General features: G+C 41.7%; 6 protein-coding genes across 15 annotated transcripts; 2 read left to right on the top strand and 4 right to left on the bottom strand.

Moving 5' to 3' along the window:
* Positions 1 to 9,208: 9,208 nt before the first annotated feature.
* On the bottom strand, positions 9,209 to 18,193 carry LOC124863737 (ADP-ribosylation factor-like protein 6-interacting protein 1). The gene is made up of 6 exons (XM_047358196.1): positions 18,027 to 18,193; positions 15,682 to 15,815; positions 14,491 to 14,610; positions 12,332 to 12,449; positions 11,920 to 12,004; positions 9,209 to 10,052 (listed from the first exon to the last, which is right to left on the bottom strand). The coding sequence occupies exons 1-6, from the start codon at positions 18,060 to 18,062 to the stop codon at positions 9,934 to 9,936; spliced, it is 612 nt and encodes a 203-aa protein (XP_047214152.1). The 5' UTR covers positions 18,063 to 18,193; the 3' UTR covers positions 9,209 to 9,933.
* Positions 18,194 to 18,697: 504 nt separating this feature from the next.
* On the top strand, positions 18,698 to 34,878 carry LOC124864316 (serine/arginine repetitive matrix protein 2-like). Of its 9 annotated transcripts, none has more exons than XM_047359058.1 (15): positions 18,698 to 18,905; positions 20,906 to 21,157; positions 21,342 to 21,437; positions 22,696 to 22,881; positions 22,998 to 23,081; positions 23,169 to 23,237; positions 23,322 to 23,348; positions 23,447 to 23,563; positions 24,926 to 25,070; positions 27,020 to 29,007; positions 29,164 to 29,334; positions 31,571 to 32,224; positions 32,302 to 32,376; positions 32,501 to 32,608; positions 34,454 to 34,878. In XM_047359058.1, the coding sequence occupies exons 2-15, from the start codon at positions 20,910 to 20,912 to the stop codon at positions 34,506 to 34,508; spliced, it is 4,023 nt and encodes a 1,340-aa protein (XP_047215014.1). In that variant the 5' UTR covers positions 18,698 to 18,905; positions 20,906 to 20,909; the 3' UTR covers positions 34,509 to 34,878. The 9 variants fall into 9 exon arrangements, with proteins under 9 accessions (XP_047215014.1, XP_047215016.1, XP_047215013.1 ...); XM_047359060.1 differs by having other exon boundaries at positions 27,020 to 29,025; positions 29,182 to 29,334; XM_047359057.1 differs by having other exon boundaries at positions 27,020 to 29,025; positions 29,125 to 29,334.
* Positions 34,879 to 38,293: 3,415 nt separating this feature from the next.
* LOC124864245 (ras-related protein Rab-35-like) lies at positions 38,294 to 53,289 on the top strand. Its single transcript, XM_047358937.1, has 7 exons — positions 38,294 to 38,488; positions 44,715 to 45,301; positions 48,411 to 48,461; positions 49,179 to 49,302; positions 49,403 to 49,527; positions 51,119 to 51,243; positions 52,197 to 53,289. Exons 2-7 carry the CDS (start codon positions 45,247 to 45,249, stop codon positions 52,344 to 52,346), a joined length of 630 nt encoding a protein of 209 aa, XP_047214893.1. The 5' UTR covers positions 38,294 to 38,488; positions 44,715 to 45,246; the 3' UTR covers positions 52,347 to 53,289.
* Positions 53,290 to 54,324: 1,035 nt separating this feature from the next.
* On the bottom strand, positions 54,325 to 63,451 carry LOC124864244 (anaphase-promoting complex subunit 2-like). Its single transcript, XM_047358936.1, has 14 exons — positions 63,111 to 63,451; positions 62,004 to 62,253; positions 61,540 to 61,858; positions 61,320 to 61,452; positions 61,027 to 61,237; positions 60,117 to 60,236; positions 59,789 to 59,906; positions 59,351 to 59,529; positions 59,138 to 59,279; positions 58,986 to 59,061; positions 58,665 to 58,868; positions 58,277 to 58,409; positions 56,541 to 56,782; positions 54,325 to 54,675 (listed from the first exon to the last, which is right to left on the bottom strand). The coding sequence occupies exons 1-14, from the start codon at positions 63,207 to 63,209 to the stop codon at positions 54,466 to 54,468; spliced, it is 2,436 nt and encodes an 811-aa protein (XP_047214892.1). The 5' UTR covers positions 63,210 to 63,451; the 3' UTR covers positions 54,325 to 54,465.
* A 1,223-nt stretch (positions 63,452 to 64,674) lies between these two features.
* Positions 64,675 to 85,301, bottom strand: LOC124864468 (forkhead box protein K2-like). The gene is made up of 9 exons (XM_047359255.1): positions 84,373 to 85,301; positions 72,691 to 72,885; positions 71,828 to 71,981; positions 70,501 to 70,647; positions 70,231 to 70,424; positions 68,545 to 68,747; positions 68,101 to 68,331; positions 66,184 to 66,384; positions 64,675 to 66,097 (listed from the first exon to the last, which is right to left on the bottom strand). The coding sequence occupies exons 1-9, from the start codon at positions 84,666 to 84,668 to the stop codon at positions 65,907 to 65,909; spliced, it is 1,812 nt and encodes a 603-aa protein (XP_047215211.1). The 5' UTR covers positions 84,669 to 85,301; the 3' UTR covers positions 64,675 to 65,906.
* A 21,234-nt stretch (positions 85,302 to 106,535) lies between these two features.
* LOC124864093 (phosphoinositide-interacting protein-like) lies at positions 106,536 to 113,736 on the bottom strand. 2 transcript variants are annotated; one of them, XM_047358724.1, is made up of 2 exons: positions 112,540 to 113,736; positions 106,536 to 107,337 (listed from the first exon to the last, which is right to left on the bottom strand). In XM_047358724.1, exon 2 carries the CDS (start codon positions 107,319 to 107,321, stop codon positions 106,914 to 106,916), a length of 408 nt encoding a protein of 135 aa, XP_047214680.1. In that variant the 5' UTR covers positions 107,322 to 107,337; positions 112,540 to 113,736; the 3' UTR covers positions 106,536 to 106,913. The 2 variants fall into 2 exon arrangements, with proteins under 2 accessions (XP_047214680.1, XP_047214679.1); XM_047358723.1 differs by lacking the exon at positions 112,540 to 113,736 and adding an exon at positions 112,316 to 112,531.
* Positions 113,737 to 115,889: the final 2,153 nt, after the last annotated feature.

The raw sequence follows: 115,889 nt of genomic DNA, 5'->3' as shown, positions 1-115,889 counted from the left end.
AGCCCACAGCAAAGCACCCAGCCCCGGACACCGAGAACCACCAGTACACCAGCGGGCAGAGACTCCAACCACCGGCACGCGGTGTGGCGGGGAGGAAGCTGATCCAGGAGAGGGAGCAGTCCAAGACCCAACCTGTCGCAAAAAAAAACAAAAAATAGGCACACACAGTCACAATCATCCACTCCCACCCTCATGCATACACATAAAATCACTCACACCCAACGTAAGGATAAACAACGATGGACGTCATACACTCACTCACACTCCCCTTGCATACTCTATACTCCCAGGTACAGGCGCCGGTACCCCCTCGGGGCAACCAGCCCCCGGACCCAGGAGGTGGTCCCCTTCCCTCCTGGGGCAGAGGCAGGCAGACAGCGCCGGTACTGCCCAGACCCGGGTGACCCCGGCCCAGCTCCCGTCCCCCCACCCCGAACCCAGTCCCCAACAACCCCCATCCACCTCCGGAGAGGGGGCTATGTACAAAAGAGGGGTCCACATGGCCCAAAGCAACCCGCCAACCGGAGCAGTCCCGACCCCCCAACTAGCTCCGGTCCCCCACAGGGGCACACCCCCACAAGTGAACTCCGTGGCCGAGAAGCCGATGAAGCCACACCCACACAGCGCAGGCTCCACACACAGCCCCGCTCTAAGAAACCCCGCCACACCCCGCTCCCCCACCACACAGCGCGCCGCAACGGCAAGGCAAGGGCCCTGCGCAACGCCACCCCCGCCCACTGGCACAACAGGGCAGACCCCACCCAGCACCGCACCCACAACCAGACCCCCGACCCCACACCATGACGGGACAAACTCATCCACCAAGAGGTCCCCGGCCAGCGGCAGGCACCCAGGGCCAGTGACCCCACCACGCCCCCCTCAGCAACAAAAAACACTACATCACTGCCACTGCAACGACCGCCCAGGGAGAAACACTATCCAGCTCAGCTCCACCATCGCCGCCCAGCCGATCCAAACGCCAGTGACCCCACGCCCTAGAAGTGGACACAACCCCTCCACACCACAGGCCGCAGCCCCTCCACGCCACCCCCCAGTCCACCGCCCCGATCCCCCCTCGGACAAGACAGCCAGCAGAGCAGCACACCTCCAAGCCCGCCCATTTTTAAATGTGTTTTGAGACTTGTAAGTGTTTCAGATTTTATAATGTCGGTTTGCACCTCCTGGCCACTGTACATATCGTCATTGCGTCATTCCCTGATTCGTTTCTTTCTGCTTTGGGTTTTCTTAAATACCTTTGGGATGAATTAGAGCGGAGGCTGCGGTTGTGCTTTTCTTCTCTAATTATGAGCACACTCCTAAACCATGAGGAAGATGTTTACATAATAGATAAAGTTACTATTGCTGGTAAGACAGACAGACTATCATATAATATATAACATATTTGCTCCCCTGCTTTGACTCGCATATGAACTTCAGCGACATCCCATTCTTAATTCATAGGGTTAAATATGGCATCGGTCCACTATTTGGACGAGATGGAGACTGATGTAGGATGAGAAGGCCTGGCTCTCAGTGTCCCCTCTAATTTATCCCAGAGGTGTTCTATCGGTTTGAGGTCAGGACTTTGTGCAGGCCAGTCAAGCTTATCCAGACTAAACTCTCATCCATGTCTTATTGGACGTTGCTTTGTGCACTGATGCACAGTCATGTTGGAAAAGGAAGGGGCCATCTCTAAACGTTTCCCACAAAAGGTGGTAGTATGGAATTGTCCGAAATCTCTTGGTATGCTGAAGCATTCAGAGTTCCTTTCACTGGAACTAAGGGGCCAAGCCCAACCCCTGAAAAACAGTACTACAACATAATCCCTCCTCCACCAAACTTTGCACTTGGCACAATACAGTCAGACAAGGATGGCTCACCTGGCAACCGCCAAACCCAGACTTGTCCATCGTATTGCCAGATGGAGAAGTGTGATTTGTCACTCCAGAGAATGCGCCTGCACTGCTCTAGAGTCCAGGACCACCCTCCTGCCTTACACCCCTGCTTTAAACCACTGTATCCAACAATGCTGCCGCCCGTGGCTGGACCGTAAGGTCTGCGGTGCTGTCGCGACAGCAATCCCCGAACCCGGTAGCCGACACCGGCAGTATATGCTGGTAATAAACACTGTCTGGCCATAAACAAATTCACCAACTAGATTTAACGAAGAAAATGGATACAAGCCCCCTATTGGATAATTACTGCATGGGCGATTATCTTTCAGCTGGCAAAAACGTATTTAACCCCAGCTTATGCAATAAGTATCTTCTCATTTCTTAAACAACCATGTCGAAAGACACATCCTGTGGGCATGGAAAAGATGCCAGCCTCCCCTTTCCACCTATGTGTCTCAAGAAGGGAGCATCAACGTTTCTGATTTTGTTGAAGGCAAACATGTAGAAGCAGAAGGGTCCATGGCTGAGGTGGAAGATAAAACATTTGAGGTGTGACAGGAAAGCTGAGGGTCAAAGGAGGATGGGATGTCTGTTTGGTTACAGGCAGGAGAGGAGGATGCTGAGTTTGATCTGAACTAAACCTACTGAAGAATGTGTTTAGTTCATTGGTTCTGTCCAGACATCCATTGTTCCGATTGTCCTTCTGCTTGAAGCCTGTGGTCTTCTTCATCCCTGACCACACATCTCTGATATTGTCTTGGTGGAGCTTGCTCTCCAGCTTCTTCTTATACATCTCATTGCTGTGTATTTCTTGACTTTAAGTTGCTTCTGTATATTCCTCAATAATTCCCCAACTCCCTCTCTTATTGGGGAAGCATCTCACGGTTCTGGTGGGGATGATGTTATCCATACAGAAGTTCATATAGTCGGTTACACACTCAGTCATGGCATTGATGTCCTCTCCTGTGGCTGGCACAGTGCGTCCCAGTCTGTAGCCTCAAAGCAACCTCTCAGGGCTTCTTCAGCTTCCTGTGGCCATCTTCTCACAGTTCTCTATGTCACAAGTTGCCTCTGAACAAGGGGTTTATATTTCAAGCAGAGAAAAACAAGATTGTGATTGTGATTTTGAGGTTTCACTGATCTTTCGAAATATACGGGAATAAGAAAGGAGCAATAAATGTAACTTATTATTATTTACTGATGGGTTCTTATTACTTCATTTGTGGTACAGATTGGAGCGTTTGTCACTTTTTCTGTTTATTACTTTAATAAAAGCATTCAACAAAACAATAAAGATCTATGTTTGAATGTTTCTCCTTCTATTCAAATCTCACTTATAGTTATTTTGATTTATTTATTATGAATATTTAATAGTAGGCCTTTGTTGTGCTTCTAATCCATTTTTGGGAGAATGGAGCCTTTCAGGTGTTGGTGTACAGCAGATTATTTTAGACACTTTTTTTTAAAAACATTTAAAAACTATAGTTTCTTTACTGTGGGCAGATTACTTGAAATCATCGGCTGTCTTGTCTGCTGATCAATTTCATCCTGACAAAAGTAAGGAACCAAAGATATTAAAGCTGCAAACATCTGAAGTGGTCAAGGAGCCAAGTCACCAACCACCTCTGCTGAGAAAATGAATCTTTTTATTCTTTGTAATTCATTTATTCAGCATTACAGACAGTCACAGTTAAATATGTGGCTTCAGCTGCCTCACACAGAGGATGTGAAGATGAAATATAGATCTTTGATACTCAGAATTTGCTCTCCTGGCTGTACTACTGTTCAGATGTTTTTTCTAAGTCTCCGATCAGATCAGCTCTTCAGAAACCTAAAAACTTTAATCTTATCACTTCTCTGCAGGTAAGCCGATTATTTTTCTAACATTGTGTTTTGTTTTAAGTCTCCTCTTGTCTACCGACGTCATGTTTCCTTTGAATGTGAGCCGACTGCAGGACTTAGTTCAACCTGTTTAATAAACACTACAGTTTATTTATAGAATAATCCCTGCTTTTTTTATTTTGTCACATTACCAAAAATGTTAATGTCTCTGTTATACTTTTATGTGACAGACCAAAATCTAAATTATACATGGTTTTCAACATTTTTGCAGATATCTGGGAAGTTCTGCATTAATTTATGTTCAGAGCCCCTGAGTCATGCTGTAGAGCCTCCTTTCACTGCACATGAGTATGCTTTAAACATTTCCAGCTCTGCCTGTATATTTAGGGTGGTTCTTCTGCAGGAAGTTGAACCTTCACCCCAGTCTCGGTTCTTCTGCAGCATCTAATAGGTTTTCTTCCAAGACCATATTTAGCTCCGTCCATCTTCCCATCAGCTCTGACCGGCTTCTCAGCTGCTGCAGAAGAAAAGCATCCCCACAGCATGATTCTGCCACCACCATGTTTCAGCACGAAGATGGTGTAGCTTTCCTCTACACAAATACAGGTCCTTCTCAAAATATTAGCATATTGTGATAAAGTTCATTATTTTCCATAATGTCATGATGAAAATTTAACATTCATATATTTTAGATTCATTGCACACTAACTGAAATATTTCAGGTCTTTTATTGTCTTAATACGGATGATTTTGGCATACAGCTCATGAAAACCCAAAATTCCTATCTCACAAAATTAGCATATTTCATCCGACCAATAAAAGAAAAGTGTTTTTAATACAAAAAACTTCAACCTTCAAATAATCATGTACAGTTATGCACTCAATACTTGGTCGGGAATCCTTTGGCAGAAATGACTGCTTCAATGCGGCGTGGCATGGAGGCAATCAGCCTGTGGCACTGCTGAGGTCTTACGGAGGCCCAGGATGCTTCGATAGCGGCCTTTAGCTCATCCAGAGTGTTGGGTCTTGAGTCTCTCAACGTTCTCTTCACAATATCCCACAGATTCTCTATGGGGTTCAGGTCAGGAGAGTTGGCAGGCCAATTGAGCACAGTGATACCATGGTCAGTAAACCATTTACCAGTGGTTTTGGCACTGTGAGCAGGTGCCAGGTCGTGCTGAAAAATGAAATCTTCATCTTCATAAAGCTTTTCAGCAGATGGAAGCATGAAGTGCTCCAAAATCTCCTGATAGCTAGCTGCATTGACCCTGCCCTTGATAAAACACAGTGGACCAACACCAGCAGCTGACACGGCACCCCAGACCATCACTGACTGTGGGTACTTGACACTGGACTTCTGGCATTTTGGCATTTCCTTCTCCCCAGTCTTCCTCCAGACTCTGGCACCTTGATTTCTGAATGACATGCAGAATTTGCTTTCATCCGAAAAAAGTACTTTGGACCACTGAGCAACAGTCCAGTGCTGCTTCTCTGTAGCCCAGGTCAGGCGCTTCTGCCGCTGTTTCTGGTTCAAAAGTGGCTTGACCTGGGGAATGCGGCACCTGTAGCCCATTTCCTGCACACGCCTGTGCACGGTGGCTCTGGATGTTTCTACTCCAGACTCAGTCCACTGCTTCCGCAGGTCCCCCAAGGTCTGGAATCGGCCCTTCTCCACAATCTTCTTCAGGGTCCGGTCACCTCTTCTCGTTGTGCACCGTTTTCTGCCACACTTTTTCCTTCCCACAGACTTCCCACTGAGGTGCCTTGATACAGCACTCTGGGAACAGCCTATTTGTTCAGAAATGTCTTTCTGTGTCTTACCCTCTTGCTTGAGGGTGTCAATAGTGGCCTTCTGGACTGCAGTCAGGTCGGCAGTCTTACCCATGATTGGGGTTTTGAGTGATGAACCAGGCTGGGAGTTTTAAAGGCCTCAGGAATCTTTTGCAGGTGTTTAGAGTTAACTCGTTGATTCAGATGATTAGGTTCATAGCTCGTTTAGAGACCCTTTTAATGATATGCTAATTTTGTGAGATAGGAATTTTGGGTTTTCATGAGCTGTATGCCAAAATCATCCGTATTAAGACAATAAAAGACCTGAAATATTTCAGTTAGTGTGCAATGAATCTAAAATATATGAATGTTAAATTTTCATCATGACATTATGGAAAATAATGAACTTTATCACAATATGCTAATATTTTGAGAAGGACCTGTATATTGAAGTCTTTGATGGTGAAAATGCAAAGGGAACATCAGCATCTTCTCATATGGTTGAAGACAAACATGTAGACGCCAGGGCAATGAAAGTTAAATAGATTCCACTATTAAATTAAAACATCACCTTTTCTTTAGAGTATTCAAACAAGAAAATGCGTAGATAACTGCTAGTCACTGTTAACTGCTTCTCTAATGTCTTTTGACAGTAAATGTGTTTCTCACCGTTAGATGCCATCTGGACAGAGGAGAAATCCTGCCTTCAACCAGCTTGCTGCAGCTGGATGTTTGAACCGTGCTCCGCCTCAGTGCCATTGTTGTCCACCAGGGGGCGCGTTGGAGAACATTTTCACTGGAAACTGAAAGGCTGAAATAAATAAATAATAGGTTAGGTTAACCTTGTTTTTATTTGTTTCATTTTTTACTCTTGGTAAATTTTGTTATTCATAAAGTTTAACTAAAACTCTTGTTTGAATTAAAATTTCTCATGTGGATCACATTGAAATGTAGATATGTTCTTAAAGTCAGTGTTCCTGCACAATTTTTGTTTCACTTTTCTAGACTCACTTTCCAGAGTTCCCAGTCCTCTGAATTCTCTTTAAAATTTAAAACACTAAACTATGAATCTATGGCAAACATTTCTGCAGGCAAGCAGGCGTGCTGGCAGGAAGGAAGGGAGGAGGGAAGCCAGGGAATGTAAGGACAGATTGGCAGGATTGAAGGAAGCGGGATATAAGAAAGGAAGGTGGTAGGTAAGACACAAAATAGTATAAAGGAATGTGGACCCAGGAGAACAACAAAATAGGACACGGGGATTGAAGGATGCAAATGTGAGAAACAAGAATGGAAGATACAAAGAAGAAGAACAGAAAAAAGGAAGAAGAGAAACAAAGGAGGGACACAAGGAAGAAAGGACACAAAACGGGATGGGACTCAAGGAAAGAAGAAAGGAAGAAATAAAGAAATGACAAAGGAAGGGAAGGTACTAGGACAATAAAAACAACACAACTGGTTTATATTGATGGTTTATATTTTTCCATTGCAAACATGGATATTATGAATAATATAACTAAAGAAATATGTAGAAATAATAAAAAAATCATACAAAGTATTAAAAGCAGCATCAACAGAACAGAAAACATCTCTCCTGTAGATCAGTAGATTAGGAATGTCTCAGATCTGTTTATGTGTAAATATTATATGTCCCTTCTAACAGTTTTCCTTTTGACAGGAAGTGACTTCCAGCAATCCTCTGATGCTAATTGGTATTTATTTGAGAACTAAGCTAGTTCTGTTTCTGTCTTCAGGTCGGCATAACTATAAACTACATTGTTCAACAAAAACAAACTAAAAACAACATTTCTATAAAGTACACCCCATGATCATGTCGCTGCAGAACCACCTTCAGCAGCAATACATCTGCTGGTTGTTTTTGGATTTTGTTCTGCACAGATATTCATTTGGGTGTGTTGGTAACAAATTCTGAGAACTTAATGATCAAATTAAAACCAGCCCTGCAGGGAAACAACTCATGGAGTCAGGTAGGTGTGGCATGAAGCTGCAGCAGGAACCAGGAAGAGAAGAAACCCGTTTCTGCAGCCTTTCATTCTGCTGCCTCAGAAAAGGATGAAAAGCAGTTACATTTACACTAATGTAAGTCTACAAACTGATCTAGATGTGTACAATATATATCTGCTTGAATTTTGGCAACTTTAAGGTAACATTTGTTAGAAATTAACTAGTTTAAAGATTTAGTGGAAATTTGTTACTGAGCCTGGCCAAAGACAAATGACTTGGAGCTACAGAGCCTTGCAAACATATTCCCACCCCTTAAACCTTTTCACATTTTGCCACATTGCAACCACATTTTATTTTCTGCAAACACATTCAATGATTAAATGTAGTGGGTCCACAAAGGAAAATTAGTGCACGCAGAGTACAAAAGCAGACTTTCTGGTTATAAGATACAATTCCCATCTGTTACAGACTTAATGCAAAATGTCCGTCCTGTTATCTGAAAGAATGCGATTATGTCCACGGCAAAAAGGTTCAATCTTTTATTTTTTGATCCATTATTTTTGTCTTAAGTTTTTTTCTTGTGATGACTTATTTAGCTGCAATACTTAATATACATTCAGAATGTGATGTCCTTTCAAGAACAAGCTAAAGTACTATATGTGGTATGTTGGTCATGATTTGTATGTATTTTTATACATATTGTGGTTTCATTCTTTTATCTTTATTTTGTATTTCAGTTTTTGTTGTTTTAGTGTTATTTGGTTTTATACTAGTTGCATGCTCGTATTGGGTGTCGAAATAAGCATCCAGGATTGTCCTGTATTTAGATCCATCCATCTTCTACTGAAGAAAAGCCTTACGTTTCGTTTTGCTCTCATCTGATCAGAGAACCTGTTTCCATGTTTGCTTCATGGTTTGTGGCCAACTGCAAATGGGACTTGGCTTCCAGTTCAGACCATTATTGCCCCTCAGGGGGAAATTTGGTTTACAGTAGTGGTTAAAAAAACATGAGAACAATGCACAAGACAACACTCAACACAATACAAATAACCTGGACCCATTTAGACTTTAGGATCAATTATTCAGTGCCTCCTGAGAGCAGCAAAGGATTTGGCTCATGGTGCATTTATTAAACTCAGAACACAGGAAAACTTTATTTCTCAAGGTTCATCTTTGCTGAATTTCTCACAAAGACAGATTGTGCATGCCCCTTTTCTTACTAGCTGTATTCATAGTAAAAGATACAAAATGTGTTTGTCGTCGGAGCGGTTACCATGGCAACGGACAAGGCAATATTAAAACAGACTAAAAAGAGCTGCAAAATAAAACCAGTGTTTTGTCCAGACCAAAAGCTCCAGGTCTTTGCAAAAGGGTGATTTTGGAGCAGCTTGATGTAGTTTTCCAACAGACCGTGGCAAAGTCATCGATTTTAACTGGCATTCTTCTAGAAGCTGTCATAAAAGGCGTAGTGTATGACTATTGTCCTGTTTAAGTACCCCACCTAAGCTGTGGTTCTCTGCAGCTCCTCCAGAGTTACCATCCTGACTGTTTCTCTGATTAGTGCTAAGCTAACTGGACGACTTCACAAGGAAAAATGAAAGGAATCCTCAGATGTTGATTTGTGCTACAGAGCTGAAATGAACGTTAAAAGCTGTTAAAATGTGAGACAAAAAAAATAAAAAAAATCAAAGTAGGTCCATCTTTTAAATCAGGCAGTAATGATCCACAAAAAACACCAATGGTTTAAAATTAAACTTTATTCATGGCTGGGGGTCTCTCACAAAGACAAAATAAGATCAGAAACGAGATCAGACACATAAATAAGAAAAGAAATTTCTAACAGGACAGAGGACAGCCTCACACAGAGACCCCCCCCCCCCCCCCCCCATCACAACTCACTGGGGTTTAAAAAGCATCAACAGATCCATATTCAGCCAGCAGATACAGCAGAACCTCCATCTTCAAGCAGTTCAACTCCTGGTTAGCTCAGCTTTAAATCCAGTTATTTTTCAGCACGGTGTTCAAATACAACAAAGTAACATTAAGCACAAACATAAAAACTTTCATAATCCTTATTTTACACAAACCAACCCCCCAGGAAGAAATTATTACTGTGAATAAACAGGGTTAAAAGGTGCAGCAATGCTTGAAGTGCTCAGTAGTCACCATCTAATCCGAGGGAATGGCTTAAAGCATTGCTGACGCTGTAAAACAAAGCAGCTGATCTACGAAACAAGGATTTTTCACTCGTGATTAACGTCATGTGGTGCCTGCATGCCTGGTTTAGGGGTGATGAAGTTTAAATGTCACACGGTGGGAGATGTGAAGAAATACAACTTAGCCAATGTGTGAAAACAAAAAGTGCTTTTTGCTCATTGACACAAACGTCTGGTTTCTGCTTTCTTTTCTAAAAACGTTCTTCTCTTCACTCTCCTGGACACTCCTCCCCTTCTGCACACTTCCTCTACTGGGTTTTCTTCTCCTTTTGCTTGAGCAGTTTGTTGATCTCCCTCTTGGCCATGGCTGCATACTTGGAGATGACACCATGCTGGTTCAGGCCCGGCAGCAGCAGCAGAAAGCTCACTGCAGAGAAAGTTACATTTAAAACGTTAAGCGTCTAGATTGGTCAAATCTAGAAGCTGGCTTAAAATCAACTTTTTCATTTCCTTCCCCTAAATGGGAGATGGTTACAGAACCCTGGGAGATATCAGCTTAAGCAACTAAAATGGTTCAGTTTTAAAGCTGCACAGTATGTCAAATTGAACAGTCATCATAACCTCCACGTACGCAACATTGGAAAGGACCGTCTGGATGTAATATCTGACTGGCTTTGTTACTCCAACAGCTATGTGTTAACACTCCGTATGCAGATAATATATTCCACCTTCATGACCAAACAGTCTTTGTAGGTAAACAGTCAAAAAAAAAAGAAGAGAAGATCTGCTGCATTTTAAAAGCTGAAATCTTGAGGTAATTTATGTTATTAGTTTAGCAGCTTAAATCTAGGAGATGAATTTTGATTTTGATAAAAGCGCTATACAAGTGCGGGCCGTTTACCGACACCGTGTCTTGGAACCAAGACACCTCCTAAATAACAGCCCACATCAAAATCAAAATCGTGAAATTAAAGTTACGATATTTCAAGGAAATGCTTAAAAGGTGAATATTCTGCCTTTTGGTGGTTAGAATAAATGAAGCTAGTTAACCAACTTTAAACAGTCCAATGGTTCTCAGACTGCAGTAAAAGTACCACTGGTAGTACATGGGCTGCCTTTTGTTTTAAATTACAACAAATATAACTGATTACTTGCTCAAGCACATCAATCCTTGTTTCAAACAGAAAGTTCTCAAAAGAGAAGTGCAGTGAAGAACATTTTGAGAACTGAAAGTGATAAAGGAAGCCGGGGCCAAGTGCTTGTGGCTGCATTTCATTCATATCTAAAATGGTAGCCTCTGGTCAGGTGTGACATGAAGCCCAACCTGCTAGTAGCCAATTAGAAACGCTGGAAGTTTCCAACTGATGTGCTGTGACTGGCTAACAGCTACAGCAATACCAGCCGATATATTCCTTAGAAGTTTATATTTTTAAACTACCATGTTGACTACAGCCCACACGTGACAGATCTGATGATATACAACCTGTCAGAGGCATCAATGTATCAATGGCTTAAATGTATGGCAGCCATTTTTGATGTTGAGGTCAGGGTTGGTGACAAATTATAATCACCAAATTACTTCCCCACATAAACTGCATCTTTCAAACTAAGCATGCAGTACCAACAGAGCAACAATCATTTATTCGACAGACAGCGCTGGCAGTATGGTGGTAACTGGAGAATCTTTAAACAAATATCAGGGAACAACTAATAGTCCTTTTATTTAACCAAATAAAAAGCTGTTTCAAATGGAATGGAGCAGCCAGTAGTGTAGATGGTAACATGTCATGAAAACAAATTCAACTATTTCTTTCATCTGCTTTGTGAATATAATGCAGCTCTACTCAGTTGGATGGTTCAGAGGGCACACTGTTCGATCGACCCACTTCCTGAAGGTTTACGAAACAAGTGATTTAAGAAAAAAAATAAAAAAATAAAAAAGATGTCTGAACTCATTTCATTTCTAAAAGCCAACATGCCTGAGCACATGCAGCTGAGGACTACACCCTGCCCAGACAGAAGCTCCACTGTTACTGGAAGGTGGGTTCATCATCAATAGCACCTTAAGCTGCAGTCTGAGTCACAGTAGCCACTTGGCAGGTAATACGATCCAGGAACGAGAGCATTTTTACAGAGCTACAGATCAGTAAACATAGTCGACAGGCAGATTTTAAAAAGGGCGTGTAAATCATATTTTAGACCAGAAATCAGTAGCATGATGACAAAGGTCACAAGAACTTTAACTCTTCTAGAACGTCATCTTAAAGTGACTGTGGGGACAAAATCAAACTCACCAATCAGGTAGGTGAGGAAGAGATTGTGGACCTGTTGTCCGATCCAGGCCACCGCCAGCAGGCCGCTGATCACTGAGGCAAAGTACTGCAGAGAATAAACAGGACATGTTCTACTGACACCACATCAAGAATCTTTCACATCCATCAAAACTGAGGTTCTTCAATAACACATCAAACAGTCATGTTAAAGTTCAGCCATAAACTCTAGACTGAATGTGGTTGTAGAGGGCGACGTTCCCGCAGCATGTAACCCAGTTTGAGTTCTGCTAAATAGAGCAGCTGAACCAAGTCAGCTGATATTTTTATCTGAAGCCCAGAAAAGCTCCTCTTTGTGCTGCAGAAGTGCACACGGCTCTCAGGGAGAACACTGTGTGTGTTCGGGGTTTACACGGCGAAGTTTTAAGAAGCGTACCACTTTGGGCTTCTCCTCTTTAAGGCTGCAGAGACGCTTGCACCAGCCGACGACCCGACGCTCACTCTTCACCAGGTTATTGCAGATCTCATGGAAACGCTGCTGCTGCTCGGTGGTCCTGCACACCAACGGGTCAAAAGGTGATTAAAGCGTAATCGTAGGATACCAACAAGAAAGTTCAAACAAACAAATAGATCAAAATATCATTAGTCTGGTTGCTGCAAAATGGTACAAAGAAATGTGGACCAACCCAGTGTGCATACTTTCAGTTTGATTTCATAAATGCTACAACGAGACACAGGATGAAAACCAACATTCTCACATATTTAGGAACCAACTATTGACCCGTCAGTCAGTTTCCATCTCACAGGTCTGAGGACGGCGAGAGAAAAGCTCTGCTGGGTGATAAGTGGTCTTTATTTCTGCTTAGCCATCCGTACTATTTCAGTCCCTGCTGTAAATGAGCCCAGAGGGACCGTGACCAGACGGCTCATTTACCCCCACGGACAGTTCGCTCCACTTTCAGCTCAGAGTGCCTGACTCCAGCAGAAGGTCAAAATCACCAATCCACCACAGAGTGACAGATTTCACGCCTTTACTTCTGTTTACTTTGAAGGCTTACAGCTAATAAAACCCAAAAACTGTTTCTCAGAGAATCTGATTCAAACATAAAAACCAATAATAAAAAAAACAGATTTTTTAATACATAACTGGTGTTATGGACTGCTGACTGGACAGTTTTCCCAGCAGACTGCCACTGACACCCTCCAAGGAGAGTAACAAGAAAAGGCCGTTGCAAAAGAAGCGGGATGTTCACACAGCGCTGAATTCAAACATTAATAGAAATTTCAGGGCAGGAAAAGTGTGGTAGAAAAAGGTGCAGCTGTGAGGAGTGTGAATCAAAGCCCATTCAAGAGAAGAGGGACATTCACCTGGAGTCAGCGTTTGAAAGGCCACCACACACAGACGTATCAAAGAGACGGACTACAACCGTTATATAAACACACTCCTGACCACAGACAATGTAGGAAGAGTCTTACCTGGGCTGAGGAGAAAAAGGACTGGACTGTTGCTCAGTGGTCTAAAGTCCTCGTCAGATGAAAGTACGGTTTGCTTTTCATTTAGAAATCAAGGTGACGTTGTAGAGCACTTCAATGCCTTCTGCAGACAAGCTTTATGGAGATACTGATTTAATTTTCCAGCAGAACTTGGTACCGGCCCACACTGCCAGAAGTACCATTACCTGCTTTAAGATGGTGGAACACCAGCAGACTGGCCTGACCCAAACCCTACCGAGAATCTATGGAGTACTGTCAAGAGGAAGATGAGAGACACCAGAACCAACAATGAAGGTGACCTGAAGGTCACCATTAAAGCAACCTGGGGTTCCTTTCCACCTCAGCAGAACCACAAGCTGATCTCCATGCCACACTGAATTGATGCAGTAATTCATGCAAAAGGAGCCCAGACCAAGTACTGAGTGCAGATACTGTACAGTAGATGGACATACCTTTCAGTAGGGACATATCTAAAACAAACCTGTACTATTTAATATTCTAATAACCCGAATTATGGGTTTTTATTGATTGTAAGCCACAATCATCAAATATACAGAAATAAACACTGCATCTGAATCACTGTAATCAATAAAAGTTTCATTTCATACTAGTTTGAATGAACAGGAACATCATGTCTGCTGCTGCAGAAAGGTGCAGCACTGCAGGTCCTGCTCTGCTGATGTAGGGCTAAATATCAAGAGTCTAAAGACGACAGCTGGAGGACGAATGTCCAGCAGATTGCAACTCTATCCTCTCCTGGGTGTCTGGTTTTCACCCTTTAATACACACAAGCAGCCATATGGCAGCTCAGTACCGACAGAGTAAAGTCAAAGCACACGGAGGCTCCGGATCATTGTACAGACCGGATTTAAGGTCACAGCATTAAAAACAGCAGAAGAGGTGATAAAAATGGACAATTTTGCACTGAAACTTTCTTACTGGGACATTTTCCTTTTGTTGCAGAATCTTTGATCTGGTGAAAATTTTAGTCCAACTGAAGAAGCCATTTTACAATTTCTATTACAAAATGTAGAGAACAAAACACAGAACACAACCTTTACTGGTAGAAAACCAGTGACCTGATGATCCTTCATCTCTTACCACTTATTGGAGCCAAACACTTTGAGAGCGAGGGTGGGCACGAAGTAATCAGCCAGGCAGAGCAGCATGACGGTGCAGGAGAGTCCAGTCAACACTGATGGGTCCAGATAGTAAATCAGCCTGAAGAGCAAACAGGCAGTCGTTATCAGGAGCATGGCTCACCCTGGAAGGTTCTAATGGAACCAAAGCAGCAGTTTACTGTCAATGATCTGCTTCTGATGATGCAACTCGAACGTGACTGAAGGTGAGCCAGCAGTTAAGAAGGGTGGAGAATCAAACGAGAACTTCCTACTTTAACTAATAAACTCGACACTTCAGTCATCGTTTTAATGGAAGAACTTTAACAGAGGAACGCCACAACATCAAATCCAACCTGGAATGAACCACGTTCCTTTCAATTTCAGGATTACTGTTCCAGTAAGGAGAAAAAGCTTTAAATACCCTTTGAATTTAAGTATCACAAATCCACCAGTTAGTTAGACACCAAATTTGTGGTTATCTTAGCGGTTCTTCGGTTAATCATGGGTGAGGCGTTGCTCTTTAATGGAAACATTAACAACATTTTCTTCAACTTCTTCAGTGCAACTAAGAAACTACAAGTAATGACAAAGAAGCCAAGCTAGGATTAGTCAGCAACTTTCTGCAGCGCACACAGAGCAACTGAAAGCACATAAAGAGACACTTTGTGCACAAATAATTCACACATTTAAAAAAATCTGAAAAACTAAAGCTTTTTTTGTAGCAAACTTTGCTCATTCACAGGTTTCTTCATGGCCAACTATGACTGTTCTGGTTAGACACCACTGTAGAGCACTTCATTATGCAGCGAGTATAAAGTGATGCAAAACAAATCATCTAAACTTCTATAGAAGAACAAAACAAATGAACTAAAGCTAACCAAGGACCAGATCAAGTGAAAAGAACCTTTTTAAATGAAATGCAAACTTAGTCTGAAATCCTTAGACAACACTCAAGTAGTAACATCATGAGAAATTGTGTACATTTTTACAGGTGTGAACATTTCGAAATGTAAAACTGAGTTAATACCAGAACCCAGCAAAGATATTTTAAAACCTCTTAAAAAAGTCCAGTGTCTAAATATCTCAGTATGTGTCCTAGATTGGAAAATACGAGTGTGATGCCTTTTATGCACTGTGTGTGTTTGTGTGTTTAAACATAAACTGGACTCACAGGAAGACCACGGTGGTAACACCAATCAGGGCTCCAGGGAACCAGGGCTTCTCCCAGCGCAGGACCCGATCTCCGGCTAGGATCACCTCCCTCCAGCCCTGCAGCTGCTCCTCCAGCTGGGCCGTTTCCTGAGCCTGAACAAAACAATGAAACATTACTAAATTAAAGCCACGCATTAAAAACGCGCATTTTAAAACGACTCATATTACATTTAAACATTTATTTATGTTAATCTTCATGTTTCTGGTCCACAGATAAAAAAAAAATTTAAAAATTCAATCCCTCAGAACATGAATATATGAGACCAGTCCAATAAAGAGGATGGTTCATTCAGAAATGCGGGCCTACTTAATAATATCCGTATGTTGTACAGAATGCGTACTTCTTTTGGATGAATTACAGCATCAATGCAGCGTGGCATGGAGGACACCAGCCTGTGGTTCTGCTGAGGTGTTCAGGCAGCCCAGGTTGCTTTAATAGTGGTCTTCAGCTCTTCTACATTGTTGGTTCTAGTGTCTCTTCTTTCTCTGTAATCCATAGTTTCTGCAGGGTTTAGGTCGGGTCAGTTTTCTGGCCAATCAAGTGATATCAGTGATACCATGGCGATTTAAGCAGGTACTGGTACCTTTGGCCGTGTGGGTTGGTACCAAGTTCTGTAGAAAAATGAAACCAGCATTTCCATAAAGCTTGTCAGCAGAAAGAAAATGCCCTTGCACATGGCTGCGCTGACTTTGGACCTGATAAAACACAATGGACCAACACCTGCAGATCACATGGCTCCATAAATCGTCACCAGCTGTAGAAACTTCCCAATGAACCTCAAGCGGTGCAGATTCCGTCTCTCCACTCTTCCCCCACTCCTTGATGGTGACGATTTCCAAATTAAATGCAAAATTTACTTCCAACCAAAAAGACAACTTTGGACCGCTGAGCAGCAGCCCAGGTAAGATGCTTCCGACATCGTCTCTGGCTCAGCAGTGGCTCGACACCAGGAAAGCTGTAGCCCATTTCCTGGATGCATCTGTGTGTGGTGGTGCACTCAACGCTTTTCAAACTGCCGAATAGGTTTTGCTTCATGACATTCTCGAGGTGGTTCCTGTTCCTCATGCTCTTTTTTTTTTTTTTTTTTTCACCACACTTTTTCCTTCCACTCAACTTCCTAGCACTTTTCACAACCACTTTTTTTTAGCAATGACCTTTCCTGCATACACTCCTTCTGATGGTGCCAGTGACTGTCTGCTGGACAACTGACTGATAGGCTGTAACAGAACAATTCTGTTTAAAAATAAACTTTTTATATTTCTCAGATGTGATATTAAAATTTTCTGAGAAACAGTTTTGGTTTTCAGGGTTACAAGGATCTCAATATAGCTTGTAAAAAAACTGCCGTAGTTTTGTTGGATCTCACAGGCGCTTTTAATACAGTTTAACATACTGTACTCATTTAATCCACTTAGGAAAATGGACAAGATTTTCTAATGGCTCCTCTGCTAATTATCGAACCCACAGTTTTGGAAAGTTTGGCAATAAGTTTCCTGAAATGCTCCCACAGGAACCTTGGACTAGTCCTTGTTTCTCTGCATAATGCTACCCTTGCCCCAACTCATTCAAAAAACATAGCCAAGGGTTTTCTTAATGGTATGCTGATGGCTCCCAGGCCTACATTAAAAACTGGATGGCAAATAATGTTCTATAACTAAAATTACAGTAAAACAAATGTGCTTATTTAGGCCCCAACGCAAGCTCCTTGAATATTAGGGAGAAATTATTAATAAAAAATAAATAAAAACAAGAAAGGTGGTCAACTGTATCGTTGTTAATGACTCGGTACATTTATAACAAAGTTGTAGAGCTGTTTTTGGTCTAAAGTTGTGTTCTTGGGTGTGTGGGCCTTTAGGGAGAAGCAGCGATATAAAAAACAAACAAACAAAAAAAACTTTCACATAAAGGCGCAGAAACCACGAGAAGCAAACCAGTGAAATTATATCTGGAAAAACCGAACCAACTCGATTTCAACCGTTAAAGTGGAGACAAAAGTCGAAAAACCGAATCGGTAACGTTTCCGAGAGGAAAGATAAACCTACCGAGCATGCTCACATTAGCTGCGGTCAAAAGCGAGCGGTAGTTCTGTGGCTGATGACTTTATGATAATGACCTGATGTGATATGCATCTATGTGTCTCTGACAAAAAAAAAAAAAGCTGTTTCATAATTCAAGCCAGTTGCACAAACCCACGACCAGCCTCGGCAGCGAGAGAACCGATAGATTAGCCGTAGTGGCGGCTAACGCTGCTAACACTTTCAGATCGGAGCCGATTAAGCAGAAGAAAATGCCATCATACTTACTAAAACATTTGCGCTCTTGTTGTCGCTTTCAGCCATTGTCGTTGAAGCTAACGGTTCGGGTTTGTAAAGTGAATTTTTATCAAATTCTTTTCCAGAGAAACGGCCCAAAAGACGAGAGATTTCAACACCTTCCACCTGCTGCTGCAGCGTCTCTAACGGTCGCACTCACGCAAGGAATTTTTATGTGACTGCGTCACACCCTCTTCGTGGTGCATTTTGGGAAACGCAGTTTTCTGTGTTCAAACCCAAAAATCCAGCAACCAAGCTCAACTTTTTTTTTTTTTCCACATATGTAAAGTTTTTCTTTTACTGCAACCGAAGTTCATATAGGTGTAAAACCCTTTTTCGACACTAACACAAAAAGAAAAAAAAATCTCACAATTAAAATATACTATTTTGTTTATGATACACTATTTTGTTTTTACGAGATAATATTAATAAGTTTATGCAGCTCTGGTGAAAGTCCTCGTGATCTCGTTAAACCTCTTAGGACAAAACCCAGCTGCTAAAAAACTAATTAAAAGATAGACACTTCGAACTCTATTTATCAGGCAATTTTAAACAAGGTCAACATTGTTCAAATTATTTGAACCACTCCTACTTTTTAAACTACAAACTAAAGAAGAGGTCTAATTTCCTCCAGCACTTGAACGCCTCAGTTTAAACGCGCGACCTTACGTTTGACGTAACTGCGTTTCATCCTGTAGGTGTTAGGCGGAGCTGTTAGCTGAGGCTAACAGGGTTGTCTTTTCCCCCCACACTTTTAAACAAACGGTTGTTATTAAAGTTAGTTTTGGTGTGTGGTTCTACGGGAGGTTATCGAATACCAAACTGTTCAACAAACCGTTTTTTTCCGTCTCTCCCGGAGAAAGAACGCTGGTACGTAATGGTTACGTTAGCTAGCTTAGGTGGTAAAAATAGTTTTGCTTGAATGTGTTAAGGCCTCTTTCTTACAAGACCAAAATATATCCTAAAAGTAACAGTTTTTGGCTGTTTAGAGAAGTATTCATTAAGGATGATATATGAGATGAGTTAAATGTCAATTTTGTTTCGACCGAGATCCCTTTTTCAACGTAACTTATGAAAACTAGCTCCGTAAGGCCTGATTTGACGCACGTGTTAAAGCGCGACAAATATCGCAGTTTTTTAAGACCAGAATCAAAATGTATAATTGCTGTGTTTGTTTAAAAAGGCTCAGAAAGACTGAAATGTCCTCAGCGTCTCGGTATCTGAAGGCCACACCGCACAAAGGAAACTGTCAACAAAATGTCTCCCGGAATTATTGTCAGCTCAGGGTTGGTGGAGATGTTTTAGATTTTCTTAGTTCTGAACCTTCAGCAGCTGAAATCTTTAAATTTAAGTGTGTGAAAGGTGGGTGGGTATAGTTTTAAATGTTTGGACGTTGTGTGCGGTGTATCACAGTGATCTGTGTTGAGAACAAAATAAATTATACGCTAAATTTCTAATTTATTCAAATGTTTTACTGGTGAAAGAAAATTAGGCTTTGAAGAAAATGTTGGTACAACTTTTGAAGGCTGCTCTTAATTGCTGAAAAGCTTTTTGTCTACAGTAGTACTTTTGACGATTTATCTTTTTCCACAAGTCTCAAGTCTTTCAGGTTTAAAGACCACCTTGCCATCACCATAATCTTTAGCTCCTGGATCGGATACAAGTCTGGACTCTGGTCCAGCCACTCCAAAACGCTGACATTACTTCCAGTGAGACTAAACATGTTGTTTAAAATTAAAAGATTACCTTAAATCTCAATCTGCCAGGGGAATACGTTGTTTTGGATTTAACTGTGTGTAGATTCAAACAGCGACAGTATTAAAAATACTAGAATACTGGGGGTATTATGTTTTCAAATTCACATTCAATACAGTAAAAGTTGTAACCCAAACTCACAGAAATTGCTTAATTTCAAAAAATGATTTGCATATTGTATTAAAACATTCAACAAATGATCCTTAATGAATGTTCTGCCTTTCCTGTTGGTCAGAATAACTCCCATTTGGCTTGTAGCGGGCCTTTTATCCAGTCTAAAAAGATCACCTTTGGTACATGGCAGAATTTTACCATTTAAAAACTGAGACAAAGACCATTCATCATTGAAATAAAATAATATTCATTTTACATTATTTTTCAAAGTAGAGATTAGAAATGACATATATCTTAATTCCAGAGTTCTTGGAATCAGTGATCTCTCTTAAACCAGTTGATTTTTTTGTTGTATATAGTTACTTAAAAACATTAGCACAGTGTTCAGTTTATTAAAAAAAAAGTTCTACTAATCTTAATGTAAACATGTTTTTATTGAAGAAAACAAACAATGAGCCATAATTATGTTGTTAAAAGGAATATAAAAAAAGAGGCAACAAATGAAGTTTTAGTTATGTTTTCATGATTTTATTTTAGGACATTCTGAAAACTGCATCCAGCACAGCTAGTAGTGTTATCACCAAACAAGCAATTTAAGAAAAAATGGCCACCACAGACTTACTGATGGTAACATACATGTTAATAGGGTAAAACTAGTTTGGCACTGATCAATTGTGACTAGACAGGAAAAAAAATGCAAGGTGTTGGGGTATGGCAAGATAAAAACTAATCCAAACACAAAAAGAATGTGTTGACATAGAGTACATTTCTACTGACTGTTTCTAATCCCAGTTTGGACCACTTGGTTCTGATGAACTATGACAGATTATCACCCCCTGATTTAACTAACATAAAACCACCTGACTTCCTGCTGATATGTACTCTTTATTGGAGTCGCGTAACCGCAAGAAAATAGTTTTTGTTCAAATGTTTACCCTGTTGTCGGTTCACAGCGTAACAGGTTAACATCTGTTTTAGCTAAACCTGTTTCATCTGTACAGAGCCATGTACAATGGGATTGGCCTGACGACTCCTCGGGGCAGTGGCACCAATGGCTACGTGCAGCGCAACCTGTCGAGCCTGCGGGTCAAGAGGCCACGAGATGAGCGTGGAGGCGAGCGTGATGAGAAGGACCGTGAGCGACTGGAGAGTCAGCTCAATCGGCAGCCCAATGCCGACATCCTGGAGCACCAGCGCAAGAGGCAGCTGGAGGTCAAATGTGCCGAACTGCAGGACATGATGGAGGAGCAAGGGTAAAAGAAATTATAAGAGAAAACAATTTTCTATAACTTCTCCTGCTTTTCCATATGTTATTCTAATTTGATGTTTGAAAAATGTAAGTTTTTTTTTTCTAGGTTTTTGTTGATCTCAAATCTGAAAATGTAAATTCTGGTTTTGCATTTTAATGCGTTGACCTCGGTACCTTCTCATGCTCAGATATTCTGCTGAGGAGATCGAGGAGAAGGTGAACAGTTTCCGCATGATGCTGCAGGAGAAGGAGGAGCCGCCTCCCGCTGCTGCTCAGAAACCAACGTAAGCATGACACTAATACCTCATTTATGTACACAGTCTGTTTATGTGGCCTCGGGTAAGAATCCATGTCTGTAGACTCAAATGTTCAAAGCCTGATGCGCAGTTTGGATTGTTCAGCTTTAAATCAGCTACTTGTAGGTTGTAAGCACCAGGATAGTGGTGTTGACTGATGAGTTTCTTGTTGACACGTGTCTGCAGTGACATGATGGTTGCTTGGGGGGAAAAGAAATATCCTGATGTGGAAATAAGAAGTCTAAAAAAATTAAAAATTCATGATTTTAGCTCTTGTCTGATAGATCCTACGAAATTAGTCTGAAGAGAGCAAAATAATTTCCAAGGCTTTATACACACCATGGACCTTATCGAAATCAGCGTTCATCAAGTGGAGAAAATATGGCGCCATATCGCCGCTTTAAAAAATTGGATTTGCCTCCAAAACTGATAAGAAAAGACAAGATGATAAAAACTGGTCAGGTTGCCAAGAGAATCACAGCAACATTAAAGCATCAAAAACATAAAAGTCCAGCTAAACTGAGCAAAAGCACATTTGAAGTCTCATTTAAACATGTGAGGAAAATGAAACCAAGTTTAACTTTTTGGCTGTAATTCTCTGAGGCATTTTTAGCATTCAAACAGAATGCTGAAACAACAATACTCATACCTACTGTGAAGCACGAGGGTGGCAGCATCATGCTTCGGGGCTGTTTGTTCAGCTGGAACTAGGGCCTTAGTCATGGTGGAAGGAGTATGTTCATAATTCCCTCCAAATACCAGTCAACAAAAACTCCAGGCCTTTCCTAGAAAGATGAGGATGATCTTCATCTTTCAGCACCACATTGACCCGACGGTGGGAAAATATTGCCAAGTCAAGATGTGCCCTGTGGATACACTCCAAACTAAAAGGACTGAGTAAAATTAAAATGGTCATTTAGCAACTAGAAGTGTCAGGATGTGCATATTTATGCAACCAGATTATGTGAGGTGCGTTTTTATTATTTTTCCCCAATAGACTGTTTTCTAATTGTGTTGTGCAGGAGATGGATCATATTAAAGGAGGAGAAACTTCTGAAATGATTTATGTAGTTTGATTACATTAAAAACCCTGGTATTTTAATGAAGGTATTGACATTTTTTATACGAATTGTAAATGGGCAAGCAAACAATTTGAAATTAGGGTGTCTGTTTGTCTGCAGAGATGCAAAATCCCAGTTGTTCATATTCTGCTTTTAAAGCTGTAGCTGATTTTGTGTTCTTACAGTGTGACAGAAACGCACGCCTTGGCTGCAGCCAACCAGCAGAAAAACGACCGTCTTCGCGCCGCTTTTGGCATCTCCAGCGACTACGTGGATGGGTCGTCCTTCCACGCCGACCGCAAGGAGAAGGAGAAAGAGAAGAGAGAGCAGGAACGACTGGAGCGGGAGAGGCTGCAGCAGCAGAAATACACGTGAGCAGGACACGCAGAAACACTCACAGTGGGAATTTACCTTTGCTGGGATTTTCACTGCTAAAGGAGTCACCTCTTAGTATCCCCAACTTTTCTAATGTCTCTCTGTTTGGCAGCTTGGTGGAAGACTCAGATGACTCTGATTCTCCTCCAAAGAAGCGAAGTCGGAAGAAGAAAAAGAAAAACAAGAACAGAGACAGGTGAGTAAAAGATACTGATTTATTAAAAAGGAAGGACATAAATATGAGGGGAGCTGCCATCTGACATGATTTGGTTTGTTTTTGAAGCAGCTCAGAGAGTTCGTCCCCATCTCCTCACAAGGAGAAGAAGAAATCCAAAAAGAAGAAAAAGAAACGGTACTCCTCAACCAGATTTAAATTGTACATTTCTCCGGCTCTGCTTACTTCTTATGATGCCTGATGTGATTGTGTGTGTTTCAGGGAGGTATCGGAAGAGGAAGATGACAGGTATATGTTTTTGAGCTCATAAACATTTATTATTTTGTACTTGTGTACTGAGTTCATCTGTAAACTGGTGTCTAATTTTCTATCCTTTTGTGTTTTAGTTCCTCAGATGAGAAGCAGAAGGTCTCAAAGAACAAAAGAAAAAGGAGTCAAAGTTCTAGTCCTCCAAAGGCAAAGTCGGGTCGACGCAGAAGCGTCTCCTCCAGCTCAGATCACAGGTCTGTCCTGACTGCAGTTAATCACTACTACCCTAATTTATGATCGAATACCAGAACTGGGTCCATTTCAAACAAAATCCTTGGAGAGGGTGTCTTTTCTATGATCCTGAAAGGCATTGATGATGGAAAGCCTGGTTATGATTGACACACGCCTTTGATGACACTTGGAGAACTGATTCTTGTGGAAATTTACTCTGGTGGTTTGAAAAGACTGTCTAGAGAACAGGTGCTATCACAATAAGAAATTTAGAATGTAATTGAAAAATAAATTTTTTTCAACGATTCAATTCAAAACTTTAAATCATATAGATTGTTGCACAATTAAACAAGACGAATAAAATGATTCAGCTCTAAGCCATAATCCTCACAATTATCAAAAATAAGGGCCTAAATATGTCAGTCTGATTAATAAACCTGTAAAATTAGTTTTTTGAATTACTTAAAGGGGACCTATTATACTTCCTTCTAAACATTTGGGAGATGGTCTTTGGGCTTTGCACAAAATCTCCTCAGTTCCCCCTATTTGAAAATGGCTGCCAGCAGATGTGCAACAGGACAAGCCAAACAGCATTACGAAACATATACGACACAACAATAAGTTCTTATAGTTCTGTCATCTGCAGACTGGCCATGAACAGTAGGGACTGAATTTTTTCTGCAAATCCTGACATGTAATGATGTGAGTTCTCAAAGCAGCCTCTGGTGAAGTAATTCGTGCAAACTAGTGCCGTCTTTGGCAATGTGACTAGAACATTGCCCTCAAAAATAAAATGAAGCCACGAATCTGTTATCCAACAGTGGGAGAATGCATGGACACATGTGGGTCTTTGCAACCAACCACAGAACATCTGCCTTTGAGGGCAGCCATTGTAAAGTGCCTGTAAGGTAAAAGCAGCTGGCGAGACGTGATCTTCTACTGAAAATCGAGGGGGTGGAGCTCCACTTTAGTTGCTAGTCAGGGGCGGGACTCAGGTAACGCTCGCTGCTAGGTGCCAGTGTAATTGTGATGTCACAATTACACAGCCTTTCAATCGACACGTTTTCTAGAAAAAATAAAACATTCATTTATAGCCAAAAAACGGCTCAAGGCCTTTCTTTTCTTTTTCGCCTTTGGACTGTTTGTAGAAGCATTAGAGACCCAAATGGAAGTATAAAAACGATCAAAAAGTGAATTTTGCATAAAAGCTCCCCTTTAAGTGATCTTTTTGTCAGTATTTTAAATTTTTTTTTAAATAAAACTATTCATGAAGCTCACTTTGAAAGACTATGAGAATGCCCGACTTTTGTACAGTGCTGTAAACGACCAAAATTGTAGAGGATGGTAAACATTTTGTTAAATGTGTGTGTATTTGTTCTTGACAGCAGCCAGTCTCCACCTCCTCCTCCATCAAGATCACATCTAAAGGACCAAACAGCGAAAAACCCTGAAGGTAATAAGGAGAGGTTGCCAAACAGGAGGCGGCGTGGTTCTGAGGAGCACAGTCCACAACGTCGAGTAGGCGAAGGGGTAAGCCTGAGTTTACTGGTACAATAACGATTGTCCACTTTCAGAAGGTTTCCACTATGCCACCCTTGAACCCCTTAGTCTCCGCTGAGTTGTTGCCTGTTTGGGTAAATCACATCTGCTGATGCTGAGACAGTCGCTCTCCTCAACCTACTGCTGCCTGCCTAGTGTTGCCGATTATTTTGGGGAGAAAGGGAAAACTCAAAGGCTTAACTGTAATGAGTTTAATGTATTTAACGGAAGCATGTTTCTGCCGTCACTTTAGTGGTGGAGTGAAGATGAACGAAACTCCAAACGCATCTGATCTTCCAGAGCCATAACTTTAGATTGTCCTCCAGACGTTACCCTGAAACAAAACTATAATCCTTCCAACCTATGAGGAAATGTGTAGCATTAACGGATCTTTGAAAAAAGCTTGTAAAAGTATTCATACCTCTTTAACTTTGTCATGGTCGCTTTTGGAATAATACATTTTAATCTTGGCTGCACGGTGGTGCAGTTGGTAGCACTGTTGCTTTGCAGCAAGAAGGTCCTGGGTTCAACTCCCAACCAGGGGTCTCTCTGCATGGAGTTTGCATGTTCTCCCTATGCATGCGTGGGTTCTCACCAGGTACTCCGGCTTCCTCCCACAGTCCAAATATATAACTGTTAGGTTAACTGGTTTCTCTAAATTGGCCAACTTTTTCCTTCTGTAAATATTGGCTAAATAATAAAAATCAAGTTAGAACAATGAACCTCAGATCAGATGGAATCATCTTTGATCTTCAACATCCAAATCTTGCCACGGATTCTGAATTGGATTTAGGTCTGGACTTTGACTTGGCCATTCTAACACATGACTGTGCTTTGATCTAAACCATATCATTGTAGCTATGGCTGGATGTGAATGTGGTGTTGTATCACATTGTAATTGTAAAAGTGCACCTAATGTGAATCTTGTATAAATCGGAAATGACAACAACACGTATGTCTTAAATATGATCAGATGTCAGAAAAGAAGAAAGGTTTTGCTCGTATCTGACCAGAGCACCTTCTTTCATGTGCTTTTTGTGTCCCCCACATAGTCTGTGGCTTTCTATCATCTATGGCTTTCCTCATATCTCTATTTCATTTGTCAGTTTAGGTGTATGTGCATATCTTGGTAGGTCTGCAGGTGGTCCATCCTCTCTAGATGTTCAGATGATGGAGTGATCAGAGCTCTGGGAGATGTTCAAAGCTTGGGATGTTGTTGTAGAACCTAACCTTGCTTTAAATGCTCCACAACTTTCTCCCTGATGTGTCTGCTGTGTTCCTTGGTCTTCATGATACTGTTTGTTCTCTAATGTTCTCTAACAAACCTCTGAGCCCTTTATAGAACAGCTGGATTTATATTCAGATTAAATTACACACAACGGGACTCTATGTACTAATTAGGTGATCTCTGAAGGCGATTAGTTGCACTGGATCTTATTTAGGGGTATCACAGTAAAGGGGGAGCTGAATACTATTGCAAAACACACTTCAGGTCTTTTATTTGAATACCATGGGTGATTTTCCTTCCACTCTTAAATATTCACTACTTCTTGTTAGCTTGTCAAATAAAATCAAGATAAAATGCATAGTTTGTATGGAGGACCAGGAGAGTCACTGAAACAGAAATGCAATCATTTCAAATTTTACATTTAAATGATACAATTAGAAATCCGATTTGAAAAGAGCCACACTTGGGTCACAACACTGTTGGCTATCTAACCAATGAGAGAGCCAGTTACATCCGAGGAGCAACTGTGATTGGTTTAATTTGGTTTTCAGTTTGCTCAAGGACTAGAGGGGTCACGGAAATGCTAAATAGAGAGAGGAAAGCGTGAAGAGATTGCACAGCTCCTGAAGAGGAACGTTTCTGGAAAGATTTATTCCCATTGACACCATGTAAAATAAAAATGTTTCACACATACTTTTGCCTTGTCATGCAGAGGAGGCCCAATCCTGTGAAGGAAAAAGAGCAACGTAGGGAGACGGAGAAGACCAAAAGGGGACATGACTCCTCATCCCCCTCTCCCTCTCCAGAAAAAGAAGAAAACGTTGATAGGGGGAGAGGAAGAAGATCTAGAAGCAAACAAAGGGACCGAGAAAAAGGGCAGACCAGGAAAATAGAGATGGACCCAAGACAGCACTCAAGGAATGTGGGGATGGAGAAGAGGAGGCGCTCCAGGAGCGTAGAGGTGGAGAAGAGGAGACGCTCCAGGAGCGTAGAAATGGAGAAGAGGAGGCGCTCCAGGAGCGTAGAAATGGAGAAGAGGAGACGCTCCAGGAGCGTAGAAATGGAGAAGAGGAGACGCTCCAGGAGCGTAGAAATGGAGAGGGGAAGGCGTTCTAGGAGCGTAGAGGTAGACAAAAGAGAACGATCTAGAAGCAATGACTTTGAGAAAGGGAGGCGATCAAAGAGTAGAGAAATCAGAAACAAAGGAAAGGAGAAAATACCTCTGAGGATCAGAGAGGACTCCTCTTCGTCCCCTTCTCCATCTCCTCCTCCTCGACAGGAAACGAGGGGGGAAAGAAGCAGAGTTCCTGAGCGGGAAAAAGATGAGAACAAACGGCACAGAACGACAAGACACGATTCTTCGTCTCCATCCCCTCCTGAAAAGGAAATGGCAAGGAGAGGAAGGAGTGGAGATAAAGAACATATAACTGAGAAGGACATTCAGTCAAACGCTCGGACAAGAAATGAAAAAGACATCAAGAAAGATGATGCTCAGCGGCAGGATAAACAACCATCTCCTCGCCACCAGAGAGGAGACAGGGTAAGAGGTGGGCGTCTGGCCCATGAATCCCCGTCGCCCACCTCCTTCACCAATGGAAGCCAGCTTGAGAGGGAGAACGAGAGGAGACAAGAAACGAACAAGGAAAGCTTGACTGACAGGTCTTTGAATAAGCAAAAGGAAGAGGGTGGTGAGAAACGCAGAAAAGAGGCCCAGATCCAGTCATCCGCAGAGGGTACAAGAGATGGGTCAAGACCTTCAGAGGCATCGCGGAGCCAAGGGCAGGAGAAGTTGAGTAGCCTGGTGAGTGCGAAAAGGCGGGAAGACAAAATAAAACAACCTGAGAAGCAACAAGACAGCAGCAGCAGTGGCAGCAGCAGCAGCAGCAGTAGCAGCAGCAGCAGCGATAGTGACAGTGACAGCTCATCATCCTCCTCTTCATCTTCATCGTCTTCCTCTGAAGATGAGGGTAATACCAATAACGCTGTATCACCAGAACAGGAAAGAAGCATTCCCAGGAGAAGTGCTCCATCTGCCATTGGAGCTGCTGTTGAAAGGTTTCTGGCCAACGGGAGGAAAGAAGGCTCTGCTTCTGAAGGTGATGGAGCCAGACGGCCCCACAGAGACCGGGAACCTAGGGTGGACAAACCTGAGCGTGAAAGACCGCCTCTCAGAGATCATGCAGAAGATCACCCTACTCAAGCAAAAGGACAAGAGTGTTACAGCCCCACACAGGTAGAAAGCCCCAGCCCATCTCCCTCCCCACCCAGCAGACCAGAAAACAGCAGAGGCAGGAGGTACTCTCCTTCTGAGACCAAACCTGGGGACAGGGAAAGGGCAAAGGACAAGGACGCCAGTAAGAGGACCACAAGATCAAGCCCCACAGCAAGGAGTTCACAGTCTCCACCCCAGAGGATTTCCAACATCCCACCAGCTGCCCGCACACCTCCAAGGCAGTATCAAGAACCCGCATCACGGTCTAGAAGACCTTCGCCGCCTTTAGCCCCGTCAGACCGGGACAGAGATAGGGACAAGCGGCGGGAATGGGGGAGAGTAGGCAGAAGGAGCAGGTCCAGAAGTCTCAGGAGGCGGAGCGGGTCTAGGCCCAGAAGTCTCAGGAGGCGCAGCGGCTCTAGGCCCAGAAGCCCCAGGAGGCGCAGCGGCTCTAGGCCCAGAAGCCCCAGGAGGCGCAGCGGGTCTAGGCCCAGAAGCCCCAGGAGGCGCAGCGGCTCTAGGCCCAGAAGCCCCAGGAGGCGCAGCGGGTCTAGGCCCAGAAGCCCCAGGAGGCGCAGCGGGTCTAGGCCCAGAAGCCCCAGGAGGCGCAGCGGATCTAGGCCCAGGAGGCGCAGCAGATCTAGGCCCAGAAGCCCCAGGAGGCGCAGCGGTTCTAGGCCCAGAGGGCGCAGTGGGTCTAGGCCTATATCCAGACCTAAAAGTCCGAGAAGGCGCACTAGGTCTAGAACCAGAAGTCCAAGGAAGCACAGCGGATCTACGTCAAGATTCCTCCGGCGCCCAAGTCCCCCCAGCAGGTAAGGCAGGAGCAGTCATGAACATGCAATGCTGATACAAAGCTTTAAACTTTGCTGGACTTTAAAGGATAAGTTTGTATTTTATAAGTGATTTTTAAAATTTTTTTTTAAAGTGAACAGAACCTGCTCTTTTCACTTTGATGAAACTGATTAGAACATTGTTTTAAAGGTTATTAAACCACAGTCTTATTTCATTAGATGTTATTCATGACTGTGGGACTCTCCCCAAGGAAACAATCTTATGAAAAGAACATACTGTGAAATTGATTATGCTGAGTGTCTTTATCTAGAGAAACATAGAAAGTAAAGTGGTGTAAGAAATGCTAAACATATTTATTGCTTTTATTTAATGTCTTACCGTTGTTTTAGATAGTAGACATAATCAGAGCAACTAAAAGGTAGTGGTTCTACACCTCCACATTTAAGAAAAACAACACTTCTCATCTGCCTTATTCCAGAATAAACAATAAACACTCTCAAGGGATAATATTATTGTCAAACGTAAGGACTCAACGACACGAGTTCACAATTTTATCCCAAAATCTCAAATTGTGGTGCAAATGTCAACATTATCAACAAAAGCTTTTTGGCTAGGTAAATTTAATGTTAACAGTGCCACCTGCTGGTCTCAGGATGTCATAACGGTGAGCTTCACCTGGCTGTTATAAAACTAACTTTGCAAAATAAAATTAGTTTTTGTAAAACAGGCAGAAATTTGACATATTTACCCTAAATCACTTGGATCAGACTAAATCACACTAGATATTTGCATGTACTGTTTTTTTCCACATTGTCTCACATTAAATCAGACTAAACTTTTATGTCAGTAAAAATTTCCAAGCATTTCTATTTGCTACATGCCAGAATATTGAGACACTTTCGTCAAAGTCAGTGGTTTTCATGCATGTCTTAGTATTTGGCTGCATTACTATTTAATGTCCCAAAGCTTAAAATCAAATAAATATTTAAGATTTTGGAAAAAATAATGAACATAAATTAACGATTATAACAGACATTGGTGCACTTACTAATCATTTAACTAGACAAACAAATGGATCTAAAGAACAAAGAGGCTAAGCTAATTTTACTCTACAATTTACCAATAAAAACAAAGAGAGGGAAGTCTCATTAAATAAAAATCAACAGTATCTCAGATGATTAAAAATCTATAATCAAAGCTTTGCTGTTCTCTCAGCAGTTTAAAGACATTTAAGTTCTATGGAAGAAGGAGAAATTCAAAGTTTCAGAACCACAGCCGATCCATCAGCTTCAACGCCAAAACCTGATTAAAGATTAAACCAGAGTCCCTAATGTGGGTCAGAAACAGCTTTTCAGTTTCTCTGGACAACTTGTGCCTACGCTTTAGGGATCTGTCACCTCTGTTTCTCTCTTGCTGCTCCAATAGCAGTTCTGTCCGTCTGTCCAGAGATCATTCTGGAAAAGGCAAATGGTACTGGCCTCTCCTAGTGCTGGCTTTTGGATGCATTGGAAATTCCCCACTTCGGATCTGGAATTGGTTGACACAAAAGATAAACAAATCATGCAGAACTTTTACACCGGTTGAGAAAATCGAGACTGAAACCTTTATCGCAGCTGTTTCCTCAAGAGCCGAGTGGTCCTGGCTCTGACCCAACTGGGCAAACCTTCTTGTTGCATCTGGTCTCCTCTGTGACCATCTTAGAACTGGCTGCCTCGAAAACCAGCAAACTCTAGGAAAGGAGTCGTCACAAGGTGCTTATCAACCAATCAGAATCTGGTGCAAGAAATGGATCACTTTAGGCAGACACTAAAATTAAAATGGACTTTATTATGTTTTTATATTGAATTACATTATTCAGACTGGAAAGAAACCAATAATTTAAACAATCTATGCTGGTTTTCAGTATTTATAGTTAATAATTTATGGATTTTTTGTTTTTCTAAATTAAAAGAATAAAATCTCTCATTAGAGAACTTATATTGACAGAAATTCAGGCAGCTTATTTTGAGTATAGCACTGGTGCGAGGGATAAAAATATTCAGCTTTTGACTGAATCTGAGGTCCAGCAGTCGTTTTGAAGTCACCTGGAGGAAAGCAGTTCTTCTGTGTGAAAGCTTTATTGTGTAACTGAGTCGTTGTGTGCCAGGCAGTTTAATCGATTCTGTTTAGAAATATGATTTATTAGATGAGTCATTTTATCAGCACTTGATCAGACCGAAAATGTTCCAGCTTCTGAGCGTCATTTTTGTCCTCCAGATTTCGCCGATCTTCTTCTTCGCAGCGACGCCGGAGGACCAGTCGCTCCCTCTCCGCAGAGAGGCAAAGGGAGCGTGAGAGGGGCCGGCAGAGGGACGCACAACAAGTGAGGCAGCCTGCAAAGGTTGTCTCCCCACCCCGAAGATCCTCTTCATCCTCATCTTCCTCCAGCTCCAGCTCCTCCTCCTCCTCTTCATCCTCTCCCTCACCAACACAAGAGAAAAAAGATGTAAAGGCTGCAGTGGAGAGAGATCCGAGGCCAGTTCAGGACGACGGAAAGCCAAAGAGTCGTTCTTCCTCATCACAGGCTCCTTCCAGGGACTCCTCCCATGCTGCAGCATCAGGGAGGAGAAGCTCCCCATCAGACCTGCGACGGTCTGATGAAATTCCCACAAGGTCTCCAGCCGTCAGCCAGTCAGACGGTAGACATCCGCCTCAAGGTCCGGGCAGAAAGCCATTGTCACCGGCTGCCCGCCAGCAGCCGGACAAAGCTGTCAGGAAAGATACTGCTGTAAACGGGAAGGAGAAAGCCAACAGGAGCAGCAGCTCTAGCTCCTCTTCATCATCCTCCTCTTCTTCGTCATCATCCTCCTCCTCATCATCTTCATCCTCATCATCAGACAGCTCTGACTCTGAAGTGGAGCAAGAGAAAGGGTGAGCAGGAGATGGAAGTTGATTGGGTCTAACGATGTGTAAAAGCTGCTGACTTCCTAATGTTTCCGTTTTAACAGGAAGGCAGTGAAAGCCCAAAGCTCTCACTCCTCATCTTCCTCATCCAGTGATGAAAAAGGCACAAAGAAAAAGAGGTAATGTTCTTCAGGAGAAGTTGCAACAGGAAGACCTGTTTTCGTTACATTTAATTGTTTTGTATTCGTTTGGTTATTTAAATACAATGTTTGAGTTTTAAAGCACGTTGTGTTTTACTCACAGCCCAGCGAGGCCTGACCGAGTCCCGGCCGATTCTCTGAGAGATTCCCGTTCACTCAGTTATTCTCCTCCCAGACACGTCCGAGCTGCTCGGTCCTCACCCGGTCGAAGGTCCGTATCAGCTCTTCATTTTCTCTCTGTAGCGAAGAACTCCAGCTTTTTCCCTCCGTTTCAATTCCTGCTCATTTTCACAGTGATGTTTGTTTCAGCTGTTCAACTCTTATTCATGACTCATTTAAATACAGAACGCTTCCTAAACTCTACAGATAAACTTGTACTGTCAACAGAACAAATTGGAAAAGATTTCATTTTCAGTCTAATCTTTAGGCTCTTTTTTTTACCAGCAGAACATCAAAAAAAAACACTGTTTTCCCATTTCTATAGTTTGACCTCTAAAAACTCTCATTGATAACAGTTTGACAGAAAATAAGGTTTCAGCTCCAATGTGATTTAGAGACATCTTAAAAAACCATCAGTAGCACTGAAATGCTGTAAAACCAAACTATAATCAGAACTAGTCTAAGAGTCAAGTATGAAGAATGAATGAAAGAAATCGTTTCCGAAGTTATCTTTTCCCCTACTTTGTCCATTTTTATTCTAATTTTTGTCATTTGCATGGATCATTTTAACTTCTCCTGAATCACCGGAATCTGGCTGTAGTTGAAAACTGATGCTTATCAGCCCTTCTAAAACTCTTCCCCATAGTTACCAGTTTCGTCAAAACTGATGCAGTCATAGTTTCATAGTCTGCTTCCACTTTGCAAAACATTAAAACCAAGCTTTTTTTCTCTTGAAGCAGTCCCACAATGCTTTGGGTTTTGTTAAAGAGGAACTAAACCCCAAATTAACCTTTTCTGCAGATAAACTGTATAAACTGGGCCTTAAGGGCCCTATCTTTATGTTACTGTGCTATTTTTTTAAATTTCATGTGAACTTGTTTAATTCTGCAATATTTGTCCTAAAACTGTCTTAGTGCTGCCCTCTTCAGGGTGAAAGGTGGTTACTGCAGTTGAATTTACCTATTTAAAGTTTACAGCTTGGCACATTTCTACGTCACAGCCCTGGTTCGGGTATAAAACCATCTCACTCAGACTCTCCTCCGCTGCCTCTGCAGCGCCAGCTTCGGCGGTTCCACCTGATGAGGCTCAGGCCCGCTGGGTTCCATAAAGCCTCCCTCAACCTCCGGTGACGAGGGGGGTGAACAATCCTCCACCTCAAACGATCTATCTGTGGTGAAATTACCAGCATCGCTCTGCTCTGCTCACTCCATGTTTCAATGTACCAAATCAAGCTAGCTGCTGCTATCCCTCGTCCTCCTGACCACACCGCTGCTCAACCCCCTTCGCTCCTGCCGGGGGGGGCAGAATTATTTTTTACTTGGGATTTAGTTCCTCTCTGAAAGCATCAGAAAATGAGATGAACTGAGACACCATCAGAGTTCGAACCTTAAGCGTGCGTCTGAACTTTAAGTAGTATTTTAAATCTTCTCTGCTCAGACACATGACATTCAGTCCTGTTAAGATTGTGGGTTCCTCCTGCAGACCGTCATCAGCACCTGACATATCTGTTATTTAATGCGGTTGAACTCTTTAATTATATTTCTAACTGTGAAAACGTTGCCTGAATTAGAGGGCGTTCCACTTTTTGTTCTTTGTTTTTGTTATTTATTCAACTTTTTCTGTACGGTGTTCTCAGTGGGAAATGAAGTCGCATGCTATAGACAGAAACAAGATGCACCGATCAGAATTGTGTGGCCAGTTTCTGATGTGGCCCATACTGGTTTTACTGATTTTCTTTAGGTTTTCATTATGTTTCACAGGTTGTGGTGCAGTTCTCTATAAGTAAATCTTTATTCTACTATATCATGTTGTTCAGTCTGTTTAAGGTTGCTAGTTGTGTGAAAGTTGATCTGAGACATGATTTTTTATTTTAGTTATTTTTTTTTTATCCTGGCAGGAGCGGAAGCAGACAGTCGCTGGGATCCTCATCGGGCAGCAGGCGAAGAAAATGAGCCGAATATCAGAAACCTGTCCCTCTTTCTTCTTCTGTGTTGCTTAAACACAACTACAGCCTGGACTTTGGAGCCAGCGGTCAGTAGATATGAGGTTTTTGGAGAACTCCTCTGGCAGTAATCAGTTTTTTGTTTTAAGCCAAGACGTCGCAGGCTGCTGTTTCTATCGATGAGCCGAAGACGCCACAGTCCAACACTCTGTACCTGTGCTGAATGTCGTGTCCTTCCTGTAGATATGAGCTGTCTGTATTTTGGTTATTATTATATAACAGGTAAATGATTCCATGCAAGGTGAGCAGAAACTGAAACTTGGGTAATTTCTTTGTTGAAAATAATTCATGGTAATAATAAAAAGTAATTGTACATTTTATTTGGGTGGACGTTTTCTTAAACGTTATGCAGAAGAACATCACGGCAACTGTTATGAGTTTTATCATGAGTTTTATCTGTCGGTGCAGATGATCTGTTGAAGCTTTCTGAAGTTTTATCTCAGCTTCAGTCTAAGAAACAGACAAAAGTCACATCACACACTCATATAGGACTAAATTAACCAAATAGAATCAGATGAAACAGATACTTTGACATGATGGCAGCCTTTGAGGGACAATTCTTTGAGCATAACTGTTGATGTCATAAAAACATATTTAAGAGATGCTGGGAAGCCACCTCTGTGGCTATAGAGGAGTGCACATAATGATCCTAAATTCTTTAAAATGGAAACTACCCTTCAAAAAGAAGCAGCAAAGACTCAGTCAATGACTCCAGGGTGATCACAGGTGATCTACCGCGACCTGTTAGTGTACCGCCTGCATTTAGACATCTATATGAAGAGGATCCAAAGAACACATTTCATGGCTTAAAGAGAAATGGATCAACACTGAATGGACTGAGGAAAGCCACAATGTTCTCTCTGGGTCAAAGGGTCATAGATATTTTTTCGGACAACTCAATGATACTGAATTTAATCTGTGAAGCATGGTGGTGGAGGCATCATGCCATGTAGTCAGGCCTATTTATCACACATCAGGGATCATGAATCAGTTGGAAAACACCCGAAAGCTTGAATGGTTCAGGTTCTAACCATTTGATGATGTTTGATATTAAATTTAATACATGGTTGAATGGAAATAAAATCACTCAGCTCTAGTTTTGAACATAACTGTAGTTTAAAGGTCATCCGGTGTCCTTAAGCTTTCCACAGCTTTTCATCATCAGCTGAAAAATCTGCATTCAGGTGGAAGAGTCGTACTGGCGAGGAAGAGGAAGAAAAACAGCACAGAGTTTGGAGACTGTACAGAATTAATCTGCTGGAGGTTGTCTTTTTAAACCACGTTTGGATCAGATGAGTCCAAATTAAATCCAGATGTTTCCACTGAGAATCTTCATCTTCCAGATTTACAGTCTGAGAAAAAAATGTGACTTCCTGATCTTCATCAGTCACATCATCCTGTCACACAGGAGCAAATTTCAGCAACAACGATTGTTGATTTCTGCAGGCAACTTGTTGATAAATTCATTTCAACGGGAAACACTATTCAGAGACAGGAATGTTTCTCAACCTTAACCGTGACAGGACGCAACTCCCCGATGCAGCAATACAGGAAGCTGATGTCCACATCGGTGTCTGTCATCTCAAATCAGAGAGGAACAACAACACAGCTCAGATCTGGTTGGAAATTCAGAATTTTCTGCTGTTTTATTTCAATCTTGGAATGAAACTGGAACTTTTTACATAAACAACCTCCTGCAAGCTTTTTTGCTTCCTGTCTTGAACATCAGTATTGTAGTACTACCTCACATTCTCAGATTTAGGTCTGGACTTTGACTGGGCCGTTCTCACATATGGATGATCTTTTTCAAAACCATTTCATTGTATCTGGCTGGATGTTTAGGGTTGTCCTGCTGGAAGGTGAACCTCCATCCCAGTCTCAAGTCTTTTGCTGCCTGTAACAGGTTTTCTTTTCAGATTTTTATTTTATCTACACATCTACCTCTTTTATGCTCGTGTGTCTTTGATTTATTTTTGACTAAGATCATATTTCCTACAATATGTTTTGTTGCTCTCTTGTAATTGTATGTGGCTATTTGTGCTTATTTGATTTTAAACATTAAAGCAACAAGTGTAAAACAGGATGGCTTTAAATGTATGAATTAACTATAGGTGCTGGTCATTTTGTTCCTTCATGCATTCTGTGCTGCATTTTTAGTGGTTTTGTACCCTGTTGTTTTGGTAGGAAATGGAACCATCTACCACAGCATGTTTCATGGTGACTATGCATCAATTTGGACCCGTCATGGCGGCATTTCATACCTGCTTTGACGTCCAACAATGTAGTTTTCTATGTTCTGCTCATATAGCACTCTAAGGCTATATAACTTCAACAAATATCTACAGGCAAGTGGTAACTTGTAGTTATTTTGGTTTGAGTGGTCATGGTCTATCATATTTCCTAATAGTCAACTGGCCTAAGTAGGGAAAGATCCAAAATAAATAGAACTAAGGTGCATTTTGAGGATTTCTGAAAAATTATATGTGACATTTCAACTTTTTTATGACCATCTACATAATTTATGAAAATACTTCAAAGAAACAAAACACTCTGATTACAGTCTGAAATAGAAGTGCTAAGGTGAACTGGTGACTGGTATCAAGGAATACTAGATTTTAAAAACTATATTTTAAAATGTATTTCAGTTAAAATTTTGCTTTCAAAGAGGTGTAGATTAAGATCACATTTAAATTATGTGACTGTTATTTTTATTATGTAGTCGTATGAACAAAAATCTGACCAGAGATTAGATTTGACCATTTAACATAGAAATTATACACCAGCAAAAGTATCTGTAAATAATCAGAGAACGTTATTTATGGTAAATTATGACATGTCAAATAAGACTCCGGTGTATTTTTAATGTCCATGATACGTTTTATATGACGAATTTATTGTTTTGTGGATAATCCTGTGTACGAGTTGACCTGAATGCACCGCAGTGATGAAACAGTGTACAAGTAATGCTGTAGCGCAACTGGTGGGGAGGTATGGCAAGCCATAAATGCCAAATCTAGCGGGTTCGTGAATGGCACTTTTTCTACCAGCTATAGACAGACATTGGTTGCACGGCTGCATGATATAAAAAGTGGAGCTGAATGACAGAACGATGCGTTTTTCTTCTCACTTGTCAAAAAGGAAGCGTTCAAAATGCCATTTCCTGTTATAAAATATGTAATTCTGATGGCCTTTTCAGCAACATTTACAGTTATTGATTAAACAGTGATGTTTTATACATTTTCTTTACCAGACGGGTTGGTAGAGCCAATATTTGGCACAAATAATTATATGCAATGACAAGAGAAAAGTGTTAATATGGGTAAAGAAATTATGGAAAATATCCTCAGAAGGACGCATTAAAAACTCGTCATTCAGTAGCAGAACATTCTGGCAGGGTTTTCGTCAACTTTACAGAGTTCTGATATATTAAATGGTGATTTTTTACAAGCTCTAAAAAGCCTTTTTTTTTTAAAACGAGTCAAACCAAATACGAACATTAGCATGTAAAGTTTCGTGTACGCAAAAAATTGAAGCTGTGATTTGCACACAGGCTGCTCAAATGGAGGTTTTCCAAACACTGACTCATGTAAAAAGTGTTCTGTTTTTTTAGTGACTTTTACCAAAAACTGTCCCAGTTTAGTAACAGGTATTTTTTTTTTTTTTTACACACGACTTCTTTACCAGACGGTTTAGAGGACGCTGCAGTGCTGTCTCATCTCAGATTGTCCCACCCTCCTGAACGCGGCATTAGATGAGCAGCTCATCACCAGCCGCCGTCAGTCAGTCAGGTGTGGCCGCCGCGGTGGGAAGCATTCCGACCGGAGAGAGCGCTGTTCCAGCGGGCTGTTCCAGCGGGCTCCACCGAGGCTAAAACTAGCGTCTGCCGCGGGGCCTGTTAACAATGAGTACCGAGTCCACCAGATGACCGAAGTAAGTGGTTTATTTTTTATTTTTTTTACCGCAGGAGCTCCAGAGTTTGTCCGGGGGAGTTGGAAGTTTCCTGACACGCCAGATTCAGGGCCCACTCCGTCATTCCTGGCTGGAAAAAAACAAACCTGGATATTTCTATCAGTTTCGACACACTCCAGCAAACTCCGCTTAACCCATTTACATAGATCTTTGTTATTCCTGCCGGACTGTCTCGCTGTTAACATTAGGCTGTAATTTGAAGGATTTCATACCGATCAGACGCGACCACCCACCGGTTCGTAGCTGAAACTTTTGACCGTTGGTCCAAACTGCAGTTTCACATCCAGAAAAGTCCGCAGTGACATGTTGGTAAATGGAGAACTAGTTCCACTACAAGTTTGGTTCAATTTCAGAGAAAGAAAACCATGCAGACATCAGAAATATGTAAATCTGCATTTTTAATCGTTTAATGTTCAGGGTTTCTCATTAAAACATTAAATTATTCTGTTAATGTTTGTTTATTTTAATGGACTGTAAGGAAACCAACCAGTTTAAAGAGCATTTAATGAATGAATAATTATTTCATATTTATGATGTGCTAATAATTAAATATTTAAATGTGAAATTCATTTAAGTGTGAAATTATGTTAAAACCAAATATATAATTATTTCTGAATTTTTTGGTTCCTGTGCTGCAGTGCTGGGGAAACAATTAAAAATCCAAATCTCATAATTTAGAGCCTGAAAATCTCTTGAAAGTATAAATAATCAACCTTTCCATTGTTTTATTTTCAAAGTGATAAGTACTTTTCTAACACAGTGTTGGGTCACACCCTATAAACCGGATATGCACTTCCATGTAAGGGCGATGACTTGGTCTGTGTCACAGAACTGTATCGAAATCTGTCACGGAAATCACAGAACAAACTCTTTTCTGGACAAATTAAAGACCTTTTTTCCAGGGTTATGTGGAAGGGATTTGTGGCCACAGAAAAAGTACGTAGTGAACACTTTTGCTTCATCGATGCAGAAAACCTGGGTGAACGTTTGTGGACACACAGAGAGGATGCAGCAAGAGGTCTGATGAAAATTAAAAAGAGAGATCATATTTCTCCTATTTTAGCTTCCCTTCATTGGCTCCCTGTTAAATCCAGAATATAATTTAAAATTCTCCTCTTCACATATAAAGCCCTTAATGATCTAACTCCATCATACATCAGAGATCTGATTGGTCCATATGTTCCTAACAGACCACTTCATTCTCAGACTGCAGGTTTACTGGTGGTTCTTAGAGTCTCTAGAAGTAGAATGGGAGGCAGATCTTTTAATTATCAGGCTCCTCTCCTGTGGAACCAGCTCCCAGTTTTAGTCCGTGAGGCAGACACCCTGTCTACTTTTAAGGCTAGGCTTAAAACTTTCCTTTTTGATAAAGCTTATAGTTAGAGTAGCTTAGGTTATCCTGAGCTATCTCTGTAGTTATGCTGCTATTAGTTTAGGCTGCTGGAGGACATAGTGACCACTTTCACCCTCATTGCTACATTCTCATACTACTCTCCAATTTTGCATTATTTGCTGTTATTTCAGTTAACTGTTTTTCTCTTTCTAAAAGCTACATCTGATCTGGCTCTGTGTTTAGCAGTGGCACCTTCCTAAATCAGCCAAGCTGCTGCTGTCAACCACTTAATGCTCAGCTTATACAGATGATACTCTTGGTTTTGTCTTTCAGTGTTTCATTCTGTCTCAACGAGACATAGCTACTAGCTGAGCTTCTGCTGTGATGCTCTCTTTCATCCTCTACACTTGAAAACTGGTTCAGAGTTTTTCTGCTTAGCTGTCTTTTTCTCTTAGATGAAGCCACTAAAGGAGCTACAATCATTAATGTTTCACCTTTCTTTCCCATAGAAAGTACTCCTGGATCAGTGGTTCTGTGTTCTTTTTCTGTCTCTGCTCTGTTCTCTCAAACCCCCAGTCGGTCGTGATTAATTGGAATGGATGTACGTGACTTGAAATCTGTATGGTTTGATTGAATTGCTTTGTGAAGTACCTTGAGACGACATGTGTTGTGTATTGGCGCTATATAAATAAAACCGAATTGAACTTTAATTGAATGTATTTCTCCTCACTCACCAAAACTGGTCTTGCCAATAACAACGTTGCTATCCGATTTAAGGGAAGAGGACACAATGCTGTTCATGCTATGACAAATAGCTCAAGCAGGGAGTCAACAGCCAGACCACAAAGCTAAAAAAGTGACTGTTGTGATGAGTTATTTTCAAGTAGAAAAATGTTTTCTTTATTTTGTTTAATATTTTATTTGTTCGTTCGTCGTCTTCCGCTTATCCAGGACCGGGTCGCGGGGGCAGCAGACTCAGCAGAGACACCCAGACGTCCCTCTCCCCAGACACCTCCTCCAGCTCCTCCAGGGGGAGCCCAAGGCGTTCCCAGGCCAGCCGAGAGACATAGTCCCTCCAGCGTGTCCTGGGCCGTCCCCTGGGCCTCCTCCCGGTGGGACGTGCCTGGAACACCTCTCGAGGAAGGCGTCCAGGAGGCATCCGGTATAGATGCCCGAGCCACCTCAACTGGCTCCTCTTGATGTGGAGGAGCAGCGGCTCTACTCCGAGCCCCTCCTAGATGGCCGAGCTCCTCCCCCTATCTCTAAGGGAGTGCCCGGCCACCCTACGGAGGAAGCTCATTTCAGCCGCTTGTATCCGTGATCTCGTTCTTTCGGTCATGACCCAAAGTTCATGGCCATAGGTGAGGGTAGGAACGTAGACCGACCAGTAAATTGAGAGCTTTGCTTTTCGACTCAGCTCTCTCTTCACCACAATGGACCGGCACAGCGCCCCCATTACTGCAGCAGCCGCACCGATCCGTCTGTCGATCTCCTGCTCCATTCTTCCCTCACTCGTGTACAAGACCCCGAGATACTTAAACTCCTCCACTTGAGGCAGGAACTCCCCTCCAACCTGAAGAGGACAAGCCACCCTTTTCCGGTCGAGTACCATGACCTCGGACTTGGAGGAGCTGATCCTCATCCCAGCCGCTTCACACTCGGCTGCGAACCGCCACAGCGCATGCTGTAGGTCTTGGCTATTTTATATGTTTAGTGCAAAATGTCTGCATTTGTCCACAGATCAGGGTAAAACACTAACCACTTTCTCCAATCAGTTCTTCATGTTTAGCCATCATAACTAGCTTCAACATCCAGTTTTTCTTTTTTTTTTTCACAGCATCTGAGCTAATTGAGTGTTTGACTGTGTCTGCTGTCTTCGTTTATAACAGTATCTTAACTTCAACACCCCGTGTCTAGTATTAGCTTAAAATGGATTGTAGGGCCACGTGACGTTGTGGGTAAACTTTGGCGTGACAGAAATGATCGTCTGAATATCTTTTTCACAGCTGCATTATTGTGGTGTAGTTAAACCTTAACAAGTAAAATGTGTACCGATTATTTGGAGAAAAGTGAGACTTGCACAGTTGCTACATGACTCACAAGTATAAAGTGTTATTTTAACGAAGAGGCAATAGGAGGGCCTTTGTCAGTCCACATGAGATTGATGCTGGTCAGAAGTGGAGCAAAAGTTGAGTTTATCTTAATGCTGCCAGAATTTTTATGTTTCTAATACAGTTTTTTGTTTTTTTTCACAAGTGGTTGTTCACTACTGTAAGTAACTACAGTAGGACTGGGCTCACCACACAGTGCTTTAAAACCATTCATGGGTTCCCAGTTTGTTAGGTCTCCGAGTCCTCTTGCTCCCTGGAGAAATATTCCTTTTATGAGTTCAGATTTTCAGCCTGAGACTCTGCAGTTACTGCTGTCCTTCGAGGCGACCATTGTGTCATGCATTTATATCAGAGTTCGCCTTTCCAAACTTTTTGGCAAATTTTGTCTGAGTTCTCGGTGGCCTTGTCCTCGTTTATTTTTGTTTAACTGATGCAACCGAAAAGGAAAACGTAAAAATGATTTAGTGTCTATGAAGTGCCACTGCTGCTTGTCAAATAGACCCGGACAATTGATTGGTTAACCTGCGTATTGAGTCCACTTCAGTGTCCGCTCAGCCCACTGACTCCAGTAAGGACAACAGATATATTAATGTCTTAATTTGCAGCCTGCAACCAAGAAATAGTCAAATAGTCAAATATTTTCAAATGCAGTTTTTTAAGTAAAATAGTTATTTTATTAACATATTTAATTCATTACATATTCAATAAAGTGTGTATTTTTAAAGTTTAATTAATGGATCATGGATATAATTAATGACTTCTAAAATTGCGGCACATTTGGACCTCCGAAAACAAACAGCCATATGTAAAAGTCTCTGTAAGGCTTTTATTTTAAACGTTTATTTAAACCTCCTGTGTGATTCTAGTTTTTGGTGAAGAAAGCCTCCTGATGCTCCGTCAGCCAGGGAAACGCTGCCAGAGTTCACTGATCTGCTGTAGTTGGAGATGGATCGTTTGCTGTTAGTTGAACCACGTTCAGTTAGTTTAGAGATATTAATTGGATGCACAGGTCCAATTAATATTCAATTACATAGTCATTACAAACACTGGCACTATAACCTGAATATGCATCTCGATATTGAAGAAAATCATTGCAAAGTTAATTTGTCAATAATTCAATTCAGAAAGTGAAACTCATGTTAAGAGTTAAACACAGAGGTTTATGTTTCAGTGACTTCTGTTTTTCAATGAATCTGGTTTACAGCTAATGAAAACTCAGCTTCTTAGAAGATTATAGCATTCAGCATATTACAGTATTTTATTCCACAAATGTTCTGTTCTGGCCTACATAATAACAGCGAGAACTACTGAGCTGGCAGTTGTCCAGCAGACAGTCACCTTTCACAAGGAGAGTAAGCCGCAGAAGGTCTTTGCTGAAGAGGCTTGCTGTTCAGAGCGCTCTAGCCCACAATATTAACGGAAAGTTGAACGAAAGGAAAAAGTGTTCAGGTAACGGGGATAATTGCAGCCTTGAGATGACTGTGAAACAAAGCCCATTCAAGGGTTTATAGGAGCTTCACCAGGCATGGGCTGCAGCTGTCATATTCCTGAACCAGAGACATCAGAAGCTTCTTACTTGGATTAAGGAGAAAAAGATCTGGATTGTTGCTCAGCAGTCCAAAGTCCTCTTCTCAGATGAAAGTAAAGTTTGCATTTCATTTGCAAGTCAAGGTCCCAGAGTCTGAGGCACAGAATCCACGTTTCTTGAAGTCCAGTTGAAGTTTCGACAGTCAGCGATGTCCAACCATGTCATCTGGTGGTTCTGGTGCACTGGGTTTTCTGAAGTCCGCAGTCAATGCAACCATCTACCAGGATTTTAGATCACTTCATGCTTCCTTCTGCTGGCAAGCTGTATGGAGAGGCTGATTTCATATACCAGCAGGACTTGGTACCGGCCCACACTGCCAAAGGTACCAAAAGCTGGTTCAATGACCACGGTGTTACTGTACCTGACTGGCCGGCAAACTCCCCTGCCTAGAACCCCATAGAAAATCTATGGACTGTTGTCAAGAGGAAGATGAGAGACATCAGAACCACCAGAACAATGCAGATGACCTGAAGGTCACTGTCAAAACAAGCTGGAATTCCCGAACACCTCAGCAGAGTTTTGTTTTCATTAAATTTAAGTCTTAGTTATTAAAAGTGCATGAAGAAATACTTGAAATATTTAACTGTGTATTCAGATTGTAAGTTTCACTTTTTATTTTAAATTACCAAAATAAACAGACTTTTCCTGTATCAATCTTTAATTTAATGAAATGCACCTGGAAGGAAAACATGGAGGCTAAAAACCTTCATTTTTGTCAACCAGAAGAAGAATTCTAACAATCTGATCAATGAGTTTTATACAGCAAACATTAGTCATCCCAAGGCACAAAATGGGTCCAGTTTAAGTTTTTCTCTTTTAGAAGATAGAATAAAGTGTATTATTGATATTTAATACTCATCTAAATGGAAAATATTTGTATTTTCCTGCCCTTGAGGTCTGTGCAGGAACCCTGAAAGCCATCTGTGCCCTGCCATCTTCTTGCTGGTTCCTAGATCAGAGTACGTGTTCCAGTTAGTCAGTGGGCTGAGAGTACGGGCAGAATGAGGAAGTTATATTTAGTGACTCAGCTGCTGCTTGAGAAGCAGCCTGGGAGGATAGGAGGGGCACAGGCAGCACACAGTCATTAAAAATGAACCAATAATCACATTGATCTGACTAAACTATTTTTCTCTCTCTCCTGTTTTTTTTTTTTAGGTTCTCTGCATCCTGCCTTAAAGAAGCGAGAGCTTTGTTCGTGTCTAGAAACAGGAAACGGAGTGACCTCAGCTCACCACAAGAGAAAGTGAAGTGAAATAAAGGGATTGATTGAAGGAACAGAAAGAGGAACGCCTCATTGTAGATGCTTTAAAGAAACGATGCTGGAGCAGTGATTTAAATTCATTACCAAGACTAGAAAATGCCTCAGTGATGGAGTAAGTGTGGATCCAGAATCCTGCTGTGACTCAAGTGGAAATCCTCTGCATGGATCTGTAACCTGACGTGGAAACATGCTGCCCGCCGCAGCTCCTGACCACGAATCTTAAACATTGCGGCGCTGCGGAAGTGATGTGAAACTTAAGCCAAGCGGAACAAGTGCAGCAGATTCTACTGGAAATGTCCCCACCCTGAAGCTGGTGACGTTCGGAGGTGGAAGTAAACACAAAGTGCATGTGCACCTGGAGAAGGCAAAGGTCACCTCCTCATATGAAACTGGTTTTACTGGGAAAGTCAATAAGAGGCCATTCAGATGGCAGGAAAAGACTACAATCATCTCTTTAAGCTGCTCATCATTGGAGACTCCAGTTAGTATGTTTTGACTGTTTTAAAACTCGTCTGCAAATGAAGTTTCTGTGGATGTGGAGCCACAAGGCTAAACGATTCATTTCTGGTCCCTTTCAGTGGCATTTACGTCAGAATCAGGTTAATTTCCCCCCAAAGCTGTTTAGTTTCTCCTGAAGTACAGAGTATGAGGGGAGCCCACAGACGGACACAGAATAGATGCATTATTAGATCGTCCCTGTGGTCTAAACCACCTACAACTAACCACAGCCCAACTAGCTGCAGCACCTGCAGCTGGTTGGGCTGAAGTTTTCATCATGAGGAGGAGGAATTTCCTGCTTTTTATGTTTCTAGACAAGCAAAGTTTATTTATGTCTTAATACAGTATAAAGTTCTGACCAGATCTGCATCTACTTCAGGTAAGATACTGATGATTCTGAACCGCTTCACAGAACCACGCTTGTTGGATAAATGTTGGATTATTCAGCAGCTGCTGATAAAATGATCTGGCAGAAGCTTTTAGTTAAATCCTGTTGGGGTTTTTTTCAGCTTGGAGCAGAAAATATTCAGAAAACGTCAAATCAATTATTTAAACTTTAATAAAACGTGCAGGTTAGTTTTTACATAAAGTACATTTATAGGTGCAGAAATGGCCTGTTTTTTATAGAGCTGTTATTGAAGCAGTGTTTAGATGTTGGTAATCTTAGACCAGCTATTTTCAGGCCAGCTGGAGGAGCAGCTTAGTCACAGTCAGTTGGTCCCTGCAGGAAATCATGTTGTCCAGACTCTGTTTCAGACTGCAGCTGACAGAATCCAGACAGAAACGAGGCTTCAGAAAGATCCTATAAATCTGGAAATGGTTTCAGTGTGATCAGAAAACTGTTGAGTCATTATCCTGACAAGCCTTCGTGTTTTACTGTCGGCATTTTCTAAAAACGACGTTTCTGAACAGTTCATTGTCGACAGTCTGTTACCTCAACATGTAAATGTAAGTAAATCAGAATATCATCAGAAAATTATTTATTTCAGTAATTTGGTCGAAGTAAAACCCGTATAGATTTATTACACACATAATTATATATTTCAAGCATTTCTGGCATTTTCATTATGGTGTACAGCTAATTAAAACCAAAAATTCAAATGTTATGGTCTGCAACAGTAATTCCTAAACTTCTACATACAAAACCACCTCCATAAACCTTACTAGTTCCAGTAAGAACTTTCTCCTCTTGGATCAAGAACTTGGTTACATTTGGTGTCATTTCTAGATCTGTTTGTGTCTGAAGTAGAGATCTGCTTTCATGAATAAATCATCTTTGGCTCTAGGTTCATTTTAGCTCTGTATCGCAGTTAATTTGATCATCTTTACCTCTTTAAATAACTAATCCCAACATTTGTTCAGACTACCATTGGTGGTACTTGTTAGACAGTTTCAGACGGGTCCAAACAATCATGCTGACTTGTCCAACAGACGGTCGTTGACCTGCTCCCCACGGAGGATAAGCAGGTCATTGCTAAAGAAACTGGCTGTTCACAAAGTTCTGTGTCCAAGCACGTTAATGGAAAGTTGAGTGGAAGGTAAAAGTGTGGCAGAAACTAACTAGTTTACTGGATTATTTAAATAAATTAACTTTTTGATGGTATTCTAATTGAGATGCATCTGTATCTACATTACTGTGTATATACAGGGGTTGGACAATGAAACTGAAACACCTGGTTTTAGACCACAATAATTTATTAGTATGGTGTAGGGCCTCCTTTTGTGGCCAATACAGCGTCAATTCGTCTTGGGAATGACATATACAAGTCCTGCACAGTGGTCAGAGGGATTTTAAGCCATTCTTCTTACAGGATAGTGGTCAGGTCACTACGTGATACTGGTGGAGGAAAACGTTTCCTGACTCGCTCCTCCAAAACACCCCAAAGTGGCTGAATAATATTTAGATCTGGTGACTGTGCAGGCCATGGGAGATGTTCAACTTCACTTTCATGTTTATCAAACCAATCTTTCACCAGTCTTGCTGTGTGTATTGGTGCATTGTCATCCTGATACACGGCACCACCTTCAGGATACAATGTTTGAACCATTGAATGCACATGGTCCTCAAGAATGGTTCGGTAGTCCTTGGCAGTGACGCGCCCATCTAGCACAAGTATTGGGCCAAGGGAATGCCATGATATGGCAGCCCAAACCATCACTGATCCACCCCCATGCTTCACTCTGGGCATGCAACAGTCTGGGTGGTACGCTTCTTTGGGGCTTCTCCACACCGTAACTCTCCTGGATGTGGGGAAAACAGTAAAGGTGGACTCATCAGAGAACAATACATGTTTCACATTGTCCACAGCCCAAGATTTGCGCTCCTTGCACCATTGAAACCGACGTTTGGCATTGGCATGAGTGACCAAAGGTTTGCTATAGCAGCCCGGCCGTGTATATTGACCGTGTGGAGCTCCTGATGGACAGTTCTGGTGGAAACAGGAGAGTTGAGGTGCACATTTAATTCTGCCATGATTTGGGCAGCCGTGGTTTTATGTTTTTTGGATACAATCCGGGTTAGCACCAGAACATCCCTTTCAGACAGCTTCCTCTTGCGTCCACAGTTAATCCTGTTGGATGTGGTTCGTCCTTCTTGGTGGTATGCTGACATTACCCTGGATACCGTGGCTCTTGATACATCACAAAGACTTGCTGTCTTGGTCACAGATGCGCCAGCAAGACGTGCACCAACAATTTGTCCTCTTTTGAACTCTGGTATGTCACCCATAATGTTGTGTGCATTTCAATATTTTGAGCAAAACTGTGCTCTTACCCTGCTAATTGAACCTTCACACTCTGCTCTTACTGGTGCAATGTGCAATCAATGAAGACTGGCTACCAGGCTGGTCCAATTTAGCCATGAAACCTCCCACACTAAAATGACAGGTGTTTCAGTTTCATTCTCCAACCCCTGTATGTGTGTGTATGTATATCTGATGTAAACTTTGGCTCCAGTTGTCTTTGTTTTATTTTTCTTGTCTCCTCCCACCTGGTTTCACTGGAAGCAGGCTGACGATGCCACCCTATCTGGTCTTTCTTGAGACCGGTTTTACAAACTTAGTAATCTGATCTCTGATCTGTTCCTCCCTCAGATGTGGGGAAAAGCAGCCTCCTCCTCCGCTTCGCAGACAACTCCTTCTCTGGTGAGCTGCTACAGCTTCTACTTTCTTTTTCAGCTCAGAAGTAGAGGCATTTGATCAAGTTCAGACATCTCATCTTCAGGGTTTGTTAGAGTTGTCCTAACATGTGTGAAGCTTTTTAGAGGGTGATGAATGGTTATGTAGAAAAACTGGAAATTAGACGTGCACGTAGAATCTGCTTGAACAGTTCTGGAACACACAGATCTACAGTGCTTCATATCTGGTCCTCATTTCTTTCCATTTCTTAACCTTCATTTTTTTTTTTGTGTGTTCTTGTGCCAAAAATCAACAGAAACATTGGTTCTGAATGTTCACCCGGTGCAAAACAAAACATTTAAAGAAATGAGAGTTGAATAAAAATTAAATTATAGTATTTATATGGGAGTACTTGTTTAGTTTAAAAAACATAAAAAAACTTGAAGGAAATAAAAAGCATGAAAATTAAAATTCACAACAAAATACAAAACCTGATCAAACTTTAGGGCGTTTGCATCAAAACAACCGAAGTTATTTCAAAATAAATCTCCAGTGACCCAGGAGGGTTAAAGTGGGATTGATCTGTAGTCCGCGAGGCTTTCTGGAGGTCTGCTGATCCTCTGACGGCTGGTTCTCAGTTTCAGTTTACCTGACGCCTCTCATGTCTATTGAGTTTGGCGCTTTGCTTTACTGATGAAAAAAATCATAAACTGTGATTTGTGACTACTTGCTAACTTCCTGCAGGCAGCTACATCACCACCATCGGGGTGGACTTTAAGATCCGAACGGTGGACATCGGCGCAGAGCGTGTGAAGCTGCAGATCTGGGACACGGCAGGGCAGGAAAGATTCAGAACCATCACCTCAACGTAACAAAGAGTCATTATTTTTTTCAGTTTTACTGCATGACCGAATGCACAGCCAGTCTGCAGAGTTGTCATGTTTATTCTGCATCTTTTGTGTCAACAGGTACTACAGGAACACCCACGGTGTAATCATTGTCTACGACGTAACAAACCCAGAGTCGTTTGTCAACGTGAAGAGGTGGTTGAACGAAATCTCTGATAACTGTGACACTGTCTGCAAGATCCTGGGTAGGTCAGCTGCAAGCTGGACCAAAAATACTTCAGCACTCTGCGAAGTGTGCACACCCCTAAGATTTTTCACAAACCACAAACCTTGAAAGTATTTCATTGCGCTTTTATGTGGTGCATTACTATGAAGAGGAAGGAAAATCAGCTTTCTCAATATTTTACACACAAAAATCTGAAAACTGTGATGTATATTTATGTTCAGCCCTCTAAACTCTGATGCCTGTTAATAATACTACCTTCAGAGGTCACATAATCAGTAAATAGCCTGAGTTTAATACAGTCTGAGTAGGAATCCTGCTGTTCTGTGAAGGCATCAGAGGTTTGTTGAAGAACATCACTGAACAAACAGCATCATGAAGGCCAAAGAACAAAGCAGATGTATAAAAGAAGGTTCTAGGTCAGATGACACCAGCACATCACCCTGAACAGTGCATCTTCATGATGACGCACGGTGTTGACAGCATCAGGTTTTGGGGATGCTTTTCTTCAGCAGGGACGGGGAAACTGGTCAAAGTAGAGGGGAAGATGGCTGAACGGAAAACCAACTTGATGATTGATGTTCCAGTGTTCTCCATTCAATATGACTTGAGGTACAGTTTTAGTGGGCAGAAAATGGCAACGCTAAATGTGCAAAGCTGGTTGAGACGAATCCTAAAGATCTGCAACTAAGGGCGGTTGAATATAAATGCATGCCACACTTTGCAGATTTTTATTCGTAAAAAGATTTGAAAATCTTTTTTTTTTTTTTTGTTTGTTTCACAGCAATGAACCACTTTGTGTTGGTCTGTAACATAAAATACATTTAGGTTTGTGATTGTCATCTGACAAAAAGGAGAAGTTTGAGGGGTATATAACACAATTCTTATAACTAATATAACTAATTATTTAGCACCACTGCTTCTGAATTCACACATGTCCTAATCTGGATTGCAGCTATGTTAACATCCCTTAATGTCTTGTTGTACCATGCAGACATTCTGTCTGCTCTCAGGAAGATTCAATCACCTTGATATACCAAACGCTATAAGTGCCTATTAAGGAAGGAGAATCTGAACCATTTTCTAATTAATTCAGCTAATTATGACCACTCAAAAACTGCATGTGGAGCATTGAACTTTTATTATAAGATGGTAAGGTGATCATGAAGTATGGAGGGAAGAAAAAGTGACCTACTCCCACCTGATGAACTCGCATATGTACTTTTTACACCCTTCACCCCAATAACCATGTAATAAATGAAATGGGGGCCTATCATGAACTATACATGTGTCATAAATGTATAAGGACTATGTTTTAACAAAATGCGCTTCATCTCTTTATTTATTGACCCACATAAACCATGTTTAGATAAGTGAACATTCATGATAAGCTAAGAAGAAACACAACAGCAGCTAAATTGTAAATGTGTTTGTTTGTTCACTTAATATGGCCGCTTTGGAACAAAAGGATTGAACCTATCAAAGGGATAAAAGATTTCTTTATGATGAGACAAATTTCTTGTGGAGTTACATTTTAAACTCTAGGCCAGCAGGGGGTCTACAGCAGAGCAAATTATTATTTTTTTTCAGTGTGCCTGTCTGTTTTTCCTCAGTGGGAAACAAGAACGACGACCCAGCCAAGAAGAAGGTGGACACCCAGGATGCAATGCGATTCGGGGAGTCGGTGGGTGTTCGTGTTTTCGAGACAAGTGCCAAAGAAAATATAAATGTAGAAGAGGTGAGAGATTTCCTCATCTTCTCACATGCTCCTGTAGAACATTTTACCCACTAATCAACTTGTTTGAGCTAAAATCACATTTTCTGTCTGTCAAACTCTGAATGGTTGGATGTTTTTGTCAGTTAGAGAAGGAGTTTAAACAAACAAACAAAATGTTTCCTAAAATCCTCCAAGTACTGGACTGAATATCTGTCGAAAGTCCAAAAAATGAATTTGTTGATAAAATGTTTTTTTTTAAAGTCTGAGCTTGGAATCAAACAAGCTAATGTTACTGCTTGTAATTGTTATGGCATGTAAGCAGCTCTTAGCATAGTGGTTCTGGCCCCACCCCATCTCAAGATGAGAAAAAATGGGTCGTGTATCATTTTAAAGGAAAATGGATAAAAATCAATATTGATCAATAAGGTATCCTAATTTACTGTTGCATATTAATTACTTAAAAATCACACAATGGGATTTTCTGAATATTTGTCTTTGATTTCATCACTCACAGTTGAAGAGTACCTATGATTAAAAATTAAAGACGTCAAGTGGGAAAACCTGCAAAATCAGCAGAGTATCAAATACTTCTTCTCCCTGCTGTAGCATAGCAGAAACTACTGTTAGCATTTCAGCTATTGGCAGCATATTGGCTAACATTGGCTACCTGTTAGCGTAATATTCTGCTGTCACTAGCAACACGCTATTGGTAGCATTTAGCATTATTAGCTAATGTGACTAGAACTGTCGCGTTAGCTACAATAGAAATTACTTGATTCTCTCACACTGGTGAAATTCAGGCGTACCAGCAGCAAGGTGAAAGGCAAATAGTGCAAAGGTAAAAAAAAAATATAAAAAGTAATAAAAAAAAAAAGTGACTACAATAATGTCCATAGTACAAACAGTTGTGGTTTATGGGCCTCTGCTTCCTGCTAGTTCATGTAAAAATGTACTCTTTACTTTTGTTTTATCAGATGTTTATGGCTTTTACTCACATGGTGCTCCGAGCCAAGAAGCAATGTCAGGACAGAGCTCAAAGGGAACGGGAGCGCGAGAAAGACACTGTCAACATCAATGCCCAGAGAGACCGTGACCGCCGGAAGAGAGGGAAGAAATGCTGCTGAGACAGATAACAGATGGGACTGTTTTGGTCGTTATTCATGGTTTAACCTGAGGGATTTAGTCTGCAGCACTGACCACAAGTAGCGGCTCTGAGGACCTAAAGGAGCACTCTGGTGTTTTTAATGTTTTCTGGGCCCTCATGATGTGTATGTTTGTTTCTAAAAATTGCATTAAATGTTCCTGATAGATCTGTCTTCATCTTCATGCAGATGTTTGAGGAAATATGAGCTGAACATCCTTACCGCTGCATATCCCAATTCATTCAGAAATATTATGTTCCAAGTTAAAAGATAAAAACAGGAGACAGGTTGTGGGTTTTTTTGGGAGCATGATGGAGGACAAAACTGGACATGAAATGATCGGCTTTAATATCAATAAAGTCATTCTCAGTAATATATGAAGCTTTGACTTTCTCACCTGAAGCTGCATTAATGAAACTAAGCATCTTGTTTGAAGGTTTTTGGAGGTTTGCATCAAATTAGCTGATTTTAAAATTTAATGAGAGCTGAAGCTTTGGGAAATCTCTCCCCCTTCCAACACTAAATTCAGCATTAAATACTTCTGTGTGCAGATACGTTTTGACTAACAATCCTTAAAAAAGAACCATATTCTGTTGAAGTGATGCCTGCACAATCTTTCTGGTTTTCAGATCAGACTTGACACTCGTACTGTGATAATCTGAGTTTCCAGACATTTGGTCTGATTGTAACTGAAACGGGTAAAAACACCAGTCTGTTCCTTTAACTTCACTCCTGAACCTGTTACTTAAAAACAGAACAAATATCCTCCAAAAGGGAACAGTTTGTTACTAAACTAACTCTTTAGGGTGTGATGAGTTTAGTAATCTGCCATATTTCAGTGTACAGGATTAATCCCCAGTGAGTTTTATTTTTTAATGTTTGCTACCATGAATGTTTAAATCCAAATAAAGCAATAAATCTAGTAGTTTTTTCTGTATTCAACTGTGACTGAACTAAAAGATGTTCTTACAGAAATATTGTGTAAGACAGGTTAACACATTCTGCCTGGAATGATTTAAAAATTCATCCATTCGCTGGTGTTCGTGATGCCTCGAGTACAAAATAAACCATTTATAGATGCAACATTTTCTTTCAGATGATTCCTGAGAAATCAAGAGTAAACGCTGACTGGAGCCTTCTCTCTGTTCAGGGAAATCAGCAGACCTGAAAGGTCCAAATGTTGGCTGCACAATTATAACGATTTAATGAAGCAGAGTCAGACTTTTGGGAAAAATTGTTTGGTAAGGATCTGAAAATACAGTTCTGACATAAAATGTGCTTTCAATGCGTGAAGAGCTTAATCTGGAACAATGACTCAAAGCTCTTATTAAAAATATCAGAAATCCAAAGATGTTGTAATGAGCACGATGTTTAAACCTCCAAGGATGAAGAAAGGTCTCAGGTCTTCTGCAGCCTCCAACAGGTGTTCTTCCAGGCTTGTCTTATATTTAGCTCCATCCATCTTCAACTATCACCAACTTCCCTCTCCCTACGATAGAAAAGCAGTCCCACAGCATGCCGCCACCACTAAGTATCTTGAATACATCTTGGTGTCATCAGTCCATAGGCCAGTTTTGAGTGAACAACTGGATATCCTGTCAAACTCCCACCTGAGTTGTAGATCTCTGCAGCTCCTCTAGAGTGGATCTCTTGTATCTGGAATTTAGTTCTTTTGGTGATGACCTAGATCTCATTACCATAGATGAGGGATGAATGGAGGATTTAACACCAGATGAACTGAAGCAGCTTTTTAGACCGACAGATTCCTGTCAGACTGAAATGATCTCCCCCTCCTTGTCCCACTTCACGACTCAGACATCAGCAGCAGCTTCATAAACAGCATCAAGTTTTAAACTTCAGCAGCCAAAGAGTGAAACATGAAATTAATAATAGAATAACTCCGATCACAACATTTAACTCCTGCTGCTTTCATGTCACAGTAGAAAAATACCGACAACTCTTTTCCAGGCTGGAGACTTTTTATTTGATCATTTTTCTCTTACTAACTTCTGGCTCTTTTACACTCAGGCTCTCAGAGTCTGCAGTAAGCAGTTTTTTCAGTTCTGTAATTTTCTGGTTCACCCGAACCCACCGTCCTCCATCAGTTGGTTTTGGGCAGTCTGTAGACACCTGTGGACACGATCAGCTGGTGCTCTCTGACTTTCCTCTGGAGGAAGGCCTCCAGCTCGTTGATGTCCATCTCCGTGACGACGGGTCCCGTGGCGACGAACATCCGCAGCATGGAGTGGATGCGCTCCAGCGTCATGCTGTCCAGGTTGGTGAGCATGGCCTGGATGTAGGCCCAGAACAGCTGTGGGAACAACAAGAGTTGGTCTGTGAGAAGCAGCAGTTTGACTCAAGGTTCACATTTACAGCTTCCACTTTGTTGCTTTTTCCTTTCTTTACTTTAACATTTTAAAATGGCCTCGATCAAAGTTCTCCCAAAGTTTTTCTCTGGTCTGAGGCTGATTTTCCTCTCATTTTCAGTCCAGTTGTACCTGACCACAGACGCACTGATCGAACCTCTCTGGGCTGATACCAGGTCTGACTTGCCGATACAGATTTTGACCTTTTGACTATTTCAGATTTTCTTCTCTGAGGTCTATAAAACGCAAAGAGAACTTAAAAACAGCAGCAAGTTATCTGATGAAGGCAGACGTTTTGAATAATGAGAGTCCGGTTTTCCTCCCTGACTCTGTGGTGACCCGTTCTTGTGCAGAAATGCAGGGGAATCTGCAGACTTGGGGACCCTGAACTCAACCAATGACACTGTGGATCATCAGCTTTAATCAGGACACTGAAATGTTACAAAGAGATGCATCTGGTACAGCTCTGGATTAGTTTGTATCTTATCTTTCGGAGGCACTTCTGTGGCAAAAACCGAACTTTAAATCATCTTCCTTAACTCTCAAGCATGGAGTTCCACAAGGTTCTGTTATTTGCCCCGTTTCATTTGTGCTTCATTTGCTTCCATTTTATCATGTTAAGATTGTGTGTAGTGATATCATTGCTGGGCTAAAATGTATATGTTTAATGCTTTTAAACCTTTAGTGTATATCATACATTTTAGTGCTATAGAATTCTCAAATAATTTCTCATTTGTCCTTCAGATAGCTTGGTCCCCAGTTTGTTCATCATTAGGGACCATTTTTCACACATTAAAACCTTCACTGAAGATTTGGGGCTAAAAACTGTTTTTTGTTTGCATCATACGCTACATTTCTAATGTTTGAGTAAAGTTCCCGTTCCATCTATATCTTGGATGTGTTCGCAGCATCATTTAGATACTTTCTTTGGGTGCTTTTCCTTTTTAATCAGTGATCTGTGTGATCCACAGTCAGGAACCCCTAACCAGTCAAAAGCCTGGGTCCAGTACAGCTGACCAGAAAAGCAGACTGTCCCTCCACAGGGTTCTCTCCAGGAATTTTTATGAGCATGTTGAAGCTGACATGATTTCAGAAAGCTTTACCATTAGCGGTCGCACAGGTTGAAAGGAAGCGGGAGCAGACTCAAGCCGACATAAAAACCACACGGTCGGAGGCCAGATGTCAGTTGAAGGGCCAGTACGCTCATAAACAATGAGCGTACTGGCCTAAATTTCAGCATAGCAGTGACAATATTCAGCATAGCGGCCCGCTATTCTACTGATGCTTCCAGCGCTGAAAGACGTTGAATCAAGGCTAGTTTGAAATCTTGGTTTTAACCCGTTTTCTCCTTTTCCCTCTAAGGTTAATGTTGGTATTTGAATCAGACTTGCCAACTCTTATTAAATGTCCGATATTTAATCAGGTTAGATAGTATTTTGAATGTTCTCTTCCAATTAGACATTTTCCATTTAATTAGTGTTTTAATGAATTAGTTGCTGTTTTGTGTTTAACCAGTAGATATTAGGTTGATTACTAACACATTTTCGTGATTAGCTGACTAGTGCTGATTCTAAATTAACCTTAAACTCTTAGAAACACACAGAAAGCTGTTGACTGTTCATCCTTCAGACATCCGAATGGTTTATAAACATTAAACTAGTTTCATGTTTTCTAATATAATAAAATTGATTTAAAACAAACTATTAAACCTCCTACAGCTGGACAGAAATGATCTTCCTAAATCCAGTAAAGGTTAAATAATTTCTCAGATGTTCTGCATCCTACAGAGGCAGAAACCCCGTGGGCAGACCTGCAGCTTCTCCTCTCTCTGCTCAGACTGGGTGGTGGTGTTGGAGTCCCTCTCCTCGTCGCTGTCGATCAGCATCATCCCTCTGTCCACCTTCTCCCTGGATGAGCCCATCTCCAACACGGAGTAGCGGCCAGCTGCCTCCTCCCTCAGAACGCCGTGCTGCTGCCACAGAGCCAGCTTCCTGTGCACCAGCTCCTTTGGGACGCCCAGCTTCAAGCTCAGTTCCTCCAGGGTCCACGAACCTTAAAGACGACAAGGATTAATAAGCTGCAGTCAGTTTTAGAAGAAGCAGCAGGAGGAAGTGATATCTGAAATGACATCTTAACGGGAAGGTCCGATTTTTAATAAGTAGGAAATTTCTGCTTAGTTTAGAGATGTGACAATGAGGAAGGACGGTGGTTAATTTGCAAAAGTTATATTAGATAAAGATTTAATTTTCCGCACCAGAAATTAAAATACATACATACTGATACTCAGAAAAATAACTTTGTTCACAGTAACTAGCAAACGTATTCCCATTCTCTCCACATTTGTATCATGTTACAACCATGAACTTCAGTGCATTTTATTGAGCTTTTATGTGGCAAACCAACACAAACTAGTGTAGTGAAAGGAGATCATACAGATAAATCTCAAAAGTGTGGCGTGCGTTTGTATTTAGCCCCTTCAGGACTTTGACTGGGCCATTCTAAAACAGGACTATGCTTTTATCCAAACCATTCTATTGTATTTCTGGCTGTATGTTCAGGGTGGTTCTCCTGCTGGAAGGTGAACCTTCACCCCAATCTCAAGTCTTCAGCCTCTAACAGGTTTCCTCCCAGGATTGTCCTGGATTTCACTCCATCTATCTTCCCATCAACTATGACCAGCTTCCCTGTCCCTGATGATGAAAAGCACACAGCATGATGCTGCCACCACCGTGTTGCACCAAGGAGATGGTGTGTTTATGGTGACTTGCAGAGGTGCAGCGTTTTTGTCTGAACAACAGCTTTCATCTCGCTACTTTCCTATAAAACCCTGGTTGGTGGATTAATTTATGTCCTGTTGACACTGCCTTCCTCCCTCCCTGTTGGTTGGAGTAAGGGGTAGTCAGGTTTAGCTGAAACCGGCTCAGTTATGGTTGAGGTGCAAACACACCCTCCATTTCTGCTACCTGTATGACCCCTCCAACGGTTATGGTCAATCTGACAGAGAGAGGTATCCCCAATCGTTGTGGTTTTTAGTATAACTATGGCCACCAGTGGGCTCTAGATGGACAAACTTGATCAGTTTATTATTTTACTTAGTACCCCTACACATAGCCCATTCTAAAATGGCCAAACTCACACTCAGTAGTTTAATCTAACCTCCCCAACAACCCTGCACCATTCCAGACCCTTTGTGAAGAGCCTTGAGACGACATGTGTTGTGAATTGGCGCCATATAAATAAAACTGAATTGAATTAAACTGTCCCACCTGAGCTGCAGATCTCTACTATGGGAGCTGAACTTTCTAAGTTTTTTGCCATCAACTAAAGCAGAAAATATTATGTCCACAGGGCCAATTTTTCTCTTGTTAAAGATTTTTTAATAGTATTCAGACTAGATGACAGAAAGCAAAATGTTCTTAAGTTGAGACTGAAACATGAAAGAGAAAATGAACCTAAAACTGTTTCTCCTCAGTTTAAATGTCAAGCTGCGGGCAGATGATTCTTTTTACACTCAGGTCAAACCCGAGCCTGAACTCAGAGACGTACTTTTCTCCTGGAAATGCACGATGATGGCGGCGTGGATGGGGGACACTGTGAGGTTGGTGAGGGTTCGGTCCTCCAGCTCCACATCCAGAGTGACGGAGCCCAGGTGAGGCTTCCAGCTCAGCGTCCTCATGGCCTGAAATAACCGGGAACACAAAGAAAGCACCAGGGTCAGGAAACAAATCCTCTGTGGCTCCTCCGATTCTGTAGTAGATAAAAAAACTTAAATGATGTTGTTCCTCAAACTTTACATATCGCCAATTCACAACACATGTCGTCTCAAGGTACTTCATAATGTACTGATCTGGACTAAAACCAAGGGAAAAGAAGATGGGAAGAAAAATCTATGAAAGGGACGGTTCTGGATCAGGGGGTTCACACACAACTCCACCTTGAGCTTCTCGTAGCGGCGCGTGTAGGCCTCCATTGCCCGGCAGACGCAGGCAGGGAGCTCCAGCTTCTCCTCCTTCAGCGTGGGCCAGAACTCAGACGACAGGACGATGGCCGACAGAGCGAGTGGCGGCTGCTCGTCCTCACTCAGCTTCGACTCCTCCTCACGGATGTGGCTGTTGATCCTGCGAGAGTCCGCCATGTCCTGCACACCAACGCAGAGGGAGGATTTCACAGGTCTGAGTACATAAGCTCGCAAAAGTATTCATGCACCTTACAAACTTGTGACAGACCAAGGAGGACTTGAGGCTGGGGAACTGACCTTCAGCATGACTTCACAGTAATGCATGTGAGACTCTCCGAACCGCAGCTTGAGCAGCTCCACGTTCCTAATCTCCCTGAAAACAAACAGCAGTTCAGATGTTAGAGAGGAACCATCAGCTGGAGTTATCTGGAGGTTCCGCTGGGTCCGACCTGGCCGTGTTGTAGTTGAATTGGTGCAGCAGCCTGTCGGCCAGCACGGCTCTGTACTCGTCGATGAAGATGTCCTTGCTGCCGTAGATGCTGACCAGCAGGCTGATGATGTCGGACGAACGCCGCTTGGAACCTAGTTTATCTGGTAAATGACCTGAAGTTAGAGAAATTTGTCTCATTCTTCTGCAGTTAGGAATCGATGCATCCACTGACCGGGCATGGCGTCGGTCGGATCCGGAGCCCAGTCCTCAGGGTCGTTGCCTTCGTCGTCGCTGTCCTGCATCTCCAGAGTCACCGGGTCTCCCCTGGAGAGCTCGGAGGCCAGGTCGGTGCAGGCTTCGGCGTCTCCTGTCAGCCCAGCGACGATCTGCCTCACCGTGTCCTCCCGAGTCCTGGAACAACAATCAAAGAACCCGTAATTTCCAACATTAACTGAAAATCATTTAAAAATCGTCCTGTTAAAAATCCAAATCCAATTGATTTATTTAAAAAACAGCCAGTTTGCCCAAATAAAAGACAAAAGAGATAAAACCAAGACATAAAGCAGATACTAACTTGTTTTTCTGAATAACAGAGCTGGATTTAGCCAGAAAAACTGAAGCGTAGTTCAGCCTGTTTAACTCGGATCTGGGGGCACAAGACTGGACTCACCGGAGGTACTTTCGGATGGGCTGGCAGGCCACCTGCAGGATTACCATGGATGGGTCGAGCTCCCTCAGAGCTTTGATGGCCGAGATGTAAACTGTGAGGATGTCCGACGTGTGAACACCTGAAGGAGGCACAGATCCAGTCTGGTGAAGCTTTCATGCACGTTCACGAAGCTTTAAAATTTCCAGTTCGAGTGTTTCATCCTGTTTTAATTTCCGACTTTGGTTGGAAAAACAGTTTGGATTCGGGTTAAAGTTTGTAAAACAGAACTATGATAAACATATTCTGGATCTGCAGGTAAACTAAGGAGTTGCTTTGCCTGGAAACTGACCTGGGTGCAGCAGACGGCTTTCAAAGGCCGATTTTAATGAGGTGAGGAGCTGCTGACGCTGGTTGGTTCGTTCCAGACAAAACTTCAGATCCTCAATGGCAGGTTTGGATTCTGGGAAATCTGGGAGACAGAAAAAAATAAAAATGCTCAGAAATGAGAAGAAAAAAAGGTCACGCCCATCTGTACGTCTCTGTCCTCCTATCCGAGGTCAGGTGACGGAGGCTGCAAGGCGAGGATAGTTTGTGGGACCAAAAGAAGTGAGTTCTGTCTGCATTACGCCGGAGGACTGTTTTCCCCATCATCTCACTGATATTATGGACACTGGGCTGTAATGGGTTGTAGCCATATTGTTACACAGAAATATAAAGTTGTCATCAGCATAGATATTGTAAGAGATTGTTGTAGTACTCCCTAATCTGAGCTAAGGGTTCATTTAGATGTTGAATAAAAATGGCCCAAGAATGAAGCCTTGAGGTACCCCACATGTTCTTGGCTTAAATTTATAAATACCAAATGACACAAAGGTGTCCTGGTCTGCAAAATAATATCTGAAACAGAACCAGAACAGTCATCAGGATATTATGGTGAACTGCATCAAATGCAGAAGTGAGATCAAGCAAAATCAAGACAGAATCTAAAAATGCAACGCATGTAAAGAGTACGTCATTCATAACCTTTATCAATGTGGTCTCAGTGATGTGCTGTGGTTGAAAACCTGACTGGAAGGTTCTGAAGAGATTGTTCTCCAATCAGAAAGGAGTAATGGTCGTAGGAGAGATACTACTACTAAGAAATTCCAGGACGAACAAGGAAAAGCTCAGAAAAACGGATTTGCTTGAATCTGGCATTCAGCAGCAGAAACATTCCAACTTTAATAAAGTATGTTTCATTCATTTGGACTATTACTCACCCCTGATGATACTGAAGAGCTCCTCGATCCTCATGTTGACGTAGATCCTGCAGAAGAACTGGTGCATATGGCACCTCCACTGCTTCAGAACCGAGCTGGCAGGCTGGCTGCCTTGGATACTGGGAACATTGGCAGCTGGCGTGATTGCAGCATCTCCATCCCTCTTGCTGGCGAACACTTTGCCCAGCCATCCCAGAACCAGCTCCAACCACTGCTCCAACCACAGAAACGAACAGATTCAGAGCGAAAGGCTGGGACAAGAGGCAGAACCTGTTTGTGTAAAACTGTCTCACCTCCTGGAACTCTAGCAGAAAGGAGCGTTCGTACTCGCCCCGGCAGTGCTGCTCCATACGCTGCTCAATGAGTCTGTGCAGGATGGAGGTGACGGCCTCGGAGCTGACCCACTCCAGCAGCTGCAGCCTGGATCTACAGACACACAGAAAGAGATCATCAAACACCAGCAGGAACAAACTGCAGCATTTCATTCAGGAATCTGTTTTCTGATCTGCTCACAGAATGAGGCTGAAGTCCTGCAGCTGCTCCAGGGCCTCCTGACACCAACACCGCTGCACCAGGACTCCACAGCCTGGGCAGGCACCTCCGTCAGGGCCATCTGGAGCCTCGGACCCATCCTCTCCCCCCTCCTGATTCATGTAGACGGAGAAGGTCCTGCTATAAAATTCCAGCACTCGCTCCTGCAGGACAGCAGGCGGGGAGAAGAGCAGGAGAGCCCTGATGGTGGTGAATGCCCTCTCCTGGAGGGCCCTGGGGCCCGGACCAGACAGACCACCACGGCCCTCCTCCTGCCACACCCCCAGATTCTCCAAACCACCTGTGTGAGGACAGGAAATTTAAAGCTTAGAGCAAACTAAGGACAGTTCTAGATCCAGTGCTCCCTCTTCAGGAAGTCCGGCTTCTTGAAAGGAGAAAGAAGGGCTGGATTAGGAGATTTGGACAGGACTGTTTGTTCTACTTGCTCAGGAAAGGTTCCAGGCGGTCCAGCAGAGTCCTGAACGTGGTGAGTAAAACACTCGTTCTGTCGCGTTCTTCTAGTTCGTTCTCTGGTTGATTCAGCCCTGACCAGAATTCTGGAACCACTGAAGACGACAGACGCACCTGCAGAGTCTCCAGCAGCCAGACACCGAGCAGACGACTCAAACCATGATAGCCGAGCAGAGCCAGGGAGTCTAAGAGGTCCTGGTCCGACTGCGAACATCCTGGAGAAACCTACAGGTGGCCCGAAAGAGAGAAAACTCCATCAAAATATTCAGATGGGTTTTTTTTTTTCTGCTCATTCTGCATCTTTCTGCAGGAACGCGTCTTTAATCAGTATTTGGTCCAATCTGTTGCCTTGCAGTAACTAGGTGCATCCTGATAAATGACAGTATCATCATAAGTTCATACATTTTAATAATTCAATGAGCAGCTGATACTGGTTGAAAGAAATCCATATTATTTGTTAACTATAGAAGAAAGGTCTAATTTTTTTTTACATTTTTCAGTTTGGAGATGATTGGAGAGGGTCTCATTGTGAACCTGTGAACATGCCAAAGAAATTATGCCATACGTTTTTGTGCTCCTGAACCATTCAGTTTAGGCAGGGTGCCCCCCCACCCCCATGGGCCAGAAATTAACTTCAGTAACTCAGGTCAAAAAGGGAAACTCTTATAAATTAATTCCACACAAGTCGATATATTCCAAGCCTTCATTTCTCTTGATGTTAATAGTTTTTCTTACAGATAATATAAATCCAAAATTCAGTTTCTTGGAAAATTATAATACTTCCATCAGTCCAATAAAAAATAATTTCTAGTACAGAAATAGGGGTCTAATGGAAGGTATGTCCATCTGTTCAGAATCTGCACTCAGTACTTGGTCTGGGCTCCTTTTGCATGAATTACTGCATCAATGCAACGTGGCATGGAGGAGCTCAGCCTGTGGTTCTACTGAGATGTTCAGGAAACCCAGGCCTTCTCTGATAGCAGCTTTCAGGTCATCTGCATTGTTGGTTGTCTTGACAACACGCCATAGATGTTCTGTGGGGTTCTGGTCCGGACGTTTCTGTTTTTATCTGCTCCACTCACCAAAGCTGCTGTGACTGATGCCCACGCATTGGCGACCTGCTGATCCGACCCGGTTCCAGACGTTTCCCCTGAGTCCAATTCCACCACCATTTCCTCCATTTTCGGACTCCCTTTTCACCAAAACCCGAACCAGTTGGTGTTAGCGGAACATTTAAGCTTCGGCTAGGTCTCAAACATCACAGGGCCGGTAAAAAAAAAACACGCATGGTCTCTTAGCTGGGTTTCTATTAACGTTTTCAATAATAACCTGTGATATTTACCTCAATTAATTAATTATAATTCTAAACAACTCCTTGTTTCACATGGCGGGTTTGCAATCTGCAATTCTTCTTCTAATAATTTACATACGGAACCGCTGAGTGCTGCCCCCTACTGTCATTATAGAGCACACGTTTGTCAAGTCATAAAAGACGTTTAAAAATGAACATAATCTTTCTTTTTAGCAGGATAACCTCCCAAAGGACACTGTCATTTCAATGGGTGAATTCCATCCTAATGCAGGTAGATGATATAATCAGTTATATTCACTCACACCATTCAAGTTGAAAGTTGAAATTGTGCTTCTCCCCTATAACTAATTGTGGAAACATACCAGCCAGTAGAAAAGGTATCAGACACAGTAAAAACAGTTTTATTTTAGTCATCCTACTTTAATCTTTGTGTTTTATGTCTGTTTTTCATATATGTTCATTATGTTTAAGGCCCTGCTCTATTTTGTTCCTGAATGCAATTCTGCCTGAAAGTGTTTCTCTGCCATGTTGAGTGGTACTTTTTTTTTTCTTGAAAGACAAATATTTGACACACTGGTTTTTTTTTTTTAATATAATACGTAATTTATATACTATAAACAGACAAAAATATATAAATACATTCCCACCGCAGATTTGAATGTGAAATAAAAATGTTAAACCAGGAAGCAAGAAGTTTGTTTCTGAGAGGAAATGAGACAGGCATCTCTGAAAAAAATACAATAAATCAATGTAAAAGTCAGTTTTAAAAATCTAAAATCTTCTAAACTTCAGTTTTAAACAGTATTTAATAATCAGTGGAAAAATCTTTATAGGCATTGCAGCAATCAAAGCCTTCTTATAATTGCTGACCAGTGCTTTGCATGTTTCAACTAGTTTGACGATTTATATGATGAAGCCATTGAGGCTGGAAGGCCTCCTTGCCATCACCCTAATCTTTAGTTCCCACCACAGATTCTCAATGAAATTGATTTAAGGACTCTGGTTGGGCCCCCTAAAAACGTCAATATTAACGTTTTTAATGGTGAAATAAAAAGGTTATTTTAAACCTGCTTTCAGTTTCAAATAAGGCCAACTTGTTGAGAAAACTGAAATGTATTTACATATGCTTTAATAGGTTCCATGTATTCAAATAAAGATTCTGTTAGCACATAAAATGTTAAGACTTTGTCAATCAGTTTTAGAAAAATGATTAATGTTTCTAGTTGTTTTTATAAATCAGGCCATCTTGAAAATGAACATATACTGCCCTCTTGAGGATTACTGTTGAACTACCCCCAGGACGAAACAAATTTCACCAAAACTAAAAAAAAAGATAAGGACTTTAAATTAATTTATTTAAAAAAAAAAAAAAGCATTTCTCCACTGAAGCAGAACAAACATCAAATTCTTGTCTTACTATTGTTTGGAACGTGTACAATCAGAAAAACAGACTCGCCAGGTCGATTGAACAGAGCAAAATACGTAATCAAGCATGGATGTGTGAGTAGAGGGGTCTGCCAACACCACAACATCAACACAGCCTGGAGGGACCATGAGGAGGAGGAGGATGTGACAGAAACAAAAGGAGAGAAGAGGAGCAGGAGGAAGAGAAATAAAACGTTTAATCAAGTGCAGATCTGGTCTCTCTCTCTCTCTCTTTTTGTTAATGACTTCTCTGTTGTCCGATACATGCAAGGTCAACACCTGGAACTACACATGGATATCTGTGCAAGTATTGAAATATGAAGGAATAATGAAGCAATTTGGTTAAGATATGTCAAAACAACAGGGAGGGGAGGGGGGACAGAAGAAAGTTTACCAAAAACGGTTACACACTTTTCACCAAACAGAAATGAAAAGTTCGCGTAAAAATGTCTCTTAGTTTCTGAAATGTCACCGCTTTGTACGCTTCCTGTAATTTATTTATTACTTTTCTAGTTAAGTGTAAATACATTAAGAAATTGCTATGCTCCACATCTTGAACAACAGAATACTGCATATCTACGTACAGCTGTGATTAAGAGGGTCAGTAATGTGAGAGGCTAGCTGCCAGGAATTAAAATTGGCTCCAAGTTGATCCCTTTGACTTTTTATAATTAATAAGGAACATAAAAACGGAAAAATTAAATGCTGAATGCTCATCGTACTCGTCGCTTGGTTGGTCACGTTGTCCCGATCCGTTCCGACGGGTCAGGTAGGGAGGGCGTTTCCTACTGGCTGCCGGAGGCTCCGATCTGCTCTGAGGTAGATGCGTCAGAAAGGCGGCATCCAGCCCGAGCCGACTCCGGGCCTCTCCTGCTTGGAGGTCAAAGGCCGGCTTGTTTAAGGGTTTGTTGTTGCTAAGGCTTCCTGTGGTCGTGCTTCAGTCACGGCTCATACGGAAAACCTACAAGTTTCTTTGTTCTCATCCCATTCTCACCAAACTGAAAGGGGAAAGGATCTCCGTTTGGCACCTTGGTCGTAAGTGGCAGGAGGAGAAACAGAACAAACGGCGGGGACGAGATAAAGAGAGACAGTGGGTGAAGGGGGGGACGTGGTGGGGCGCTGTGGTGCGAGGTCGGACAGACTAATTTGGTTGGTCACTGGCTGCTGGCGAGTCCGTCTCTGCCGCGGCGCCCGGGGCCATCTCCTCCCCGGTTTTCACGCGTTTGGCGTCAGGCTGCTCGCCCGCCAGCTGGTCTCCGTTCTGCCGCTTGGTGGGGAGGGAGGCGGAGGCGGAGGCATGGGTCGCCAGCAGGTGGAGGGGGCTTGCTGCAGCTGGAGAATGAGAGAAGAAGAGTTAACAGTGTGTCCTGCTACTGAAGCTGCTATCTGGGTTTCAACTTGGTTTCTGAACATCTCACCTGAGCTGGCAGGAGCCTGGAGGGCAGTGGTGATGCTGTGGGTGCCATTCTGTGTAATGGCCTTGATGGGCAGCTGGTGCTGACCCACAGGGGCCTGCTGCACTATGGTTACAGTCTGCAGGGGCGTGGCTGACTGGGAGCTCTGGATGATGCGACTGGAGGCGCCCACAGAACCGATGGTTGAAACAGTTTCTACTTTGACTGAAAGGAGAAGAAACAATCAGGAATGAAGATGAACAGTTTAATTATATTTGTAATGTTTATTCAACTCTTTGTGTATTTTAACTAATCTACCCTGAACAGTTTACTCTGGAGGCTTCCACACCTCTCTGCCTGCTTGTTGTGTTTCTGTGAATCACTTTGGGTCAAACTAATAAAGTTGCTGCTTCAACCAGAACCAATCTGTTTGACTGAGATTTTACAGACAATTAGAATACTGTGTAAAAGTTCAATATTTGATGTCACTCATTTCAGGAAGTGAAACTCATTCTTTATATTCATCATATTTCTCGCCTGTTTTTGTAATTATGATGATTATGGATTACAGAGAATGAAAACCCAAAATTCAGTGCCTGAGAAAATTGCATAAGATCAATGGAAGCCCAGGTTGCTCTTATAGCGACCTTCAGATCATCTGCATTGTTGGTCAACAGAAAACCCAGTGGACCAGAACCAGCAGATGACATGGCACTCCAAATCACCACTGACTGTGGAAACCTCACACTAGACTTCAATCAACGAGGATTCTGTGCTTTTCCACTCTCCTCCAGACTCTGGAACCTTGATTTCCAAATCAAATTCAAACTTTACTTCCATCTGAAAAGAAGACTTTGGACCGCTGAGCAACCATCTAGTTCTGGTCCTCCTTAGCCCAGGTAAGACACTTGTAGCACAAGTGTAGGATTCATCTGTGCATTGTGGCTCTGGACGCGCAGACTCTAGCCTTAGCCTACTTCTTGTGAAGCTTCCCCAAATTCCTGGATGGATTTTGCTTGATAATCCTCTCAAGGCTGAAAGGTTTATGTTGCACTTTTTGAAATCAGACTTTTTCCTTCCACTCAACTTTCTATGTATATGCTTGGATGCGGCACTCTGTGGACAACCAGCTCTTGAAGCAATTACCTTTTGGGGCTTACCGTCCTTGTGGAGGGTGTCCATGACTGTCTTCTGGACCTCTTTCCAGTCAGTAGTCTGCCCCATGATTGTGTCTTCTACTGACCCAGACTGAGAGACCAGTTAGAGGCTCGGGAAACCTTTGCAGGTGTTTGGAGTTACTTAGTGGATTAGAGTGGGACACCATGGGTTTCCAATATTTAACTTTTCACAATATTTAAATTTGTAGGGTACACTGAATTCCGGGTTTTTATTATCTGTAAGCCATAATCTTTCAGGAAAAAAAAGGAAGGGCAAGGAAGGAGCAGAGGTAAGACATGAGGAAGAAAGGAGAGAAGGAATGAAGGACAGAAGAAGAACACAAAGAAAGGAATGAAGGACAGAAATAAGGAAGTAGAGAAGGACACAAGGAGTTAAGAAAATTAAAAGTCAAGTGAAACCAAGAAGGAAATGAGGCCAAAGTTTTAAAAAATGGGACAGAAAATAAAATCACAAAGTACAAATATTTTTTCATACTTATCCAGACCTGGAAAATGCTCAAATCTAATTCTAGACTTTTAAGTCCCTGCAGGAATTGTGTGAAAATTTTAGGTTAACCGATACGAACTGCTGGGAAGTTTTAACTCACAACAAAAACAAACACTGGGAAAATTTAACCAATCAGAAATGCTTGGCTCCTCCCCTGAAGGTTCAGGGTTCCTGCAGTCCAAACGAAACTTCAGTGAGAAAAAAAAAAAAGCCTGGAAGGTACTTGTCAGCATTTTGGGCCTGATATCCTTGTCATGGTTGGTATCTGTGCCTCACCTTTGACCTCTGTGTGCTCCCCATTCTCCTGCGGCTCACTCTTGATGATGGTGGCGGGCTGGGCGATGACCGTGGACATGGCCGGGATCTGCTGCAGGACATGGACAGTCTGGACAGCGGGCTGGGAGCTGCTGGTGCTCACTGGGGAGGCCATGGTGTAAGTCACTGGCTTGATGGTTTGAGGTAACTGGTGCTGGACTGCTATGAGTACCGACTGGTTGCCAGGCGAGCCTGGAACAAGAAATTGAAGAATTTATGTGCATGTTTCTCAGATAAAAATGGCAAAGTGCTCCACAACAACAACAAAAAAAAACCCTAGAAAATAAATTAAAACTGATTTAGCTGTAGAATGACAAATGAAACCACTTGGATAACACTGAAGCAGGAAGCAAACTAATAATCCAAAGAGGTTTCTAAGCCAGTGGAAAATAAAAGGCATTGCACCTGGTGTGTTTTGTGCAAAACGTGCTTCCTGGATCACTGCCAGTTTGGGCTGGACTGTGGTGGTGGACACTGGGGTGGGAGTGGAGGAGGTATCTGGTTCCAGGGGGACCGGGGAGCCCTCTCGAGACAGGCTGTCTGGGGTCTGGACCCCGCTGGAGTGAGCGGAGAGCACCCCTGAATGACTGGGAGATGCTGGAGCACTCCTAAAAAGGTCAGAGAAAGAAATGACAGAGACTAATTAATTTTTACCAAAACAGATTAGAATATATCCAATTATCCTCATATTAGATCGGAACTCGCATAAAGTAAAGACTGACACACAAACAACAGTGAAATGTTCCCTGGGGCAAGCAGGGAAGAAAAAATGCCATGTAGGGATGCAAGATTCGCCCCCTGCTGGTCATCAGGCAAACTGCAGGTTATAAGACTTTTTTTTTTTTTTTTAAATCAACCAAAATAAATTGTTTTGTTGTCTTGATGAGGACATGTTTATTTCTTTTTTCTCAGATCCCGTAAGAATATCAGTGCATAAAACATAGAGCAGTGATATAATGCGTCTAAACAGACAAACTGTGTTTTAAATATTAAACTGTTACTATTACATACAGAAAAAACAAAGATTTATAGAAAATTTAGACCAATAAATCCAAACGTTTCCTTATCCAGTAGTTTTACAAAGTACAGGTGTGAACGTTTCTGTTTATCAAATCAGACTTCATATCAGATATGTAATATGTATCATTTCATTATGGGGAAAAACAACTTTACAACCACAACCGTCAGAGTATTTCAGCAACATTTCATGTAACAGAGCAACACAAAGTAGCACCAAATTGTGTAGTAGAAGAAAAATGATAAATGATTTTCTATGGTTACAAGTAAAACAGATCTAGTCTGTGTTTATCTCCATCTCCTCATCCATTCTGACCTGCTGAAGAGAAGCATCCCCACACCATGATGGTGCCACCACCGTGTCTCACTGTGGGGATGTTGAATTTACGGTGATGTGCAGGGTTGGTTTCCATGTTGGCCCAGAAATTTCAGTTTGGTCTCATCTAAGCAGTAAACTTCTTCCAGATGTTTACTGTGTCTATTTCATGGCTTGATGCAAGCTGCATTCAGGATCTATGTTTTTATTCTTGCCTGATTAGTGAAAATGATGACTGTTCTGTCAACAGATGTCATCGCCCACCTGAGCTGTGGATCTCTGAGCTCCTCCAGAGTCACCATGGTCTTCTTGGCTGCTTCTTTGATTAACAATCTCCTTGTCCAGCCTGTTAGTTTAGGTGGACCTCCAGGTCTTGGTAGGGCTGCAGTTGGACCATCCTCGCTCCATGTCCAGATGACGGACTGAACAGAACTCTGGGACATGTTCAAAGCTTGCAGTATTGTTGTAGAACCTAACCCTGCTACAAACCTCTCCACAACTGTCTCCCTGACCTGTCTGCTGTGTTACTGTAGTACTTTTATTTAGGGGTATCAGAGAAGGTCTGAACACCAGACTTTCCTAAACATGGATCATTTCCGTCCACTTCTAATGTTTGTACTACTTTGTGTTCCTCTGATCCAATATTATGAGCTGAAGTTTGTGGTCATAATGTGACAAAACAAGGAAAATTAGAGGGGTGTGAATAGTTTATCTGTGGAGGACACACCACTGCATGGATCATGTAATATGGGCCAGACCTGGAGGAGAGGGGTCCATGCGGGGTTCTGAAGCAGGGAACCCCCCGAGGCCTTCGTTTCCTGAACGCCTGCTCGATAAGTTTGGCCTCAGAGGACGGGTCTATCCTCCAGAAGGAACCTTTCCCCGGTTCCTCCTGCGACCTCGCCACTTTGATAAAATAACGGTTCAGCGACAGGTTGTGACGGATCGAGTTCTGCAACGGCAAAGGGTGAAAAAAAGTGAAACCGAGGCGATGCATGACCAACTGACACCACCAGGTCCGGACTAACCTGCCAGCCCTTGTCTGCGGTCCTGTAGTACGGGTAGTTCTTTGTGATGTGATTGTAGATTCCGTTTAGTGTGAGCTGCTTGTCCTGAGCCAGAGTTATGGCCTGGACTATCAGCTGTGCATAGGAGTACGGAGGCTTGGAGTCGTCCTGCGGAGCAGACCAGAGGAAACCTTTCAGCCGTCACCAAGACCCACTTTCATCTTCGCTGCCGTTTGATAAGGAATGACAGAGCAGCTAAGCTGGTGAATGTTAATACAGTAATTCTAATAAGGACTTCAACAACTAAATCAGAGTTAATTTATTTAACCAGGTTAGTCCCATTGGGATCAAAGCTTTTCTCTAGCAAGAGTCAACAAGAGTTTTATTCTAAGCAATAACTTTAAAACTTGTTTACACTAAAAACGCGCAGACGAGGTGGAAAATAACAATTTTACCATACTTTCAAGTCTTTCAAAATAAGAGCTTGAATCTTATTCAAGTTAGAGTAAATGAAAAAGGGAGTCCCTCAAGGTAATTTGCATGGGATTTATCATTCGCATAGAAATATTTTGTCCAAGACTAATGATGGACCGAGCACATTACCTTGAGGGACTCCCTTTTTCATTTACTCTAACTTGGAGGAAGATCCCTCTATCTGAACCACCAAACCGAAAAAAAAAAACCAAATAGCTGAAAGACATTTGATTAAAATTTTATGATGAACAGTTTTAAATGACTTAAAAAAATAAGAGCTTGAATCATGTAATGCATTCCATGCATTTGGTGCCAAAAATAAGAAATTATTTATTGCCTTTTAGAAACCATGTTTCTTTGTTAAGACACATCAAATAACTGAAATGGCTTTTTATTTGAACATACATCCGTGACCAAGGCAGCGGGCACATAAAGGCTCCCAACTGAACGTGTCTGTTCTGATCCTTCAGTTTTCCAGGTGGTAAAGAACATATATTTTGTTGTGACATGACGTAGCATGAGTTGCTACGTCATGAACTTCGTCAAACACGGGATTTATCATTCGCATAGAAATATTTTGTCCAAGACTAATGATGGACCGAGCACATTACCTTGAGGGACTCCCTTTTTCATTTACTCTAACTTGGAGGAAGATCCCTCTATCTGAACCACCAAACCGAAAAAAAAAAAACCAAATAGCTGAAAGACATTTGATTAAAATTTTATGATGAACAGTTTTAAATGACTTAAAAAAATAAATAATATAAAAAAAGAGACCAGACGGTTTTTTTCATGGCCAGCTTTCTGCACCAGCATTCCTAAATCCCTCCTTACACCGATGCAGCAGAGAAGGGCAGAGCAGGCTGGCCCTCACCTTGGGACTGTCCCCTCCAGAGGCCTCCTTGTCGTTCTCAGGCTGCGAGTTGTCGTTTATTAGCTGCAGCTCCACAGAGCTGACCATGCGACCACCCATCCTGTAGCCTGAGGAGCCCGCCCCCCGTGGGCTGGAGGGACAGGAGTTAGCAGCGCTGTGAAGGGAAACCAGAAACAAGACCATCAGCTCATGAGGACGCTACTCTGAGTTTTTTAACCAAATCAGGACAAAACGATTTAATTCAGAGCTTAAAATACAACAGGTCTGGTTTGCTCCAAAACAGTTCATCTGCAGTCTGTGCTGCCGTGACACATCTATGCAAATTAGCCTACCTCCATGACTTTGTGGGAATACTGCAATCACTTCAGGAGCAACGGGATGAGACATACTGATGTAAAAGATCATTTCCATAAATTAATGTCCCTCTGGAGATTACTGCAGCACGTGATGACAGGAGAAACCTGCCCTGATGTTTCTCCCTTTAAACCATCTGCTCAGGCTTTGGGATTGAAAGGATCGAAGAGTCGCCATCCACCCTTAGCTCTGCTGACGGAGAACTAAGCCTAAGCTGATCACCGTTCAGGGAACCTGCCAAGTTCAGCTGATAACTCCAGGTCCAGCAGAGCTGGGGTGAAAGGAACATTTATTAACCACAGACACTGACCCTGGATCAGCTGAATGTTTACCTCCAGAAAGCAGCAGGGATTCCGTGAACAAGGCTTGCGAAAATTTCCACAACTTCCCTCAGTTCTCAGGTTTTTAATATAAGAAACAAAATCCTTTAACCTGCTAATTCAGACAGAACATTAACCTTAAATGCAAATCCAAAGTAGAACATGACCCTGGATGTGAAGTGAAGGTACCTGATGGTGCCAGTAGGTGACGGCAGGGGGCTCATTAGGTGAGCGATGTTATCTGGAATGTTGATGGTAAGGGGGGAGATCTGGGGCTGTACTGGCTTCACTGGGGACTCTGGCGCCTCACGCTTGGCTTTCCTCCCGCTGGACAGGGCCGTGAAGTTGATCTTGATGTTTGTGCTGGGAAATCTGAATGTGCACCTGCAGAAAAAAAGACAAAGAACAGCGAAAGTTATACTTAAGGTGGATTATCTAGAGATACGAGAAACTGAGGAAGAATATGGACTGTTTTACTTTAGTTAGTTGACTAATCAACTTATAAACTCATAACAAAATGAGAAGAAAGTAACCAATAAAACTCATTTACATTGGAGAATCTCTCCAAATAAAGTATCAACCCAAGAGAAGTGCAGCAATCAACTAACCAGTGATCAAAATCGACCGATTCTCCATCGATCTGAAAATGTAAAAAATCTAAAATATTTTCCAGGTTTGTTAAATGCATCTAAACTAGGATATCCCACTTTTTCTCAATCTGAAAAGCGGCAACAAACGGCAGGTTGGGAGGAGTAAAAATCAGATGGAGATTAAGAACAGCCAGCTTTGAAGTGGAAAAGTCTACTTTTCCTGTTAATGTTGGTTTGAGTTCAGCTTTAAATGTAACTAAGTTACATTTTTCTGTTTGTATAAGTTACAGTGTATGGACTTAATTAAAAGGAGGGATCGTTTTAACTAGATAATATTTAGTTTAATACATTTTTTAACTATTTGCTACAGGATGCTGCTCAGCATTCTCTATAGTAAGCCTAATTAGGCTGATATAAACTTTTTTTAATGAAATATCAGCTTAGATACTTAAGAAAAATTATAATTCTGATTCTAGGTTAACAAAAGGGGCATAAAAGGCACATCACCCTCTTGTCCAATGTCGCCCGGGGCAACTGCCCATGTTGCCATGTCTGGATTTAACTTTTTTTTTTTTTTTTTAATAACCCAGCAGCCAAAGAAGATCCGTATCAGACAACATTTTCTGATATTATGGCAACGACAGCATTGAAGGTGACACTGAACTAGTTCATTAACTGACTGCGTGGACACCTCTGGTAGGCAGCTTTCAATCACTCTGCCACAGACTAGATCGGCTCCTAGGCGATCACTTGCTGAAAAACCGGAATTTTCAAAATGAAGAACTTACCATTTTTATCTATAAATAAAACTAACTGCGTGCACTTCTTAAAAAAATAAAATCAGATAAATATTGGGGACATATGCTTTGATGCATAAATGTTGATGTTCTTGTAATTCTACAATCTTTGTACAAACTAACTGCAGGTATTCGCCCAGGCAAGTAATTAGGCTGATTTAGCTATTCAAACAATGAACACAAATGACTATGGCAGGCTTGAATTGGCACTAAACGACAAAATGCATAAGGTTTCATAATGTACGATGCTGATAACGTGGTAGTTCTTGCACGAATGGCTCCTCCATATACTAAAATGTAGCGTGAAACAATCTTACCAATGGCAGAGAACATGTCAATGGGCCTTACCCTCAGCCAACTCAACCAAACCTCCTGAAAGCCAATAAAAAGCCAGTCAGATGCGGGACGAGGAGAAAATGCTTCTCAGTAATAGCCGGGTAACCTGTTCACTTAATGTGGGCAGTTAGTGTGAAACTACCCAACACAGGGGGGTGCCAACTCTCCACTGATTGTACAGGCAAATCAACAATGCTAAACTCATATAACGAAGATAAAAACACTGTTTATTCAATTAGCTGTTGCCATGGCCACCACCCTTCCTTCCTTTTAATACAACCCTGGGCAACAGCCCATGTGGCCTACATTAAATTAGCCACGGCTGCCAACTGTCTAATTTAGCTGTAGCTTATGTTTTTAAGACAAAATTATTTGCATCTTCATTATGGTACTCAGAAGAAAGCTGTGCAATTGCTTTTTTTTTTATTTCAAAAGTACGATATCCACTATTTAAACTGACTTTTGTGGCAAAAGGGACCAAAACATGTAAAAAGAGGAGATTTCTAATTACTAAAAACCGGATAAAAAGCCCAGAAAAGAAGCATTTAACTCTTTATGACCGGCGGGAGCGCCGGCGCTTCCATTTGCATATCTATTTTTAAACGTCTGCAGAATTGTGACCAAATAAGCTAGAACAACACTTTTTTTTGCAAAGGAAACCGAAGAGTTTAACTTAAATATTCTACTCACGTGTCCCAGAGCACCGTTTTTATTTTCCAGAAACTGTTTCAGAAAACCAGTAAAAAAATCGCAAAAGACAAACATTAAAATCCAGACCAAAGAGTACTTCCTACATCGGAATATGCGTGATGGCGTTGGTGGATGAACTATCACATGGTTTCTTTCACACCAATGCCCGCAACAACCAGAAGTGATGTCATTTCCTGGATGTGGTCTTTTTTTCCCCAGAAGTTGGTAGTTTTTCCACAGTAAACTTCGCTCATAATTTCGCTTTCATTTTCGTTGTTTTTTGGACTTTTTATTGTTTGAAGATGGTCTTATGAACATATATGTGTGCTCATAGGTATCTCGCACACTTATGGTGCGTTCACACCAAACGCGATTTCTGCGAGTTTTTCGCCTCATTTGTGTGCTTATGCCCGCTTCACATTCTGCGTGAACTCCGCGTTGGCATTTGGCAACAAGCGGCAACGCTTCGCCGCGTCATCAAATAGGAGGAGCTTCCATCTGCTGCTTGCTGGTTTCAACTGAACATGGCGGACATGGATTTCACGGATAATCACGGTGTTTTACCTGTGGAGAGCCGAAAAACGCCGCCGACATCAATGTCCCTGGGTTCACCAGATTCTTCAGGGACGGGAACAGTTCAGAGATCACCACCACCTACTCCAGGAGCTGCGTCTGGATGACGGTCGATTTCAGCAGTACTTCCGTCTATCCAGGACCCAGTTTGAAGATCTGCTGCCCCGCGTTGGGAGATGAATCGGCCTCCGGGACGCCAACTACCGGCGACCGCAGTGAAGCCAGCCCGAAGCCGGACATCGGACACTCAAGCTCCGCGGAGCCAGCGGCATCCAGCCCACGGCCGATCCGAGTCAGGCACCCAGACTTCGGCTAGCTGCTCTCTGTTGCTCCCTCTTCTGACGTGCGGTGGTTCACTAAGGACCGTCAATAAGTTTTTGAACCAAACAATTGTGGAAAATCTAAGTGCCTGAATCGGATCAACCGTGAGCTAGATGCCGCTAACTCCGCTGAGCTTGAACATCCAACTTCAAACTAACTTCACCGCGGTTTACCGCCGCTGTATCCCCGCTGCTGAACACCTGTCCATCTGTCTTCGGTGAATAAATAAATCTCAGCTCAGTAAAAAAAACCAGCCGATTTTTAATGTCCACATCTAAATATAAGATATTTGTGCCTAAACATAACCAGTCCTTCACCCTACGTCACAGCCACATCCAGTCCCTGATTGGTTGACGCAACGCAAATTTAGGAAAAAGTTCAGATTTTTCAACTTGTCCATCACGCCGCTCCGCTCCCGCTTCGCTTGCCGCGCCCTCCGCACCGCGCCGCTCCTGAACGCGCCTCTACATAGGGATAACATGTAAATTGGTCGCTCCTTTCGCAGAAATCGCGTTTGGTGTGAACGCATCTTTAGAGATTTAATTACACTTCTGTAAATAGTTTATTTTGATGGACATATCTTTTCTCAAACTGTTCACAATGTACATTTTATGTTCGTTTTTGTCTCTGTTCATAAATATTTGTGTATTTCAAAAATGAAGTTATGGAAACACTCCAAATAAATTGTGCAACTTTTTTATATTGTAATATTTGAGGGAGACAGCTATGATATTTCTGTATTTAGGAAAATATGTGCCAAAAAAAAAAAAAAAACGATTTTAATTTTTGCTGGTTTTCTGGTTAATTGCACTTTTTTGCAATTTACTTACTTAATATGGAGTTATTATATACAAAATATTAAAATTTAGGATGTAATGGTTGTATTGATTTATAGCAAATTGAAATTCTCCAAAAAATGGCTCTTCAGCATGTACAAATGTAAAAATATGCTCTGGCGAACTTGTTCTATGGTAGGTCATAAAGGGTTAATCCACTGTAAAGTAAAACAAGGCCCAAAAGGATCCACTGTAAAATCCCTCCGAACAGAAACTGGCATCATAAGGTATTCTGATGGTTACTATGCACTAATTTATATTTCTCGCTACTTTGTGGCCCAGTAATAATTTTACTGAGTCATTCATTTATTTCTGTATTTATTCTTAATTATGGCAGGATTGGTCCTCCATAGTGCTGCAGAAGTTAAGAAGGATGTAAAAGACAAACTGTTGGTGGAAGACTGGAACGTTTGGGGCGCAGCTGAATAGAAACAAAGCTCCCTGTTGGGATTAGGCTGCTCGGCACCCTGGAGACGGCGCAGGCACACAAAAAGCTGGACTTCCATTCAGCTGAAGACTGTCAGGAACAGCATTTTAGTTTTCCTGTGCCAGGCTTTCACAAAGCCAGCATTAGCTGTGAGTACAGTATCCCCGCCACCTTCGTCTTAAATAAGCTCTAGTGTTCACAGGAGGGGCCCGAAGCACTTCCTGTAGTCACATGTTTTCATTAAGTCTGCAGCAACTCAGGAAGGTTCGAGTCTTCTCTGCAGATGTGATAAAAATAACACCAGACTTATCCAACAACTGTCAGCACACAATGAAATCTAAATATACATCAATAAACTGCCAGCTTCTTTATGTCACCCTGCTGTTAATGAACGCAGACACAAAAATACTGGAGTACTGGAAATAATCACAGTTTGGTAGGAAAAAGACAGAGACTGCCAGTTTAAACTTATTATCTTTAAAAATCAGAAGGATCATGTAACACATGTAAGCTGTTTGCTTCACAGCAGATTATCTGGAATATTCAGAAAAGCAGGACAAAACTGGACTCAGAACCGACCCCTCTCAGACATTATGACCCACTAGAAGTGTGTGGTGGGGTATTTCTCCCTTATTTTGCCATGTTTAGGGTTTCTGGTAGCAGTGTACAGACGTAAAAGCTGTTTGTCGTAACGTTTTAAGGTTCCAACATGGTTCCTAAGGCATGAGCTGGTTTACGGCGTAAAATCCACTCAACGTTTGTCAAACTGCTACCATTTAAAGTCCTGATAGCCCTGATAATGGGAACGTTTTGACCAGATTCAGGCCGTGCTGCCCCTCCCCTACCTGCTTCTGCACACCACATGTCATTTCTCAGGTTTACCATAAGATCAGCTGTGGACACTAAAGGCGTGACGCCCATCGCTGTAATTAAAGCCGTGCTTTCTGAAAGTACATTCAGCGTGCCAAGTGGTCGGAGTGTTGGGCAGCAGGCTGCGGTCACAACATGAGCAGATGGCCCGGCTAACATTAGCTTATTGGGACCACCAGTGTTACTCTATAAAGAGAAGAAAAACCAACGAGGATAATATGCACAATAAGCATATATGCTAAATTTAGGTGTTTGTTCTACATTTACCACTGTGAATATCTGTAATTTTAAAATGAAAAAGGTCAAATCTTTTAAGTTAGCCTGTTTTAGACGTTACCAGGTCTTACATCATGTGGCTGAAAGTGAATTTAACATTTTTTTTTTTAAATATATCAATGGTTTTAGACGCTTTAGGAGTGGTTGATGTTAATTTGACAGAAAAAACTAAAATCTGTCAAATTATCAAGAAAATTGACAAATGTTGCTTTGATCCAACTTAGGAACTCAAGATTTTCCTCTACGAGAGCTAAGATCAAAATTCAATCAATCGATCAATGCATTTTCTCCATTCCGACATTTTAAAGTTGCTGTTTGGGCAATAAAACTACTTAGTTGAGTGGCAACATGGGGACGTTTTTTTGGCTGCTTCTTCATTCAGGTATCGAAACAAGTCGGTACAACCTGCACACAGAGTTGGCAGCTTTTTTATGCCAGATGCCTTCCTGACCCGACCAGGAATCTGACCCAGGTACCCCGAATCAAAGGCGTGGACTTACCCCACTAAACCACGAAGGGACCCAGCAGAATGGCAACATAGTTTCATCAAAACAAGCATCTTCTGCCTCTTTAAAACATAATACTATACTTAGCATTCCCCATTATTGGCAGGCGGGGCTTTATTGCGTAGAGCATTTATGATTAGCTCTAATTAAAAGTGCACAGATCTAGCGTCTACTGGCTGATAAAGATAATCAGCCGTCAGAACCGATCAAGGAGAAACTGTCTCATTTCAATCACTGGCTGATGGGAGGATTACTACCCCACATTTACTGCAGTCCAGGCAGCTTCCTGCATTACTGGTAATGCATTCACTGATACTGTGAGGAACATAAATGTAGCCCTGGTGACAATCATTGACCATAAAAGAAAATGTAATCTGCTGCCTGGTTTGTTCCCTAACAGACAGGCAGTAGATCTGAAGCCAACAGTACAGAAATTAAAAGATTATCCCCATTTATGCATCAAATCCTATTTACCCAACTTTTGTTTTTATTTTCATTGAACTTAAAACGATGTCAAACAACATGCGCATTGTTGATGCATACTGATTTTTAGGGCCTGACCTGCCGATCAATGAAAAACTGGTTGATTTTGCTCACCGGCTGATTGGTGCATCACTGTCAGAAAAACTTTTTACTTTGTGCTGCTTGAGAAAAATCCTGACATAATGCTTTCAGAGTATGAGAAACACAGGAGATCGGGGCCATTTCATCGAACTGGGATCCTGTTTTAAATGCCTAATCTTACAGTTAACTAGGAGTTGCAAATAATGATTATTTGCTAAATCGATTACTCTGTTGACCATTTATTTGATTAACCGATTAATAATCAGAAAGAAATAGGTGGTTAATCGGAGATTACAGAATTTTGACCAGGTGATGTTTAGGCTGTTCTACTCGAGGAGTTCTGGATAGCGCATATTTACAGAGAAAAGTTTTTTTCATCTTATATGCAAAACGTATAGATTTTTTATACAGTTTCGGCTTAATTATTGCTCTGCAAATAGCAGGTTTTAGAGTCTGTATACTCCAGTGAACAATGTTTCCATTTCTAAATTAGTTGACGATTATTTCAATCATTGATTAATCCAATTAACTGTTTCAGCCCTACAGTCAATGGTGTGAAACGACCAAGTAGCGATGCACCAGTCACTCAAAAATCTGCCGGGGAAAAAAAATGACTCTAACCCAGTTCAAAACTGAATTATCCTACTTTTTTCAGACTGTGAATGCACCAACAAACAGCATGTTCTTTGATGCCCTGTTTGGTAGATATCATGTTAGGGATTTATGATCTGATGCATAAACTGGGTTAACATTTTAATTCATTTAATGAACCTACAGATAATTTTTCTCATCACAATCAGCAAATCGGACCTCAAAGAAAACCGGAAATCGATCAATAAAAAGCCAAACAGAAGAGGAACATTAACACTTCTAACTTTTATGGTCTATGTTTGTCTTTCCTCATTGAATCGGCCAAAACATCTGACTGCTGCATCTTTAATAATACGTTTCTGTTAAATAAAACGATTTAAACTGTTCATTTTCTATCAAACTACATGAAGTAACTTAAGGTTATGAAATGGAAGTTTAATTACATGTTTGTTAAAGATGTTTGGGAAAAAGTTAAGGAAAGATCCTTACTTTTCCCGTTCCCGGACTCCAATATCAGATGTGAAAATACTGTGCAGAACAACAGCAACGTTTAAAACATTACATTGCTCTTACAAGCAAAAATAAGTTGCTATAAAGTCTGCCAATGAAGACAGAGGCTGTAAGCTTTAGGAAAGTCCAGATGGGGAAGAATCTGCTGGTTTTAAGTTCTGCCTGTAGATCTCAGTGTCTGGATGAGGACCACAGAATCAAAGTGGAGTTCAGGATGTTTCTGAACACCCTCCCGTCTGCAACACAAAACCCTCTTTATAACCCCATTTCTTCCCCTCACCAGAACAACGAGACAAACTAAAAAACTAGGATAAAGAAAACACAGTTGCTACGCTGCTAAGCCGTGAGGACGGCAACAAACAAAGCTTGTTCAACTGAAAGCTTTCACTTGAATTTCACCCCCACCCACCGTGCTGCAGAGAATGTAAACAAAAGAGGACAGACAGATAGGAAGAGCTGCAGCTTATAGAGAATTTGTGGGTGTGGGAGAGGATAGGGGTACAAGGGAGGAAGGGAATGGGAAAAGGGTCGTTCCTCTTTGCAGGCTCCAGTTTACATCACCGGAGAGGAATCCATCCCAGGAAAACGACCGGCCTGACTTCCCTCATGCTGCCAATCAGCTTCTTCAGCTGTTTGAGAGCCGCTTCCTTTAAATAAAACGCTTAAAAGCTCCTCTCAGTCTGGCTGATAAACGAATCTAAAATGCACTTATTGTACCTGCAGGTTGAGGACTCGTGCATGTGTATTTGTGAACCAGGAGAGTTTATGCAGGGAAACATTAACCCGAGACGGAAACGGCATCAAGTCAAAACAAGCCGCTGTTTTCTCCGTGTAAGAAAATGGTTTCATGTTGAGAGATTGTGCAACATGTGAGAGCAGTGTGCAAAGTCTGAATAGTGCTGGCAGGAGCTGCTAGGCTTGTTTACATGGCAGGGCACTTCTGTGAATAAACTGCAACCATTATTTTGGCACGACGGGATTCCAAACAAATCAGCCGGAACAAAATGTAAACAACGCTGCTGGAGTTATAAGGCTGTTGGAATCCGAGGAAAACTGGCTGGAAATGCTGCAAATATTCAGATCGACAAATGAAAATTGGCTCATTTGCAACCAAAGCAAAGTAATAGATGCATGTTGAGCTGCATTAGAGCCTCTGTGTTGCCAATAGTTCAAGCAAAGCTGATGGCAGAGTGATCCCACAAACATCGGCTGCTGTAGTTAAACATGTATTCAATTATGCAACACAGAGTGATGTTTCATTTCATTCAACTGGTCATTTGATCTCAATTAGAAATGTTCTGTTATGTAGATATTTAGTGCGCAGCATTTTCTACTCATCTCATCTGACGCATCTTATTAGATTTTTCTTGTAAGACTATCGTGCACTTTCTTTAAGTCCTGGGATTTTCTAGATTTTCTAGATTTTCCACCCATTTGTCACGTCAATATTCCAGACTTTTCCACACCCGGATTTCAACGATTTTTCACATTTTTTTACGCTGTACAAACATTTAGTGTAAACGTAGAGTACAGGGCAAAAGAGTTGAATAAAATAGCAAAATGGAGGAAGAGTGACAAGTTAGTCATAAAATATACAAATGTTTTGAGTTGAAATAAACTTATTTTAGCTTATTGTAGTGTTCATTAAAACCCACTAAACCAGTGGTTAACAGGTAGGGAATGATAGAAACCTAGAGGCACAAAAAACGAGAAGAACTATAAAATGATGTAACTTCCTACAATAATTGCACTTAAAAAAAAAAAAGAGGTTAAATAAACAAAGGTAATTTCATTGCAAGATTTAACACCGGCCTCTACTGCCAATAAATAGTTAAACATCAAGAAAAATAATAATAAACTGTGCATCGTTTCATAACCACCAGGTGGACATTTTGTACCTAATGACAACCCAGAACCCCAAGTCATCGTTTACAGTAAGAAGATGTGGTTTTTTTGATCCCTAGATAAGGCTGCACAATTTACCACAAAAATATCTCCATCCCAATATCAGTTTATCCAATATTCAAATCGTAAACGTCTGCTTGCAGTGCAATAATGGTTGGCTAATTTATTCCTACTTTCATTTTTCAAACTAATGTCATATTTAGCTAGTTGGACAGAGGCCCACAGCAGCAGATGTTCACAGCAGACACAGGTGACATTACCCAGAATGCTAAAGGTCACAGAGTGACGGAAGCACAGATGAGATCGTCATCGCAACATATACCAATATTATTGCCATATGGCGATAATATCTATCAGCAGGGAGTCACTGAGTTATTTTGGTTTAATCTGGAACTCTTAAAAGAAACTACTGACCTCAATAACCACTGGAATTTGATCAATAGAATATTAGCAAAAAACATAGTATACAATTAAATTATAAAAAATTAAAAATCAACATTTTAATGACTTACGAGTCAAGAAAAAAACGTAACTACTACGAGTGTAACGGTTTTCATACGGACAACATCCGTACCGCCCGGTCGGTTCTGTGTACTGAACGAACACATGCAGAATGTTTCTGTGTGGAACTAATTGGGCAACACACCGTTCTGTAGGGCAACTTTAAAAAGGGGCACCAAAACAAAACAGAGAGGACTCTCAGCTATCACTGGGCTCTACTATTTGGGATCATTAAGAAGCTACATGGGAGAAAGAAAGGTGGAGCGAACCAGAACTTTATGGTTGGCATACACATCTTTCAACAGCGAAAATGTAGTTAGCTCTCAACGTCACGCTGGATGCGATCATCCCTGGTCATGGAGAAAAATCAGCTGACGTCCAAACGGCTTCCTGTGACATCCAATCAGACCAAACCCGTTGGCGAGAGGGGAATGGATGGACGTGGTGCATTCAAGTCCAGCTGGTACACTAAGTTAAGTAAATATCAAATCAGCTCGAGGGATATTAAAACACGTCTTAATATGGGCACAGTCTTATTTAAAGATGTCTTAACATCAATCCAGGTAGTGGCTATGCCTGCTTATACTACTTTATTCATTGGAAATAATACAATCAAATCTCCAGTCAGTTCTATACTTTCCAGTTGTTTTACATTTTAGAACAAAATCAAATTAATGTCAGAAATTCAAAAAGATTCTTTATTGACAGCTATCCAAAGTAAAAAAAAAAAAATTTAAAAAAAGTAACATTTTATTCTTCTTCTTATTTGAAGATGAATAAAATGGAGTAATCATTTATGGTTGAGATATTTCCTCATCCTATATTATTTATGAGCACACATATATTACGGTGAAATAACAAAATGTTTCAATCTAAAAGTGAAGAGAACCAGATTCCTCAGATTTTCTGTAGAGATCTCACAACTATACATCTTCATCTGTAAACGGGACAAAACTGCTCAGAAAGTGCATTGTGGATCTTAAATGTAACCATCAGGCGTTAATTCGTGTTGACCACCAGGAGATGGGACTGGAGGTCATGGCTTGTGCTGTGCAGGGCGAGGACCGGTTGGTTTGTTTACGTTCAGGGGTCGAGAAGAGCTTCATTCACAACAAATACACACAATCCATACTGGGGAAACACCCACAAACTGGGAAGACTGCAGCATCGTGACAGCATATTTCTGGTTGTAAGTGTGTAAAAAAACAATGATATGATCGAGAAAAGCCGCATAAACCCCAGAAGGTGTGTTATTTCACCAACTAGCTAATCTAATATAAGCGCGGAGGGGTGGGGGAGAGACACCCTAAGCTGACCCACGGGTGGGCTGTGGAATGTGCGTGGAATGACGGCGGGAGGCTCGTGAACACGGTTGCTAACAGGAATGTCAACAAAGAGAAGGGCTTTAGGGAAACAGGATGCGGACTTCTTGCTAACATGCTAAAACACGTGGTCCTCTCGACCCTTGTTCGCAAATATAAACCTAATGTAATCAAATGTTAATTTCAGCTACCCGGATGCTCCGGCTAATCCCCCACATGTTCCCCTGAGTGGTGGCGGTGCTGGAGGGGCACTTACATTCGTGGTAACTGCAGAGGAGGGGCGCCCCGTCTGAGGAACACTCCGTCCACAAACACCCCGTTTTTACCCAGACACCTCAGGTAGAAGTCCCCGCTGCCAGTGCCGTCGTCGCTGGCCGTGAAGACCTCCAGATGACGCCGCGAGATGAAGCTGGAGTGGCCCATGCTCACGTCCACGGAGCCCTGAGAAGAGTTCCGGCCGACGGTTACCGAGCGCTTCTTCATCATGTATTCGAATTCACGGCCCTCGAGCCGGGCAATCGGCCCAGACGATCCGCTAACTTGAACAGCCATGTTCGGGGTTGAAGCCTCGAAATGTCTAAAAAAAAATAAAATGGTTGGGGGAATTTGACACCACTGCACGGACGCCCGACTGTGGCCCTTCAAAGGCGTTCAAATGGAGCACATCTACAAGAGGGGCATCAAACTGAAAACAGGCATCCAGAGGGAAACATGCGAGGCCAGGGACCGCGGCTCCGACCCACCGCCGAGAGAAAGGGGAGCGGAGGGAGCCAATCAAATGAGGCCAGAGGCGGATATGGCTTAACTGTCAGCGGAGTTCTCCAATGAAAATGCAGGAGGGCGATGGAGCCCCGGCGCTACAGCCAATCATCTGCAAGTATTAAACAGAGGACAGATTCAAGGTCGGTTGGTGTGTAGCTGTACGTGCATATGCTATTGGGACCATAGACGTAGAGGAGTAGACGTCGCTCTGCTTCGTTGCCCAGCAGGGACGGTCCGTCAGCGCGTCCGCCATGTTGCTAGTGGCAAACCTCCTTGAAAACCGATATCAGTAAGATTAGAAACATGGTTTTCAACAGTTCATGTCCATAATAGTAGTGATAATAGTGACCACTGAAATAAAAACTAAAAAATATCTTCTAAGGAAAAGACAGAGCAATAAATCAAAACACTATATGCCTGAAATTCTCCTAGACATACCTTAATTTACCTCTTAAATATCTCATAACATTTCATTTATTTTCATTTATAATAATAAACTGTACTTTGTGTACCTATTTTGTTTTCCAAAGATGACTTTTTAAAGGCTCGAGGTGACACCCTTCAATCGTTTTTCAGATGCTTGTTATACTACTACAAAAAACAAGAATTGTTATTATTATTTTATAACTCCTATAATTTTATTGATCATCATTATTGGGATTATTGTCGAGCCAGCTTGTTTAATATGTGACATAAAGTTAAAAGTTGTATCTAATCACTGCAGGTCTTCAGGGATTACTCACATAGCGTCTACATTTGTATGTCTATGATTTGGGCTGAGGTAAGAGGCGGACTCAAACGGTGTAGAAAAAGAGTGGATCGATACTTTTTAACACATGCTGTCAGCCTACACTTAAAGGTAACCGATAATCCAAGAGCGTGTCTCGACAGCAGCGCCAGATTCGCTCTGCTATCATCTAATAAATTGTGTGTGATTGTGGGAGTGTGTGTGATAAGGCTCTCCTCGTGTTTTACAGCACAGCTTTGCATAGCCACGCTGCATGACGGCACTCCACTGCAGAACCCATGTCTGGTTTTAAACAAATCTCTGCAGCATCTTAATAATCAACACAAAACTGTCGTCATCTATAGGCCACTTCCACTACAATTACTCCATGATTCAGCTGCAGGTTTTGTGAAAAATAACCAGAAAGATGTCGCATTGCATTTTAGTCTCTCTATCTTCCTGTTACCTAATCTCGTTTACTAATGCAGGTAGAGGCAGGGTTCACCCAGGACAGGTCAGTTGTAATTTACAGGGCAAGAACCATGCATACATGCATTCAAATTCTAAGGACGATTGAGATAGACTCACGAATCTAACATCTAACATGGGTTTGGTCTAGGGAAAGGTGCTGGAGTACCTGGAGAGATCAACACATGCACAAGGAGAACATGCACACTCCAGGCTGGGATTCAAACCCAGGACCATATAGCTGCAGCGCAACTGTGCTAACAACTGCTCCACCACGCAGCCGTTCCTCAAATTTCATTTTATAGAACTTTTTATTTAACAGAGACAAATGTAGTGAGAGCTGCTTCATATGTTACACAAAAAGTCAAGGTCATGCACACAAGGCTAATTTGCAACCCTTGACAAGGCTTTTGAGGATTAAAACATGACTTAAAACACCATAAAAAGCAAAATGGTTTGAAACATTACAGTAAACTGCAAATTGAATTTGACAAAAGATAGTTCTGCACTTTAAGAACTGCACACAATAAATCGAATCACAATATTTATTGCAATATCTTTGCATGCAATACCACAATCTCAAAGGTCTGCTTTGGTAGAATATATCTGTAACATATCAGTCCAGATCGATGGAGTTTAACTGCCCTTAACGTCCACACCAGATGCTAAAGCTCAGGGATAGTGGTGAGGACGTTGTGTAATGGCAAAGAAAGAAAGGGATTATGGGAAGGACTGATGTACTTTGTAGGTCTGAATGAAACACAGTAAGTTTTCCTACCAGACAGAACATGATTTAAATACTCAAAGGATTCTAAAATAAATGTTTGAAAAGTAACCTGAAGACTCCCTTTAATGTTGCTCTTTATCAGTTTATAGCTGACAGATCATTTTAGAAGGGAATTTATGTAAAAACATGAAATAAATGTACAAAGCTGGAAACATTTAATTTTGTATAGTTTTTAATGAGAAGGCAGCAGCGCATTTTTGTTGGTTTGCATTGGGGTTGTGGTCCTAATGCGACAAAATATGAGGAATTGAACGGGTGTGAATACTTTTGTAAGGCACTGTATCTCTAGAGAACACACATGAGCAGGGGTGCACCTTGGACAGGTTGTCAGTCCATCACAGGGCAACCCTGAGGCACCAGAGGGGTTGCTAGACATAAAAACATACAGGGGCAGTCTTTGCTTATTCTTTTATATTTTATGTATTATTTTCTTTATGCTATGTATTCTATCTGTCCCATTTTTCTACTGATTTGGTCCATCACAATAAGTTTCCACAGTTTGTTCATTTGTACAGGAACGGCGACAGAAACGTTTTAAAACCCATTACCCAGACATGCTGGGTAAAACTTAGCATACAGTAGATGATTCACCAAAGGATGATGCATCAATCTGATCGTTTGTTCTGGAACATTTGATGTGGAAAACGTGACATAGCACATCCTGGGAAACGTGGTTATCGCAGCTGATGACACCTATGAGACACACACAGGACAAAAACAATCATGAACGCACACATACCCCTCTAAGAGCAGTTCAGAGTGGCCAGTTACCCTAACACGCATGTTTTTATACTGTAGGAGGAAGCTGAGGAACCCAAAGAGAACACGCACATTCCAGAAAGAAAGAAGCCAGCACAGATTTGGACCCAGAGCAATCCTACCACAATGCAACAGTGCTATCAGCTGATGGAAAAGTTACTAATGTTGGATTTCTTGACTGCATACTTTAACCGGCCGATAAACCCATAAACACATTTCATGTCATCCTGCACAGAGCAGAGCTGAAGGTTAATTTACATCTTCATTGATTTTAAGGTCATACTTTACATTATTTCATTTCTTCCTAATCTGTTAATATCTTAAAAACAATCAGTTCACTTTAAAATAAATATTTTAACCTGATTTTACAGAAATGTGTGGAAAAAAGAGGATTCTTAATACAGACCGACTGAATTAGTGAAGAGATTGGGTTCCATCCATCCATCCATCCATCCATTTCTCTTCCTTTTTTAACTTTTGAACTTGAGGAAATAAAATGTTGATTCTGTGCCTAAAACAGCAACCACTAGAGGGAGACATTTATCTTTCCACAACCTCTGTGCTTTAAGCTATCATAAGGTCATCATGTGTTTAAGCTTTTAGGCTTAATGAGAGAAGTTATAACATAAATACCGGTTTATGGGTCTACAGTTAAAATATACATCTATGATCTTATTATATTTAGCAGCATGCAGGTTTTCTGAGCTAGTAAATATCCTTATTGCTACCAGCTGTGTGATTTAAACAAGTTGTGTTGTTTAAATAAAATCCAAAGTAACAAAGATCATTAAAAGAAGCTCCTTTGCTCCAAAAACTAAATACCCCCCAAAAATATCCCAATTTTTTCTTCTTGTTCATGTTTTTCATTCTGCCTTGTGGTGACAGCCAATCCCATTTCCCTCCCAGTCCAGGAAGTAACCACCACTAATTGCTCTCATCCCACTTGTCAAACCTCTTTCCAACCACACAATTGGGATTCACCAAGTATATGCTTGATCATGCTTTGCTAAGAGGGCAGCGTGGAAATCTGAGCCTTATTGTTCGCAGAGAAGCCTCTCGTGATCTGAATCTCTCACGAGAGCAGCTATTGGGCACAAACGTGTACAGTTGTGATTAATATTTGTAACGACATCTAGAATCAATGCAAGCTGAGAGGGAGAGACGTCCTGTGGGAGTTGCTGGGCTGAACAGCAGGGGTTGGAGCTCTTTGCATAGAGAGGTCCATTATTCCTCTTCTACATTTCCTCTCTCAGGAGCAGCAACCAAATGGATGCATTAATAACACTTACCCCATCTCTGATGGAGCTAATGGTGCCTTGAGTGCTGATTAAGGCTGGGGAGATTTGGGCATGGAGGAGGAGTATTAGTTTCAGTCTCCTTGTTGACTTTCATGGTGCTCAAACTGAAGCTCTGTTAGGGGTGCTTAATTGGCCAAACATTGCAGCTAGATGCTGGCTTGTAATTGTTCTCAGCTTCTCTACAAACCATCGCGGTTAGAAGTTTAGATGCACTCATCATTAAACATCATATTAATTTAAGGGCTTTCGATGATGCATTTCACCTGTTCTTTTTCCAGGGTGGCAGAATTATACAACATACAACTGCAGGGATTTTTAAAAACAGTATCCGGGTGCAGAATGTTTGAGGGTTTGGCATAACACTGGCTGGATATTTGGACCTCTCTTCATGGCAGAATTAGTAGAATTTATTTATTTATTTTTTCTTGTAGAATTGATTTAAATAAGTTGATTGATCCAGATTTTATGCATAGCAAATAAAATTTCAACATGACTGAAGTCGTGACCTTTGTAAGGCCATCCTAGAAGTGAAATGCTAGTTTGATTTATCCATTAAAATGCCAGCTTAAATGTATGTCTGGGATCAACAAATTGTTTCAACAGCTATCTGTGTCCAGCTTTCAACCTTCTGACCCAAAGCGTATTCTCTCAGATGAAAGAATTTGGTTAGGATGCTCAAGAACAACACAGGAACTGCCAAGGCTTTAGCCCACCATGACCCGGAAGCCAGTTTTACATCCCCATGGACTAAATGGGCGCTGACCAAGAAAGAAGATCTTACTTCAAAATCAGCATCCTCAAGCAGGACTGTAAATTGCAGCTACTCACATGGACAAGAAAAGTGTTCGGAGCTGTCAAGATGAGGCCTTTAAGCCTAGGAATGCTGGACTAACTGTTCAGCATGGCATTAGCAGCAGCATGCTATGGGCTACCTCAGTGCTAGTGATATAAATGAAATAATGAGGAGGGACCAACTCAAAACTCTTTCACTTCACAAAGAAAATCAGCAGGTATGTGGTTAAAATGTGGACACAATTGGTTGTTTCAGCAAGACATTGATCCCAAACACAAATCCAAACTGGGTTTGGGATGGATAAAGCAGGCCAGCACCAAGCTTCTGAAATGGCTTTCCCAAAACACCTGATCTAAACCCTGTTGAAAGCCTGCATGCCAAACCAGATATCAGACAGTTGAAATTTTATTGACCAATTCTGCCTAAACGGGAGGTCAAATAACCTCCCAGAACCATGTTAGATCCGTGCCGACAGCTTAAAATGGTGCAACTTGGTAATGGACATTTAACCAAATAGTCATGGGAGTGTATGTATATATTTGAGCCTGTTTGTCTAATTTTGACCTTGTATAGAATAAAAAAAATCCACCATAAATTCAAACTTCTGCTCCTGTTTCCTGCTTTAAATTACAAAACCTTTGCAGCTGTTTGTTGCTTAATAATGTCACCAATGAGAAAGAACAAATCAGTAAAAAGCCCAAATAGAGTAAGACGTCTATGCCTATAATATCAGTCGATGTAAACTGGCAACTAGAACTGTACCTCAATAGATCCAAATGCCTTTTGGTGAGTTAACCTTAAGCTCAACAAAAGAACCAACAGATCCAGTTTGGCTGGTTTATTTTGAGAAACAGCATCATAAATTACACAAAGAAGTCATTTTAAAACCATTTTTAATTACTTATTTCAGGAGATTGTCCTTCATACATACATGTGCAAAGAAATGCTGAAATTTAAATACAAATTCACAACATTTGGATCAAAAGACAGAACTCTACAACCAGGTTCAGTTCTTTAAAGCTTCCTACAAATAAAAGTGCAGAGAAAGTCATTTTCCCACTCCACCAATGTCCGAGAATCACAGCGGTCCAATTTGAAGGCAACATGTTTTTATTCTGAAGAGTTTCATTAGCTGTGTTCCTGGTCCTTCAAGGATTTATCCCACATCCTTTAATGAGACTCTAGAAAGGCGATAGCTGACAAAGTCATCATTTCCGGGGCGCTTCATTCCTCTCCTCATCATGAGGTGACAGGTTTGCAGGAACCTGGTGCCTCAGACCCGATTTAACACAGTCTGCCTTCATCCAAACTGGGGCAAACCGGGGTGGTCACAATATGTCCGGTTTAATGAGGTTGAGCTCTTCCTCCGACACAGTGAGATTCCCAAGGTACCAGAATATCCACAGGACCAGGCTGAGGAAGATGAGCAGAGGCCCGGAGAAAACAAAAAAGTCCCAGTAAGGTAGTGGAGCAAAGATCCCAATAAGGAGCAGGAGGAGGCCCACGATGTCCAAACATATAGCCAGACCTATGAAGAAGGTGGTGCACTTGCCCTGCTCCATGGATGGGCCAGGTGACTCTGACAGGTGGACGTCGGCTGATGGTGTGACAAGAGTGAGAGCCGGTCTCTCAAGAAAAGCGCTTTTCTGGTCTTAGGGAACATTGTTATTCATTGAAAGCACGCCTTACATTTCTCTCATAGCTGAAGACTCAGTCGTAGGACCGGTAGCCTGCAACATCTATGGGTTGTACTTCTCAGCTGAAAGTCCGGTTTCATTCCTGCCTGACTGACTTGTTTTGCATCTATTAAACTCATTGTTGTGAACCAGCAACCTATTGTCTGTGAGAGGGGGAACAGAGTTATGTATTCTAGCTCATTCTGTGCCACACAGATCAGATGGTACAATTAATCAGAACCTCATGGCATATAAAAAAACAAAAGGAACATATTTAAGTCTTTGAAAATTTATTTTACTGAGTTTGAGAATTTTTTAACAAGTCACTATCAGGTCTTCACCACCATCATGATAATGTTTGTTAGGTGAATGTCACAAAGAGGAAATGGATGCAATGAAAAGTTATCCGCAGACACCTTGTTTGACCAGTCCAACCACTGCTATCTGTCCCTCCTTACTCTGATTTCTCTTACAAGAAGTGAGACGTCAGAGACGAACGACAATTTATTTACTGTAACAACATCTTGGCTCTGATTTTAAAGAAAAAGGTGGCATTTCCTTCAGTCGGAGGTCAAACATCGAAACCACTGTTTTACAGGATTTCTAAAATACGGACACACCTTGACTCTTAGTTTTAGTTTCAGAGAACATTCCCATATGGTCAGCAGGCCTCAGTGTAGGCCACAACAAACAAAAGCACACCAAGAAGTCAAACCAGTCTGACCAGTAGCTGCGACTGAGACCAAGCAGGAAACATAACTTGCCTTTTCTGTGTCATGGAGCACAGACACTTAAAATGAAAGTAAAAAAAAAAAAAGGAAGACTTTATGTTTTGTAAATTAAATTTCATCCCATTAATTCGAGAACAAATCATTACAGAGTCTAAGCCATCTCTTCAGCTTGATTATTTGAATTAAACCAGATTATTCTGTCTTTTGTGAGTTAAACCGTGGGTGTGTCTGGAATTACATAATCTGTACATGTAAGGTGTATAAGAAAGAAATAAACAGACCCATCATACAGCTTTATACTCAACAAATGAACTGAAATATACGGGGCTAACAAATCTAGAAACAGTTAAATAAGCCAAAAATATTCTGTTAGAAAATAAATTATTTACACCAGCAACAGATTCAGATCACATTTTTTCAACCAATAAGTTTATTTCTGAAATGAAAGATTATTAAACAATATAAAAGGCATATATCGTTTCACAAAAAAATAATTTATCTGTTCTTATTTACATTTGAATAAAAATGGAATGTTGAAAGTTTAATTTAATTTTCTTCTCATTTATCAGTTGAAACATGTTTTTTGGGTTTGCAGGATTCAAAGTCTTCCTACAATTGCTGTTCATCTTTTTCCACGTTTCCACTGTTATTTAGATGATTTATCCTTGGCTACAAGGTCCAGGTCTCTGAGGTTGGGAGGCCTCCAAGCCATCACCCTAATCTTCTTCTCACGGTAAATTTAACTTAATCCACATCTGTCATTATATATGTTATGCTGAGGTCAAACAAAATATACCTTGTTAGATCAGAAAAGCTTGGACCAGTGTCAGTTTCACTATCATAAGTGTTGACATAATGAGAAAAAACGACAAAATATATATTATTTATTCTAATAAAGCCAGAATTAGTTCAGTGGTGACCCAAAAGAAATCTGGTTAAAGCATCATTTGAAATTATTAACCAAAAACTGTACATCTCCCTTATTTTGAAATATGAGGTATTATTAAAGCCTTCGACAACTTTAAGCTGCATGAATGCATTCATGAAATAACTGTCTTCAGTCATGTTCCTGGAGGTCTAACTTATAAACCTCCAAGTCATCGTAGAGTTCAACCGCTCTTCCCTCATATATCTGAAGCCGAGGGTGGATCCTATTAAAGCAGCTAAATTAAAACGGATCCGGGTGTTTTTGTCTGAATCAGAGGATCGATCAGTTCACTGGCTGCTCTGCAGAAGGAGAGTCCATAGAGTTGTCATAGCCGTCATTGAAGTACGCAGTAGTGGATTTGCCCCAAGTCACCTTGCCTGATTTCAGTGGAGGTGTCCCCCCCCGGCTGCAGTCCTCATCCTCCACGACGCATTTCATGCAGTCCTCCCCCTTCACCTTCTGACTCAACCTCTCCGATATTTTCCTGGCAAGTTGCACGATGCTGTTCCTCTTCTCCCCGCCAAACTCCGACACCTGGATGTTGCCCACGTACCACATGAGCCAACAGGCCAGGCTGGCGAAGATGATCAGGGAGCCCGAGTAGATCAAGAAGTCGCCATAGAAGAGGCCGTTGACGCGCAGGTCGCCGAAGATCCCGACGAAAAGCAGAACCAGGCCCAGGATGTCAAAAGTGACGGCGAGGAAAAAAAATGGTAGGCAGGTTCCGACGCGCTTGATGAGATCCATCGTGGGGACATCAGAGCTGAAGGAGGCTTTAGTAACGGCAGGACGCTCCATCCTTTGTACCTGAACTGATCGGGGCTGCGCACCTGCAGAGAAACGCCCCACCTTAAGATAAACAGCGACACCCGCACGGAGCGCAGTTTGTTAAAGGCAGCTCCTTTATTTTACACAACACCACTGAAGCCTGAGAACATCCAAAACAACAGTCAGCTGCGTGGCTTCCAGGATGCAAACAAGGAGCTGCGCACATATGAACATATTATTTGCTTGTCAAATGATTCAGCAGGAGGGAAACACCTCTCTGGCAGCCATGTTACAGCTATTCTTTCCTCAAAAGACACAAAACTAGCCTTTCATTCCCACCCCTGTCCACAGAAATAAATCCTAAAGAAAACCGGTGGGAGGAACAGCTGTTGTGTTTAAATAAAAGAGGTCATTTTTGTGAATGATTATGTTTGTGTGTATACATGCAAACATCTATTAGCATACACACAGTTTAGCAAGTAATCTTTTAATTTAACCAGCACATTTCTGGAAGTATTAATAACATTTTGTAATGGCCCATCCAGGGTCTGGACGGGAATCTGATAGAGAATCAATGAAGGCAAGGAGGCCATTCAACCTTGGAGTTCATCTGCAAAAATAAATTATTAAAATATCAGTGGAAACACATAAAACCTGCTCAGTAGTTCTGATTTCTGTAACGCCAGTATAGATATTTCATTGAATTATTGAGAATGATATAAAGCATGGCTGACATTCCATGGTTGGGCACACATGGATTTAGTAAAATGAGTAGAAGTCAATACACAGTAGTACTAATATGGTTAGATATGCAAACATGCCTGCTAAATTGGAGCCATTTTTGGTGACCTATCCACAAAAAATATTTTACTTATGCAAATTACAGTATATTGGCAGGCCTACACATCAGTGGGTATGAACTGAAGCACGGCTTGATTAAACTCTTGGCAGATGGCTTCATGCTGTTCCCAAAAAGATTTGCTCTAACTTCATGATTTTCTAGTGGTATTGATTTAATTTTATTGTTTATATTCATAACAATCCAACAATATTCAAACGCCTCACCTCATATGGGCCTATGAGTTTTATATAAAGTAAAATGTTTGCAAAACATGCATTAATTAAAAAGAAAAAAATCTTTGGGGCACCCCAAAACTCGGGGCGCTGGCCTACTGCCCCTTCAAGGCCTATTTAAAGTCTGGCCCAGCTTGTGAGTGTGTGCATTCATTTCAGAGGAAATATAGCTGAAAGGAGGAAGAGACATATAGCTCTTTCCCTTTTTTCAAGTTTTCAGGTGCCGTTTCTACATTAGTATTTGACAAGCAAATTATATGTTCATATGATGCTAATGCTGTCTGCCGATCCTGTTTACATACACATACAAGCACTGGTGAGCAGTGGTGTTGACCTTGGAACTCTCCCATGGACGACATTTTGCCCAGTCTCTCACTGCTGAATTGTGAACGTTGATCTTAGCTGAGGCCAGTGAGGCCTGCAGAGCTTTAAATGTTGTTCTGTGTTCTTTTATGATCTGCTGGTCGATCTTGACATGATTTTCTGTAGATAGTGGTTCTAACTGTGGTTCACTGAAGTCCAAAAGCCTTAAAAATGGATTGGTAACTCTTTTCAGACTGATTGATGCCAGTGAGTTTGTTTCTAATCTGATTTTCTTTAGATTGAGGCATGATGTCTCGCTTTTTGAGATCTTTTTGCCTACTTCATTCTGCCAGACAGGTAGTAATCAGGCCTGGTTGTGGCTTGTGAAATGAACTTAGATTTATTTTATTATTTTAGTTACTTTTTCACATATGGACAGGTTCTTTTGAATAGCATTTTCCTTAAATAAATGAAATCTTCTAAAAATTGTTTTACTTGGGTTGTCGTGATATTAAAAACTGAAAACCTTTAAGGGGACAATAAAGCAAAAATAGAAACACTATCTGTGTTTAAATGTACAAAACACTGAGAAATAAAAATTTTTTACTTACTGTTTTACTTGGAATTGCCCTAGTAAGCCCAGCCATGCAGCATGGTGAAGTTGGGAGTGATGTCAGTCCTAGATTTGCATTAAAATTTCCAAGGGAAATTTACCATGAGCTTCTAATGGTGCCTGAGTGAGCCCTTCAGTGAGAGAAAAAAATAATGTTATGTGGTAACCAGAGAGGCTACAATACTCCAGAGAACTTAAGGCAATAGTGAGGAGGGGCCTTCATTACCAGGAGCAGATCTGTTAAAAGTAGTCTCAGAAAAGATTTTAGAGGATAGAGTTTAGATCCTTTTTAATTTGGTTTTCAGGCATGAATGAAATTTATACAACTGCAAAAGAATTAGACTTGTATATAAGGAGACTTGAGTTAGCATGTGAATTGAATTCATTCTTGATGGCTGTCATTGCTGGGGGTTGTTCTGTGTTTGTGCTGCTCGACCTCAGTCTAGTACAGTATTTTATTCACCAGGCTTAATAATCTGGCTGAGGTTTCTTGCTCTGTTTTGGTTTTCCTGCTGTTTGAAAGATATGAGTTTCTGTGTAAATGGTAGCGACTCTTCTGTGAAACCTTTAACCTCTGGGGATCCCCAAGGTTCGATACTGTGAGGCTTGCGGGTTTGGAAGCAGGTCCGTGATGGAGAGTAGATGAAGTAGATGAAGTTATAATATGATGGAACACTGACTAACAGGCAGGTAGGCAGAGTACAGAGATCAGGCAGGAAGTCCAAAATGCAAGTTCAATTCAATTCAATTCAATTCAAAGATACTTTATTGATCCCCGAGGGGAAATTAGAATTCCAGTACAACCCATCCAAACATACATCATGACACAAGACAAGGGACACGGGTCACCGAAGCTTTGCTGCCCACTCACAGGCGCTGCCCTTGTTATATGAGAAAAGAGGCCACATTAGGTAAGTAGAGGGAAAAAAATCATATTTCACACTTTATCCTTAGCAGGATACAGTTTGAGATTGCAAAAAACCTCAGCACAAAGAAGCAACAGTTGACAAAACAACATCATGCCGGGAACGGTGAAGGTGGTGTGAGGGGGTGCATATGTTTATCTTGAGCATGTGTGTGTGTGTGAGTGAGTGTGTGCAAGTAAGTCCATGAAGCACTGTCACCGAGGCCATTGTCCTTGATGGTACGTTGGAAGGTTCATCAACCGGCCACAAAGTTCTGAGCAGGTCCACAGATGTCCTCAGGGAAGGGAGGGGGCAGAGGGAGCAGAGCGTCATGTTTACATAACTTCCAGGAGAAGTTGAAGATAGCCAGCCATCAAGGCCGCGCAGGGGAGCCAGATTCACAAAAACAATAATTATTTGGGTTAGGCTGACTCTTAATTTTCTGTCAGCCTTGAGAGTCTTGCTGGTGCTTCTCAAAGGCGAATCCAAACAGCCAAATTCCTGGTCTTTCTGCCAGATCCAAGCGAACAACTTTCTCCAAGATTTATACCATTTCACCCCTGAGTCCAGGAACCACAACCTGCCTGCCATCCTGTATAAGGATCACATCCAGTCTGCGATTCAGCTCACGTAACATCTCAGTCTGAGTGTTGATCGCTCTGAAGATCCCATCACACATGCCAGGCAGCCTTACAATGGCCAGAACAGCTGCTGACATTCTCCGAATTTCTCGATATGCCAGGTAACCGCCGACTCCAAAAAGCAGAAATCCTGATATCAAACATCCAATTATATACACATCTTCCACATCCTCGACTGACATTATCGACAAACACACAATCCTCCACTTCTGCCAGGAGTCCATCGTGTATCCGGAGAAAAATGTCCCGTCCGGGCAAGCGGGCTCTCCCGAACCCTGTCTTCTCGTCAGGAGGCAAACAGAAAAACAAAACAATAAGGAGGAACTCGGGAAGACAAGAAGGGTAGTTGACGTGAGGAACCAGCGGGGAACAATGAAAACTAGAGAGCTTATAAACTGAGGGAAGTGGAGTGTGGACCAGTGAGACAGGGAGGAAGGTAATCAGAGAAAACGTGACAGGTGTGGACCAGGCTGCAGGCAACTGAGGGAATAAGTTACTATGGCAACGAGAGCTAGGGGACGCAGAGACAAAACACTGCAAACTAAACTCTAAACTAACTGCGAGGAACAGGGAAAAGAAATCTAAACATAGGCTAACATAAATAGTAACTCTTGAAAGAACTAAATCTAAGGACATGTAAAAGCACAAGGCTGTAAGCAGCTATTAACTAAACAAAAGTAAACTACTGATCAAAGGAACAGGGAAAACCTTTAACGGCAAAGTAAACAAAAACAAAGAACAAAATGGCAGATCCTGACATCACCCCTCCCTCAAGGTCGGATACCAGATGACCTTTAGAGTCCAAAACACAAAACAACCCGACCAGAGTGGGCGGAGGGGGCCTCGGAAGGAGGGCAAGAGTCCAAAAACACAAAACAACTCAATAGGGAAAAAACTAGAGTCCATGAGTCCACAAGGGCAGATCCAAAGTCCAAACTAAACAAATTCCAGGAGGCTGGCGACGAAGGAGCTGATGGTCTGGAGGCCGGCGATGAAGGAGCTGACGGCCTGGAGGTCTGCGGCGAAGGAGCCGGCAGTCAGGTGATCAGAGACGACCAGGCAGTAACCTGGACGACCAGTGGGGGCCAAGCAGAGTAGAGGACCCTCGGTCAGGAGGTTGGCAGAGCATAGTCACCAAAGCAGGAGTATGGGAGGCCAGCGCCTAGACCAGGAGGACCCACAAAGATGCTTGTCGGGGGGCCTCCAGTAGCTGAGCAGCATAGAGGACCCTCGGAGCATTAGGTCTCGAGGTCTGCCACGTAGCGTAGAGGACCCTCGGAGCAGGAGGTCTCAAGGTCTGTCGCGGCAGAGCAGAGTAGAGGACCCTCGGGACAGCGGGTCTGGAGGTCGGCTGCAGAGCGTAGAGGACCCTCCAGGAACTAGGTCAGGGAGTCGACCTCGGTGTAACTCCGAGGCTTGGAGTCAAGCTGCATGTCTGAAGACTTGGAGTCAGGCTGCATGTCTGAAGACTTGGACACATGCTGGGGCTCTGGAGGCTTAGCTGCATGCTGGGATGTCTGGTTGATCTCCAGTGGAAACAGGTGTTGGGACGTCCGGCTGACCTCCAGTGGAGACAGAAGCTGGAGTGTCTGCAGAACCCTTAGAGACAGCTGAAGAAGGAGGTGAAGATGGTGACAGAGATGGCACTGAAGCAGGCACTGAGATGTCTGGTTGACCTCCAGCGGAGACAGGTGCTGGGGCTTCCGGCTGACCTCCAGCGGAGACTAATGCTGGAGCGTTTAGCTGAACCCCAGCGGAGACCGAAGCTGGAGTGTCTGCAGAACCCTCAGTGGAGTCAGGAACAGGAGCTGAGAGGGTTAAGGACGTAAGAGCCTTGGCTGCCGGTTGAGACACTGGAGATTTGGAACCATTGAAACTCTGGGAAGCGGTGTGGGAACTGCTGAAACTCTGGGAGGTGGTACAGAAACCACTAGAGTCAGGGAATACAGCCGGTGACTCCTCAGATGCAGCTGGTGAGCCCGGAGAAGCTGCCGGTGAGCCCTGAGAAGCTGCAACGGAGCCCTGAGATCTGCAACTGAGTCCTAAAGATCTGTAGTGGAGCCCTGGAGATGGAGTGACAGGCTGACCCCCAGCGGAGACTGGAGCTGGAGCGATAGGCTTATGACGTCGTCTATGGTGTGCGGTTAAGGCTGCTGGCTGTGCCGCAGTACATTGGGGACCTGGTATGAGTGGTGCAGCAGTGATACAGGAGTAAATCCATGAAGGGGCAGCGGACGTACGTTGGGGACGTGAAACAGTTTGTACAGCTGCTCCAAACTGCACAGAGGGAGCAGAGGATGCTTAATTCTTCCCCCGGGAGCCATTGGGGGGCACTGGGTGATCGCTGGAGCAAGGCTGGGAACCACAAAGCAAAGTCGAGGCCCGGAGTCAGACAGCGGGCAGAAAGACTGTGGCGGATGCGTAGGTCTGTCCTGAACCGGACAGAGGAAGTGTGCGGCGCCCAACACAGTCTCCGTCTACCAGGCAGAGGGAACGCCAGTTGTGTGCCCAAGACCGGGGATTGCTGCTCCTTCGCCTCTCTGGCTTGGCGCGCACTTTTCTCCGCCTCACGCCGGAGATAGTCCCAAAGCGTGATTCTTTCCTTGCCTGCTGCTTGGTCCTCATGTTGGCTGGTTCTTACTGTCAGGCTTGCGGGTTTGGAAGCAGAACATGGCGAGGAGGATGCGTGGTGAGTAGATTAAGTTTTAATATGATGGAACACTGACTAACAGGCAGGTAGGCACAGTACAGAGGTCAGGCAGGAAGTCCAAAGTCCAAAGTTCAGGAGGCAAACAGAAAAACAAACCACAAGGAGGAACTCGGGAAGACAAGAAGGGTAGTTGACGTGAGGAACCAGCGGGGAACAATGAAAACTAGAGAGCTTATAAACTGAGGGAAGTGGAGTATGGACCAATGAGACAGGGAGGAAGGTAATCAGAGGAAACATGTAACTGGTGTGGACCAGGCTGCAGGCAACTGAGGGAATAAGTTACTATGGCAACGGGAGCTAGGGGACGCTGAGACAGGAGGGGAAACTAAACACTAAACTAACTGGGAGGAACAGGGAAAAGAAACCTCAACATAGCCTAACATAAATAGTAACTCTAGAAAGAACTAAATCTAAGGACATGTAAAAGCACAAGGCTGTAAGCAGCTATTAACTAAACAAAAGTAAACTACTAATCAAAGGAACAGGGAAAACCTTTAACGGCAAAGTAAACAAAAACAAAGAACAAAATGGCTGATCCTGACAGATACGTGACCCATTGTTCTTGTTGGACCACTTGTTTGCTGAGTATTGGACTATTTGCACGTTGTTGGACGTCACTGTGCCTCTTCAATGGCATTGGCCATTTTGTATGCAGGACAGCCCGCTACTACATATCCCGTCGAGCACTGCGACTGATATAACTGGGCGTCCCAAGTCTGACGTCACAGGACGCTATATATGAAGGCGCCCATTTTGAACATACGCTTTCAGCTGGAGACCTTGACACGGTTACCACGCAACTGAAGAATCCTCTGGAGAAGAGGAGGTCCCACGTGGAGTCTTCATCTATTCTCCTTCGTTCGCCAACGAAAAATTCATGAAAGAGGTTTCTGGAATGAGAAGGCCAGAAATTTCACTTTGCCGATCGAAGACGTGAGTTTAACACGTAACCAAAACCACGGAGTTTCAAGGAGACGCAACTTTCCCTCCTTGCTTGGTTCTAGTCGACTGCTGATGGTCAGATTCTATTTTTCCTTTTCGTCAAGAAGGCCAAAGGACGGGGACTGACCGCTTTCTTGGAGTTTAACTGCGGACGCGCAGCAACGCTTCAAACAGCCCCCCCCCCCCCCTCGTTCTCGCTCGCTGCCCCAGAAGGAAGCTTCACCAAGTAAAACCCATCTTTTATTTTAATCTTTTATTTCTTTATTAGAAGGCCTGGGCAGGGTCAGAGGTGGTAGAGCGATCAGAATCGCTAGTTAGGATCTCATGTGTTCTGAACGATATGTGCATGTAACCTTGCTTATTGAAACTTTGATGTGTTATTTTGATATCTGGAGCCGCTGCGTTCCTAGCTTTGTGCGTGTTTTACCATCTGAGAGTCAACGCAGGTGCGCGGTAAGACTGGACTGTTAAAATAACCTCATGGTGAAATTCTCCATTTTCCTTTGTCTCCAATATCACTGCTGGCTAGCTGCCGCCAAAAGCTTTATAACTCTTTGTCCGCTCAGGAGTTGGGGGAAGTTTTATGACTCAGAATAACTGAGTTACAGTTGGAGCTGCGCCCCCCACTCTCCTCTCACCACCACACCCCTTTTTCATATTCTCTTTCCTTCTTTTTGCCATAACTGCTGGTTGATTCAATACACGCCCACTGCTGTTTTCTTTATTTTTGCTTAGTTAAATGTGTTACCCTTGTTATGTAGAATTTTGCATGTTGAGTAGGTGAAGATTAATAAATATTCACATAGATAAAAAGAGAGCGTTTTGTGTTCATTGTGTGCGAAAGTGATTCGTCAGTCAAGATAAGGTTAAAGTTCCACACGTTTCGACAGAAACGGTCGATTAAACAGTGACATCTCCGGCAATACTTATTAATTATTACGGAATATTTAACAGTTGTAATTGTCAAAGGCGTTGAGCCACAATTACAACACCAGAAACATCTCTGGTCTCGATTCATAAATGAGGATTTTGGTTAAGAAATTGATTTTGTCAAATTGTGATTTTTAATTATAATTATTGATCAAGATTTATCAATCAATGATCATAACTCCCAACATTCTTTTACAGGCCTATCTCAATAAAGTAGAATTTATTTAAACTTCATTTTAATTCAGTAATTCAGTTCAACAAAGAAACCCATATTATATAGATGTAAAACATGCAGTGATGTAATTTAGGCATTTATTTCTGTTATTTTGATCATTATAACTTACAGCCAATGAAAAGCCAAAAATCAGTTTTTCAGAAAATTGGAACATTACATAAGACCAATAGAAAAAGATTCTTAATACAGAAATGTTGGCCTACTGAAAAGAGCATAAAGCGCCTAAAAATCCCTCTTAGATGGCTGCGCTGATTTTGGACTAGATAAAACTCAGTTGACCAACACCAGCAGATGGCATGGTTCCCCCAAATCATCACTGACCTTAGACTGAACCTCAAGCAGCTTGGACTCGGTGCCTTTTCCTCTGTTCCTCCTTGGCTAAGTAGTGGAGAAATATGACAGTTATCTCGCGTGTCCTGAATACATCAGTGTACGGTGGCTCTTGAAGCTCTGACTCCATCTGTGGTCCATGTTGTGTGTCTCCGTCAAACTCTTCATTGGGCTTTACCTCAAAAGCCTCTCAAGGCTGTGTTTATCCTTGTTGCTTGTGCAGCTTTCTCTACCACATTTTTTTCTTCCACTGAACTTTCCTTAAGTATCCTTGTTTTAAAAAAAAAAGAACAGACAGCTTCTTCCCCATGATGGTCTTAGAAACAGAATTATTCAACTATTCAAGTAATCAATGAATAATATAAATTAGAAGTCACTCTGTGTGACTTTATGAGTTCTCCTTTTTCAGTTGAATTATTGACATTTCAGTGATAATTTATTGACATGCACATCCCTCTGAAGGTAGTATTCAATCTTTTAATCACATCTTTCTATTTTTATGCAAATGATATTCAGTTGTGTGTGTTTTTTAAACCACATCAGTCACTGTGTTACTCTGATAAAAGACTGACTGGCTGATAATTACCAATATTCTTTTAATTCAAAATCTGTCATGATTCACGCTCCAGCTATGCTTTGTTTTTGTTTGAATCATCGCCATACCTCCCATGTCAGCCTCAGGCATGGGAGGCATCACCATGCCTGCCTCTGCTGTAATTACTCAGATCGAGTTCACCTGCACCTCACCTGATCACCTCCCAGCCACACCTGTCATTTGCTGCATATATGCTCCCCTCAGTCTCTGCCTCCTCGCTTGATTATTGACCACACTTGCCAATGTCCAGCGTTACCTTGTTAACAACCTTGCCTGTTGGCCATGGATATTATCCCTGTTGCCTTGTCCATGACGGCTCTTCTCTGCAAATCTGATACCAGGACAGTGTGAGTATTGCCTTTTCTGCCTCCCTGTGAATGTCCTTTGCTGACATTACTGACATTGTTTTTGGATTATGGATTAAACCTGAAAAGAAAGTTTGTGCCGCCAACGGCTCCAAGTCTCAGACTGAAGAGGAGCATGTTTTGCAGCCACCAACCTGACTCTCACGCCCCACGTGATCAAGCAGAGTCTCAGTCAGTGGGGGCCCCAGGCATATCTTAGTAAAGGGGCCCTCCCCAAGAGGGTGAAAGAGGGCCAAAGAGGCATTTTTCATACTGGAATACTGTGAACCAGGCACTACCAAATTCCTACTATAATAAAACACAACTACTCATTAAAGTACTTTGGAAAAAACGTTGTTTTATTATAATAAAGTTCAGCACCCCTAACTGTCTATTTACACAACATATGAATCTGAAGAGAGTAAAGAGAATAAGTGGAAATGCAATTATAGAATGGTCAGAAATGTAAAGATAAAAATGAAAGTCATAAAGTATGATAAGAGTCATGGGAATAACAGGATAAAGTTAAATGGAGTTGGCAGATAATAATCATGTAGTTAGCAGGTTAGTATGGATAATGGTTAGTTCTTACTGGTCCACTGATGTGAAAAAAACCGTGGTGTACTTTGTTTTTACTGAATTTACTTTATCATCCCTTGGTGGCAACATTTACAATAGACTGTGCAGCAAAGGAAAAACCTACATTACAAGAAAAGTACTGTGAAATGATTTGCTGTCTCTTCTTTCCTCTACCTCTCCTTTATGGTTTTCCCTTATGCTCTTGTTACTGTTATATTCCTCTTCTTCATGGCCCCTTCAAGATATGTTTCTAGTTTATTTAACTGGTATTAGTGATCGGTATTTGAATTTAACCCTCAGGCTTTGGCCTCTCTAAACCTTTCTATTAGTGCATCCATGTCCATTGTTTCCCTGACCTCATGTTCAGTGCCAATGCGAGCAGGAGAAGGCAGTCTGTCCTGTAACATGGTGGATCTCAGGTATGTTTAAGTCATTTAAATAATGAAAAGCTTCTTTCACAGGGAAGGAGAGTAGCAGTATTAGATTCAAGCATATTCTGCTGATATAAATAATCCAAATCTGTCACTGTGGACTATTATGTAACAACAACCATCAAACATCGTGTGAATCCCCCTCCTTGTCTGGTTGTTCCTCAGCACTCACTTGTTCTTCCTTTATCCAGTCCGGGTCCCGGTCCACATTTGAAATAGGCCAGTGCCCGTCAGTATTTTTAAGTTCTGGGTCTGCCCTGGAATCTCCTCCCAGTGGGATGTGCCGGGAAAACCCCCAAAGGGAGTTGTCCAGGAAGCATTACGATCAGATGCCAGAACTACATCAGCGGACTCTATTGAATGTGGATGAGCAACAGCTCCTCTCTTGGCTCCCTCCGGACCATGGAGCTCCTTATTCTGGGTCTAATCTAAGATCCCAAATGAGATGCCCTAAATTGCTTGTGCAAACAAAAAAATTTGCATTTAATTAGTGGCATGTTGCTGGTGATCTTTTAAGATGCACAAATGGTGCTGACAGCCCTATTTAAATGAGGATCTTGCATGTGCTGCTGTCACCATGGAGAGTTTAGATACATTCAGGCACAGACAAACCCCTAGTGATGCTCAAGCACCTGACCTTTTGACCTGGATGAGAAAAGTGCCCTTTTTGCCTGAGCCCATTTTTTTTCTTCAATATATAAAAAAAAAAAGTATCCCTTTCTGCCATTAATTACCCCCCAAATAAAATTTCACGGACATTTGAGTGCAACAACCTTGCACCGCCCATGGCAAGCACAAGCCACTGCCTCGCCCCTCCCTCCGCTGTGCCGTCATGCAGTGTGGAGTGCAGGGCCAGCGGCTCCAGCCGCTACACTTTTCATGACCTGCATGAGACCAGCAGGTCGATGTTTCTGGAATCCCAGAAGGAATTTTGAAGGAAATATAAAATGTTTAGGCACACACCTGTTTTTTAAATAAAAGGCATACCTCAAATAGCTCAAGAGAAAGTGCTTGGAATCAGATTGGCCAGTATGTGGTGCACCGCTGCATTATTCTGTCCTGTGCAGAGATCCTTTTCCCCACATTCAGGACATTATGTTGTGGAACATACAGCATACAACCATAATCTGCACCAACATTTCTGGGCTATATACAAGCTCTCCTCCGGTGCGATCCAGACATAAAGATGATTTGCCATAAAGTTATGGTGCACTAGACTCATCCAGGGTCCAAGAACATGCAGCATTAAAATGAATTTTTCCATAGGATATGTGACATGGTCATGACTTAATGACACCAACAGAACCAAATCATCTGCAACAAGTAAAGATGAGACCCTAAGGTTCACAAGCCAGACAACTCCAACATCTATGCCTTGGATCCCGTCCATGAACACCACAAACCTGATCCAAGACAAAGGGCTGCTCAGCTCATGGATTGAGTACCAGATGGCCCCTTTAAAAAGCAACTCTTACAGCACCTCCACACAAAAACCTCGGGGACTAAAGCCATTAGCCTTCTGCAGAAAACACATGTTGGCCAGACAGCCGAACTCCCTTGACCCTCTCAGCAACTCTAGAAAAAGCCAGATGATTCCTGAATTCAAGATTCGATCAGCCTCTTTTTCCACACTCTTCACTTCTGATGTTCCCCGGGAACGCTGAGAAAATTTATCTGTTGATTGTTATGACTCTCTGGACCCCTTTCCCAAAAAACTAGGACATGGGTTTTATTATTTTTATATCTTATATTGTACTTCACTTTGTGACTGTGTGAATTATTCATTATTTTACTCATTCATCCATAAATATTAATAGTTTTTCTTATAAACAACCCTGCCGAAAGGGTACATTCTGTATATTACTGAATGCTTATTGCAGTTGAAAATAGGCCTGGAAGTGTTAGTGCATGTGTTTTTTGTCACTATTTTAAATCTTTTTTGAATCTTGTGCTCTTGAGTTGCTCTAGTCAAAGTCTAATCATTTGCATAATTCAAGACAGAATCCATTTCTTTTGCTATATTATTTTTCAGGCCTCTGTTTAACAGCAAGCATCTTCATGGATGCAACAAGACAAAAAATGGAAAGAGATAATTATGAAACAGTTTAATTATTCATGAGTCAGCAGGTTCAGTACAACTTTAGAAAACTTTGCTTGTGTAATTCTTCCTTGCATAAATATTTAAAAAAGTCTCTTTGCTCACTGTCATCTGAGCTAAAATGTTAGTAAATGTGTGAATAATTGCATTTTAAACTTCACATTATTGTCTACTGGTGCTCATGTTTTTTTCAACAGCTGATGCAGATGTAGTCATGCATACTCAAGATAGCAAGGTCAGTCCTGTTGACCCAGGAAGCAAACAGAAATGTCTCCATGTTGAGTTACATCATACATTGTTTCTGGATATAATCCCATGCTGAAAGTTGTTTTCCCAAATACGGAAGTTTCCTGGGAAATCACTCATGGCATCACACATTAAAGACTGGAGGATTGTAATAACTGAGGGGCCTCTTCATGTTCGACTGCTTTTTGTTCTCCTTGGTGATTGGGATAAGGACCATTCCCACCACGAAAATCATCAAGCCTATGGAGAGCAGGGCCGGTCCCAGGATGTTGGTGACCTTCTTGCACTGGCCGGCAAAGTACAGGCCGCTGATGATGATGCCACAGGCCAGGAAGCTTCCCCCGGTGGACATGAAGTGAATGGGGAACCAGAAGACTTCACATGTTTTCTGTGGGGGGTCCGTGGTCCAGAGGGACTCGCTTCTCGACAGAGTGAAAACTGTGCTCGCTGCATGGCTCGGGGGTGTCAGCTGATCCTGGGACTGGGAAAGTGTACACTCTCCCAGGGGGATGTTCTCTGGGCTGCCTGGCATGACCTCCTGGGTGACTCTGCAGAAGTTTAAAAATCAATCTGTCAGGGACAATGTGGCTGATTCTGTACCAGAGAAAATATTAACAGGACCATAAATGATACAGAATCTTTCTGCATTGATCAGGAATGTAGTATTTAGATATGATATGGTTTACTTTGGTCACTATTACCTTTGCAGAAATAAAATTTAATACAAGACATATGTCACAGCTACTCTGTTTTACATGTATAGCAGAATATTTTTTTTAAATAAAACAACCCAATAACAAAATATTAACAGATATAGTACTGAGAGCATACATAACTTTGGGACAGATCATGTCTCACTGACGGTAATAATCGAACCCCACCTTTATATTTATTAACCACATGTTTTATTTTATATTTCTAATCTTCATTATAAGCAAAACTTGATTTCTCATCACTTATTTCAAAACTATTATTTCTAGAAACTACTGAATAAGATTATTGTATGCTTTATACATTTTGAGATAAGTATTGACTTCTATTATAACATTTTAAGACATGCATTTAAGAATATTCTTTTAGCAGGATCATAGTAATCTGAACTATTTATAATACTTAAAGATTTTGTCTGTAGCATTAAAAACCTGAGTAATTGTTAGTTTTATAAGTATTTTCACCTGTTTTCGCACCACATGTATGGGACTATTAGGGAACAATATGTGATGCATAAAACATGTTCCCAAATGACTTTGGTTTTACGTAGTATTGGACATTTTACTTCTGAAATTGTTGATATGAAGCTTTCAAAATAACTTGTCAATTAATTCTCTCAAAGAAACTAGTTTCATACTAGAACTGGTTTCTCCACACCAGTTTTCAATAGTATTCATCATACCTTCTTTTTTATTTGCCTGTTATTATTTAACAGATTTTGTTTTGCTACTTTTATCAGAAGAGTACATACTTTATACTGTTATTAATATATAAATACAGGTCCTTCTCAAAATATTAGCATATTGTGATAAGGTTCATTATTTTCCATAATGTAATGATGAAAATTTAACATTCGTATATTTTAGATTCATTGCACACTAACTGAAATATTTCAGGTCTTTTATTGTCTTAATACGGATGATTTTGGCATACAGCTCATGAAAACCCAAAATTCCTATCTCACAAAATTAGCATATTTCATCCAACCAATAAAAGAAAAGTGTTTTTAATACAAAAAACGTCAACCTTCAAATAATCATGTACAGTTATGCACTCAATACTTGGTCGGGAATCCTTTGGCAGAAATGACTGCTTCAATGCGGCGTGGCATGGAGGCAATCAGCCTGTGGCACTGCTGAGGTCTTATGGAGGCCCAGGATGCTTCGATAGCGGCCTTTAGCTCATCCAGAGTGTTGGGTCTTGAGTCTCTCAACGTTCTCTTCACAATATCCCACAGATTCTCTATGGGGTTCAGGTCAGGAGAGTTGGCAGGCCAATTGAGCACAGTGATACCATGGTCAGTAAACCATTTACCAGTGGTTTTGGCACTGTGAGCAGGTGCCAGGTCGTGCTGAAAAATGAAATCTTCATCTCCATAAAGCTTTTCAGCAGATGGAAGTATGAAGTGCTCCAAAATCTCCTGATAGCTAGCTGCATTGACCCTGCCCTTGATAAAACACAGTGGACCAACACCAGCAGCTGACACGGCACCCCAGACCATCACTGACTGTGGGTACTTGACACTGGACTTCTGGCATTTTGGCATTTCCTTCTCCCCAGTCTTCCTCCAGACTCTGGCACCTTGATTTCCGAATGACATGCAGAATTTGCTTTCATCCGAAAAAAGTACTTTGGACCACTGAGCAACAGTCCATTGCTGCTTCTCTGTAGCCCAGGTCAGGCGCTTCTGCCGCTGTTTCTGGTTCGAAAGTGTCTTGACCTGGGGAATGCGGCACCTGTAGCCCATTTCCTGCACACGCCTGTGCACGGTGGCTCTGGATGTTTCTACTCCAGACTCAGTCCACTGCTTCCGCAGGTCCCCCAAGGTCTGGAATCGGCCCTTCTCCACAATCTTCCTCGGGGTCCGGTCACCTCTTCTCATTGTGCAGCGTTTTCTGCCACACTTTTTCCTTCCCACAGACTTCCCACTGAGGTGCCTTGATACAGCACTCTGGGAACAGCCTATTCGTTCAGAAATGTCTTTCTGTGTCTTACCCTCTTGCTTGAGGGTGTCAATAGTGGCCTTCTGGACAGCAGTCAGGTCAGCAGTCTTACCCATGATTGGGGTTTTGAGTGATGAACCAGGCTGGGAGTTTTAAAGGCCTCAGGAATCTTTTGCAGGTGTTTAGAGTTAACTCGTTGATTCAGATGATTAGGTTCATAACTCGTTTAGAGACCCTTTTAATGATATGCTAATTTTGTGAGATAGGAATTTTGGGTTTTCATGAGCTGTATGCCAAAATCATCCGTATTAAGACAATAAAAGACCTGAAATATTTCAGTTAGTGTGCAATGAATCTAAAATATATGAATGTTACATTTTCATCATGACATTATGGAAAATAATGAACTTTATCACAATATGCTAATATTTTGAGAAGGACCTGTATTACACTTTGTTACATACTTTATACTTTTCTTTGTTACATGTATGGAATATAGTAAAAAAGTATAGGACAAAGCACAGAACCCTATGGTACACCAAGAAAATTTCCATTAATCAAAGTCAACATTATTTATCTAACCATGAATTTGGTTATTTAGATAACTTTTTAATCCATGAATATGCTATTCTGTAAGACAGATCCTCTCTAGCTTTTTGATGAACAATATTGTTGGTCTGTAGTTCCAAAATGTTTTTAAAAGAATGTGTGTGGTAAATATTTGTATTCAGCCACCATGAGTCAACGATCTGTAGAATCACCTTTCACTGCAGTTGTAGCTGAAAACGTAATTCTTCTTTATAAAATTGTTAAAGATAAGTCGGATTGGATGGCGAGTGTCTGTGAACATCCATTTCCAGTTTTTTTTTTTCACATTCTTTATTGGGTTTGGGCCCGGACTTTGACTGGGCCACTCTAACACATGAATATGCTTTGATCTAAACCGTTCCACTAAAGCCTTGGTTGTATGTTTAGGGTTGTCAGTTGCCTGGTGGGTTCAGGGTTATGTACAGTGTTTAACTTACTGATATGCACCTGCGTAATGAATGTAAATAACACACAGGTTAACTCAATTTACTGAAGGCAGCTGGTTGCACTGGAGTTTATTTAGGGATGTCAGAGGGTATTAATCCAAATACACGCCACACTTTTCAGAGGAAGATATTCTGTTGTTGATTTGTATGTATGCTTGGACTCACTTTGATGCAGGATTTGGATTAAAACTGAATAGTACTTGAAGCTATTCAGAACTTCATCCACACTGGCAAAAACCCAGCTTCATCTGAAGAAAAGTAATCCCAAAGCATGATGCTGCCACCACCATGTTTCACTGTGTGCAAAGTGTTCATCAAGTGATGGTCAGTGTTATCTTTGTGCCAAACAAATCATTTGAAATTGTGGCCCAAATGTCCGAGTTTGATTTCAGCAGACATACGTACATTCTCCTACAAGGTTTTGAGAGACTTTAGGCAGGCCTGAATGTTTTCTTTGGAATAAATTAATTCTGTCTCTCAAGCCTACATGTAGAACCAAACCAGTACCTGGTGGAAATTCCTTCAGCTCCTACAGTGCTGCATCCTGGAAGCCTCCCTGACCAATCTCTGTCTTATCTTTTTGTTTGAAATGTCCAGCTTTTGTATCTCTTATATTTTCTAAAAAATATTGGCAAGTGACTTCACTTTGTCACGGTGTTATTATAATTCTGTGGACTTTCTTTGTCTTCTTATCCTGACTGATACATTTGCACAAATAGATCCTTTGAGGCGTTGTAACCATCTCAGTGAACTCTGGGTAAATCTCAGGAGAATCCAGCTGGAACAGAAATTTATTTTACATTAATTTGGATTTTATATAGTTTATGACAGGTGTGAACTGAGGAAGACTGATTGCTGGAACTGAATTAAAGGGCGCTTCAGCAATGTTTAGTTTAAAGTGTGCACATCTAAAGAACACAGTTATTGCAGCTTTTTACTTTTAGATTCTTCCTCTAATAGATTTGCTTGGTTTCCAGTTGAATTGTACAGTATATATGCCACATTACAGGTGGAAAATGTTTAAAAAGAATTTATTAAAGTCAAATTACGTTAAATCACAAAATCTGGCATTGTAACAGGGGTGTTCATACTTGAGAGAGCCACTGCAATAAAATATAACATTTTTTACATTTTGGACCAATTAGACTTAATGTTATATTCAAAGTTATTTTTTGAGCTCATTCATGATGAGATTAGCAGATCACTTACAGTTTCCAGTCAAAACAGGAGAAGACTGCTTGAAATGTGATTCCACGAATCAATGAATGACATCATGATGGCTACATCCGTTTGTTTGGAGCAGCCTATGGCTTCCAGTCAATTTCCTTCCCAAAAAGTTCCATACTGTCTAATCCTCGATGATCGCCGAGAAATCAGAGTCTGTTTTTCTAGTTTGCTAATAACCTGAAGTTATTTTATGTGTTTCTTTTCGCTTGTTGACTCTTGTCCGGGTCGTTATATTTCAGGCAGATCAACTATTTTAGGAGTGTTGCATCCCTCTAAATAATTTATCATTTTTAAATTGTGCTTGGCTTATTTGGACAGGCTTATTTTACTGGAGGTAATGAAGCTCCCTATCAATTATTAAGTCTTTGATAGACCTATTGATCCTGTTAGGCCACACCATCCACCCTCCATTACAAAATACATATGGATGAAAAATTATTGCATCTTAGCAATAGTAAGGTTAACGAAGATCTGAAGAGGATTTTAGTTGTATCAAAACAGTAACTAAAAATAAAAATTGACATCTTTATAAAAAATCTTAATTTTTCTTACAAATTACAGTCAGATGCCTTAGCTCAGTCAAACAAGATGCAATAAACAGACAAACTTACCCTTAAGATCCGGATCAAGTCTTCTTGTTTTTGCAGGTTAGAGTCACAAAGATGCAAAACACTCAGAAAGCTAAATAATAAGCTGAGAAAATCTTCCTCCCACTGCCTGACCAGAGAAACCAGTAAAAAGCATCACCACAGATTTTCCCTGAACAATCCACTGCCCACCCTCCTGTGTTTTCTCCACCTCCTCCAAGAAAACCCTGTGACCACCACAGTCTTACCATCACACACCATCACGGGCGCTCCATCCTGATGTTGCATCCAGGCTGAGAAGCTTGGCTCTCCAGAGGATACCCATAGACCCCCGTTTCCACCCAAAGGAGTCTAAAACAAAGCTCTAAAACAGACGCCCCAACAGTTTGAGAGCTTTCTTTATGTTCGATCATGGAACTTTTTCCACACAGACAGAAGCAGAGCAGAGCAGGGCAATGACCAGGAAATGACTCCGTATTACATCCAGATTGATGCAGCAGGCAGCCACCCACACCCAGACTTTCCAACATGTTGGCATTCATTGATCCCAAAGCAGCCCCTGGCAATTATCTGCAAGTTGTACTTTTGTTCAGTGAACGTGGAATCAATTAGATCTGTGGTGCAAAGTTAACTCTTAAAAAGAGACTTATTTTCCTCAGATCCTGTTGTTCAGCCTCAGACATTTCCTGCCATAGATGCACAAGAGGGAATCCATCTGTGGGATGTTAATGCAATATGACACTTATGCTTGCACTAAACAGCTCTGACATTACAGCTGTGACTTAGATACCAGTTGTACACACTTTCTGAAAGTGTGCACAATGTCAGACATTGTACTCCTGTGCAGCAGAATAATGTCTGAACTTGTGATGCCATTTATTATCCAGCAGAGGGGAGCATCAACTTGTGGCTTATTAACTGAACAGTTGCTCCTGCATCTTTTCTCTGTTAAAAAAACAGTCTTTAGTGGACTATTTTAATGCTGAATGAACTAATTTATCAGTTATTTTCATGCTTTCACATGGTTTGCTTCCTTCTCCTGCTCATTATACAGCTGGATGAAATCTGAATGTAATGGTTTCTTGCCTGTATCTCTCTTGAAATGTCCACTAGTTGGACTGTTGCTAATTTTGATCCAAACGTAATAAGCCGGTCAATGTTTTTTTTTCTCTACAAGATTTTTATTTATGTCAACTGAAAGTAATGGCTCATAAGAAAACACCCTGATTCATGTGATAAAATGTTATTTTATACTGAGAACTGTATTTCTGACAGAACTGTTTTCTTCACACAATGTTTGGCAACTTCTAGAGTAGATGTACTATTCTGTTAAAAGTAATTTTCTTCTGTTTTTGCTTTTCATAACACTTAAACATTTCAGATGATCAAACATATTTTACTATCAAAGATAACCTAAGTAGATACAAAATGCAGTGTTGATTAAGTGTGGGGCATATAAATGAAATCCTCATTTAAAAACAGCTTCTTGTCTTTACTCCAGTTATCTTTATCCAGTATGAAAGTATGATAAAATGTTTTTACTGTGTATTAAAGTTTAAATAATAAAACTAAGAACACCTGCTATATCCCTTCTCACTAAATGTGAGTAATTCATTCCAAAGGGACTGCAAATACAAACAGTGTGAATAGACTGCTTTTTTGTCGAAATTTCACTTTTGTTTTCTAAAGTTAAAAGTACTAAAATGAATGAATGAATGAAAACTATGAACATTAAATAATTCATAGGCATAGAGATAACTGCAGATCTTTTTTTCAGTGCCTCTATGTTTCATAGCTGTGAACCACCTGCAGAGTTCAGAAGAACTGTGCAGAGCTTGGACTGAGAAAAATGCTCTCTCGTGCCATACTTATGGTCTGTGCAGCATCACAAACATAAAGAAATAGGGCTGAAAAAACAAACAAATAAAACCTCCACGCAGAGTCAACAGTTAAAGCATCAGATGAAAGTTGAACCTTTGCACTGTGACATTTTTCTACATCAACAGTATAAACTGGTGTAAACTAGTGAAGTATTATTCTTTCCTTTTTAATTAACCTGATCAGCTGATACCATTCCGCTTCAAAATGTCTGCCTTAAAAGAGTCTACATAGGGGAAAATATAAAGCAATGTGGTAACATTTGCTTGAAAACAGATCCCAAGCCCCAGGCTGGCTAAGGCTCCGAGTCTGAGGGATGTGGGAATGAGACACGACACGGCCCACTCGGTCCTGAAGGACGGAGGCATGTGTCTTTAGCCTGAAGGCAGCTGGCCTTATTGATTCTGTGTGTGTGTGTGCGTCTGAGATTTTTTGGACTTTTGCAGCAGATGCTCTTTAATGGCTGCTGGACAAATTCAGTCATTTCGATGCTCATTCTGGGTTAAGGTCGAAGTTACTCAGGGCAAGTAAACATCTTATGTTGCCAGTCAGTCTGAAATGAGAAGAGTTTTTTTACCCAGAGAAAGACATTTTGGTAGGTTAAACTTCATCAGATAGCTCTGGAAAATAAAATAAAATGGGAATTACAGCAATTAACAAGAGTTGGGTTGTTTTTAAAAAACATTTTTTATGTTATAACCACAAATTTGAATGCGATTTAGGCAACAAAGTCAGAAGGTTCTTCACAGCGAAATACAAAACACATAAAACACAAGTGAAAATCACTGAAAATAAATAAAGCAATAAAAACAGTTGTTGGTAGTAACAGCCTGTTAAGACAAGTCTTAAGGTGGTTTTTAACACCATCAACAGAGTCTGAGCAGCAAAAAGTTTTATTGGCTTATACAGTATGTGCTAGACCAATGTAAAGTAGTAGATTGCAAAATCACATCTCCAACTTTCATATAGAGATCATGGTGGTTTATTGTTGTGGTAGGGCGTATCAGGGTTATCCATGTGGAGCTGGGAGGCCTTATAATTGGTTACTAATTCCTAATCTGGTGGAGAAAGCAATGCAAGCCCCACAGTTTAAAAAAAATACGTTTTTTTTTTACAATACAAAAGAAAATAAAAAATAAAAGTCTAGCAGCTAAAAGTCCTTTAAAAACCCTAAAAGTACAAACTAAAGGAGAGAGATGTCTCTTTTTGGTCCTTCTTGAATCCCTATCTTTATCATAACTCAATTGGTTTTTGCCAGTCTGCTGACTCCCCATTGGTTACTCAAGTCCCCAGGTTTTACTCATCAGTGGGTGATCAACAGGGAGAACTTAAAAATACTGACCTGAAGTTTAAAAGCATTCAAATAAATCCAGATAAAAGACACAAACATGCAACAAACCCTACAATTTCACAACCCGGCACACGGGCAGCTATCCTCATCTTGGTCCGCCACGGCTGTAGCTGCAATCAAAATAATTTCACCAAGCAGAAAGGAAGGAACAATTCAGGCCCTCCATGCCTAAAGATTTTGCCCAGAATCTGGAGATCTAACCCAACATGCACTCAAGATACAGAAGAGAAGCATTAGAAGGTAACAAGATGTTACTGACCGTCAGGCTTAGAAGAAAAAAACAGACATAATTTCATTGGTTTCCATAAATTTACCTGTGATTCATAAGAAATGAACAGTGGGATTCAAAGTGGGAGGGTTGATAGAATT

The sequence above is a fragment of the Girardinichthys multiradiatus genome, chromosome Y, assembly GCF_021462225.1.
Source record: "Girardinichthys multiradiatus isolate DD_20200921_A chromosome Y, DD_fGirMul_XY1, whole genome shotgun sequence".
Taxonomy (NCBI): Eukaryota; Metazoa; Chordata; class Actinopteri; order Cyprinodontiformes; family Goodeidae; genus Girardinichthys; species Girardinichthys multiradiatus.
Note: the sequence above shows the minus strand (reverse complement) of the source record. Positions and strands in the feature narration are given on the sequence as shown.

Bases quoted from the DNA above. Each gene is read 5' to 3' on its own strand.
- LOC124863737 (XM_047358196.1), bottom strand. From the start codon at position 18,062: ATGGCTGAAAGCGACAACAAGAGCGCAAATGTTTTA. The intron at 14,611-15,681 runs GTGAGTCCAGTT...TTTGCTCTTCAG, and splicing joins GTTACCACCGTGGTCTTCCT to GCTGATTTACTATCTGGACC. The intron at 10,053-11,919 runs GTGAGTTTGATT...CTTTCTCTGCAG, and splicing joins CTTCCTCACCTACCTGATTG to TGAGCTTTCTGCTGCTGCTG.
- LOC124864316 (XM_047359051.1), top strand. From the start codon at position 20,910: ATGTACAATGGGATTGGCCTGACGACTCCTCGGGGCAGTGGCACCAAT. The intron at 23,082-23,168 runs GTGAGTAAAAGA...TTGTTTTTGAAG, and splicing joins AAAAACAAGAACAGAGACAG to CAGCTCAGAGAGTTCGTCCC. The intron at 23,349-23,446 runs GTATATGTTTTT...TTTGTGTTTTAG, and splicing joins TCGGAAGAGGAAGATGACAG to TTCCTCAGATGAGAAGCAGA.
- LOC124864245 (XM_047358937.1), top strand. From the start codon at position 45,247: ATGGCAGGAAAAGACTACAATCATCTCTTTAAGCTGCTCATCATTGGA. The intron at 49,528-51,118 runs GTAGGTCAGCTG...GTTTTTCCTCAG, and splicing joins CACTGTCTGCAAGATCCTGG to TGGGAAACAAGAACGACGAC. The intron at 51,244-52,196 runs GTGAGAGATTTC...TTGTTTTATCAG, and splicing joins AAAATATAAATGTAGAAGAG to ATGTTTATGGCTTTTACTCA.
- LOC124864244 (XM_047358936.1), bottom strand. From the start codon at position 63,209: ATGGAGGAAATGGTGGTGGAATTGGACTCAGGGGAAACGTCTGGAACC. The intron at 60,237-61,026 runs GTGAGTAATAGT...TCTGTCTCCCAG, and splicing joins GCTCTTCAGTATCATCAGGG to ATTTCCCAGAATCCAAACCT. The intron at 59,530-59,788 runs GTGAGTCCAGTC...TTGTTGTTCCAG, and splicing joins CCCATCCGAAAGTACCTCCG to GACTCGGGAGGACACGGTGA.
- LOC124864468 (XM_047359255.1), bottom strand. From the start codon at position 84,668: ATGGCTGTTCAAGTTAGCGGATCGTCTGGGCCGATTGCCCGGCTCGAG. The intron at 71,982-72,690 runs GTACCTTCACTT...TTCCCTTCACAG, and splicing joins TCACCTACTGGCACCATCAG to CGCTGCTAACTCCTGTCCCT. The intron at 66,385-68,100 runs GTGAGGCACAGA...TTCTCCTTTCAG, and splicing joins GGAGCACACAGAGGTCAAAG to TCAAAGTAGAAACTGTTTCA.
- LOC124864093 (XM_047358724.1), bottom strand. From the start codon at position 107,321: ATGCCAGGCAGCCCAGAGAACATCCCCCTGGGAGAGTGTACACTTTCC.